The sequence below is a fragment of the Siphateles boraxobius genome, unplaced genomic scaffold (assembly GCF_051911475.1).
Source record: "Siphateles boraxobius isolate OS27281-9 unplaced genomic scaffold, OSU_SipBor_1 41, whole genome shotgun sequence".
Taxonomy (NCBI): domain Eukaryota; kingdom Metazoa; phylum Chordata; class Actinopteri; order Cypriniformes; family Leuciscidae; genus Siphateles; species Siphateles boraxobius.
Genome location: NW_027509042.1, coordinates 36,170,736 through 36,276,948, shown reverse-complemented (window position 1 = coordinate 36,276,948; position 106,213 = coordinate 36,170,736). Strand labels below are relative to the sequence as shown.

The window sequence follows — 106,213 nt, the reverse complement described above, 5'->3', positions numbered from 1 at the left end:
GGCTGAATTTTTCAAAGACTCACATTTCAAATAAGTAGAAACAGAACAGAACAGTCTGTTCTGAAATGGAGCACAAAGTGCTTTAAGTACAAATGGACCATGAACAAGTTTAGTTGATTCTGGTCGATAAACGCAACAGCTTTATGACATCTTCCACAGGTATATTTATGCTCTCTACCTCCTTCCAACCTGTCCCTCACTCTTTCTTTTTTTGTCTTAATAACAGGTCAAGACTATAGCTGCTTTTCTCTGAAAATGATTTTAGGGTCTAACAGAGGCATGTTTGAGGAGACGTTTAACAGTGACAGATATATTGTTGTTCAAGAGCGTTTCAAAACACAGCACTCTGTGTGCTTGATTTAGCATTTGTTTGATTTTCTTGCTTCTGTAACCATTTTAGAAATAGTGGACTATTCTGTTTATTGTCTGGGTTTCACAACTGCTGCAATTGGTTTGGCTTCATAGGCGTTTGACGGAAATGAAGTGCTTGCGCTTGTGTTATGCAATGTCTGCTTTGTGTCTTTGAACTCAGTGTCAAAGCCATTACCAGAGAGGACGCTGGGAGAATCTGGGGGCTTGCAGCCAGAATCTCTCCTTAGAGGTTACAGATCTGGAAACAGTCTTCCTGTGCATATGCTTTTCTCATCATGACCATAGACTGACTTTATGTCAGTGAGATCAGAGCAGGCTGATGTCTCACTTAATAACTTACAATTTACAGCACAAGGTGCCTGCAGAAGTGTGGATGGACTGCGAGTGGGGATAGATTGTCAGAAGATGTAAGAAGTTGCACCTGGGTGTCTGTTAGTGTGCATGTGTGTGTTTATGTTCTCCATTGCCCTCTATTGCTTGTCTTGAGTCCTTCTAGTAGTGCTAAGAACAGCTTTATTTGAGAAGCAGATTTACCATGAAGCTATTTTGTATTCATGCCAAAGCCACACATATAGAGAAACCTATATTTGGTATTTAGTAATACAACTGTATGACCAGAAAGTTACCGTATTAACTACACATTTTTGAACAACAGACATTTTGAGGCTCCAGGGGTTGATTTTTTATGATTTTTAGACATATTTCCCCACATTCATTTTTTTGTTAAAAAACAATTAAACATTTCATTTTATTAACTTTTTTATGAAGGTCACATTAAAATTGCCTTGGAAACATGGTCTTTATTTTATTTTTAATAAACTTTTCAAGGGCATGTTATATATATATATATATATATATATATATATATATATATATATATATATATATATATATATATATATATATATATATATATATATATAAATTACAGTATTGTTTGATCCTTGACATTTAATTTTAAAATATGAAAATCCATCATAAAAAATTTAAATTATTACATTTTAAAACTATGTTCTAAACAAAGAGTAAAATAAGCATGAAACAGTTAAATATTTAAAGTGTGTAAATGATTTTCGCACAAATTACGGCTGTCCTTCAGGCCTTATTTCCATCATGGCCAACAATCATGCCACTTGTAAAGTTTTATCAGAAGTTAATGTTGGCTATCAAGGACAAAAAGTGTCAGCAAAGAGCATGCTTGAGATGAAATGTGCTGTCAAACACAATACATAATTTAAAATGTAGTGGAAATGACAGAATTCTCCTGTATAGCTATGCAATCTGAGAGTTTTGATTTTGGATCTGTCCTGTTTGACGATACCTGATCTGGAAAAAAATTGCAGTATCTGTAATGATACTGAATATCGGATCGGTGCATCCACAATTGTTAGTGGACGAATGTGAGACTGTGAAAATGTTTAAAAAAAATTTTTTTTCTAAAAGTCTACAAAATGGACATAGTTGAAACACCCTAATACATGCAAACACAGTGAGGTAAAACTGCAGAGATGTGTGTAGTAAATAGTTCTGAAGGAAATATAGCCTACCTGCCTGTTGTGACATTCCTGCAAAATGATGTTATGTTGCTTTTTGCACATTTTGCGATACCAAGAAATACAAGTCGTTGGTGTTTTACTGCCTCTGTTCACTTTAGCTGGAAATGGCAGTGAATTGTATGTATAGGTAAGTTTTTGGAGGTATAGGTAATTTTTTTAAAATGCAGGTAGAGGCACATATTTCCAATGAGCCTAGGTTGCAAACATTATAAATTTAGGGATTATTAACTTTTTAACCGTATATTTATCTTGTTCATTGTTTCCCTGAAATGCCCAGACAACTGTATTTTTAAATTTAGTTTATTTTGTTTTATTCATTTAATAGTTCACCCAAAAATGAAAACTATCCCATATCCCATAACCTCTAGCCCTCCTCAGTGTACATGAATATCTTCGGGTCAGAGGTCACTCTTCCGCCGGAACTATAGACGGTACAGCCGTTAACGGAGGCCAGTGATTATAGTTTATAAAGTTATACATATGGATATTTATCTTACAAAAAGGCCTTTATTAACCCCCTGGAGCCGTGTTGATTACTTTTATGATGGATGATAGGCATTTTTTGGGCTTCAAAATTTTTAATATAACTCTGATTGTGTTTGGCTGAAAGAAGAATGTCATATACACCTAGGATAACTGGAGGGTGAGTAAATTATAAGATAATTTTCATTTGAGGTTGATCTAACCCTTTAAGGCTACATTTACATGACAAAATGATGAAACATTATTTAAATATCTTAAAAGAATTATCTTTTTTTTTTAAGGTACATTATAGAAAAGAAGCAAATATTTTCTTAGAGTGCACAGAACATAAATTATGCATTGGATTGTGTATTGCTGTTATATGTCTCAAAGGTCATTGGTCGGGCTAATTAAATTGTATTGACTTGTTTTGCATCAACATCATACACACTCTGCTATTTTCCAAAAAAAACAAGATTCTCAACATTGTTAGATATGGAAGACAAAAGATAAGATTGATTACATAAGTAGAACAGCTTTTCACACAGCCCAATTATTTAAAATTATTTAAAATTCTTGCATTAGGGTATGCCCAAGGACAGAAAATATTGCAGTTCAATAGACCACTGCAAAATACCATTTCATCATCAACTTTGTTCAAAGTCAAATATCCTCTCTATGCCTGTCGTGTCCACACAAATTAAGTTTGGAGTGACTATGCGCAGACTGAAAGAGGAGATAGACAGATATGGACAGATAGATGGAGAGGGGAATACATTTTAACTGACAGTATACCCCAGGGAAAAGCTTTAGGCCAGCCCTGCACAGGCTTGTATAAATCAAAATGGTTCTGTGCGGCCAAATCATCTTACTCATCTTCTTCTGTAACCTAAAAGATGATGTGATAGTCCCCCCAAGGTGCAGAAAGATGTAGGCTACAGATGTGGTTCGAAAAAAAAAAGAACTACAGTATTTTGATGAGTGTGAGCAAAAATTGCACAATATATACCCATGGCATGTTCAGTCAACTATCCTCCCAGGTTCTCTCTATCGGAGTATTACTATTTTCAAATGAAAGCAGGCAGGAACATAAATTCTGGTTTTAACAATTCTAATAATCTCAATTACAGAGAGAGAAAAGAGGTACACTAATCACAATAGCTATTGTTCTAGAATCACAAACTTCTCATCATATTTCAGAACGGTCTTTCATTCTGACAGGAAAAGGCTAGAAGTGTGTTTAGGGCTAAAATATTTGTTTCTAGTAAATATATTCATGTGTTTTCAGCACCTCTTTATTTTTCCTGCATTGCGAGCATCAATAATGGCATTCATCTTCTCATTTAGACATGGTGCCTGAGGCAGTCCGATAAACAGAAACATTTGCATAAATATGAAACACCTCAGTTTTGGAGTGGCATGGGGTGATCTAATGAACCCTCTTTCTCCTGTGTGAGGAAAGAAGGAGATTGATTCCTAAATTAGACAGACAGGTTGTTTTCTATTGCTCTGACTGAGGCGGTCGTGTAGAGCGTTTCTTAAGTGTGAGAAATATATTGATTTTGCCTGAGCAGAGTTGTATCTTTATCATTTACTTAATCTGGAAGCATTCCAAACCGTATGTCAGACTTCTTAATTAAACATGCAGTGTATTAGTCTTGATAACAAACAATAAAAGCTGCAAGATATTAAACACCAACACTTTAACTTACCTCAAGATGAATTAACTCTTCTTAGTGATACATTTGTAAAGTGCTCTTGCTGTACACCCTGTACTGCAGTTCCTTACTCTAGTATTCAGGGAGACCAGCAAGCGCTAGACATCCTTCAGCTCACTGCATTTGATGTCTTCAATCTCACACCTAGACACCTGGAAATGAGCAGAGAGCAGTTACAGATAACAGGTACACATAAATCCAGTACCTTTCCCTATTGCTGCTTTGTAGTATGTGTCAGGTGGAATTGATAGTAACTGAAATTCTCTCCCAGGAGACATGAATATCTACTTTCCAAGCCTTAGAAAAAATGCACATTCCCTGATCAAAGAATTGGCCAAAGCCTGATACATTTACTATGAGAGGCATCTAAAGTGATCAAAGTGATTTCAACGCCCCCAAATTACCCAGATGATGCAAAAAGGAAGTCAGGTTCTTTCTTACAGCAAAGACATCTGCGTAACTGCTCTATAGCCTATTCATGTGTTTTGTAAATTGCGTTTAATATATAGGGCCACAATCCACTCAAGCACTCAGCAGGACACACCATTCTGCTTTCCCCAACACTCATTCATTGCTTTCATAATCCACTCCTTTATTCCCTCTGCCACTCATCTCTTTCCTGTTGCTACTTCCCTCTGAGTCATCTCGCTGTTCTTCATGATGGAAAAAGCAAAGAACCAAAAAGAGAGCAACAATTGAGATCACTTGTCATTCAGATTATCGATAATGATATTTGTGGGTATGATGGTTTCAGATATGCACCTCTGAAAATAGCTCTGAAAATGTTTCTGAATTTCTATTTCATTTAAATTTGTATTCAACAGTATCACATGCAAGCATTGGATCCACACATGCACATACTTGTATCAATCTATAAATGTATGCATTACTTCACCTACAATACAGTCCACAAATACACAAACGGTGTTTGTGTAATCTAATGCACAAACAAATTCTGAGCCATTTCTGTCGTTATTCAAGAGTCGTTATTTATTCGTCATTTGCTGGGGGCGTGGTTTAGCATGGCTGGCAGCAAATGCTGTAAGTATGGACTGTAGATACACAACACCCATTCATAAGGGGGAAAAGATTATATATATATATATATATATATATATATATATATATATATATTCATAATATTTGTTTTGACAGGAATTTTCATTTCAGTGCATCACTACTGAGACTATGTTGAAAGCCATTATTTAACTGTATTTACTGTGCTTCATCAAAGACTATAGATATAGAAAGAAAGTTCACTCCTATTACTTTTGAACGGTAGAAACTGCAACGTGCAATATGGCGGAATACATCCCGTCTTCTAAGTAAAAGAGCCAATAGCTGATTGGTAAAATTGCGTTTAGGACTGCACATCCCCATTGGCTCGTCTTAATGATATTTGAGCATAAGAAACGACTCGGTTACTAACGTAACCTCGGTTCCCTGAGAGGAGGGAACGAGTATTGCGTAAGTAGCTTACGCTATGGGAAAACTCCTTTTCTCGAGAATATTGAAGTCTTTATGTAAAACGCATTGCAGCTGCACAGCTGACAGCAATGAACGAAGGAAGCTCGGTCATTGGCTGTGCTGCGGCAATGCTCGAACCAATGACGGGGCGACTCTGAATGCGCGACCAATGAGCGCGCGTCACAGCCCGCCAAGATGGGCGTGGCCAAGAGCTATTTATTGGGCGCCCCGTCATGAGAGTTCTTTAGGTTAAAACGACTGAAGCAAACTAACCAAGCACAAGCACGGCAGCTTACGCAATACTCGTTCCCTCCTCTCAGGGAACCGAGGTTACTTTAGTAACCGAGTCGTTCCCTTTCGAGAGGTCTCTCCTATTGCGTAAGTAGCTTACGCTATGGGAACACCATGCAAAACGCCGTGCGTGCTGAACTTCGCCTTATGATAGCCAGAGGCAGGTGCCTGAGCTGAAAAGCAAAGTTATCATCCAACTAGTCGGCAGAGGCGAGCTTTATATGTGGGAAAAATACAGAGCGGCTAGAAGGCGCTCAGTGTGACACAAGCACATAAATAATCTAGATACGAACTCGTAGTTCAACTAGTATCATGCTGATAGTACATTGGAATGCAATGTCGGGACCTGTAGGTTGTAGAACCTGATAAATGTGGACGGTGAGGCCCAGCCTGCCGCCACACAAATATCCTCGATCGGTATCCCGCTCGACCATGCCCAGGAAGAAGCCACACTCCTGGTGGAGTGTGCTTTGACTCCCCAGGGGCATTGAAGTCCCTTAGCTTTATAAGCCAGCGCTATAGCCTCAACTATCCAGTGAGAGATTCTCTGCTTTGAAATGGCGGAACCTTTCGTACGGCCGCCAAAGCATACAAACAGTTGTTCTGTCTGTCTGAATAGGGCAGAACGCTCCAAATACACTCTGAGAGCCCTAACGGGGCAGAGTAGATTAGCGTCGTGTTCGTCTGCTGGAGACGATAGCGCAGTTAGGGAGATAACCTGTGCTCTGAAGGGAGTGGTGAGCACTTTAGGAATATACCCATGTTTCGGTCTAAGGACGACCCTGCAGTCGTTAGGTCCGAATTCTAGGCAGGCAGCGCTTGTCGAAAGCGCGTGCAGGTCGCCCACTCTCTTGACCGAGGCGAGTGCCAGCAAGAGCGCAGTCTTGAGCGAGAGCTGTTTAAGGTGCACGGTTCGGAGTGGTTCGAACGGGGGCCCTTTAAGAGCGTCTAGGACAGTAGCTAGGTCCCAGATCGGCACTTAGGGGGGGCGTGAAGGGTTCATCCTCCTAGCGCCCCTTAGGAAACGAATAATTAGGTCGTTTCTTCCCAATGGACGTTCCATTACAGGGTTGTGTGACGCTGTGATGGCCGCCACATATACTTTGAGCGTGGAGGGGGTGCGGCCCGCCTCCAGAAGCCCTTGTAGAAAAGCGAGTACGTTCGTAATCTCGCATGTCTCAGGGTTCAGGCCCTTGGCATTACACCAGTCACTGAACACTTTCCATTTCTGGGCATATAAGCGTCTCGTGGAGGGCGCCCGCGCCTCAGCGATGGTTTTTAGCGCTCCGCTCGTGAGGTTCCTGGGAACCCGTTGAGGGGACATGCATGAAGGGCCCACAGATCGGGGCGGGGATGAAATATCATCCCGCTGGCCTGACTGAGGAGGTCTGGCCTCAGTGGAATCGGCCGTGGTGCAGATTGCATTTGCATCAGATCTGGAAACCATGTTTGGTTCTTCCAGAGTGGGGCTATCAGAAGCACTGCGTTTTTCTCCTCTCTGACCCGACTGATGACCTGTGACAGCATCGCGATCGGGGGAAAGGCATATAAGGGGCGGCTCGGCAAGCTCTGGGCGAGCGCGTCCGTGCTCTTCGTGAAGAAAAGAGAGAAGTGCGCGTTCTCCTTGGAGGCGAAGAGGTCGATCTCCGCTTTGCCAAAGGTTTTCCATAACCATTGAATCGTCAGCGGGTTGAGAGCCCATTCTCCTGGCAGAATCTTGTCTCTGGATAGCATGTCTGCCCCCTGGTTCAGGGCGCCTGGCACATGCGCTGCTCTCAGCGAGCGCAAGTTGTGCTGGGACCATAAAATGAGTCTCCTGGCCATTGAATGCATGAAGCTCGACCTGAGTCCACCCTGGCGATTTATGTACGACACTACCGTCATGTTGTCCGTTCGGACCAGGACGTGTTCGTTTTTTAGATGTGGAAGCAGGGCTCTGAGAGCCAAAGCGACCGCTTTCATCTCCAGACAGTTTATGTGTAGGCGCTTCTCCGGGTTTGACCAAAAGCCGGAGACAGGCCTGCCCTCGTAAAGGGCCCCCCAACCTATTTTGGAGGCATCTGTTGTTATCATCTTTCTCCTTGTGTTCACACCCAGACTCACGCCTGACTGGTACCAGTCGGCGGCTTTCCATTGCGTCAGGGCTTTTATACAGCCGTGGTTCGCACTGATTAAAAAGTGGCCCGAACGCCACGCGTGAGTAGGGACGTGGCTCTTGAGCCAGCGTTGGAGAGGGCGCATATGCAACAATCCTAGCTGGAGTACGGCCGATGCTGAGGCCATGAGACCGAGCATCCTCTGAAACCGCTTGACGGGGGCGCGCGCGCCCGCCCTGAATGATGTTGCAAGGCGCCGGATGGTGAGCGCGCGCTCTGATGAAGAAATCCTCTGGCTGGGAGATAGTATGCTTTTTGCAAAATTGATTCTTGGCCCAGGCATTCTAAATGGCTGATAATCCAAGATCTGTGTGTTATTAACTGACTCTCTGATTGTGCTAGGACCAGCCAATCGTCGAGATAATTCAGTATTCGCACTCCCCTTCGTCTCAGGGGGGAAAGTGCTGCGTCCATACATTTCGTGAATGTACATGGAGCCAGGGACAGGCCCGAACGGAAGTACTGTGTACTGGTAAGACTGTCCCTCGAAAGCGAATCTCAGAAACGGCCTGTGATGAGGCGCTATTGGAATGTGAAAGTAAGCATCTTTCAGATCAACTGAGAGAAACCAATCTCCTGGGCGTACTTGCGCGAGGATATGCTTGGTTGTTAACATTCTGAACGAGCAAATCATTAGTGCTTTGTTCAGGTGTCTGTCCGGAGACCACCATCCTTTTTCGGGACGAGAAAATAGCGGCTGTAAAAACCTGCCTCGCTCATAGAGGGGGGAACAGTTTCCACAGCGCCCTTTTCTATTAGTTTGCGCACCTCGTTGTGTATGGAGCTAATAATATGACAAAATGATTTGAATTTGAATTGTGTAAATTTGAATTATTTGCAAGTGTAATCTAACAAAATTGAATTTTAGGTGGTAGTTTAAATGGTTCTGAATTTGATTTTTTTTTAAACGAATATTGAAGATTTGAAATTTAACAAATTTAAATGTTTTTATGGCTGAATTTTATAGACATGTATTTTCAAACAGCTAGTTTTTTTGTTCTGAATTCTTATACTGCAAATATTCAGTTTAAAGTGAGAGAGATTGTGGCATGGTGTGACGCTTAGTAAGAGTCACGAGACGCGCTCCATCACGGGCAAAAAGAGCAAATAAAATATTAGATAAGATGACATAAAGGTAAATAAGAGCAGGATTGCACTGTTTGTGTGTTTTCGTGTATCAATCCGAGTGTCTGGTAAATGAAAACAGTGAGAGATCTTGTGGCAGGTGCGACGTTAGTGGCTGACGCGACGAGCCATGAGACGCGTTCCGTCACGGGCAAAAAGAGCAAATAAAATATTAGATAAGATGTGTTTTCGTGTATCAATCCGAGTGTCTGGTAGATGAAAACAGTGAGAGATCTTGTGGCTGGTGACGCTTAGTAAGAGCCACGAGACGCGCTCCATCACGGGCAAAAAGAGCGAATAAGACAAGATGACGCGGAATGCATGTCTATTTGATCATGCATCAGTCGGAGTATCTAGTAGCTGTAAGCCAGTTGAAACGCGTTCATTAAATGGTGAATATTGACATATTGTGTGTTGCGTTCTGGCTTCCACTGACTGGGGATACGATTTTGTTCAAAAACACCTTGTGTAAGGACGAGAGGCAGGCGAATATATTGGCCAAAATGCTCTGTTCGATTTTTCTGAGATCATCTACTCTTCCCTGTGGATGACCTGTGACCTACTTTCTGTAAGATCTGAATTTTTGAGTTTGAATTTTTGAGATTGAATTTTAGAAAACTGAATTTGAAGTTCCGAATTTCTTCATCTTGAAAACTTGAATCTGAATTTTTTTAAACTGAATATTTGCAGTATAAGAATTCAGAACAAAAAAACTAGCTGTTTGAAAATACATGTCTATAAAATTCAGCCATAAAAACGTTTAAATGTGTTAAATTTCAAATCTTCAATATTCGTTTTAAAAAAAATCTAATTCAGAACTATTTAAACTACCACCTACAATTCAATTTTGTTAGATTACACTTGCAAATAATTCAAATTTACACAATTCAAATTCAAATCATTTTGTCATATTATTAGCTCCATAGGTGTGTAGAACCTGTGAACACTCCTTTCTCACTTTCGTCTCGACCACAGTCGTAAAACGTGGTGGTCTGCGAGCGAACTGGAGCGAGTATCCGTGCTTTACTATATTCAATACCCATTTCGGCATATCTGGAATGTTTTCCCATGCCGCTGCGTGTACAGATATGGGCTGAATACAGGCTAGGGGCGGGCCGCTGTGACGTAGGGACCCGGCCAGCGTATCGCCTGAGCTCGTAGCTCTCAGAGGCTCAGCGCGCGCTGAGCAGCTGAGTGAATGGGCGCGTGTGTGCTTACAACAGCGCGCGCTATGTCTGTAAAACTCGCAGCCTGAGCTGGGGTTGTGTTTGGCACTGTTTTGACAGTATCTGGGAATGCACACTTTGTGGACATGTGAACCCTTAGTGACACAGGCAGAAAAAGACTCTTTTTGTGTTTTCTGTGCGTCGCCGTAAAAACGGCGTTTGTTTGCAGGTGAGCGAGCTCTGTGACTGGCCCATTGACTGCTGTATGGACATTTCCAGCCGCCTGTAAGGGGACTGGGTAATGTTTGAGCTTTTGCAGAGAGAGTGGTCCGGCGAGACACGCACTCTCTCTTCTCATTCCTGTGGCTAGGACGGCTTTCGAGGCTCAGGGTTCAGCACAATCTTGGGCCGAGGACCCCGTCGCTCAGGAGGCGGCTTGCGGTTGTGGGAGCGCGAGCGGCGTCGAGCGTCAGCATGAGGCGCGGGCTGAGAGGCGGTGGGAGCTGTTCTAGCCCGCTGCGGCTGTGGCGGTCTCTGTCTGCTCTGCGATGAGCTGGAGCGCTTGGGCAGGAAATGGCGCATAGCTTGTGAAGCGTTCTGGGCCTCAGTGAAGCGTTCGGCGAAACCTTTAACCGCCGGTCCAAACAGACCGCTGGTGGAGATAGGCGCGTCGAGAAACGGCGCCTTATCCGCGTCCTTCATCTCCGTCAGAGTCAGCCACAGATGGCGCTCGAGAACAGTCAAATTAGCCATGGCGCGGCCAATAGACTGGGCGGTGGCCTTCGTGGCTCGCAGAGCTATATCAGTTGCGCTGCGTAGGTCCTTAAAGGCTTCGGGTTTGGGGCCAGACTCGTCCATAGAGCGGAGAAGCTTAGCTTGGAACACTTGAAGTACCGCCATTGAGTGAAGCGCTGATGCAGCTTGGCCGGCGGCGGCGGCGTAGGCGCGACCGGCGAGAGCAGAAGTAGTGCGGCAGGGCTTCGAGGGGTGGGAAGCTTTGGCTTTCCATCCGGTGGTGGAGGGCGGGCAGAGATGATTGGCCACGGCCTCCTCGAGGGGCGGCGTTCCCTCGTAGCCTCTTTCCTTCGCGCCGTCCACAGAGGAGAGCGACGAAGAAAAAGAAGGCTTCAGACGCGCAGAGTGGGGGGCTTTCCATGACTTGGTGAGTTCGTCATGAACCTCCGGGAAGAAGGGAGAAGGCCTTTGCCGAGGGGCCTGCTGGCGCCCCTGCAGAAACCACTCATCCAGTCGGCTTCGGGTTGGTTCTTCGGGAGAAGACCAATCGAGCCCGAGGTCCTCTACGGCCTTCGAGAGGACGCGGATAATCTCCGTATCCATGGTGGAGCCCCCGCTCGTGCTAGCTAGCGTCGACGGGGCGGGGTCGAGAGTGGAGCCCGGCCAGTCGTCCGATGCAGCGTCGATGGACAAGCTGTCATCCATTCCCCCATCGTCCTCGGACGCGCCGAAAGTCACAAGGCCCACCGCTCTGCTAGAGGGGTGTGGGTCCGGCTGGGTGAACTGAACCGGCGGTGGGGAAGGCAAGAGCGGCGGTGAAGCACGCGGAGACTGGCTCGGCGTGACGTCACTGAGCTCCGGTTCAGGAAGCCTCTGTGAGCGGCGCTTTTTCTTAGTGCGCGGCTCAAACAGAGGGGTGGCGGCGATGGGCTCGCTCACGGCGAAAGCGGCGAGGCGAGCCCGCAGTGCGGAGAGACCCAGGTCATCACATTCCGGGCATCCGCCCTTGGTCAAAGCAGCTTCTGCGTGGTCCCGGCCCAGGCAGCGAGCGCAGATGATGTGACGATCCCCGTCCGGGAGAAGGTCTCTGCACGACGCGCAGGAAGGCATTTGAAACAACGCCTCAGAAAATTGCTCTTTTACAAGTGTCGCGGGGCGAACAGATGTAAAGATACTTGCGTGTGTGGCACGCCGGATGGCTCAGTAGGATGGCGTTCGAAGGCGGCTGAAGGTGCCGACGTCCTCGTAGCAATCCCGCTGGTATGCTTTTCGACGGCGGCGAAGGCTTCAATAATCCGGAGGATCCAGCGAAGAAGGTGTTCGCTGAAGGAGATTAAATCTAAAGAACTCTCATGACGGGGCGCCCAATAAATAGCTCTTGGCCACGCCCATCTTGGCGGGCTCTGACGAGCGCGGGTGCGAAGCGCGCTCATTGGTCGCGCATTCAGAGTCGCCCCGTCATTGGTTCGAGCAAGTTGCCGCAGCACAGCCAATGACCGAGCTTCCTTCGTTCATTGCTGTCAGCTGTGCAGCTGCAATTCGTTTTACATAAAGACTTCAATATTCTCGAGAAAAGGAGTTTTCCCATAGCGTAAGCTACTTACGCAATAGGAGAGACCTCTCGAAAGGGAACAACATTTATGGGACAGTTCAGGTCAGATTTTGTTGCTGATTTGAGTTTGGCAAGCAGTTTTTGAGATTTCAGGATTTGGTCTGAAAATATGAAATATGAAAAGGCGTTGCAAATATGGCCACCGAGTGAACAGACTATCCTTGAAATGGACTTTGGTTTCACTAGGCTATTATAAACACAGGCCCTATTAGAAGTGGCATGAAACATAAATAAGTGTAATGTGGTTATAGATTATAGTGTATGTGCATGTAGTCTAAGTGCATGAATTTTTCAACCCATCAATTTTCATGGAAAGCATGCTGTGAACTAAAGCCCCCTCCTAGATTCAGTTAATGCTGACAAAAATTATTCATGCAGTTCCAGCACAAATGGTTAAAATACACTTTTTATTATTATTTTAAAATTATATAAATTATAAAGTGGATTACTCAACATGCAATGAAGTTGTGATAAAGTGATCAAGAATTTTGGTTATTATAATAGAGTAAATTGCAAACAATGCAAATTTTCTTTGAGTGTACATTCCTAAAAGATTAAGTTTGAGCTCATCCACACATGCCACAGCCGTCATAATTTTATTTAATGTAAACATCTTATTCAGAATATTCACCATTACTAAACATTCATTCATATTTGTGCATGTCAAAATAAAAACATAACTGCATTATTTTAAATACAGACAGTGAAAAGTCAAGCTTTTCAAAGAACAAGAGTCTCATGACCTTCCTTCTGCAATTCATCGCACTCTTGTGTGTTATTGTTAGAGACTTAATTAAAATTACTGGTTAAATTACTGTAATACTTATTTCATATGCAAAGATGTTACTCAAACATATAGAAGTGGTGTTTTCATAGTATATTATATATATATATATATATATATATATATATAATTATTATTATTATTATTATTATTATTATTAGGGCTTTTAGTGCGTATTTAAAATTTAAAATTTAACAATTGTAATTGATGGGGGCATTGCAATAGTCAAAAGTATAAAATGGCTTTCACCAAACTCAGCACACCTACAGTATGTAAGAGCTCATTCTGTGATAGCGTTGAAAAGGATGCGGCGACTAGCCACTTGGTGGTGCTATAGCAGGCTACAACTACTTTACCGTTAGTCCGATTGACTTTGCGTACATTAACGTATCTCAAAAAACATGTTTGCCATCAGCCAATAAAGTTTGAGCAGTTATCTGACAAGGTTAACGTGATCCGATCGGAACAAAACTCACTTGAGGCCTGTGAGAAATTCGAAAGAAATCGGCCACCAGGATCGCCTTCACGTTTTTTCACATGTGTAAAGGATTGTGTATGGCACGATTTTTCGCACATGACCACGACATTTTTAATGCATGGTAGAACTCCTCAATCTGAACTACTCTGCCTCTAGGACCGCCGCTGTCCATCGAATAGTTTGTTGAATATTGGAGATTATTTCAAATACCAACTTGGTGAACTGTGGCAAAAAACAAGCTAAACTAAAAGCATATATAGCTATTCAACCGTTTGTCTGATTGACTTGAAAATTGTCATGCATTGTCTTTGTCCATTGTCATATCCGCATCGGCTAATGAATTACTGTTATCAGTTAAAAAACTTTAAATCCATGTATTTCCTATGGTAAATGTCCTGTATTGGCTGTAAATGGTCATTTCCATCTGTATGATTGAGATGATAACATGCTTGCTAAATAAAACATAAAATCTTTTTACACATGTGTTTAAAGGCCTTTAACCGTTTGAACCCTGATAATTGTGGCCCGCAGCTATATTTCTTTTGTGGTTTTCTTGTTAGGACAGGAAGTACTGGTACAGTACAAGGACAAAGATCAGACTACACTCCAGAGCTTATGTTTTTTCACTCCGTATTTACTAAATATATTTGAGAACAGCTGTTCAGGGAGAGTCATTGCAGAGTAAATCAAGTGTGAGAGTCATTTCAAACTTCTCCTCTGTCACTCTGAGTGGCTTAGAGTGGTTGATGCGTGGAAAGAAGTCAGAAGTGGGGCACTATCAGAAGGAGAAGTGAAGCACCACTTATTTTCACCTTAAATCTTTCTCAAGCTGAGTGTTTGCATGATTGTGTGTTTGTTGCGGGAGGGGGCGTGGATCACTGTCAGTGATGCTACCTGGGGGAAGATTAATAATTCATGAGACTGTTGGTGAGACTCAAAGATTCGCCTGGTGTGTCAAGACTTCGTTACATGACGTTGAATGTTTCAGTACCGCGGTGCAACACGTAACATTCCCTCACAGCAAGGATAAATGATAGACCACTTCTCTTTTGCTCTCAGATGTCTTCATAAATATGAGATGGACTTTCTGACTTCAGGTGCTTCACCACTGAAGTTTTGGAATGTCTCGAATGATTTAGTAGCCAGAGTAGACAGGCTACTACTCCGTTTTTTTTTCTTCAAAGAAAAAGTCGACAAGAGTAGTTTTAATGTTCAAACGTAACAAAATGGGACAAGGTCAAAATGTCCTCAGAAATTGACCTCCAAGACCCACCTAAGTGCTTTTCTTTGAATGAAATTCTGTCAGACTAAATTACTTTATGATTCACAGCACCAATTGTGTTTAAAACTCATACCTGCTTTTGAAAGACCGGTCATCAGAAAGCAGACCCCAGCGCCCTCTATTTTTCTAATGCTTTCTCTGTTGAAATGGATGCATTTGTTCAAAATAAAAGTCAGATAGGCAGTTCTGTTGAGTACAGAACTGTATATAATACACATTACACATTTTTCAAAGTATTTTCTTTTAGATGACGGATGACGAGGCCAACTCGTTATTACTCCTTTTTCTCTCTCTCACATGACATTTCATCTTTGAGTTTAAGGGTGTGTTAACACTTTGCAGGTTTGTTTCAATTAAAACTAACTCTGGTGCATTGCCCTTTTAGAGTGCTTTCACACTTGGTTTCTATTCCATGGTCCGAACACGAGTAAAATTGCTCCCCCGTTCCCCTGCGCCCGCTGGACTGTGTTCAGATTATGTTATTTGGTTCCTAACCGTGGTGCGTTTGCATCATCAAAGCAGCAGCTGTTTACCCTTGTTCTGGTAATGACGATGCAGGAGAAGGGGGTAAAATGCATAGTGTTGCTCACATGTTATATTTTGGGTTTTGAATGTTTGGTTTTGTTTTCATAGCATCTGAACATAACTTCACTTGCTTCAACTTCATCTGTCGTGAATGTTCAGAAAATATTCGAAATAATGCAGGAGTCCATTTCTGCTGAAGGCGAGCTGAAATTAGATATACATTCTTTCTGGTTGCAGTTAGTCACATCTGTCAGGAAAGTGAGTGAGAATCACACACTTTTATCGAATCATACCTCATCAATAGCTGTTCTCTTCTGCGCTTTAGTACGATTGTGTTCATATCAACAGCAAACCGTACATAAGTTCACATGAACCGTACCCCAGACCACCCTTTTTATGCAGACTCGGTTACGGTTTATGAGTGTGCCCCCAAGCTCGGAAAACAATGTTCACATCCATCCAAACAAACCGAACTCTGAATCAATCCATTGAACCCAGATGCACACCAAAATCACCAGTGTGAAAGCACCCTTTGTGCGGTTCATTTGAAAAAGTCTGAATGCTGCCATACGAACATTGGTGTGCATCAAACAAGCAGACTGAGACCCCTGAAAAGGTGGTCCAAACAAACTCAAATGGTGTGATTTGACTGAAATATGAATGCAACACGGACCGAAGAACACACCCTAAACTACTTTGTATTTAATGTATTTATGAATATTGCAGTTATCCTTGTGTTCGGGATGTTATCTAATGTGCTTCAGTTCAAAGAGTGATGAAGAACATATTACACTAACTGCTTATGAACACTTTTTCCAAAGGGACTAAGTATGTGCTGCTGAGTTTGGTAGGTGTGTGCGCACGTGTTTGTTTGTGTGTGGTCACACTACTCCTTAATCACTTGTTCTCGCATCTATTTAATCAATTCTCTGTCATTCTCTTTTCCGGCAGGGAGGGAGATTGATCTTCAGGAGTTGCCCTACACTCGTTACAGTGTTCTCAGTCTTCATTAACACCCCCATTAGTCTCACATTGTTACACTTTAACACAACAACACAAACAACACTTCGGCTACATCACGTATGGAGAGAGTGGAATAGACTATAGAATGCCACTTGGGAAGACTGAATCATGTGCATACGCAAGCAAAAATATAGATATAGATATATATGTATATAAAAACAGATGGCGTTTACTGTTTTATTTGACACATTTATTGATTTTTTTTTCATTTAGCAGACAACTTACAAATGAGGAACATCAAAAGCAATTTGTCATAAGAAGCAAACATATTGTAGTACACAATGCAAAGCACAAAGTAGTATAAATTAATTAGTACACAAGCAAGAGCAGAACTGAACAAGATTGATCTTTTTTTTGTCTGGGATTTAAAAATCTAATTTGTAAAAGTAACGACCTACAATGCTCTATTTCAGTTTGATATTATTAGTAATCATACATATTCACGTGTAAAGTGTGCAAATCACTTAAAGTTCATAGAATTTATGGAATTAATAGGTTTTCACTAGCAAGTACCACACCACAACAATGATGAGAATGGGTTTATTATGATAAGTACAGGTTGGATGAGATATGTGGGGGAGTGAATGTTGAGGTTCTTGACCGTGGAAACTCAGACTGAGGACTTCGTCTCGGGTAGTAGTAAGCCGTGTGGGGGGAGGGGTTGAATGGATAAGTTATGAGGGCAGGGTAGTTGGTTTTAAATATCTGAGACAAACAGTGTTGTGTATGTTAGTTTAGTATAAATATGTAAGCTGATTGGTTGAGGTGTGGCCTTGCTCCTGAACTTTAGTTAACTTGTTTACTAACTGCATAAAATATGTATTTGTGCAACAAACTTGTGGAGTGTACAGACCAACTGAAAAGCAATCTCAGATCCTTGGACCCTACTTACCTGCAGTATAGAAAGAACAAAGAACAAAGAGAGGTAGAACGAGATTGTTGTTGGTGGAGACAGTGAGTGACCACTGTAAGTGGATGAAACAACCTGCTGCTGTGAGAGAAATAAAAGCTAGTGTGGGTTGGGACGGCTCTTCTCCACTGAAGGGTAAATAACACCTGCCTTCTCAGCTCATATAATATTAAATATCTCTCCTTCCTCTTCTCTCTTTCCCCTCCTCTTTCTTGTAGGGCATATAGAGAGGGCAGCATTCATAGACACTGTCTTTCATATCAGCTCTCTCTCTGGTTCCCTCACTCTCTCCATCGGTCTCTCGCTCTCTTTCCCTGAGTGTGCGAGAGGAGTTCAGGCAGCAGCTACGTCAGCCGCCAGCGAGCAGCTGAGGAGAGCTGTGGAACTCGCATGTATGTGTGTGTCTCTCTCTCTCTCTCTCTCTCTCTCTCTCTCTCTCTCTCTCTCTCTCTCTCTCTCTCTCTCTCTCCCTCAGCATTCTCTCATAGTCTCCAGCTCATGCCTCTACTCTCTCTGGAATCTACGGCTGTGGCACATCCTGGGGCACTGACACGGCGAACGAAGCACCTCCTCTCACCATCTGCACTCTGATCCTCAAACAGCAGCAGACCACAGCACAAACCAACGAGAAAATAAGGAGAAAGTGGAGGCAAAGGATGGAAGAGATGAAGAGAGAGATGGGAATCTGAGGGAAAAGTGCAGAGGTAGGAGAGACTGACTGAGAGTAGATGGACAGAGTAGAAAAGTGCATAAAGAAACAGTATTGGAAGCAAGAAACAGAGATAAAGTGAGGAAAGCAGAGCTGATTGAGAAAAAGATCAGAGGTGATACTGATAAGAGTGATTTTTGTTATAAATAGGACGTGGTTGGGCACGGGAGAGAATAACAAGCGTAGAGAAAGAAGATTTAGGGAAAAATGTACTAACAGCCACGTTGTGGTTGATTAGCTGCGAAACGGAAAAGAGCAAAGGCTCAGGGAAAAATCAGCAGGGGGGATCAGAGTAATTTGCAAAGGGCTTCACAAGCCGCCCTGGCCAACCACATGCCCATCGAATTTGTTTGTAAAATCAAGTTTGCTGAGGGTGACGAAGCCAAGAGGGCCTCGACAGACGGAGGCGGAACCGGCATGCTAGATGAAGGCCTACGGCGGCGAAAAGGAGGCATGGCTGACCTGTCGTCCTTTGCTAGCTCCTCTTCGCTACACGGTCTGGCTCGGGTATTGGGGACGTCAGGACGCTTGGGCTTCAGACAGACCCTCTGGGGACTGGCACTGTTGGTCTCGCTCAGCCTCTTCCTGTACCAGGCGACATGGAGCGCGGCAGCTTATCTGGAGCATCCCCACCTCACATCACTGAGGGAAGAAACCCACCGTGAGCTCACCTTCCCGGCCATCACACTCTGTAACGTCAACCGATTCCGCTTTTCTGCCCTCACAGATGCGGATATCTACCACTTGACTAACCTCACCGGCCTGCCGCCCAAGAGCCGTAAAGGACACCGGCCAAGTGAGCTCCAGTACCCACCCCCAGACATGCTTGACATTTTCCAGCGCACTGGCCACCAGTTGGAAGACATGCTGAAGAGCTGCAATTTCAGCGGGCAGAACTGCTCAAGCGAAGACTTCAGTGTGGTGAGTAGCGCAAGCTATGTATGGCTACCAGATACAAAAAAGATATAATTGTGATGGGATAAGGACATTTGTTTGGCTTGAAAGTCTTCTCTTTGCATGGCTTTCTTTGTTTGGTGACTTTGAGGAATGTTTCACAATGCCTTCTTTAGTCTTTTCAGTATGAGAGACAACTAACTGCAATGATTTGTGTGGAAAGAGGAAATGAATCCCCATCCATCTGTGTCTAACCTCCATGCTGGGGAAAACCGACTCTAGAACAATGCAGTTATTTGCCATCTCTATTTGAGATCTGCCAAATTTCTCTCCCACTTTCTAGATCCATTTATTTTCCTGTTACATCATAGTGTGTCCCATCTGATGCTGAGTCTTATTTTGGCCAGAGAAGGGATGAAAAATTCAGGAGAGGGACAAGCGACATGATTCCTGCATTAGCCCAGTCATCCTCGCTCAACTCTCAAAAGAAAGTTCCCTTTCTTACATTGACATATTTTTGTTTGTCAAGATGGTGTGATTCTTTTCAGTTTTGCTGTTATTGCTGTAATTTCAGTCAGTAATTTCCTCTTAGGGCTCCTTTTATCATTCTACACAGATCAGATAAGAGAGATTTTCCGTGATATAGACCATGAGACTTCTGTCAAGTATATCAGCTCTCTCTGAGTTCGAGCCCTCCTCTTATAGCTAATTTACTCCTTTTCTCTGTTAACTCCTTCCCCTTTTTAGTCTTGGTTTCTTGTGCATAGTTTTGAAATACAATTATTTACTATCTGATTTTATGGAATACTGCAGTGAAGGCTTAGGCAGGTGATTTACTGCATTATCCTGTTCACAAATTTGTTTGCCAGTATGTTTAATGTATATATGGTTGTGTGCATTCAAATGGCTGCATTTTTGTGCTCATTGCTGACAGACAGTCTGTTTGTCAGTGACTGACATTGTTACCTGCCCTTATAAAAATATATTCACATTTGCAGTTAGGAGAGCTATTGTCAATATCCTAACATCCCACAAATCGACAGTTTTTCAAAAAAAGTGCACATTTAGCGAAACTCTAAATCTTCTAAAATCTTCTAATCTAAAAGTGTATTTTAATTTTAGATGGTTCATTTTTATTATGTTTATGTTTTATTTTTAATATTTGTAGTATTATTAGTATATTATTATAAGAAAATTATTATATATGTAGTATATTAATATTGCCACAAGGACAATGGAAAAAAAGATTTGTGGCTTCCTATCCCATACTGATGTGAAAGGCAGAATGTGAGACAGTTACTGTCCATATGCATTTCTTTGGCTTGATTTGTTCATGTAGATAAAATAATGCAATGGTCATCAGTTCCTACTACAGTACTTCCCACTTAGTGTAGAAGAATAGTACTTTGTTGGTTACACTTTATTTTGATGGTCCACTTTAGACACTGCACTATAACCCCTCCGATTGTACTCACACCGCTCCGAGGGGGATTCGAACCGGCTCTTTCTAGCTGTCCTCCGTTACACTTAACCCACTAAACCTCACTCTCATCTGGGTCACGGTTAAAATATAACCCCTCCGGTAAAACCTTTTTTAGATAAATGTTTGTTCATTTGAGATGGACCTCTCTCTACAAGCCACACACAAGATACAAGTTGATCTATCTGTTCTCCTTCCTCCAGGGATCATAATGGCCCTTTTATGGCTCTAACACAACAATTAAGCCTGTCTAGCTGTCCATCTGAAGCGATTAGAGAACCTTAAAAATCATTATTTTGTTTCAGTACCAAAAATAGGCTTAAGGGCCACAAGCTGTCTTTTGACTCCCTCACCAATCAATAAAAGAGTGTGTTTAATCAATCCTCCTGCAATCCATCTGGCACAGCTAAACCACAACCATTATATCAATAGAATCAATGAAAAGCAAATAACAATGAGTTTAAACAGGATCAGTCTTTATCCTTTTCTTGATTCTATGACATTAATTTTAAAATGCATCTTAATCTGAAACATTCCAACTGAACAACCAGAAATCTACAGTATATGTACTGTTTATTGTATGTTATTATTGTCACAGTGTCTGGTTTGTGTTCCCTGGGTTGCCACTAGAGGTCCTCGTTCTCACGGTGTCTTTCACGTTTGACTTCATTTCCCAGCATTCTGTCTGTCACTCATCAGTTCATTGCACTCAGCTGTTTCCCATCACCTTGTTAGTTTGAGTGTATATATACCCTGTCTGTTTTAGTGTTTGTCACGGAGTCGTTGTTATTCGTCACACCACTTTGGAGGTCTGTGTTCTTGCCTTTTATTGTTTTGATTCTTGTTTATGGATTGCCTTTTGGTTTTGACCCCTGCCTGGACTGGTTTTATGATTTTGGATTACCCGAATAAACTGCTATTGGATCTACCCCTGTTTCCTGTGTGTGGTATCGTGACAGAACGACTCCGTCACGATGAATAGATCCAGCAGTTCGGGATTCCATAACCCTTCTCCTGTGTATGGGGAAGGAAGGGGACCACAGAGAGGAGGTTCGCAGGTCGGGGAGGAAGCGCCTCGACTAAACATTTTTCAATGTTTTGGCTTATGGGCCCAGCAGACTGAGGAAGCAGCGGCGGCTAAGGCTTCAGCGAACTCGTCCATCAGAGATGGTGAGTCGTTTCTGGGGACTCGTCTGGCAAAGTTCTCCGGAACTCGGGGAGGTTGCAGGGGAGGAGGTGGTCGACAAATTCCACGACACCATCCTCCGCCTTTCCATTCTTCTGATCCGGAGCCGCCGGACTGGTCCAGTACAAGATTCTCACCGCTGGTTCCACCCCGCACAAAGTCATCATCGTGGGGCTCATCTACCACAAGGTCCTCACCACTGGTCCCGTCCAACTCAAGATCCTCGCCGCTGGTTCCGCCCAGCACAAGATCTTCGCCGCTGGTCCCGTCCATCTTAAAGCCCTCGCCACTGGTTTCGTCCAGCCCAAGGTCCTCCTCACCACTGGTCCTGTCCAGTCCAAAGTCCTCGCCCCTGGTCCCGTCTAGTACTGAGGCTGCAGCTCGCCATCAAGGACGGAGGAGGAGGAGAAGGGCCTCGTATCTCCCCAACAACCCGGTGGTCCCGAGTCCGGTGGTCTCAGTTCCGGTGGTCCCAGTGCCGGTGGTCCCGAGTCCAGTGGTCCCGAGTCAAGTGTCTGCTGTTCCTGAGCCTGAGCCAGTGTCTGCTGTTCCAGAGCCGGAGCCAGTGTCTGCTGTTCCAGAGCCAGAGCCAGTGCCTGTTCCAGAGCCGGAGCCTGTGTCTGCTGTACCTGAGCCGGAGCCAGAGCCAATGCCTGTTCCAGAGCCGGAGCCTGTGTCTGCTGTACCTGAGCCAGAGCCAGCGCCTGTTCCTGAACCAGTGTTTGTTTCTGTGTTTGTGTCTGTTCTTGTGGCTGTTACAGTTTTGGTGTCTGTTCCTGAGCCGGAGCCAGTGTGTGTTCCTGAGCCGGAGCCAGTGTGTGTTCCTGAGCCGGAGCCAGTGTCTGTTCCTGAGCCGGAGCCAGTGTCTGTTCCTGAGCCGGAGCCAGTGTCTGTTCCTGAGCCGGAGCCAGTGTCTGTTCCTGAGCCGGAGCCAGTGTCTGTTCCTGAGCCGGAGCCAGTGTCTGTTCCTGAGCCGGAGCCAGTGTCTGTTCCTGAGCCGGAGCCAGTGTCTGTTCCTGAGCCGGAGCCAGTGTCTGTTCCTGAGCCGGAGCCAGTGTCTGTTCCTGAGCCGGAGCCAGTGTCTGTTCCTGAGCCGGAGCCAGTGTCTGCTCCTGAGCCGGAGCCAGTGTCTGCTCCTGAGCCGGAGCCAGTGTCTGCTCCTGAGCCGGAGCCAGTGTCTGCTCCTGAGCCGGAGCCAGTGTCTGCTCCTGAGCCGGAGCCAGTGTCTGTTCCTGAGCCGGAGCCAGTGTCTGTTCCTGAGCCGGAGCCAGTGTCTGCTCCTGAGCCGGAGCCGCCCGAGGGGTCTTCACCGCCCTGGCCGCCCGAGGGGTCTTCACCGCCCTGGCCGCCCGAGGGGTCTTCACCGCCCTGGCCGCCCGAGGGGTCTTCACCGCCCTGGCCGCCCGAGGGGTCTTCACCGCCCTGGCCGCCCGAGGGGTCTTCACCGCCCTGGCCGCCCGAGGGGTCTTCACCGCCCTGGCCGCCCGAGGGGTCTTCACCGCCCTGGCCGCCCGAGGGGTCTTCACCGCCCTGGCCGCCCGAGGGGTCTTCACCGCCCTGGCCGCCCGAGGGGTCTTCACCGCCCTGGCCGCCCGAGGGGTCTTCACCGCCCTGGCCGCCCGAGGGGTCTTCACCGCCCTGGCCGCCCGAGGGGTCTTCACCGCCCTGGCCGCCCGAGGGGTCTTCACCGCCCTGGTCGCCCGAGGGGTCTTCACCGCCCTGGTCGCCCGAGGGGTCGTCTGCTTCGCCCTGGCCGCCCGATGGACTGTCAGCTTCGCCCTGGCCGCCCGATGGACTGTCAGCTTCGCCCTGGCCGCCCGATGAACTGTCTGCTTCGCCCTGGCCGCCCGATGGACTGTCTGCTTCGCCCGATGGACTGTCAGCTTCGCCCTGGCCGCCCGATGAACTGTCTGCTTCGCCCTGGCCGCCCGATGGACTGTCTGCTTCGCCCTGGCCACCCGATGGACTGTCTGCTTCGACCTGGCCGCCCGATGGACTGTCTGCTTCGACCTGGCCGCCCGATGGACTGTCTGCTTCGCCCTGGCCGCCCGATGGACCGTCTGCTTCGCCCTGGCCGCCGGCTAAACCATCACCCCCTGTTTCTGTTCCCTTCCATGGACCTGGCCCCCCATCCCTCCCCCTGATCCTCCACCGTTCCACCTCCCTCCTGGTCTCTTGTTTTGTTTGTTTTTTGTGGGTCTTGGAGCGTCTGGTAGCCGCTCCGTAGAGGGGGGGTTATGTCACAGTGTCTGGTTTGTGTTCCCTGGGTTGCCACTAGAGGTCCTCGTTCTCACGGTGTCTTTCACGTTTGACTTCATTTCCCAGCATTCTGTCTGTCACTCATCAGTTCATTGCACTCAGCTGTTTCCCATCACCTTGTTAGTTTGAGTGTATATATACCCTGTCTGTTTTAGTGTTTGTCACGGAGTCGTTGTTATTCGTCACACCACTTTGGAGGTCTGTGTTCTTGCCTTTTATTGTTTTGATTCTTGTTTATGGATTGCCTTTTGGTTTTGACCCCTGCCTGGACTGGTTTTATGATTTTGGATTACCCGAATAAACTGCTATTGGATCTACCCCTGTTTCCTGTGTGTGGTATCGTGACAATTATGGTATTTTTATTGTATGTTTACATGGACCCTAATAATCAGATTGTAATCTGACTAGTAGCCCATTCAGAATAAAATAGTCAAATGAAACCATGTCAATCAGAATGAATTGGTCTAATCTGATTGAAATTTTATTCGGATTGGGGAGGGTGGTGGTTAAACCTTTTATAATACATTCGATAGGACATGCAAATGCATGGATTGAAAACTGAAACTGGAAATTTCTGAGCGTGTAGAAATGGCGAAATGAAATATGAAATGGAACGAGCTATTGTTGTTGAACGTACGGAATTATCAGAAAATTGTGTACTTTATAGTAAGTACTACATTTGGTTTGAAACTTACTTTGTGACCATTAAAAATGAATGTTCTACATATAGTATGAATTTGTGTATAATTCAGATGTAGCCTACTTTATCCCAGCCAACATTTGTATATAGGTATGAAATTGGCTTAAAAATGGGCCCCATATAGGATTGTCCGCGGACTCCATAATGGCCGCATGTTAATTGCCCAGATGGATTTCATGCAGGATTGCACCTGCCACTAGGTGGGACCCAAGTGGGCAACATGCACAAGACCCATCTCGGCCTCAGCTTTTCCGCCATGTTGTCACTGTTATGTGACCTACGGTGTCAATTGTGTCGCTTCACTGCTATTCTCCTGTTCTCCTGTCTCCGGAGATCATAATGTCCCTTTTATGGCTCTAACACAAAAACTGTGCCTGTCTAGTTGTCCATCTCATAGGATGAAGCTATTAAAGAGTCTTAAAAATCATTATTTTGTTTCAGTACCAAGAATAGACTGCTACATAAGCTTAAGGGCCACACGCTGTGTATTGACACCCTCACCAACCAATACAAGAGTGTGTTTGGCCTCGTGGGATTGTAAAGTGTCACACTTCAGAATCTCGGCGGAAGTAGTATAGGTCATCTGGGTACTGGTTTTCGGATACTATGTAGTAGGGAAGTATTTGATTTCAGACGCAGCAATAGTGTCGTAAATGATGGTCGTGTCATTCTAAAATTCTCCTTTCACTCATGGTCTGTGAAGTACTTGCCTTGGACTCTCATCGACAGATAACTTGTTTTGGGTGCGGGAAGGGGCATTTTTGCTGCTTGATAAATATAAGCAGCATGTCACAAATTGTCACGAGCTTGTCCTCTCCTAATTAGGACCTGAACAGATAAATATGTCCCCAGTTTCACAGGCGAGGTTTAAGCTAGTCCCAGACTAAAATGCATGTTTGAGCTGTCTTAACTGAAAGCAACTAGCACTGGCATTTCTTATGTCAGTGCTATTATTTTGTCTCAAGATGCACACCAGTAATGTTTTTTTCTAAGGCATGTTTATAAAAGCTACTTAAATGTCCTAATTGAACTAAGGCCTACTCCTGGTTTAATCTAAATCCTGTCTGTGAAACCAGGCCATTAGGCCTTAAAAAAAGCACTGGGAGGATGGCTAGTGTTCACATCTTGAAACAGTGTGAAACTCTGTATATTTGCAGTGTGTGCAATTTGCACATCAATCTGATCTCTTTATTTAGAAATAATTCAGACTGATGAATCTGAACATAGTGTTTACATGAACAAAATGTGTCCATGTAAATGTAGCTACTGATGCTCCTCAAATACTATGTCACCATTGTGTTTTCATGTAGCTCTGTACATGGTTGTTGAGAGATGAAAACTTATTACATAATTTCCACATACAGATACAAATCTCATTTTCATACACTCAACAATAATTAGATGCTTTATAATGGTATAGTATTCATCCAATAGTCAAAATGCATTATATGCAAACCATTTTGCTTATACAGTTTCACTCAGAAAACAGTGCTAATTTGCATTTCCATTCTATTTCCATTCAAATCAGACTGGTTGAAATTTTTAAGAAGCCAGTGGTTCAGGTGCGAAGGCTGCAACATCCCGGTTGTCAGAGATAAATGTAATTACTATTTTTGGCATACAAGAAAGTCAGCAGTAATCATTTCTGTAAATAATGACCACACAGCGACCTTGGAGGAACAGGAATAAACAAGCTCAGTGGAGGTCAATGGATCAGTTCTCACTTTCCCCTCCATCCTTTAGCTCGGTAATGATTTTGCATGCTTGATTTTCCACAATAGAGAGGCATAGATTAGTGAAACTCACATGAAACATTCATCAGACCTCCTTGCCACTGAGATGGCAATGGATGGGTCCTTCCTGCCACTCACTGGATTTGGCTAATCACTCACACACACCCGACACTGAAACGCTTCTGCTCACCATACATTTAGATTCTCACACATTCAAGAAAAATCTCAATGCATGCATGCACAAAAATGTACACATAAAAACAAATAACTTAAAGATGTGATATACCACAAAAAGTTACTTCACATCACACATTTTCTGTGTTTCTCCTTAAATATATTACTTTATCTCTAATGTAGTTTTGAGAAAAAAGAAGGGGGACTACAGATGGAAACTAGCATTTGCTAACTCTGGTACAAAACATCTTTTCGTAAGATTAATGTATTTTGTACATTGTCCCTGATAAATAAACAACAAAAAAAAGAAAAAAGAAAAAAAGAACACAACAAAATCTCCCAGCAGCAGATATGTCAGCTGTAGACTCAGACTGCGGATGACTAATGTGTACGCAGTGGGTGATGTTAACAAACTCTTTGGCTTTCACTGAGCTTTTACAGTTCAGTTAGTTCAAACATGAGACATCAAACTGAGATAATGTTTTTTTTCTTAATTTTCTCACTCAAGAAACAGATTAGACTTAAATTCATTTGTTTTATTTGTCATCTCAAAAACAGGTTTTACATGGAGTAATTGAGGGCTTCTAGTCTAAGTCCAGGGAATGTGAATCATTTCTTCCGATTAAAGTCACAAAAGTGAACTGTGTTGGACTGCGTATATCTCTGACTTTAATTCTCTGCTCTCTTTTTTATTTTTTTTTTGTTTGGCAGAGGAGGTTTATCAAAATGTTCTGATTTTGAATACTTTTGAGTTTCACATAGTAAGGTCACCAAACACTCTGCTTCTTTATATGAAAATAAGGGGCATTTAAAGATTTAAATTTAAATTCAATGAGATTTAAATATGCATTGTAAACCAAATAAAATGCTACACAGCCATGGTGTAGTACGCCGTAAATATGTGTATCAAACAACTGATTTCATTAAGTGAAATGCAATTTTATTACATGATTTTGGATTATTGACAATGACATCATTGCATTATTTTCTGTTGTTATTAGTCATACTAAAGTGTCACCATCATACATTCATTAAAATTTCTACCCAGGCTAATTATAACACCAAAAAGGGACAATTTTAAGATGATCAGATGAAATATTTTAAGATCTTTAATTAACATAGCGTTAACAGCAACATAGCAATCTAGTGAAAAATGTGAGCCAAATAAATGCACAAGAAACTGAAAGAAAAAAGACCGATTGTCTTTACAGCTCACCAGGTATAAAACTATTAATTCTGGTCCTCGAACCTGATTGCTCCAACAGCACTGACGTTTTACTGTTTGTATCACAAGTAATCAGATTATGTGATTACGCCAGTAGGTGGCGGCAAGAGTGAGTTATACATTCAACCAATTCATTTAAAATACTGATTCGTTAAGAAAAAAACAGGTGATTCATTTGGCAAATTTGAAAGGATGCATCAAGTGTATCCTTTGTGTCCTGCATTCACCCACAATCCTTTCCACACTTTCCAATTCATGAAAAAGATGAAAAAAAAATGACTCAGACTCAGCACTAAACTCATTGACTGCATTGCATTAATAGAAAGTCAGATAATTTAAAGATTTTTAATATCAAGTATTTTTCCAAACTCATTTTTAATAGTATTTTCATGCTGTGACCACAGGGGCGGAAACATTTATGGCATTGCATTTGGAGTCCCTAGATTGTCTCATTAGAGAGATTGTCTCATTAGGTTTCTAGCCTAGAAGCCTAAGAAGGACCGGTCTAGGAAGGACGAAGCCTCAGTGCAGCCTTCCGATTGAGAAATAACCTATGATTTATGCCTAAAATCATTCATTCAAATAATCTGTTTAAAAGTCATTCAGGAGCAAAACAAGTGTCAAGATGAATGAGTCACTGAATCACTCACTCAAACGATTTGTTAAAAACGTTGAATGTGTTGCAACACAACGGTTCTACTTTTCTTTGTTTGGAACTATTTTCGTTGGCCTGGAGAAAAAAAACGTGAAAATTTTAGGTTAAATTTAAATTTAAATTATTAATTTAGTTTTGCTTGAGAACAGCATGACTATGCTTGTCCACCAGCTAGATCAGCACTATACCAGCACTAAATAACCAACCTGGACCAACGTGGAATTCATGCTGGTTTTTGCTGGGTTTTTCAACAGGGATGACACAACTGAAATAAAAAGTGTTTTTGTTTCACATCCATTTCACACAATTTGCAAAGACCATCACAAGTGTAAACACAGTTCATTAAACTAGTTTTGCAACTAGTTTTTATATTACAAAACTTGAAACCATTGTTGCATTTGTAACTTGTGTACTGAAGTGAGAATGTCTTTGCACACCTTTGAATTTCGCGTTGTTTCGGCACTAACCGTGTAGTTCTGCATGCAATGTGTTCTTCATAAAAAGTGATTTAAATTTGAGATAGAGATGATAAATATAAACTGATCTAGAGAGATGGAGCAATAAAGAGCAATAAAGCACACATTTTCAAGAGGTTAAACACAGGTCAGTTTTGCAAAATGCATGCCGTATGACTTTAATAATATAATTGAGATCACACAGCAGTCATTTCATCTCATGATATTTGTGGAAATATATCATGGCAAAAAACACAGAGTACTTAGCTCTAGGGCTAAATTCACATAATGTGTCTGTTTGGCTTTTTTAGTCGCTGTGTGAGTCTTGGTTTCAGTAAGAGTAACAGGGCAGCAGTGAATCCTCAATCCTATCCTTTCCATCTCGGACTTATAGGTATTATGATGATTTCAGCTAGATTTACTTCGTTCGTGATAACTTCAAAGGCCAACTCGGTATAGCAACAGGATTTAGAGATTACATTCTGGGCTTGCACTAAAATCAATTGCGTGTTTGAAGTTGCTTTAGTATGAATGCAGCGTTTCCCATTACTCAGCAACATGCAAATTGCGGGGCATCAAGAGTATGAGAGAGAAAGAGATGGATAGATAGATACTAAGCACGTGTGTGAGAGAGAGATCTGATGAACCCTACCACTGCCTTTAGATGATTTAAAACACTAATCACATCTCCATCAAAGACTGCTTGAGATAAAAGGAAATCACTTCATTTCTATTAACACAATCACTTTCAAATGGCATCTCATTAACATCTAATCATGTTCCATTATGTGAGGTGTCCAGAGATTTTATTCTGTAATGCAATGTTCAAGGCTTTTTCTGGTACATTGAAATTTTTTATGGAATATTGATGAAAATGAACACGTTTTTTTTTTTCAAGACTCATCAATGGATTGTTTTTGTGTGTCATCTAAAGTGGTTTATTGACATTCTCTGAGTAAACAGTCTGAATGCGCAAACTAACTGCCTGAACAAATTTTCTGCTCCTCAATTCTGATTGCTTGTTTGATGAAGCATGGGCAAGCATTTAAACCAAACACTCGAAAATAGATGTAATGACAGCAAGATGTATCAGACTTATTAGACAAATATCACACAAACATGCTTATCTGGTTGTGCACCAAAGCTGTCAACATCACAAACATCAGACAATATACGTAACCACCAAGAACAAAGCAGTAAATGTAATTTGCTTAAATATTAACTTGATTTATTAGCATGCAAAAATAACATCCTATAATTTCATGAAAAGGGCAATTATAGATTAACTTAAAGACTGTCCTTCAAATAAATAAATAAACGTTTTAATTATATTATCCGTGGTTTAACCATATTTGTTTAGTGTGATGAGTTTGAAAGAACCACTATAGTTTTGACTAAGAATAATTAATTAGTGATAAGTGATGGCAGGTTTGCTTCAGTTTATTATTTTTTTTGTACTCGTATGTACATGATGATTATTAGAACTAGTAAATAATGCTAATATAATAACTAAAGATTTATTACTGATATTCATGAAGCATTTTTATGGAGATAAGGATGTACTCAGTTTTTTTTCTTTTTTCTTTTTCTCCTCGGTTGAACCAACAGGCATATTAGGTTAGTTGGAGTCTCTTCTGTCTTTTTAATTACCATTCAAAAGTTTGCAAGAAATTAATACTTTTTATTCAAAAGTATCAGCAAAGACATGTATAGGCCTAATGTTACAAATTATTTTATTTCAAATAAATGCTGTTCTTTTGAACTTTTTATTCATCAAAGAATCAACAAGAAAATTTTATTAGTTTCCACAAAAAAAGTGTTAAGCAGCAAAACTGTTTTCAACATTGAAAATAATAGTAAATATTTCTTGAGCCCCAAATCAGCATATTAGAATGATTTCTGAAGGATCATGTGACACTGAAGGCTGGTGAAATGTTAAAAATTCAGCTTTGCATCACAGGAATACATTACATTATAACACTTATTAATGTCACAGACTGCATTTCCCATCATCCTCCCTGGCACATAACCACACACACCTGGAACTCATCTAGCCCTCGTCAGTCGTCAACAGCACTTTTTTAGAGCACACATTGGCTACATCCAAAATCGCATACTTCCCTACTATATAGTAGGCGAAAAAGAGTATGCAACAAAAGTAGTATGTCTGAATTCACTGCAGCTACTCATAAAAAAGTAGACAAAATGTACTAAGTTGACCTACTAGTTCCAGCGAGATTCTAAAGTGTGCATACGATGGAAACTTTACTATCCCATGAGGCCACGGGAGAGGACTTGAATGGAAGTGAGGCAACGGAACTGGCGCTGGTATGTCACATGATGATGACAACATGGCGAATGTAGTGTGAAGGATACATTTATGCCGCCTTTAAAAATCAATCAGATGAAGGTATCTCAGGAGACAGGAAGTGAAGCTAACATTGGATTCGGACGTGCCTTGATGCCTTCCTACCTTGGAAAGGCAGCATTTTTAAGATTTTGGATGCAACCATTGTCTGACCTTGTTTGACAATGACTCCCCAGACTGCTTAGCCTGCTACTTACCTGCATATTGTTCCTGATGAGCTTGCTAACTACTGCTGTTACATCATCCAAGTCGATCTCCAGTCATCCAAGTCATCTTCAGGTCATCACATCATCCAAGTCGTCTTCCAGTCCTCCCTTGTCTCAACATTGTTCCCTCATGTGTGTGTGTGTGTGTGTGTGCGCTCCAACAGTTCTGTAAGCCAAAAACTCAAATTTAACAATTCAAGTCTTTCTCATCTGCTAACAATCTCAAGAATCACCACTTACCTGTTGATCCACTGTGTTCCTGTTACATCTACTACTACACCAACATGTTCTGGGATGCGTTTCCCGTACAATGGCGTAACTCGCTGCTTAACCACCATAGTACGATGCATCGTTGAAGAAACCAATTAGCTATAGTCACGGCTGTTTCCTGAAATCGCACTGTCACAAGTTGGTCATTCAACCACGTTGGTTAATGATGTTAGGGTTAGGGTTAGTTAAACTACTTTTAATGAATCTGTTTGAGATCGAATTAATGCTATATATTTTGCTATAAATTACGGACGTGGTGTCTCTTATTTTTCTGTTATTTTGCTATATTTCCAGATTCAATCTTTTTTTTAAATAATTAATGGTTGATGAAGTAGATAATACAACCAAAAAGCCAGTTATTGTCAATTAAGTTCGATGAGCGAGCATCTTATCTTTTAAAAGGTGTACTTAAAAAGTGTTCTTTCTTTACTTTTACTTAGTTTTATCTGTTTTCTTCTTGCTCTGCTTCTCATCATCTTTTTTTATCTCCCCCTCTAAGATATCAGTGTAAATAACCCATTATATCACAGATATGACAGTTCGAGTACTACGGTATGCTGACACCCTCTGTCACCCAAATGGCTGTAACCAAGCACAGCTGTCATAATTACACAGAAATGACCTGTCACCAAGCAGACGCATTATGCACGACACAAACACAAAAGAATCTACACTGTCATTGGGTGCTTTGATCTGTTTCCTGATATGTGGTGGAAAACACTCTTGTTCAGACAGGTTTTAAATTGCTGAAGGAAATCATTTTTAGACCAAAACAAATTCAGACAGTTTTAGTGTTCAGAGCTCTGCAACACAAGACGGACGTGAGCGTGTGATTCACTTCAAGGGGTTGAAGAAATACAGAGCTCTCTTTTTTGTTATCTTATACACATACAGCTGTAAATGTGGAGATTTTAGTATCTTATATGTAAGTACCGATGGGATTCATGCACTCACTCCATTTCTCATTCCCTCTTCTCCCAGCAACAGGACAGAAGTGCTGACATTTTTTTCGACTCTAGGCTGATTCTCTGTGATGTCAGTGCAGTGTCCCGAATGGTTGCTCCCAACAGACAGGACAATACATGTGCAGAATTTTTTTTTAATATATATATATTCTACAGCATGTGTGAGCAGTAAACATTGAGATGTAACTGACACAATGTTAGGTCTACACTTTACATCAATCGATGACGCATTATCTTTGAGGGTTTTAAAGGTTTGAGGGCGAAGACTGACAGATGAGATGATTGATGATCTTTGTGGCTAGGAACATGACCAAAAAAAAGAAGAAAATTCACACACAAAAAATAGAGATGGATAAATGTGTAATGGCAAGCTGTCCCAGTGAGAGGTCATTATAAGGACAGAGACAGAGAGAGAGAGAGAGAGAGAGAGAGAGAGAGAGAGAGAGAGAGAGAGAGAGAGAGAGAGAGAGAGAGAGAGAGAGAGAGAGAGAGAGAGAGAGAGAGAGAGAGAGAGAGAGAGAGAGAGAGAGATAGAGATAGAGATAGATAGATAGATAGATAGATAGATAGATAGATAGATAGATAGATATCCAGGTGGTTTCAAAGTGGGACACTGGGGTGTTTTTGTACACCTCACCATCTTTCCAATTGCAGAATAACAAATCTCTTGTTTTATACTGCAAATAAAGCCTACTGTGAATACAACAAAACAGGACAAACATTGTATCCAAACCTCTGATGTTAGAATATCAAAAATACTTTTATTTTGTCAGTACCTGCCTGTTTTTGAGTGGTAAAAATGACCCAAAGACAAGGCCTTCAGCTCTGATGCAACATCTATGAGTTCCAGGATGTCTTACATTGCCCAAGGCAAGATGAGAGCACACTTTCAAAACATTCAGCTCTAGGACAGGAGCATGCAGAGAAATTCAGACCCAACATGAGATAAAGAAATTACACACACACACACACACACACACACACACACACACACACACACACACACACACACACACACACACACACACACACACACACACACACACACACACACACACACACACACACACACACACACACACACACACACACACACACAAACACATGCTCGCATGCTTGACAAACTCATTAACAATCAGATAAGTATAATCACATGTTGATTATTAGGTGTTTAGACTCAGTTTGAGACATTTATTGTTATTAAGTTGTGATAATCCATCAGTGTTTTGCATAGTCTCATTATGGTTTTTCTATGGGAGTACATGATTGTCAATAAACACAGAAGCGCATGCTGATTTAGTTGTACAGATGACAAGTTGAAATGAAAGTGATCTGTTTCCTTTAAGCTGGGCTCAGACTACAGGAGTTTATAAATCTTAAACGATTGTGAAATCTCATTGCGTCACGCACATACGGAGAATTTTCACATATTTTCTTCTTTCAAATCTCAAACTTGCACACACTACAAGATTTTGAAATCGTGGTGCATCACATACTACAAGATATTCTTAAAGTCCCCCTGTGGTGAAAATCAAGATTTTAATGTTGTTTATGTCTATGTGGTGTTTTTAATATGATTTAAGACAAACCATGTGCAAATTCAAGTCAACACCATTGCTGAATATTTTCTCTTTAAAACTGTGGTGAACCAAAGACAGTCTCAAAAACAAGGTTTGAAATCGCCGGTGTTTCTGACGTCACAAACTACCTTGTATCCAATCATGTCAACATTTGATCATCAACAAGTGGATCTCTGATCTGGTGTGAGTGAGTGGAGGTGGTGCTAATTTGCATATTCATATAACCTCGTATACTAAATGAGGCAAGTGTGCAGAGTTACGTTCAAGCTATTTTTAGGCATGAAGAAGTTTTTTTATTCAAGGAAAAAAAGTCCTGCAACGTTGCCCCGATGCAGATCGGATGTTTAAGACTTGATCTGTAAACACCTCACATTACCAGATAATCTGGGCTGAACAAAATATTAATCAGCACAGCTGTTTTCAACTGATAAAAATGCAAAAAGTTATCTGAGCACCAAATCAGCATATTGTAATTATTTTGGAAGGATCATGTGACTCTGAAGACTGAAATAGTGTTTGCTGAAAATTCAGCTTTGTCATCAAAGGAACGAATTTGATTTTTAAAATATATTAAAGGTGCCATGTGTGAGAATTGAGGTATAAATATCCAAAAAATTAGCTACATGCATCAAAAGAATGAGAAGAAATAAGGGTGATGATGTCATTAAAAAAATGACAAGTTATAGTGCTGCAGAGATATCAACCCGAATTAGCATGCTAAATTACTAGCCACGGCACGACAGGTCTCATAATACCAATTTCGGCCATGGGAGGTGGTATGCGGGCAACATAACCACCAGCCAAACTGCAATACACGAATAACTCGCACGGCTTGTGGGCGTACTTGAACCTGATGTCAATCGTGTGGAAAGTACAGCCCATTACTACATTTCAGTTCAGGGAAGAATGTCTGAAGCCCTTGGCAAGAGACCCTTACCACCACCACAACCACCCGCTGCAGGGAAAAAAACGCGCTCGGAATCACAAATAAAATCAGATAAAAAAAGGAGCAGAACCAGAATAAACATTGGCACTGCTTTCCATCGCTGGAGACAACTACTGCACATGAAAGAAATGAAGTTCGACTCCGAACTTGCAACATTTCTTTTGGATTGGTAAGTAAGATGCTGTTAGTATTTCGCTAGAAGTTTGTTTTATATGTTTGTTTAGTTTTTTCGGGAAGTTATAACATGTATCGAAGGCTGTTCGATAAAAGTGTTAATGTTAGCGATGGCAACTGTATCTGTTAGCGGCAGGGGCGTCACTAGGATTTTCATTTTAGGGGGGCTAAGCCCCCAATGAGGGTATAATTTTTTTTTTAAATGATAAAAAAGGTAACAGTTTAGTTAAGGATCTAATGCTCACTATTAAACAGTTTAATTACCATGCAAAGGCAGGGTTTTATAATCACTGTGGTCTCAAATGTGAGGTAGGGCAAATAGGGGGGTTCTGGGTTTCCCTGAGAAAATTTTGATATTTTGATTTCTCTGATCTACATATTTTAAGATGTTTTGAAGGCCAAAAAATTTGGATAACAGCTTTAAAACCATGTCAGTGGGCAGCTGATTATTTTTCTCTTCTCATCAGCATCACACTCTTTTTCTCTTTGTTTTGATCTTGCCCTATCTCTTCCCCTCCTAAAGCTGAGCTTTGCAGTGGCGGATCTAGAAAATTTTGCATGGGGGGGCAAAGGGGTGGCAAGAGGTCTTGGCAGGGTGGCAGGGGCAGACGGTGGGAATCCCTATATGTGAATTGCTTTAACAAAACAAACACAAAAACAAAGTATTATTGTTTAATCATGCCCTTACACACTACAAAGGTTTTTAATTCACAACAGGAATAAGCCCAGTGCAGTGTTCAAACAAAACAAAACCGTGCATCTTTTAAAAAGTAAAATTATAACAAGCAAAATGAAAATATAAAAAAACAAAGTACAATAATTGTGTCCAGGGACTTTTAGCCTTAATGGTTAAGCTCCAACTACTATCTTCAACTACTCTTGCCTGCAAAAGTCAATATGTGAAAACCTCTGGTTATCCTTGTATTAGGAGTGGAACGGTACACAGAAGTCACGGTTCGGTTCATACCTCGGTTCAGCAGGGCTCTCAAGTCTCACACGCATTTCAACCCGTTCACACGCTCACACCTTGTATTTCTCACGCTGAGGAGTAAGGGAACTTGTCCCGCTATACAATTAATGGACGAGACGCAGGCAAACGGAGGGAAGTTCTCTGCCGAGTTCATAGCATCTGTCTCGAGTTATACAGAGTTAAATGCTAGCTACCAGCCAATCAGAAATTAGAATTAGTTGTTTCCGGGTAGATTATGTGTTCCCGCTGCAAGCACGTTCGTTACTAGACAACACGCGCGCACACGGAGTGGAAGTTGAAAGAGCACGATCTGATGAATGCGGTTTGCGGACATTTTCATTTAATTTTTTTAGCTTTCTGATTTTACGATTCCTGGACGATATCTCTTGCCTGTGATCAAAGACAGTGAGAGCTGATGTTGAGGAGTATAGCCAAATTCGTGCTAAATTATTTTTGATGCATTCAAAAACTCTCCAACTGCTTTTAAAGGGGGCATCGGATGCAAAATACACTTTTATATGGTATTTGCAAATAAATGTGTCTTTGCAGTGTGTGGACACAATCACCATGCAATGAAAAAAATCCATTCACTTTTTTTTAATCCTCAAAAAGCCAAAAAGTTGTTGCTCATTATCATTTAAAGAGACATGCACCGAAACGGGTCACTGTGAACACAGCTGTTTTTGAAGAGGTAAAAAGGGTGTTGTTTTACACAACCATTGAGAATTTTTAACCAAAGTATGTTACAAACTTTACATGAAGACCCAAAAGAATCATACCAACTTGTGGAAAATGGGCATCCGATGACCCCTGTAAAGGTGACCAGTTTGGGTCTTGACATACATACTCAGGGCAAGTTGTTATGACACAATGTTATGTACATTGAGCACTGATGTTCAGTTGGCTTGTTTGGGGTCAAATTTATTTTTATTTTTCAATAAATTTGTATTTTTTAAATATAACTATTTATTTTATTTGGATGAATTTGTCTTTTTATCAGATTTAACAATTGTTATAATTTCCATTTGTGCTGGTCAATTATGAACAATAGGCAAAATTGAACTGCTAGCAAAAATTAAAGCGAATTTGGTTGGGTCGAGGGACCGCTGCTGCAAATATTTGGGTGGCTCCTCCCCTAAATCTCACTCTAAACTTTTGATAAAACTTGAGAGCCCTGGTTCAGACATCACGGTTCGGTATGATTTCGGTACAATGGAGTGAAAAGCAAAACAAAACTGCAGAAGGCATTTTTATAAATGTCTTAAGCCTTGTATTTTTTAAATAAGTTTTAATAAAGGCATAGAACCAGTTTATTTGTAGTGCACCGACAATAGTTTTATATAATTTAACTAGTTTATTAATTAAATTAATAAAAAGACAAAGACCTTGTGATATGTTTGGTATGTTTGAATGAATTTAAAATTAATTTGCCATATTTCAGATCAATATATTTGTTTTTCTTAATTTTAATTAACCCTAATTTTATTCTCATGTAAATTATAAATAATTGATTTCCGTATAAAATAATACATTTGATTTTCTTTTTTTAATCAATGTAGAATGTGTAATTTAAAAGTACAACTGTGTGTGTGTGTGTGTGTGTGTGTGTGTGTGTGTGTGTGTGTGTGTGTGTGTGTGTGTGTGTGTGTGTGTGTGTGTTTGTGTGCGTGTGTGTGTGTTCGTCCGTGCGTGCGATTTTGGTTGGGTGATAGTTGTAGGTTACAGTTTGACAAGAGAGTGTGACAAAAGCACAATGTTGTGTTTTATTGCGAGTGTACACAAATATATGTAAACACTTTGCAGTTTGAATTATATGTTTACGGAGTATGTTTTTGTTTCCACTGTTCGATCGCGCCCGCGCCTCTCTCTCTCTCTCTCTCTCTCTCTCTCTCTCTCTCTCTCTCTCACACACACACACACACACACACACACACACACGCACACACACAAAGTTCGATCACGCCCGCGCCTCTCCCTCTCTCGCGCCCGTACACACACAGTTCAGCATTGCAATATTGACATTGCAGTCTGTTCAATATGCTGCGTTCAGACCAAACGCGAATTGAGCGAATGTTATCGCTATTTAGAGTTTAATTTATTTTTATACCATGTATTCTACGTGTAAATTCGATTCGGTTCAATACGAATAGGCCTACATGTACCGTTCCACCCCTACCTTGTATTACGTTACACTGTAGGTCCATGTAGCTAATAATAGCCTATATAACAAATATAAAATCAGAAAGATTTATCACATGCACACACACCAGTTATGTTTAGACTACTTAATATAATAATCCTAATTGTATTTGTTATTTCCCCAGTTGTAACCTGGTTTCATTGCTGTGATATCTGAGAGGAATTGGATTTGCTTAGCTAATCAAATGATCGATCTCCTAAAGCCTAGTTCACACTACATGATTTTAAGCGCGATTTAAGCCCGATTTGCAAATCGTTGAGCTCGCCGACAGGTCAGGGTGTTATCGCGTGCAAATCGCAGGGGATTAGCGGGCGATGAACGCTCGCCAATCTGTTAGTATGAAAGAGCCAACAACGCATCAAAGACGCTCGCAGACGCCTCGCAGACGCCTCGCAGACGCGTCGCCGAGCCTAGAAAAATATCTAGCATGCTAGATATCCAGAGCTGTCGCACGACTCAACCTCACTGATGTCATGAGCAACAGCCAATCAGAGCAAGGCATGGATTGAGGTCACCGGGTAAATACGCGGGTAAATACACGATTTTTGCCGTCAGTCAAACATAAACATGCAGCTACATCTCCGATGACATAAACATGCTGTACTCACCTCCAACTCTCTCTGTAGCATAGACAATCCCGGCTGTTCGCGTATGCGGATCCACCCGCCCATACTCTCTTATTTTTTCACGTTTTTTTCTCACAGCAAATCATCACGCAAACAGTTTGCAGCACTATTTTCTGTCTGACGTCCATATTCGCGGCCGTGTTGTGTTCTTCTTCGCTGGGTATTGGCGCGCGTGCTGTTTCGCCACATTTCCGGTTCGTTTTATCCCGTGATTTTTCGTGACAAAACGTGGTTTGTAGACAAGATAGAATCGTTGGGTGACAGAGTTGTTGTCAACTCGTGTAGTGCGTTACCTCCTGTTGTGGATCAATCACGTTGTGTCGTGTGGTGTGAACAGCTCAACAACTTGAACACTCCTGATTTCACAGAGAGCAAGTCATGTAGTGTGAACCCCACAGTTCAGCCCGACGTTTTAAAATCATGTAGTGTGAACTAGGCTTAACTGGCACTGTATTGTGTGTTGTAACGTAACGGCGACCATCAGTAAACGTTATTGATACAAACAATTTATATTTTTTAGTAAGCTGTTCTTGTCTTTACAAAAATCAAAATTAGGCTAATCAAAGGGAAGAGTGCTCTTACAAATCACGAGGGAGCGATTTGACCGCTGATTTTGGCTAACGTAATAGACTCGCTGTTTTTGCTGATGCTGGATCGTCTTTAGCATACACTGCATTCATTAAAAATTAAACTAAGTTAAACGTGTGTTTAACTACACCTGGGGGAACTCACTTCACCTTCAGAGGCTCTGGGGACGCAGTCTCTCCAGTTGGGTTGCAGGGCCACCGCACCGCAGTAGACTCGCTGTGTGTGTGAGAGCCAGACTGAGCGAACGCCGCCCTGCACGTTTGAATCAGGGACGTACTAAGTATTTGAGGGGTAGGAGGAGGGGCTTTAATAAAAATTAAATTGTTCAATTTTGGTAAATGTATCGTTTAGTTCACTGTTTTGAGAAGCTTGCGAGTTGTTTTTACAAGTACATTATTTGGATCATCAAAGTTAGGGGGGCAACTGGGGGGGCAAGGCTCTAGAGTGGGGGGGCACCTGCCCCCCCCCTCGACCCCTGTAGATCCGCCCCTGGAGCTTTGACTGATATAGGCTTTTCATTTGTGTCTGTCAGTGAAGAAAGTAAACATAGGGTCAAATGATAGGTTGATTTTGCCTATGAATCATTTTCTCAGACGCGTTTATTTACTGAAAGCTAATAAAGCTAGGTAATTAAGTTAATTAAATGCATTCACAATATGTAGGCTACACATTCATTATTGATCTTGTGCCTAATACAGGGCCGTAGACAGGGCTTTATAATCAAAGAGGTCCTAAATTTGAGGTTGGTTGGGGGTTCAAATTTTTTATTTCTCTGATGTGCATTTCAAGACGTTTTTAAGAACAAAAAAAGGATAAGAAATACAACCCCAAATCAGAAAAAGTTGTAAAATGCAATAAAATCAAGAATTTATAAAATCTTTGATTTGTTAATTCTATTTAACCTTTTATTAACTGACAAAAGTACAAAGAAACGTTTTCCAATGTTTTCACTGACCAACATAATTGTATTTTGTAAATAAAAACAAATTTTGATTTTGAAGGCTGCAACACACCCCAAAAAAGTTGGGACAGAGACCAAATAAAAGTGAAAAGATTATCCAAATTAGATTATCCAACTCTTTTGAAACAGTCCACAATGAGCAGGTGAATTGGTAATAGTTGAGGGTATCATGTTTGGGTGTAAAAGTGCTTCTCAGTCTTTTTAAGCAAAGATGGGTCATGGCTCATCACTTTGTGCCAAATATCATGAGAGAATTGTCAAACAATTAAAAAATACCATTTCTCAATGCAAGATTGCAAACACTGTATGCCTTTCATCATCTTCCATACATAATATTGTCACAAGATTCAGGGAATCCAGAGAAATCTCAGTCTGTGTTGGGTAGGGAGTAGACCTCTGTTGAATGTGCGTGACCTTTGAGCCCTCAGATGGCATTCCACAAGATACCATCATGCTTATTCGTTAAATATACAGACACATGTGCTCAGGAGTAATTTGGATAACCGTTTTCACTGAACACAGTCTGACGCTGCATCAAGAAATGCCACTTGAATCTCTGTTACGCAAGGAGAAAGCTTTACATCCGTTCTATGTGGAGATGCCGGCGAGTTCTCTGGGCCTGAGCTCATCTCAGATGGTCTAGAAGAAAGTGGAAATGTGTGCTGTGTTCAGATGAGTCCATGTTTCAGCTTGTTTTTGGGAGAAAATGGACATCGAGTTCTCAGTCCCAAAGACGAAAGGGACCAACCAGACTTTCACCAGCGACAGATGCAAAAGCAAACATCTGTCCTGGTATTGAGGTGCATCATTGCAAACGGTATGGGTAACTTGCATTATTGTGAAGGTACCATTGACATGGAGGCATATATTTGGATTGTACAGAGTCATAATTCAACTTCATTTGAATAAATAATGAAATAATGATTTTTAGGGGGGCTGAGGCCAAGTTGGCAAGTTGTAGCATACTGTATCTTTCAACAGTGTTCGTGTTTTTTTACTATTAGCTAGTAGAGATGATCGGTTCACGTGCGCTAGGGATCTGTCGTGTAACAAGCGCCAAAACGGTTTTTATTTTTTGAATGGCGTAATAAAATTGACAGAATCTGAGAGCTGAGATTTGTTTATATCATAACTAACCTGCTCTGTCTAGTCTGTCGGTCTCCGTGTCCTCTCTTTGCTTTGCGATTTTTCTGTGCGTGACAAAATTGATGTGTGGCGTGAGAGCGTGTGAAAAGTCTCAATTGCGTGTGTCTCACTGTGAATTCGTGAGAGTTGGCAGCTCTGAATGGCGCTAGCTTGGTCAACATCAGCGAATGCGGTCTGTCAAATTAATGCAATTCAAACTAACAATAAAAATGTAACATGAACAAATGAATATGAACATATTCACTGGTAAAGGTGAAGGGGAGTAGCTTGAAGATTGTCATATATTTAAAAATCACTTGACATCAACCAACGTTCCTCTGGAGTCAAAACGTCCTCTATTAGGAGTTGGCTCGGCTGGCTCAGCTTCGGCTATGGCTCTAGGGTCGTTGTAAAGGTAGGGGCGGAGCATAGAGACTATGCCGTTTCTCGTTTGTTGCTCTAGAGTAGACCAACTCACTTTCTGCCCCCATCTGGTATGGAATGTGGAGTATGAATTGATTTTTTGGCGGACATTACACAAGGCACCTTTAAAATAGAAAACAGTCTTACCAACCGCAAACTTTTGAATGGTAGTGTAATTATAAAAATATAAAATGCCAAATACTATAAACTCTGTACTTTGTTTTAGACAAAACCTCCAGCATCATTAGGATAATTTTTTTTTGTTGTATTATAATTCATAAAGCGCATGCTAAAGCAAGCAGATGCGGTGCTAAACACAGCGTGATGTGTGAGTCAGGATGGCAGAGAGACAGAGAGGTTTTAACCTCAACAGGGGATCAATCAAGCGATCATTAAGTGTGATGTTGTGCATTGATTAACCCCAGCATGATGTCCAGAGAGTGATGGAACAGATTCCATATAACCTTCAGCTTTAAACGTATACACACAGGTGGAAAATGAAGCAGGTCAATGTTAGCTAAACTGAAGCAATACAAACACACACATACTGTACATATACAGATTCTCAGGCACATACATACTTTACAGAAGGTGTGTGTGATGGACAGACATAATTGACAGCTAGCCCACTCAAGCAGAATGAGGCCATGCAGAAGGCTTGTGCTGCAGTTACGTGCTGAAATTGATTACCGGTTCTTGTTTAAAAACAAAAAAAGATCTACTGAATTGTACAAAGAAAGGGAATGTGTGTGTAAACTTTCCTAAAAAAGTTGATTCCTCAACTCTGAATAGGCCTATAGTTAGGGTCAATTCTAGCAAAGGAATCGACTCTTTTTGTTGACTCTGTTGCTGTGTCAGAAACGCTTTCTTGTTTGCTCATTTTCTAATCTCTATATAGAGCATGACAGTTGAGTGCACTACGTCAGCAAGTGAAGAAAATGAAGTAAAGAATTCAGACACAGAGAGCTGGAGATTTTGTTAAGTCAATGATTCGACCACGGCTGTTTCTTCTTTATTTTTACATCTGTAAAATTAGGTATTGTCAACAACTAGGTAACAACACTGATAACTACTCATATATGTCATCGCTAATTTGGACTAATTTGGACTAATTTGGACAGTCCCACTAAAAGTGTAATTTAAGGCTTTGTGTCAGGAAAAAAAAAATAGTGTGTTATAATGACTGCAATCATGTATTATTCCTGGCCCTGTTCACATGTAAAGTAAATGGAGTCGAGGAATCAATTCCATGGACTCCTACGGTGCAAGTCGGAGTCAACTCCGAAAAACCTGTAATACAATACAATCTGGCACTGTGGCAAACAGGACGGCCGAGGGACGTGAGAGAACGGCACGAGGACGGTGGTGCGATTGCTAATGAGTAACACCTGTGGAGCACACCGGTCTCGCATCTCTCACGGAGGAGCGGAAGCATAAAGGAGGAGCGACGACGTTGATGATCGAGAGAGGAACAGGCCTGTATTTTAGTTGTGTTTGGTTTTTGTATTTGTATTTTATTTTAACCAGCAGTCGTCCGCGAGGGGCTGCTGTCAGTTCCTTTTATGTTTATTTTTGGTAGCCAGCAGTCGTCCGCGAGGGCCTGCTGGCGGTATTTTGGTTTGTTTATTTTATTTTAAATAAAGTCTGTTAAATGTTCGCCGGTTCCCGCCTCCTTCTTCCCTGAACATTGCTACATACATTTAAAAACAACTGGCGTTGACCAAAGTGCTTAACAAGGCCAAAAGACATACAATACAAGTAAAAATACAAGCATAAAACACACACATCAAAATATATTAAAAGCTATTGAGAAAAAATACGTTTTCAAAGTAGACTTAAAAACGGACCATGATTGGGCAGATCTAATGTAAGCCGGTAGGCTGTTCCTTAGCTTAGGTCCAATTGCTGCAAAAGCACGATCACCCCTATTTTTAAGTCTAGTTCGAGGGACTGATAGTAAGTTAGAGTCCCCCGATCTGAGTGATCTTGACTGTGTGAGTGGATGAAGTAATTCAGATAAGTACTGTGGAGACTTGTTCTGCAATGACTTAAAAACAAATAACAGAACTTTAAAATCTATTCTAAATTTAACCGGTAGCCAATGAAGCGAAATCAAAATTTCATTTTGGACGAACACTGTTGACCAATACGGACTGAGTAACTCCTATTAGTTAAATATGAGCGAAACCATTGTAGCACCGTACCCCGAAAACTCATACACGCTTCAAGACGAGAAATGAGAATGTTGTGATCAACGAGGTCAAAAGCAGAGCTAAGATCAGATTCAGTACTGTGACGATGTTTAAAACAGACTGAAATTTCTCATGAATATGACTGTCATTCAGGAAAGACTGATCATTCAGGAATTGAACACACTGAGCGATATCATCGCAAGTTTGTTCACCTCCAGTCTAATGTATGTTGCTCTCCTCAGCTTTTCCATCAGAGAGACATTCAAGCTTTAAGCCTAATGGTGTTCATTAATTAAAATAGTCTTTAAGTAATCAGATACACCTAGCAATACATAGACATTTCCTCGCACGTTTCTCCAGTGACTCTCAAATCAAGTGAATGTAAACCGGAGTCTGCTTACACTACAAAACTACTGCATGGCCGAGAACATTCACAAATCTAAACATTAAATTGCAGATCCACATTCATTTTCATCATGGTAAATTGGGTCTGTACCTTAGTGTGCATCCGATTGAGGCTGTGAATGGTGATGAATGCTTTTGTTTGGGTGCCTTCTGGCATCCTCGTGACTCGTATACGTTAGCAGGGGAAAGAGAGAAAGATAGAAGTTCTTTTAGAATCACAGGGCTTAATAACGTGTCTCTCTCCACATATTTGTGGGCAGTCAAACAGTTGGTGAACATATCTCTGTCTGTCGAGGGTTTCAGAGAACATGGAACGGAACTACTATTTCATTACAGTTGTTCAGATCACTGGAGCAGAAAACCTGAGTCAAGACCGCATGGCTGTGGATATGTGTACATCCCTGTGGTTGTTTGTTTAACTGTTTTAGGAGGATGTGTGGACCAAGGCTATGTGAACTCGGCATTTCTTTGTTTTCTAGTTTTCATAGTTAGTTTCATGACGTAATGAATAAAGGAAGGTAATATTTCTTTTATTAAACCTGAGAAATTTTTGAAAGTCCATTCCACCAAAAATTTGACTATTCAAAAAGTTTATAAAGACATTTTAAAAGCAATCCACATGAATCAAGCTGTTTAATTAAAGTCTTCTGAAGAAAAATAGTTAATTTCTATGATGAACATTTAGTGTAGGCTTTTATTCACATGTAAACACTGATAACTGCACATATGTTGTGCACATCAAATATGGTAAATGACTGACCCAGCCATACTTGCTTGAACAAACCTTTTCTTTTACGATATTTTATGCATCAATGGTTTGGGTGGTTTGGAGGGACAGAAATCCCTCAGGTTTCATAAAAAATATCTTCATTTGTGTTTTGAAGATGAAGTCTAATGGTTTTGGAACAGAATGAGAGTGAGTAAGTGATTGCTGAGAATTTTCATTTTTGGATGAACTCCTGCTCTGCATCATGTCCCAAGAAAAGAAAAGACTAAAATGAGCTAATGATGCCTACTGGCAATGTTAGTGCCCTGTGAATCCATGTGTCCTGTGTTTTCCTTCACCTGCTTTTATTTAGCCAATTGAATACCACTAGAATACTGTTCCGTCATTAATGAATAACTACATAGGAACAAATGAGTACTGCAATATTAACATTCTATTATTAACTAACAAGAAACTCTGATCAATAAATTACTAAGTAATAGCACAGTAATAGCAGGTAGTTCACTATTACCTAATCAATTATACTATTTTTTTTCTCATACCTCCCGAGGAGTAATTCTCTGCTTGGACTCATCAGCACTCATTGTTTTCACCTGTGTCTCATCTTCTTGTTTGCTCACCCTATATAAGCCTGGTTCTTTCTGTCATTCCCTGCAAAGTCTTGTGATGGACCACGGGGTGTAGTATTTATTTTGTCCATTAGGTGTCTCTGGGTAATGCTATTTGTGTCCTCAGGACACGTTATTTCAGAAGGATGACAACGGTATTGATCGACCAATTAGCTTCTTTTCTAAGAAGTTTAATTTGTGTCAGAGTAATTATTCAACCATTGAAAAGGAGTTGTTGGCATTAATTTGGGCTTTACAACATTTTGATGTGTATGTATGGGGAGGTTCTGTGTCTCTGGTAGTATTTACAGACCACAACCCTCTTACCTTCTTACAGTCCTTGCACAGTCCAAATCAACGACTTATTTGTTGGGCTTTATTCTTGCAGTCTTACAGCCTGGATATTCGTCATATTAGAGGGGTAGATAATATTATGGCGGATACCTTGTCACGAGCTCCATTGATCTATTACATTTTTGTTGGTTCTTCACTTTATTTCTTTCACCTCATCTTTGTGTTCTCAAGGCACCTGAGAGCATTAGGAGGTGGAGTATTAGAGGGGTAGGGGGTGAAGGAGAGAGGGTAAATGGAATCAATAATTTTGTTTGACTTCTAAATCTGGTTAAATGTTATCTTGTGATAGATTATGTTCTTTGTATGTGTTTTTTTTTTGTATCATGTTTACAGAGTACCTTTGGATAAGGGCCTCTGTCTTTAGGAGGGAGGTGTGATGGACCACGAGGTGTAGTACTTTATTTCGTCCATTAGGTGTATCTGGGTAATGCTATTTGTGTCCTCAGGTTAATTGCTGTGAAAAAGGTGTGGAGAATTGACGGTGATTAACCATGCTGCTCATAAGCTGGAGGATAGCTCAAGATGAGAAGAAGCTTGGTCTTGCTGTGGTTGTCATGCTGACTCTCTCATCCTCTCTAGTCCAAGGCTTGATGTGGCTGTTTGTGTATCTTTATACTTTGTCTTTTATTTTAATGTAGTCATGTTTAATTATTCTGATTAAATACAACTTTGCAAATTACTTTGTATGGCCTCTCCATTCATGTTGCCACTCCTTGAGCCAAGGGGTTGTAACAGTCTTGTTTAGTGTTTATATTGCATTTCTGAGCAATTCCACTGTTTTCTACTGTATGTTCCTGGTTCTTGATATCTGCCTGTGTCCTGGTTTTCCCATTTTTGTCTCACCCTCTGGATTTGTTTGTTTGATTGGACTGATTTACTGTGCTCTGACTGTCACGAGATGCACACAAAAAGGTAAGATCCAAATGCAGTGCTTATTTAGGGTAATCCATATTCATCGTTAGCCAGGCAAAGGTTCAAAATCCATAAAGCAGTCCATAAGCAAGAAACAAAACAAGACAAGAACTCTGAAGTGCAAACAGACATTAAGCAAGGACTCGACAACTAACACAGAAACAGACAGGGTATAAATAGACCAGTGCAAACAATGTGAGTGGGAACAGGTGTTTGTAATGATCAGTGATGAGTGACAGAACAGGCTGATGGGAAATGTAGTACATGAGGAAATGTGACGATCAGGGAAAGAACCTCTAGAAAACCCAGGGAACAAATCAGACACTGTGACACTGACCTCTTGCCTCTTTTCGACTACGTTAGTGGATTACCTTTTCAATAAAACTGCATTTAGATCCTCAACCTTCTTGTCTCAGAGCAGTACGTGACAGATAGCAGCACTAAGTTGTTATGAAAACAGGACAAAGCTTTATGAAATAAAAATGATCTACAGTGCATAAAAGTAATAGATATTACAGCATAGTAAATGGTACCAAAGGTAAGGTTATGGTTACGTTGATGTTATGCTTTGGATTTGGATATCTTATCTCACTTGTTTCAATTACGTATGGCTGACAAATACTGTATGCATAACATTAAGTTTATTATAGCATAGTGGCTGAAATGGATGAAACATGCAATTTGTTTGCATAAATCTTAAATTTAGACCTAAATATTTGTGTTTTTGGACTAAAAAAACTAGGCAGACTAGGCTTCGGAAGCTGAGGGATTGTTGTGCAGTTTGAGGACGAGTGACATATTTGTGATGTGATATGTAGTAGTTATCGTCCACAGCACCTTTACAAACACCTGAAAGGAAAATTGCTCAGTAACAATAACAAGCGTTGCCACAGGCACAATTAAAGACTACACGTATGTCTGCTGCCAGAAAGAATTAATGTAAGAACATACACACACACACACACCCTGTACCGCTCTCTTACTTAATCTTCTCTCTCTAGTTTTATTTCTCTCTCTTTTCTTTGAACATGAACTTTTTGTCATGTCTTTGGTCTGATCTGCCTTGTTGTGTTGTCTCTCGTGGCGTTGTGTTGTCTCTGTGTGCCTTGCTGATGTTTTGGTGCGCATGGTTTGTGTTGACAGTTCGCCACGTGCTCCGCTGTCATTGTGCCGTTCTCCCTACCAGGGATGTAACGATATTGACAATATCGCGCTATCGCGGTTGTAAACGTGTCTCTATATCGTCATGATTGGGTTACAATATTAAAAGGACAGGTGTCCGTAAAAAAGCAAGAGGAATAAACACAGTCCCGCGGGAACAAATCATTGTTAACTACATAGACCATGATCCTTTGCGTTGCGTCGTCACAACAACCGTTGTTAAGCCAATAGGATTGCACGCTGCACGCTGTCCACACAAGCTCACAGCAAGCCAGCATGGCCGACAGCGATACTTGTAAGGATGAAAACAACAACCCCGAAGTTGAGATTGTGCCAGCCCCTGCAGCTTTTAAATCAGATGTCTGGAAACATTTTGGTTTCGCCGTGTCAAAAAACGCAAAAGGAGAGAAGGTGGTGGAGAGACAATGGACTATGTGCAAGCACTGCCACAGTAAACTGCGTTACAACACGGGAAACACAAGCAACATGCGAAGTCATCTGACGACCCATCAAAAAGTCCCGAAAAGTTTGCAGATTCTCTCACAAAGAAACTACTGTCCGGTAAAAAAACCGTTAAGGAGGCATTTTCAACAACTATGCCACACAACAGCGCAAGGGCTCAAGAAATCACGAGGTACATCGCGGAATACATGGCGTGTGATTTACGTCCCTTTTTTGCAGTAAATCGCAAAGGATTTAAAAGGTTAGTGGCCAAGCTTGAGCCGAAGTATCACATGCCGCCGCAGGCTCATTTTAGTCAAACTGTGTTCCCTGCTCTTTACCGTGAGACAAAAGAACGTGTCATGTTGAACCTTAAACAGTCTGAGTGCAATCAGTGCATTGCTATTACCACTGATGGGTGGACTTACAGAGCGACTCACAGTTACATCACTATTACGGCACATGTTTTGACGAGTGAATGGGAAATGCAGAGTTACGTTTTACAAACTAGACAGCTTAGCGAATCACACACTGGCGTAAAAATAGCCGAAGTTCTTAAATCTGCAGTCAAAGAGTGGGGGCTGGACAAGATTGGAACAAGGATCGCTGTTGTTACTGACAACGCAAGCAACATGCGAGTAGCAGTAAAGGAAGCCGAACTGTCCCCTCACATACGGTGCTTTGCGCACACACTAAACCTGGCCTCCCAAGCAGGTTTAAAGGTCAACGCAGTGAGCCGCCTCCTCGGTAGAGTCAGACATGTAGCAAGTTTTTTTCACCGCAGTTCTACAGCCACAGCCGTGCTGACCACCAAACAAAAACTACTCAATCCCCCTGTTCATAAATTCATTATTGATGTAGTGACAAGATGGAATAGCTCTCTTCTTCTCCCTTGCAATGTATATTTTGATCTTTCTGATGAAAAACGTGAACATAAGCTAAATGATAGGTCAGGTTTTTTTTAAAAGGCTTTTTGACTGACTATTTTATTTAAGTTTAAGTTATGTTCCTAAATACCAGTTTTAAAAGGCTGCTTTTATTTGCCTTGCACATAAACCTGACTTAACTTGATCTTTGTTTGCGCTTAAAGGGAGTTCCCTATTGTTTACAATTGTTCTAGTTGCTTCTTAACTTGAACATTGCACATAAGAATCAGTTATGCAACCAAATATTATTATACAGAATATTGATGTTCCTGACTACAACTTGCACTTTAAAAGCACTATGTGATCAGCGTTTTATGTTGTCATGATCCATAAATACAATGATAAATTGCCTGTTGACTGGCAAAAGCAGAATAAATGTCAGTATTTTTTCGCTATTATCATCACAAACACTATCGTGAGCTATTTAACATTACCGTAAGCTTTTCCACAATATCCCAATAAATATCATACCGTGAGGTCAATCTCGAAATTGTATCGTACCGTGAGATTTTGATATCGTTACATCCCTACTCCCCACCCCCTTGTTATTCGATCAGCATTAGCGCTCACCGCTCTCACCTGTCATTGACGTCCTAATTATTCCCTTATTTATTCCCCTCGTGTTCGCTGTCTTGTGCCAGATTGTTTGTGTATATTTACCCAGCGCTCCGGCCAACCTAAGCCTTTTCCCTTGTCAAGTTAGATCTTGCCTTGTGTTTTGTTTTGAGACTCCAGTGCCTTGTTTTTGTTTCTTTAAGTTTTGTTTTTTCCCTGCCATCTAGACTGTGTTCACTCTCTGCCTCGGCTGGGCTGGCTTTCTGTTTCCCCGACGCTACATCTCTCGCTCCAGTACCTCTTTCCTCGCCCACCAGCGATCTCTCCACCTGGACGCGTGGCCCTGCCCAGCTGGTCGCCGCGAACCTGTTCCTCCCATTTCCCTGAAGGCTGCCCAGGATTGAGCTGCCTGCGCCCCCTGCTGGATCTGATTATTATTTTTCTGTTTACTGCTTTGCCCAGTTGAGTGCAAAATAACTGCTAATAAACGGAGTTTTGTTGTGCCTGCATCTGAATCTCGTCCTGATTCGTGATAGAAAAATCTGAGAACTCTAGGGTGGCGTATGTCCTAACTTTGCATACTGGTAAAGGCTCGTGAGTGGGGTACTGCAGTCTGGGATGCGCGAGAACCCTTTTGCCGCTATTTTGATGACTTCCGTGAGGAGATGATCAAGCTGTTCGACCGATCGGCAAGGGAAGATGAGGCGGCTACCAGGCTGCTGTGGCTTTTAAAGGAAGGTCGCTCTGTCACTGATTATGCCGCCCAGTTCCAAACCTTGGCGGCTTCCTGTGAGTGCAATGAGGGGGCCCTGCGTTCCAGATTTCTGGAGGGGCTGGACAACATCCAGGATGAGATTGCCTGGATTCCTTGGTTGACCTGGCTCTTCGTGTAGAATGTCGCATCCTTCGTCTCCGCCAGCGTCGGTCTGTTTGCCCATCTTGGAGGCTGGGGGAGGGCACCTTTCCCCAGGTCACCCCCGTTCAATCATCACCTCCTCCTATAGACACAGAGCCCATGCAGCTGGGGTGCCTCCGTCTCACACCTCAGGAGAAGCAAGACTGCCTGGTTCAAGGCTTATGTCTGTACTGTGGGCAGTCTGGGCACTTCGTCATCAAGTGCCTTTTAAACCGGGTACCGTGAACCGGGGAATCCTGGTGAGCGCCTCTCCCTGTTCGAATTTCCCCTGTTCTCGCACTCTGCTACCTGTCTCCATCCAGCATGAGGGCTCCTCAAACCCCTGCTAGTTTGCTCTTACACCCAGGAATTTGGAGATTGCTGGGTGCCATTTGCCAGCGGTTTTGGTGGCCCTCCATAGTCCCAGATGTAAGGCAGTTCGTTTTGGCATGCTCGACTTGTGCTCAGAAATAGAATTCAAACTAGCCACCTGTTGGTCTGCTCCAGCCCTTGCCCATTCCCTCTCGTCCATGGTCACACCAGGCCCTTGACTTTGTCACTGGCCTCTCACCCTTGAGAGGTAACACCGTAATCCTGACGGTAGTGGACTGCTTCTCTAAAGTGGCCCACTTCATCCGTTTGCCCAAACTCCCCTCTGCCAAGGAAACTGCTCAGACTATGGTTGAACACGTGTTCCAGATTCATGGCCTTCCGGTTAATGTGGTTTATGATAGCGGGCCTCAGTTTGTTTCCCGGTTTTGGAAAGAATTCTGTCGACAGATCGGGGCCTCTGCGAGTCTGTCCTCAGGGTTTCTTCCCCAGACCAACGGGCAATGCGAGCGAGCCAGTCAGGATCTCAAGAGAGCTCTCCGCTGCCTGACCTCCCAGAATCCTAGTTCCTGGAGTCAACAGCTGTCATGGGTCAAATATGCCCACAACTCCCTGCCGGTAGAGTCTACGGGTATGTCCCCATTTCTATGTTCAATTGGTTACCAACCTCCTCTGTTTCCTTCACAGGAACCCGATACTGCAGTCCCGTCTTCCTTGGCCTTCATTCAGCACTGCCGCCGCACATGAAATTGGGCTGAGGGGGTCCTGGCCCGGAGTTCCAGACGGACCAAGGCAGCAGCCGATCGCCATCAGATTCCCTCACCTCACTATGTGTGTGGTCATAGGGTATTGCTATCCACCTAGGACCTGCCTCTCAAGGTAGCCTCTCGTAAATTGGTTCCCAGGTTCATTGGCCCATACCGTAAAATCCAGTGGCGATTAGGCTCAAGCCCCCTCCTTCACTTTTTTCCCATGTATCCAGGGTCAAACCTGAGTTTAAATATCGTCTTAATCTTGTTGTTTCTCCCCCTGCCCCCCTCCCCCTCGCCTTGTGGATGGCTCTCCTGTTTACACTGTCAGGAGAATGTTGGATGCCAGACGCCGGGGCAGGGGCTTCCAGTATCTGGTGGACAGGGAGGGATACGGCCCGGAGGAGAGGAGTTGGGTCCCGGCTCGGGACATCTTTGACCGGACTTTGGTCGAGTCTGCGTGCCTTGTTGTTGTTTTGGTGTACATGGTTTGTGTTGACAGTGCTCCGTTGTCATTGTGGCGTTCTCCCCCCACCCCCCCTTTTAATTCCATTAGCGCTCACCGCTCTCACGTGTCATTGACTAAACGTCCTTAATTATTCCCCTATTTATTCCCCTCGTGTTCGCTGTCTTGTGCCAGATTGTTTGTGTTTATTTACCCAGTGCTCCGGCCAACCTAAGCCTTTTCCCTTGTCAAGTCAGATTGTGCCTTGTGTTTTGTTTTGAGTCTCCAGTGCCTGTTTGTGTTTCTTTTAGTTTCGTTTTTTCCCTGCCATCTAGACTGTATTCTCTCTCTGCCTCGGCCTGGCTGGCTTTCTGTTTCCCCGACTCTACATCTGTACTCCAGTACCTTTTTCCTCGCCCACCAGCGATCTCTCCGCCGGACGTGTGGCCCCGCCCAGCCGGTCGCCGCGACCTCTTCATCCCATTTCCCTGAAGGCCACCTGGGATTGAGCTGCGTGCGCCCCCTGCTGGATCTGATTATTATTTATACTGTTTACTGTTTTGCTTTGTGCCTGCATCTGAATCTCGTCCTGATGCGTGACACTTTTGGAATACATTCACATGTTACCTCTATCCACTTAGCAGATTACTCATGAAATATGCATCTCACATTCATCTGTGCATGAGAAAGAGAGAGAGAGGGGGGGGGGGGGGATAGCATAGCATTTGTATAAGGTTTTTTTTTTGGGTACAGAGGCTCTTTGGAATAAACCTTAGGTTAAGTTTCTATTTGCTGTCCTTTAAATAACTCTGAAGAAGAACTGTTTATAATGAATATAATCTGCAGTTTGACTGACACATGTTTCAGGGAAATGGGAGATGACAGCTACATATCAAAACTGCTGGATAGATAGAACTGATAAAATATATGACTTTAGATACGCATCACATAATCAACTTTGTATTTTGGGCCGCAGAATAAGCATATAATATTTCCTTGTTTGAGAAAAGGCTGGTACACGGGTACAATATTAATGTAGCTTTAGGTTACCAGCGAACAGGGGGAATTCTCAGAACGTTAGCTAACGTTGTGGCAAGGTTCTCTCAAAGTTATCAACATTCTTCCAGTAACATTAATTAAACATTTGTTCAAGAAAACAAGTTATCTGGTGTTAAATGGTTTATTTGGGTTTGGTGATGGCGCAGTGGATAAGACACATGCCTTTGGTGTGTGAGACCTGGGGTTCGAATCAACTGTGAGACACCAATGTGTCCCTTAGCAAGACACTTAACCCCTAGTTGCTCCAGAGGCGTGCGACCTCTGAAATATAGCAATTGTAATTCGCTTTGGATAAAAGCGTCAGATAAATGTAAATGTAATGTAAATGTTATTTGGAAGTTCATCTAATGTTTCAGAAAATTCAGGGAATGTTCAAAAGTAATGTTCCCATTATGTTTGTAAAATGATAAAATGAAATGTTCCCTTGACGTTCATATAACCAAGAAGTTTTTAAAACGTTTAAAAAACTGGACATTTTGAACATTCAGATATTATTCAGAAATAAGATTTTTAGAAATAGGGAACGTTGGCAAAGCATTCTTAGAGAACATATTTTTCTTAGCTGGGTCAATATTCTGTCTTCCTGCTTCCTGCTTTAATCCCCAATGTCTTACTCTGAATTACAACAGATGGTCATTATTTTCTGCCTAGACACATGCAGGTCACACACAAACATATGTTACTCATACACACAGGTCACTGACGTACACAAACATGGGTCACCCACAAGAGACTATTAGCTATATACGGAGAGCATAAGTATAAATACTTTTTTGTAAACATTTCACTTGTACTGACCAAGGAAGTCTATAATGCCTGAAGAAAGCTTTACATTAACAGTCCCATTCATCTTAAAGGCAGTTTCTTAGCAAATCGCAGGGGCCCTCCGAGGTAGGCAACCTGGATTCTGCCATCTTGGCTCCTGGGCAATTAGTTCCTGGTAACATTTGTCATGTGTCTGATTACTCGTTAAAGTCAGTGGGTAGACAAAATGTTTTTTTTTTTTTTTTAATCATTTCCAATGTTCCCTGTGTGTCCTTAATAAGTCTTAAAATGTCATCTGTCACACATTTAAGGTCATCAAAAGTTTTAATATCTTTAATGAAAAATAAGAGTTGTACTTTTTACTTTCAGGTGTATTTTTTAAAAGTTATGCTTCTTTTAACTTGAGCACAGCATTTTTTGAATTTTGCAATAGAACTGACCAATGGAAAAGTAACACAGAGGAAAAACGCGTTCTGTGTGAACATCCCCTGACGCTATATCTACAATAGATACAGTATGCAGAATCTACAATGGATACAGATGCACAGGGTCTCTGACATACTTGTAAGCCCGACTCAATCGACCCAATGGAGGCATTCGATCAGCGGGTGAAGGTCTCTGCACGTTACTGTCTTTCCGCGTGGCCAAGTAATTTGATTAAATGAAATACATTTTCTCATATGTATTAATTAACATTTCACATATTTCACCTGACTCCATAAATGAAAAAGGCTTTAATTATATCTGTGCATCATTAAGTGTGAGCGAATGTTTGACTATTCTTTTTAACTCTTTACTGAAAATAATCTCAGAGTCGATTAGAATAAAATCAAATGTTTACAATTTATTTTGTCAGTTAAATGTATCACGCCAATTGCATAATCAGTTCAAAGGTAATAGATACAAACATTAAATGCTCTGGAATAAAGAGAGAAGATGCAATACCTTGACATTAGAAAATACATAATGCAAAGTGTTTTGCTTACACTTCGCATCACGGGCTAGACTGGGTTAGAGAAACGCCCCGAGCCTCTCGTTGCATTTCATTATATAGACAGACAAGGCAGAAACCTCTTTTCAAATGTAAACATGAGTTCACAGTGGGAATTTACATTAAGCACCGCCCCAGACTTGCTGGGGGCAGAAGTTGATTTACATGAAACCATTTGCTAACAATGGGAATTTGTATGAGTTTACACCTTCTGAGAGCAGGAGACGATTTGCCTGGAAAAAACCCACCCTACTCTGTGTGCAAGTTATCTCTAAACTCTTATAAACTTTATTACCTTTTGTTTTACTACTTTGGGAATGAGACATTTTTACCAGTTGCACTGAGACATTTCAAATGATACCAAACATGTGTAATATACTGTATAATAATTATTCACACTAAACCATATAGATTTTTGGGTGAATTTCAGGTGATCTCAGCATGATAGAAAGAGGGAATGGGGGATCAAGGGAAAAAGATGTAGATTAGGATTGCTTAGGTGAGACTTGCGCAGTGGCGGAGCTAGACTTTTAAAACAGGGGTGGCAAAGGGGTGGCAAGGTATTATTTTGGGGGGTCAATATACAAAGTGTTCAATTACACTAAAAAAATTACACGTCTCACTCTGGTCCTCTACTGAAATTGAATTAATTTTAAAATTATCATTGGATATTATACCATAATACTTCACTCGAAAATCATCACACAATCTGAATTTAAGACACAATTTACTGTCTCTGCTCACTGCTCTGACCTGATGGTGATACACTGGGTTCTTGTGTGTCATCATCTTTCTCTTCTTGACTTCCCTGTCCACCACCTACATATGGTTGACTACGACAGCTGACACTGGGACTGGGATATGTTTGGCCCTGATCTGCACCTGACTTTTGCTTCTTTAGAAAGAAGTTGGTGATATCGCATTTTCTCTTCATTCTGTTGTCCCTATTTCGAACAATTTGCTTGTTATTATTTACCATGAGTACACCGTTACTAATAATACAAATACTAAAGTAATACATTACGACAAAATCTGAGTATATTGAGGTCAAGCCTACACAACACAAGGAAAATTTGCTTAAAGACGTCTAGACATGTTATGTTAAGTGCTAATAAATTGTATGTCTACACAAACTTACTTCAGTACTTCGGTACATCTCTACAGTCACATCTACTATCTCCACGGTGGTTTTATTAAGATTAGTTCAATATGCTGCATTACACGTGCCAATATGAATAAGCCTACCTAATGTCTGTGATTGTTGCTGAACATTTGCTAACGACATCTTCTCGCAGTCGTGACAGTCAGTCAGTTTCACGAGACTAGTAATGCTCATTTAAGTATTAATGCTAAGCACTACAGTGCGACATCTCCCTAACTTCCCGTTAAAACAGTACTTTTTTTAATTTAATGCCAATAAAAGCCGTACACATACCAGCAAAACGCTCTTCATCGTTCCTTTGTGTGCTGCCGCGCTATGTTTTGTTTTGGAGCCGTTTGGAGCACGAAGGAGGAGCTGAGTGTCAGTGCCAATGAAAAGTGTAGCAGCAACAGCACGCGCTGCACGCTTGTGCGTGCTGCGTAAGGATGCATTCACGTCCGCTGGGAGATTTGGGAAATGTTCGGAAAAATCAAACAGTGTAATGTTTTCAGCGGGGGCCTGTTGGCAACAGGGTCGGCAAGGACTTCGTCCCAACTAGCCCTCTGGCTCTGCCACTGGACTTGTGTCTCGAATATTGGCACCAGTTTCTCAAGAGAGAGTTCAAATGTTAATGTTTACATTAACACAAATGTTTCCAGAAAGGGCCTTTGTATCATCAGAGAGTGGTCGTTCCTCATGTAGACTGCCTGGCATTTATCTAATTTCTCAAGTCTTACATACTCCACACACTTGAGTCTGCCGACACCAGGACAAATGGAAGAGTGAAAGAACGTTCACTTTGATGAATCCAGTTTAAACAGCTCAGACTTCAGAAGGATCCCAGCATCGGAAACACGTGAATGGTTTATTTTAATGGTGGTAGGATTATGTGTTTGTTCTGAGAATTTTGTTTTGTGCATGAGGCACAGACTAATGGAGAGTTTACAAAGAAAGTTTTGAAGCAGCCAACTGTACTACAAAAAAAAAAGTGCAAGCAGTTCGGCAAAACTCTCCCCTACGCACCACCCGCTCCTTCACCACCTGCCTCTGCCAGTCCCATGGCCCGACCAGCGACATACAATGGTGAGGCGGAGGATTGCAGCGGGTTCTTACTACATTGTTCATTGTACTTTGAGATGCAGCCACAGCTTTTCTCCACCGAACGTGCGCGTATCGCCTTTATGATCTCACTGTTGTCTGGACGAGCTCTGCAATGGCCGCAATCCATCTGGCATTCCAATGGCCCAGTCATGAGTTCCTTAACATAGTTCATCAAACTGCATCAGTACTCTCCATCCATGATCAACTGTTCAACCTCCGTCAAGGTAAAACCCCCATAAATGCATATGCTCTTAAATTCCGCACTTTAGCAGCATCCAGCGGGTGGAATGAGATGGCACTGCTAACAGTCTTTTGCCAGGGTCTCAACTCGGAAGTGCGCCACTAGATGGTAATTTATGACGATAACGTTGGATTGGAGAGTTTCATTCAGAAAGCTGTGCAGATCTGGACACCTGGTCACTCCATCAACCTGCTCAGCATCCTACTCCCATCTCTCCATCTGTCGCCCTTCCAGCACCTGAATCCATGCAGGTCGATGCATTTCACCTCACCAGCGTGAAGTGTCAAAGGAGACTATTGCAACATTTGTTTTGTATTGTGGGGAAGAAGGCCATGTCATCGCGAACTGCCCGATTCGACCCCCACGCCCAGCGGTGTGTACAATCCAGTTTCTCCCAAAAGTCGTAGCCCTCACTCGTACACCTGTCCAAATTCTCACCCAAAAACTTCTCGTTCCAGCACAAGCACTCAATGACTCAGGGAACACAGGGAACTTCATATCTCATCAACTCCTCCAAAGACTCAACCTCCAGAGGAAACGTTGCTCCCAGGAACTAGCCATCCCCACCATTCTCGGCAAACCGCTAGGCCGTGGTCCATTCATTTCTCCCCCACAGAAACGCTCCGCGTTGGCTGCCTGCATGAGAAGATCACGTTCATGGTGCTGGAGGGATCAACCGCTGACATTACGATATTGGGAATCGTGAGCTTCTGGCGATCAAGCTCGCCTTAGAGGAATGGAGACGCTGGCTGTAGGGAGCTTATCACCATTTTGAAGCCATCACAGATCATCGGAACCTGGAATATCTCAGAGAAGCCAAACAACTCAACCCGAGACTAGCCAGTTGGGCTCTGTTCCTCACACGGTTCGACTTCACAGTGACCTGCCGACCTGGTACCAAGAATTGCATGGCAGATGCCTTGTCCCATCTGTATCATCCTGAACCTGACTCCAGTCCTCCAGAATCTGTTCTCCCACCAGCCATGATAGTCAGTCCGATCCAATGTTCCCTCGACTATCAACTCCTCAAAGCCACTCGCAACGAACCTGCTCCACCGGAAGGTCCTGAGGGATGTTGTATGTTCCATCCGCCTGCCGTCTGTCCCTAATGGACTCCGCACACACCTCTCCGGGCACTGGACACCCAGGCAGCCAGCGAACCCTCTCGCTCCTACAAGAGCGCTACTGTACATCAAGGGGGCCCAGTCTGTGCCATCACCAACACCCCGAGATTATGGCCCTTGACATCGTAATGGACAGAGGTCCCCAGTTTATCTCCCGGGTGTGGCAGGCCTTCTTCAAACTCCTCTGCGTCTCAGTAAGTCTATCCTCAGTGTACCACCCACAGACAAACGGCCAGACTGAGTGCAAGATCCAGGAAATCAGGAGATACCTGCGGTAGGGGTGTAACGATTCATTCATTTTCTCGATGCATCTATTACAAATCCTGACGATGCATATGCATCGATCTCGAAACATGTATTTTGAATCGTGAATCATTTATTTCGATCAATATTTGATTTAAAATGCTAAGAATCGAATAATTTGCGATTCTATAGCAATTCAGTGCTTAAAAATATGTAAACATTAAATGACTACATGCGCGAATTAATGAGGCGTTGTGCGGCGTCATTTCGTGTCCTCACAGCTCACAGATACTCGCTGCACTCTTTACAATCTTTCACTGGATTTCACTCGCGCTCGGTCCCATATAGCTCTCATCTACAGATTTTTGAGCAGTCCATGTTTGACCTCTCCTCAGGACAGCCACTGATGTTCACATGAGCAGATGACAGCTCTCTATCGAGAAAGCAGTCAAAACCATTGATAAAGCTGCCATTTCATTGCGCGGGCACTATGAAACTACGCGTTCGTTGCGTGGAAACGTCACCGTTATTTTCTTTAAGATAAGATACTGAAGTTTTACGGAAATGGGTCATACCCGTCCTGAGCAGTTGAAGTAAAACCCCACTTATTCAAGGGTGCACATTTATTACATGGAAAGAGCCAACGCATAATAGGTGTCTAAAATGCACACGCTTCCGATGAATGATGAATTAAATTTAACTTAATGTCGTTAAACTGAATGTACGAAGGAAACTGCTGACCTTCGGAGGTTCCAGCTGTCAACCACTGGTTCGAGGAGAGCGAGAGGGTATGGGACTCAGCTCACGTGCACCTCTAGCGGGCAGTGCTTAGACACCAACGCCAGGCGGATGTCCGAAGAGCTGTAGCCACACAATACCAGACGGGACAGAGAGTTTGTTTCTCCACCCGCAACATCTGTCTTTGCCTGCCCTGCCGTAAGCTGAGTGCCCGCTATATAGTTTCCTTCTGTGTTGTGACAGAGGATCTGAATGAAGGTTGAAAAAAAAGTTTTTCTGCATATGTATTGTATGTTTTGTGTGCAAAAAAAATTATTGACATTATAAGTGAACTTCATATTAAAATAATAATAATAAAACAATAAATGTTATGACCCCTTTAAATTTGGAGATGGAAAAAAACAAGATTTGCTATACTCCCTAATGTGATTATTAAACTTCAAAAGGCAATCATTTAATTTCAGTGTGAGTGCCACACAATACATGTCTGTCTGTTTTACGGGTTCACATTTGTACTCTATTTGGTCTTACTTGTCTGTTAGTCATGTTCTCTACACAATGTTTGTGTACATTTAATAGTGTTATCCACAACGTTCTATGAATATTCTCTGGTCATATCAGACTTTTCCACCTTCCATGTCTGTTATCAGGATGATTTGTGGGAAGGCTTCTGATTTGTTGAAGGGAGTGGTTTCATGCATTGAATAAAAAAACAAAACAAAAAAAAAAAACAATGACCAGCATGGCAAAATTGCTAGGTAGATTAAGCTATTTCAAGAGACTAAAGTGGTCTTTTTCTTACATTTACATTCAAAGCATTTAGCAGATGCTGTTCTCCAGGGCAACTTACAATATTGCTTTTACATCGCATACTAGACAATTGTTATCAACAATGACGTGCATGGAATTTGGAATGCTATCTGTTGGAAAAGAAGGGCTTCCTATACAAATATAAAGAAAAAAATGCAAGATAAAAGTTGAGTTGCAGGTCTACATTGATTGGATAAACTAAAGAGCTTGACCTTTGACTGCCTTTAGGTTGTGTACTGCCTTGTTTTGAACTTGATTCTAGCAGTTATATGGAGCCAGAGAAGGAAATGTAGCAGTGGTGGAATGTGGGAGTACATGGAAGTTCACAATTTATTTTTGTCATCAAGAGAGAAAAAGGAAAGCGTAGGTGGAGGGTTGAATAAAAGGTGCCTGATAGTTTTCTTGGGGCAGCAGCATCAAGCTTTGCTTCATAGCTCTTCTTCAAGTTCAGAATATGAGGCGCAGTAATCTGGAGTTCCCTAATGTGCTAGCCCTGCTGGTTATCCAGTTTCATTTAAAATTGCATCCTTTTTTATATATTTGGCCTTCCGTTCACATTGAGGTGGCGTTTTTGTCCAGTGAAAATGGACTGTTTTGAAGATGCACTCCCAAATGAATGAATTTGAAAACAGTTTTCACATTGAAGAGTGGACTGTAAAAACAGGTGATGCATGTTTGGTCATATGACACATATTGCACTGACAGAAATCTATGTTTATACCGTGTGCCTGCTGAGTGCTATTTACTTTCACAGTGTTGCTGCAGTGACTTTGTAAAACCTTCATATTATACTGTATTCCTGCAAAGATGACAGAATATTGACTTGCAATTGCTGCCCTGCAGCAAAACATAAGGGAAATTATTTTGCTAATAAAATGATTGTGCCAAAAGAAAAGCTGGTCGCTTCAACTATTATATTATCTCTTCTATTATTCTCATTGTACACAAATTAATTTAAAAATAAAATTTTAGTGTACACATAGTCATAGTCACATAGTCATAGTCACATAATTTTAGTCTACACATATTTTAGTGTACTTAAATACACTGACGATTTGGCACTTGTCAGCCTTTAGGTGGAACCGAAATAAATAAATTGTATTATAATTATATAAATTCCATGCAAAAATTGTGCAAATTGAGTGCACTTGAGATACATTTGCCGAAATTAGTGATTAGTAGAAACAAATGGGAAATCTCTGAAATTTTGCAACCCCTTTATACTCAATGGATACCAGGTAGAAATAGTCGATAGTTTTAAATACTTGGGAACATTCATAGTGTCACAGTCTACTGAAGACGAGAATACGGAAGTAGAATATACAATATTTATTTGACACCTAAGGCAAGTTCCAAGTCAACTGGAGAGTGTTCTAGAACCAGACCATGAGGGTTAGGAACCAGAGAGTCATGGGTATCGTATAGACGAGACCGGACGCTGAGTGTAAAGTGACAGGGCCTTATAAGCAGTGAGCGATCAAGGTGAGTGATGATGACACGCAGGTGGAACTGATCAGAACTCCGGAGATGATGAGCGAGACCAGGTGCGCTGAGTTGAGTTAGGTTGAGATGTGTCGTTGCTGATAGGACCCGTGACACATAGATAGTAACTTGAGTTTTGCTGGAAATGTAGATTATGTTTTTAAAAAGGCACTGCAGAGATTGCATCTTATTCGGAGGCTAAAACACTTAAAACACATATTTTAGAGATGGTCTATAAGAATATTGTAGAGAGTATTATGTCTTTTAATATGACTATGTACTTGCCAGCAGCCATATCACCCTGTAGCCCACTGAAGCTACGCAGGGCTGAGCCTGGTTAGTACCTGGATGGGAGACCTCCTGAGAAAACCAGGTTGCTGCTGGAAGAGGTGTTCGTGAGGCCAGCAGGGGCGCTCACCCTGTGGTCTGTGTGGGCCCTAATGCCCCAGTATAGTGATGGGGACACTATACTGTCAAAAAGCACCGTCCTTCGGATGAGACGTTAAAACGAGGTCCTGACTCTCTGTGGTCATTAAAAATCCCAGGATGTCCTTCGAAAAAGAGTAGGGGTGTAACCCCGGCATCCTGCCAAATTTGCCCCTTGGCTTCTCTTCATCATGGCCTCCTAATCATCCCCATATACTGATTGGCTTCATCACTGCCTCCTCTCCACCAGTAAGCTGGTGTGTGGTGGGCATTCTGGCACAATATGGTGCACACATCCAGGTGGACGCTGTACATTGGTGGTGGTTGAGAAGATTCCCCCTTTCATGTAAAACACTTTGAGTACCCAGAAACTTTGAGCACTATATAAATGTAATGAATTATTATTATTATTATTATTTATTTTTTTATGTGGTATGGAGTTCTGACTGTTAAATCAAAGCAGAAATTCTCTAGGGTAGTCAACGTAGCTAGCGCAATTGTAGGTAAGGCACAAAGACCACTGAATGAGAAACATGTATTAAAAGTTAAACAAAAAGCAGGGGTTATTATAGAGGATTCTTCTCATCCCTTACATTCTAAATTTCAGTTGTTACCATCAAGGAGACGGTTTAGACAACCTAGGGCGAGTAAAAATGTGTACCAGATGTAATTTGTGCCAACTGCCATTCGAATTTTAAATGTTGAGAAGATATGAATATGAGTAGGGGTGGATATGTAGACTATGATTGGTACAGTAAATGTTATTGTTTTATTTTTTTAATGTATATTTTTATGTTGTGTTGGTGTCCTTGTGTGTTGAGTATAGTGAACCCAAAGCTAAATTTCCACTTGTGGGCAATAAAGGAACTAAACTAGACTAAAGTAACTTCTCAGTAAGCTTTTTTTACTTTACACATGCGCAGTAAGTTGATTTTAGTGTTTTTCAGTGTGAATGAGAAACTTTTGGAAAACACTTGAAAAAGCAAGTGTGGGTGGAGAGGGCTTTGAAATGAAAAATGCTGTTTTCAAATGTATCAGGATTAATGTAGACATACTGTAGCCTCTGTTAGCCATTATGATGGAAATGTGGACCAGGCTTGGTGGAAACAGGACAGAGAGTCAAAACAAGAGAAAAAAGCAACAGTTGATGCAGCTGCTTCGATAATGGATACATCATGAGGTGTTGGTATGGTTAGGAAATCTGAAGAAGATTTTAATTGCACCTTCAAAAGAAGATATTGGTGGGTGTAAAGATGGCTAGGCTGAGGAGTGTAAGTGTTGAAATGAAATTTCAGTAGTGCAAACATGTCTAATACATGTTTGTGTTTTGTGGTCTACAGGTTTATACACGGTATGGAAAATGTTACACGTTTAATGGAAACAAGACATCACCCAAGCGGGTGAGGCAAGGCGGCACTGGAAACGGCCTGGAGCTGATGCTGGATATTCAACAGGACGAGTATCTGCCCATCTGGAGAGAAACCAGTGAGTGATTAATGCAACTGCTGCTATGTTACGTCTCAGTTATAGATTGTAGTGTAAATGACCTTGAATGACTTTAGTATTTATGCTACTGTAATATTGTTGCAAAGAAGATTGTTTTGTATGATGGATTCTTCTTCTTCATACAGTTAGGGGTTAGTAAGATTTGTTTCTTGTGCTCAAGTCAAGAAGGTTGCATTTGTTTGATTAAAAGTATAGTATTATAGATAAAAGTAGTATACAGTAATATTGTGAAATATTTTTACAATTTAAAATAACTGTTTTCTATTTGAATCTTAAAATGTAATTTATTCCTGTGACAACAACGCTGAATTTTCAGCAGCCATTACTGCAGTCTTCAGTGTTACATGATCCTTCAGAAATCATTCTAATATGCTCATTTGATACTTAAGAAACGTTTCTTATTACCCACAGTTGAAAACAGTTCTTTCATTATTCTTTAATGAATAGAAAGTTCATGAGAACAGCAATTTTTTTTGTAACATTATAAATTCCTTTACTGTCCCATTTGATCAATTTAACCCTTAAATGCATGAATGTTTCGCCAATCATTATTACATATTTGGGTCTTTAGCGGCCCTTATCTGTACCTAACACGGATGGATCTCTACCTGTCGCAATAATATAAAACTCTTCTGATATTAGAGTAACAATTACAGAAAAATAAAATAAACCACATTTTGCTCCCTTTTGGAGCTTGGATTTATACCATCATCACTGTCCTCATCAGAGCTCATTTTCCAGTACATTCAGCATCTGGCTCATATTCGCGATCTCAAACGTATTCTCAAAACTATCATTTTCAACATCTTCAAAATCAATATTTTGATCGCTGACAGCTTCTTCAACAGATCCACCATCAAGTGACAGTGACACTAATATTTGATTGCGTTCAGTACTTGCTCTTCAGTAAATCGCTCTGAGCCATTTCAAGTTTTGCTGATGAAACTTTCTATTCTTTTGTATTCTGCCCGCGGTAACTATGAGTGAAACGTCACTTCATCTTTGTGTATAAGACATTTTCACCTTGAGGAATAAAGGTGAATTGCACTTATTCAGTCATCAAAGATTAAATTATTGTTGTGTAAAAAAAAACTTACACTGTTAGACACCTCGGGTCGTTAGCCAAACGAATAAATGGGAAACAGGCATTCTTTTATAATTTAATTATGTTTTTCTTGTTTTATTGTTCGTAATGAATTGAAATACTAAGAAGGTTGATGCCTATCTTTAAAAAAATGTATGAGGAGGAGGGTAGTGAATGACATCCCAGGTCACTAAAGACCCGAGGTATGCGTTTAGGCTTAGTGCATCCTTGCTGAATAATTTCTTTAAAAAAAATGTACTGACCCCAAACTTTTGAACGGTAGTGTTTAAAATTAGAGGTAAAATAATTACGATTATTTGGTGAGTAGTCATACAATAAGCGGGATAATGTCCAGCTAGCTGGTCATTATCGCAAAATAAACCCCAACAGGGTGAACAGGACCCCAAAACAGAGGCGATTTTGCATAAATTGAGATCTTTAAAAGAACTGTCAAATACAAATGTCTGTCAAATGTAATTTTTTACCCATACAATCTGTCCATCTTCAGATGAGACGACGCTGGAGGCAGGTATTCGGGTTCAGATTCATAGTCAGAACGAACCCCCTTACATCCACCAGCTGGGCTTTGGGGTCTCTCCAGGATTCCAGACATTTGTTTCCTGTCAGGAACAGAGGGTAAGTTTAAAGGCCCTTGCACACTGAGTCCGAAATTCGCATGCAAAATTTTCGCACGTTAAAAAATAAATTCAACCTCGTCATGTATGTCAATCACGCTTGGACACTCTCTATGAAACTTTCGTCCGTAATAAAAAATTTGGATCGGGTTCGATTTTCTGTGTTTTTCGCATCCACAGCCAGCATTTTGAGAGTTTTTTTGGACAATTCAGAGCCACCGTACAAGCGAACGACAAAAACCAGAATGGCGTCTGACAAGTTATTACACTTCGGGTGCTTCTCAATATCCCTTCTCGTCTCCTCGCTCCTCTGTCCTCCATCCTATGACCTGGAAACCAATCAAGCACACACACACACACACGCACTCACACACACACACACACACACACACACACACACACACACACACACACACACACACACACACAAAAGAGCCTTCAAACCGTCCTCCAAGAATAAAAAAAATTAAAAATCTGCATTAAAAGTATTCTAATATTGCATTACAAGACTAAAACCATGTAAATAACCATGTTTGTCCCACAAACCATGCCCCACCACAATATTTTTGACTCATTGAAGTACTGTCCCATGATTTCCATTACACGAGAGTAGATGTTAAAACTTCATGCTGATTTGTACTCGGGTTTCGCCAAGATAATCACCAACTAAGACATAGCTTTACAGTTACCTATGCTTCTCCATCCATTCTTTCCATCTGGTGACGTGAATTTTCTGTCTGGTGTTAATACAGTGTATTGCGCGTCAGCACACACAACGGCTGCAACCACAGTGCGGTCCCCCATAACAACCCTCTGGATTGAGCGGAGTAGGGAACATCTCTAGGGTCTTCAAGTGGCTCACATTAGGCTGATCATCCTGTCCCGGATTTGGAAACCAAATTTCCAAATGTGGAACACTAGGACACCAGAGCTTTGTCTAACCCATAGTTTCACTGTCATTCATGTATTTATGGGGGACCTACAAACACTAGATCTTAGGTGTCCCACATTAGGCAGTGTCCCACATTAGGGCAATTCACCCTAGGTGCAGTTCTACACAAAATAGGCTCATCTGTGTGTTGGCACACTGTTACCTAGCACTAAAATGCAAAAAGACAAATAATATACTCATAAAACCTGCCCAGAAAGCCACACGGCCATAAAGGTGCAAACTTCTTGTGTAAGATGTGTTGGTCCTATCTGCAATGATCATAACTACAAAGGATAGTTTGGAGCACAGTATGTGCGAGGTCTTGCTCGCTCTATCTAGATTCCAGGAGATTTGAACTAATTTGCGGGCATCAGGGAGCCGCTATCAATATGCGGGAGACTCGTGGAACTTCCGGGAGACGTGGGATGTCTGTATTCACGTAGCCTTTCGAAAACCGGGACATTCAGTGTGGATAAACTCTCGGGACGAGAGTAGATAAATTTCCCGGGACAGGTTATTAAAAAGAAGGACAATCCCGGTAAAACCGGGACAGGTGGCAACCAATGTTCCCTCAAATTTTTTTTCTTGCTGAGCAAAACTTTTTTCTATTGGGCGGACATATTTCGCCACCTGAGCAAAAATATTCTTTATACCTGACCTGTACAGCATACGTAGAAACACAATGGTTTCAACATTCAGTTGTAACTTTTAACTTGAATGTGGCGTTTCTATTTTATTTGACCCTTGATGTAACTTATTGGTATTAAATCATATTTTTGAAAAACAAGCAGTTAATTAAGAAGTCACTAAATGAAGCACATTTTAGGTTAACTGATATTTTTTTCACAGTGCTGTTAACTGTACAGTCTTTACCAAGAAATCCTATGAAAAATTATTTACAAAATCTTCTGTAGGACAGTTCAATTCTTTACAATAATAGAATATAGTATGGAATAAAAATAAGCTGTTACACTGAGATGGTTTGGGAAAAACATAAAGTGTTTTTGTATACAGTCAATTAATTGTGAACAGGAAGCATTAAAACATCAAAGTTAAATGATTGTTTATTTCTTATGATTTTCCAATATTTTCTTTAGCAGGGGGTTTCAAAGTTTTTAATGCCAATGAGCCCGTGAGATTCTTTATTTAGGCTTATAATATAATAAAATATAGGCCTAATATAATATAATAAGTGATATAAAGTGATAAGAAGTGATATAATATATCAGTTTAAATGCTTCAACTTTTTTTATTTGTTTACATATCATATTATTTTAATATATAACAAACTGAACGTGCACAGTGTTGCTAATAAACTGGATGTAATTTAAGTTCTGTTCTTTTATATGAAAATAAATATAATGAACAAGACACCCAAAGTACTTGTTATTTAATTACATTCCAAATATGTGTTTATCAATCATTTTTTCTTTCATACAGACATATGCTATGTGTTTTTTATATAAAATGACATTGCATAACCCATAGAGATCGCACTGTCCGAGAGTTTGGGAATATTCACACATAACATATACACATAAAACATGATATCCGAGTTTTCAAATAAAACATTTTTAAAGAGAACAATACATCACGGTTGTTTAAACCAATCAACATTAAGCTGTGTCGTCAGCAAGTCGTTTCCCATCATGCTTTTGATCAGCGCAGTCGGTGGAGAGCAACTGCGCGCGACTGCAGAATCCGACACGTGCGCCTTGCGCTCGCGAGAGCTTTTTGACACACGTCAGCGTGACATCAGAGCATGGCGGACCGCACTCGGACACATTTCTAACCGGCATGCATTACGCGCTGATCACCGGTGATCGGTTCTGCGCAGATTTTGCTCATCTCAAACAAGCCTATTCTCTTTCTATGAAACCTGTAAACTGCATTCACCAGTTTTCACTCTATAGCGGTTGACCAGAACACTGAAATTATTTCTCACTTAAACTACAATCAAATGGATTTCCCCACACATTTCGCGTCAGTCCTCTGCGTGGCATTTTAATCTTTTCTGAGCGGCCGCGGCTTCAGAAGTGCGCGGCCTCAGCATCAGAAGTGCGCGGCCGCTCACGCGCGCATCTTAGAGGGAACATTGGTGGCAACCCTACTTTGCGCCGATTCCGCCTAATGCATAATCGGTTAATTTGAAACATTTCAACACATCTACCTCTAATGCTTTTTTTTTAATGAGTAACTTTTCAGCTCCACTTTTTCTTTTCTTCCCCCTTTCAGCCATAGACAATTATTTGTTATTATCTTATCTGCTCACAGAAATTCGCTGTACCGGATTAATCTGTCTCTCTCTGTAAATTAGATGACGTGAATTAACGGGGCGTTTTTCAAGATACGCAATGACTAGACTAAACTAAACTAAACTATACTGGGAGGGAGGGCAAAACACTCACGTGCAAACAAAACACACTCACTCATCCATTTGCGTAGAAAAGAGATTATGATTTCAGTCATTTTTAAAATATATATATATATTTGTATACCGGGTGGACCGGCCCACATTGGCCAGCGGCCCACCGGGAAAAGTCCCTGTCCTCCAGATGGCCAGTCCGCCCCTGCAAATACCTCTGCCAATTATTTGACTTATCTTCGTAAACGAAGAAATTTTTATCTTTATATCAGAGGCGTCATTTCCAGGGGTCAGAAAGTAAAAGTCCTGCCATATGTTTATTCCACCCATTAACTCAGCCAGCTGATTTCACTAATTAGTTCTATCTCCTGGCTGAAAAACTGTGCTAATTAGCAAATCCAGGTGATTGGAACAAAATACTGAGGAGGAATTTTACTTTCTGAACCCGGACTTGACACCTCTGCTTTATATACATGTGACGGGTAGGTCCATGGAGGCTTTCATGTCGTTCCGCCATATTGAAAAATTATAATAGCAGAGAGGGTCAAAAAGTACTAGGCCAACGCGTTTCCACAACGTGTTTTCGTTCAGAGTCAGTGTCACGTAACTGAAAGCAGCAGAAACAGAGGAGCAGAGCAGTGAGAGGCGCTTGTCACTGCCCCGGCAAGTTTAAAAGGCTGCATTGCACTGTTATTATTCATACTGTAACATCCGTTTGTTCATTGTGTCAAGTTGCAGTTTGTTTGAAATAACAAACCTGTTCACCCGAAGGAAAACTCGACGAAGTGCTATTAGAAGACAAGACATCCTGTCATAGCTTTTTGGTACATAACAGCTACCGTAGATGCAACACGCATTTGAAAAAGCAAGGCGCTGGAGAGCACAATTCGTTTGAATGCAAAATAAAATTTCACTGCTAGATGGGAGAAATTCCTACACAATGTCCCTTTAAAAACATCACACTCCTGTTGCTTCGCACAAAAAAAATTGTAATAGGTCTGAATTCAATACCAATTAATTATGAGCTCATTTACAAAAAGTGCAAAGATTTCAAGGCTGACCGGGATGTTTTCTAGTTGAGACTGCATGTGTCAAGTATTTCACAGCTATAGGGTGCACTCAAGCTGACAAAGAAGCACAGAGACAGAGACCTTCTCTCGAAATGTCTGCTGTTTTTCTAGCTAACGTACCTGCCACAGCCGTGGGGAAACTGCCGGCCTTCATCTGAGCCTGTGATCCCAGGATACGACACCTACAGCGTCAGTGCTTGCAGACTGCACTGTGAGAGCACGCAGGTGCAGAGAGAATGCAACTGCAGGATGGTGCATATGCCAGGTGCGTGTTGTATGTAAGTGGGAGAGTTGTCATAAAATCTGTCTGTATCAGTATGAGCAAATGTGCCGTGTGTGTACTTATCACGCCACCACAAAGTTCATCTGTATGTTTCTTCTTAATGCTGCAGACAGATTGGCAGCTCCATCCCAACATTCCTGTTTTCACTGTTGAGACAGTGGCTTTCTTGGAAATGAGCGTTCTAACAATTTATAAAGCAAACTTATTTAATAAACAAGCCCATTGCGAGTTTGTATCTCACAATTCTGACTTTATAACACGCAATTGCGAGTTTATATCTTAGCTACAATTAAGTTTTTTTTCTCAGAATTGCATTTCAGACTTGTCTCTCAGCCACCTGCTCATCGAGATCGATTTATATTATATGGCTCGTATAGAAGAAAATTAGTTTTCTCACAATTCCAAATTTTAAATATAAACTTCCCGGAATTAAAGTCAGAATTGCAAGTTTTAAATTGTGATATAATTGTGATATAAAAGGTTGCAATAAAGTTCGATTTTTTTTTTATTCCTTGGTGGAAACAAGCTTTCATACTGTAGTTGGTTACATTTTTCACACATCAAATATCTCTCTACAGGTGATGCTGTTATCTGCACACCGAGTAAATTCAAGTGTGTTGACAAGGCGTTAGGTAAGATCATCCCAGACACATAAAAATACTGATGCTGTTTGATCAACTCAATTAATATGCTTTATTTTTTATTCCCTCATTTCCTAAATGTATTCCCTAATGTTCCTTCAAACCTGTCTCATTTTCTTTTGTTTGCAGAAGATATTTTGAAGAACTGTTTTTTCCAAACTTTAAAAGTCATTTGGGTCCAAAACGACACTGGACCCCACTGACTTTCATTGTATGGACAAAAAAAAAATGATAATAAGACAGACATTTTTTCAATATATCTTATTGCATTCCAGGTTTGAAGCAACATGAGACAGAGTGCTTAATGAGTGCATTTGCATGCACTTTCTTTCACCGATTATGCTAAATAAGCCGACATTTCGGAATACTATGGGGTTTTTAATGTTTTACTTAGCATCACAACTCGCATAATAGACTACTTTGAGTGGAATTGTAAGGATCACCAGTGAGAGTGCCGGGGATAACCATCAGAGGGCACTCCAACCCGGACAATCACTACACATCCACAAACTACATTTCCCATAATCCTTTGCCCAGACTAATCAGCCATGTTCACATTCACCTGTATGTCAATACATTGTTTAGCTCACCCCATATAAGCCTGGTTTTCACATTCATTCCCTGCGAAGTCTTGTTTAGTGCCTCTACTGCAATTCTAAGCATTCTCTCTGTTCTTCCCGTGTTCTTGGGTTTTGATCTTTGCCGTTTCTTGGATTCCCCTTTTTGCCTGTGTCCCCTGCCTTACTTTATGTTTATGGCCTGTTATCTGGATTAAGTTTTTGGATTACCCTTTCAAAATAAACACTGCATTTGGATTCTCAGCCTTCGTGTCTCGGAGCAGTTTGTGACAGGAATGCACGGATGCTTACAATTTGATGTCACCACCGGCAAATAACCTTTTTTTTAAAGTCTTGTAAATGCAGTTGTCTTGTGTTGCCGAGTCATTGGTCTGCATGTAAACTGGATAAAAATAAATGTTAAAAAAACTGCTTATTGGTGTGCATGTAATCATGATCAATGACAAGTTTTAAACAGTGATCATTGACAACTCTATTGATTTCACCTAATTGAGGGTTTAAAAACACTCTAATGCATTTCAAACTATTGAACAACACAGAGAGCTCGATTATTGATGATAAATACAGCACCATTCATTACAGTAACCCACTTGTCCGCACCAAGTATAATTCATCAATATTTCCTGTACATTTTTCCAGCTTTACTCCAGAAGAGCACGGGTGACTCATGTCCCTGTGAGACACCCTGTAATTTGACTCGGTATGGAAAAGAGCTCTCTATGGTTAAAATCCCCAGCAGGGGCTCCGCTCGCTACCTTTCTCGCAAATACCGGAAATCAGAGGAATACATTAGGTAAGTCCAATGCATTAATGTCCACACACACACACACACACACACACACACACACACACACACACACACACACACACACACACACACACACACACACACACACACACACACACACACACACACACACACACACACACACACACACACACACACACACACACAATCTCAGGGGTAGTTTTTATTCTGCTGCTGAACATATTTCAACATTATAGTTTAAACCCTCAGACAGACCATAGAGGAAACATATCCAGCATTTTCTTCATTGAAAACCAAATATGCTTCTGCAAGGATACCTGCTCAGCATTTTTAAAAAAATTTTTTTTTTTGCTAAACATGCTTCTTTCACAAATTATATCGCCCTTTTCTAATAACTATAGCAGGATTTCTATTGTCCAGACTTCAGGCTTGTGTCTGTCAGTTATATAATGGGATGAAAAATGTGATTGTGGTCCTCCATTCACTGGCTTAATAATAGAAAAAACTATTTAATAGACTGCTCTAAAATGACATTCTGTGGTTTCCACTAATTATTTTTTTAACCATTTTTGTGGCTAATCCCATTCTTTCCATAATACAAATCATAATGGGCTAGTTTCCATACTGTTATTAAACTTTTTTTTTATCGTGCAGAGACAACTTTCTCATCTTGGATATTTTCTTTGAGGCCCTTAACTATGAGACAATAGAACAGAAGAAAGCATACGACATTGCTGGTCTGTTAGGTATGTTTGCAATCCCCACGCACTACAACAATTTGTACTATAACTTTTATCATCATAATAGTCTGGATTTTTAAAAGTGTTACTTTTTTTCTCAGTCGCTTTGGTTCATTTCTCAGATCACACCTGAAATTCTCAAAACTACAAAACTAGCCTATCATTTTCCATTGCTTTGGTACAAAATGACCTTCGATGACTACATCTTTTAAATTGCACGCATTATATTTTTCTCTTAGATACAACCACGACCAAAATTTACCTACAGGCCAATTTGTATGTTGATATACTTTCAAAACTGTTAAACTTAATTTCAAAACCTATACAAAACCGAATAAGACAATTTCTACAGTAATACCGTATTGAAATCGATTCCTAATCAAAAAAATATTAAATAAATCAAAACAATTATCAATTTCATTACCATCTATTCAAAAGGAGACGACTAAGGTATAATTGTCTACTGCAATGTAAACATTGACCATGTAACATACAGTAAACTGCAGTGAATTTTAAACAGTGAGAGGTGTCATTCTGGTTTAGTACAGATTTTTCTTTTTTTAATTTGGTCATTGTTTTACGAGTGACAAACTGCATTTGTTGGGTGATTACCTCTGCTTGTGTTATAGAAGCGTGACTTGAGACATGATTTAAGTGTTTCGGTATTTTTAGTGTATTTTGGATGCAAAATTGACTGCTGTGCCAAACTGAAAATTGGTTAGGAGAACAGTATGAAGAGTTTTGAAAATGTGTCCTAAGTATTGAGAAATGGGTCCTTGCGAAAAACAAAACAAAACAAATAAACCTCAAATTTATGTCATTGCTGTTTGGTTTTCATTTCCAGGAAACATTGGTGGACAAATGGGGCTCTTCATTGGAGCCAGTATTCTTACTATCCTGGAAATACTTGACTTTATCTATGAGGTATGTGTCTTCACTTCATTGTGAGAGGATAGGACAGTCCTCTGACATTCACATAAACGTACAAACAAAACATCTCTTGTCCTTTCAATCTGCTTTTAATCTTTATCTCTACAGGTGGCCAAACACAAAATCAAGCAACTCCTGAAACCAAAGAAGAGTCAGAAACAACAGAACCAACAGAGCTTAATACAAGAGCAGATCCAGCGAACAAAGAACCTGCGAGAACAGAACCTGCGAGCTCAGCTGGCTGCCAGAACTATAGCTACAGTCAGATTTGAAGAAGTCAAAGTCAAGGTGAGTCAGAGAGATTTTTGAAATGGCTTCTAAACTTTGCGATAATCATGCGATATGTTTGTCAACAGGCAGCTAATGACGTGGCTCAACCGCACAGTGCACATCCAACTTCAATGTTACCAAATCATCACAACGCACAATCGGTCGTAGAGCAGGATTTTGCTTTTTAAGGGTTTTTGCTCTTCTTCTCTCTATTTATTTTTTCATATCACTGAACTTAAAATTGGGATCCTGAATGGAACCTGCACTGAATTATACATTTCGTGTTTTTTTTTTTTTTTTACTTATAAAAGCTACAGCCAAAGCCTAATCCGGGATCTCATGTGAAATCGACTCAAACCAGTCACACCGCTCACACTCTTTCAAGGCAATATGAGATGAAGAATCCACATGTGCTTTTGTTGATTTGTGTTTTTTCCTGCTTCTGGATGGACCTATCATGGGCCTAAAAGAAGAAAGATTGTGAAAATATGGCATTCACACATAAATATCCTATTTGATTGGACAAACAGGAACTTACTGAAAGTTATTAGGGAAACAGAATTGAAGCAAACATGCACCTTTTGCTAAGTGCTGAAAAAGATTTCTGCGTGGTTCTTCTTTCGGTAATGTACAGTGCTTGTGCCATTTCACCTTTTCACATTTCTTAATAACATAATGAGTCTTCTCAGTAGGAGAAAAGCTCAAATATACCACTCATTTTTCTGTGAGTAGGTGTTATGCTCTTTTTCAGTCTTATGTAACTTTTCCATTGTGCTAGAAACAGTCTGTCTCTAGGTTTGAAACATGGAAAACACCACTAGAAAACACTGTTTGCTGAAATCATCTCTAGTAAAAAATAAATAAATAAATAAATACATAACTGTAAACACTATTAAATGATATCCTTTGTATGAAAATAGGTGATAAGAGTTTTTATTTTGTATTCAAATACAAGCACTTTCAAATACAATATACACATTTAAAATTGTAGTAACATTTTGCTGAATATCCATCATTTCCATCTGGTCTAAAAAGGTGTGAAAAGGACTAGAAAACAGTAATTCTCACTGCAGCTAAAACAGAAATGTCAGTGTATTACCTTAAAACCACCATAAACTCTTCTTTATTTTATTTCTTATATTTTTATGTTTTGAATAATGTATTGGAGACTGGTCACAAGCCAGAGCCTTCTGATTAAATATGCATAATACTGTATTTCCACAGATTAACCTTGTACATGAGGACAGCATTTGAGGATAGAAAATAAAAACTGCTTTTACTGCCACCTAGTGGGCTTAATACTAAAACACCAACACCTATCATTGTTTCAACACCACTTGTATGAACTTAGTAACACCCGCTCAAGTCTGGTGGCTCCATAATGGGGGACATTCAAGGGTAGAGATGTTATATGGAATCATGCAATTCTGCAAATTACTGTGGAAATATTTGGTGAATAAAAGTTGTTTTTAAAAGAATTTTACATGGATACACTGATGATTTGTTGTGAGCAAATGGGTTTAGAGAGCGGATCGGGCCGAATTTTTTTGTCCGAGCCCGGCCCGCGTCCGAACAGAGCAGTAACCGAACCCGACCCGAGCCCGACAGGCATAAAGATATTTATGTCCGTGCCCGACCCGAGACCGACTGTTAAAATCCCATATTTTTTCTCATACTAATGACACATGTGCGTTTGTTTGAGTGAAAAGCCTGCTTTTATTAAGCAACTGTAGGAAGACATTCGGAAATGTCAGCAGGATGAGTGCATCAGCGCGCACGGAGAAACAAGCGCACTTAACGCAGGCGCGCATGCACGTGTTTCGTTGTCCCGGCTACATAAACAAATTTCCGCACACAGGAAGACAGATGTTATGGTAATATTTTACATGTATTTTAATCACAAAAACGAACGTTTGCATCACGTGAAAGCATCAGGCACATTGGCTACCAACATAATAAGCTGTTTTAAATTTAAAATGTTCAATGCCATATCGCGCTGATGTGACCTAGCCCGACCCGAACCCGAACATAATTTCTAAATATCTGTCCGAAACCCCGTCGTGTACCGACGGGTCCCGTCGGGCTCGGGTCGGGTGTCCATCCTCTAGTTGTGATTACACAATAATAATAATAATAATAATCATAATATTAATAATGACAATTTACCCTTACATACATTGACACACTTTCTACAAATAGAATTAGAGCCTCTCAGGCTCTTCATCTGAAACCATTTCTGTTAGCAGCATCACAGCGCACACAGTAAACATCTGCAGTGTGATGCATTAACTGTATAATCTCATTATAGCATGTCAGTTCCACAGAACCCAACACCTGGTAGTACTCTGCTCATAAACATCTTTTTGATAGAGGAAATATGGAAAGGAAAACAAACAAACCACCAAAACATCATTCTGACATTATAAATATACTTAAATATTAGGTTCATGTGCAAAACAAAACAAAAAGTGTTTTTGTGTTAATTTGTTGGTTGGTTGCATTTTGAGAAACATTCCACTGTGAAAGAACAGATTTAAAGGCACAGATTTTTACATGGACAATATAGTTAGGTTGCCCCAGACAGCCAAAGCTAACGGGAAAAGGAAGTGTGGGTGGAATACTGGAATGCATTTCTAACATGGGCGGATTCAGAAATCTGGAATAATACAAAATACATTGTTATACATTCGCCCTTTTAGAACGGTCCATTTTTGTTGTGAACATTCTTCATCCTCTCTTCCCTCAGCTGCAGTCACAATAAAAAAATACACTATAATCACTGGAAAAAATTCTATTCACATTCTCTTTCCCAGCTCTGTCACTAGCCAAAAGTATACTTCGGTTTTTACAAGTATGCTAGTTTATGCGTATGCATGATTTTTTTTTCTACACCAGTTAAGCCGATTTTATTGGTCAACTCAGTCACGTGGTCAACTGTAAAGAAAAGTTCAAACTTCATGGATTCAGTTGGGAGGTCAGAAATATTTTCATCTGACAGCAAACAGTAATTTAAAAAAAATAAGCTATTTATCAAGATGTGCTACCAATGCTATACTGAGGTTATGTTTAGGGGTTAGTATTTGTTTCAGCATTAAGGGGTGGTCACACTACACTTTTTGTTCCATAGACTCTCATATGTGCATGTAAATCATATTAAAACTACTACAGTTTTAAAAAAATATTTAATGCACAGGTCTAGTGACCGCGGCTTTATGTAGGCAATCAGCACTGTGATTGACATGACCAATGAAATCTTTAGAATCTGCTGTGGAAAAAAAAAATGCGCTGTAAGCACAACGCATGTGACAAATTTCATCATTAGAATAGAATTCATACACTGTGCGTACAGTACACAGCCATATTTTTTAACTGTGCATACTTGTGCCTTGAATTTTGTTGCAGTAATTAGTTTGTCCATAAGGTGAACAAGGAAACAGGTGAAGTTTACTTTGAAAGGTTATAACTGCATCCGAAATCACATGCTTCCCTACAATATAGTAGACAAAAAACAGTACGGTACTAGACTAGGATGTCTGAATTCGCAGTACTCATAAAAGAGTAGGCAAAAAGTACAAAGATGACCCAGATGATATGCTGATGATATGATAAATGCTTTACTGTCCCATGAGGCCATGGGAGAGGATTTGTGAATGGCAGTGAAGTGAAGCAATTGACACTGGTAGGTCACATGACAGTGGTAACTTGGCGAATGTACTACCTCCGGATTACATTCATACTACACAGATACTATATAGAACATATTTTTTTAGCGGTCCCAAAGTAACTACTCAAAATAAGTACCTACTACCTTCTCAGAGAGTATGCGATTTCGGACCCAGCCTATGAGTAAGGCTGTACACATATGCTAGCATGTGTGTCAAAACTAAAGTATACATTGGGTTAAACTAGTCTTTAAGGTAAATAACATTTACAAATGAAGAATACAACATTAAAAACAAACAATCCATCCTAACCAGGCAGCAATATGTGACGTGCTACAATACAAAATTCTAAAATTGTTCAGAAAAAGCACAGTGAAAGAACAGTAAAAAAATGTTTGTAGTGCATTAACCGTTGCGAGTTAAGTACTCACAGAAAGATGTCTCTAAATATTTCTTGTTAAATGTCTTAAAATATTCCTTTCAGAAGACTTCTCTTTGAATTCAGTAAGATAATCAAACAGCTTTTACTATAGACAGATGTTAGAAGAAAGGAGGAGTGTTGCTAGCGGTTAGCCAGTCTACAGTTACCCCACTGTTGCTTATTTGGAAGCTCCTCAGGTGCTGTTTCCCTGCTCTTGTTCAAATATTAGCATGGCGAGCTGGGAACGTGACCCCTGGCCCTCCAGAGAGCTCTGGAGACAGCGTTGGAACACGTCCTCACTTAGCCGAGGATCGCAGGTTTGGTTGCGGAAAGCCTGGCGCAAAGCAGGCTCGACGGCACGGAACACGTGCAGTCCCGAGTACTGCACAAACATGTCATAAAGATCCAGGCTCTCCAGCAGATCTTCACTCTCCTGCAAATCCTCAGACATCAGTGTGCGCGAGGACATGTAGTCAGAGTTGTAGAAACACGCCTCCTCGAAGGTGTAGCGGTCAAAGTGGCCCGCTTCCCGGACCAGGTCATTTGAGGCAGGGGGAACCTGGTCTGAATAAGCCACACTGGGGTCAAAATCTTGGAAATGGATGGGAAAGAAAGCCTGCCAGCCACTGATGGTGTTCATGCGGCAGCGATTCAAGAACTCTAAGTTGAGTACTGTGTCAGCTGTGACCAGGAGGAAGAGTGTTTCTATCGGGTGCTTCCTAGAAACAATGTCCAGGATCCGCAAGACACCAGGATTTTCTGTCTTTATGCTTATCCAAGACACCTTGACGCTGGGATATCTGCGCTCAACTGCGGTGATCTTAGCCTTGACCTCTGAAAAGACATCATGTGTACTCACTTTTTGGGCCTCAGCGGGTTCATAAGTGAACAGGAAATTAAGAACTGCATTCTCACCAGTCTCAAACAAATTGAATGAAATGTGATCTAAGAAGTGCAGTGCTACATGGGACTCATAAGTAGTGAGGGGCAAGAGGACGTGAACTCGTGTAGCCTCGGTGACATAGGGCATGGGGATAATCTCTACCTGGCTGAGGGGTCTCACAAGGTGTACACGGCGTGCAATAGATTTCTGGTGACCAGACTCAGTCGTGGCCTGGACCTGTAGGTCCAAGGTGTACTCCATCCCTCGTGTCTGGTCCAAGCGCCTGTAACCGTTCACCAGCCGTGGAGAGCTCAACTGTACAAAAGGGTTGTATTTTTTATTGAGCTCTTCAACAGCGACCCTGATGACGTCAGTCACATCATCGCGATCAGCACCACTGAGCTGGCATTTAGGGGCACCGTCCACACAGGAAAAAAGGTTCTCTTCGGTAAAGTAGTCCCAACGCAGTACCTCAAAGCGGCTTTTGGGTTCAAAGGGAGGTGTGATGCCAATGGGCCATAGAGCACTCTTGTTTCCATCCGCTGCTACTTCACTGACATTCTTGATCTCAGACTGAGGGTGAAAAAGTAAGGTGCATGAAAAGTTGAAAAAGCCTTTACACTTAAAAATCAAAACACAATCAAAATACAATACTCTGTATCTTTAGGGGAGAAACAGCTTGTCACTTTCATCTTGAAGGCTTCATATTAGCAACTTAAGGGTACATATTAATATTGTAAGGTTTAGTATACCTTCTGAAAAATACAGCATAAACCAGCATGAATTCCATGATGGTCCAGGTAGGTTTATGCTGGTTAGAGCTTGTATAGTGCTGGTCTAGCTGGAGGACCAGCATTATCATGCTGTTCTCAAACAAAATTGAACTGGTGTAGTTGGTCTCAGCTGATGTAGTTGGTGCAGCACTCCAGCTTCCCATTATGGGGATCAGCAAACCAGCAACCAGCATCCCATCCCAGCATGCAAAACATATCTTATGCTGGTGACCAGAAATTCTGGATTTTTCAGCAGGAATAGTACCTTATGTTGCGTTCAGACTGCACAATATTTTTGTCGACATTTTTGTCTGATATTTTTGCAGACATGACTAGACGTTACATGATATCATCGAGAAGGTGGAACTAGCAACTGCCTTCCGGAAACAAAAGCGTAAATAAATAATGGCTACCGAACCAGCATGTTAGCTTAATGCTAATTCTAGTACTCACCACTATAGTTCACCAACATTTATCTTTTTTCACTCTGTTGTTTATTGTCCTTTGAGGAAACATCATAAATGTAGGAGTATAGTTGCCATAGCTCCGCAAACCTTCCTCCATTGCATAATTTTACCTAGCAGCACCAATTCTATTGTCTCTCTTTCGTTTCGCCATGTTTGAAAGCGGTGTACGGAAAAGCTTCTGTGCTCCTATTAGTCAACATCACAGATGTGACAGAACCCATTGTAGAGGACAGAAAAAAAATTAAACATGCTTGTCTTTCTGTCGTGACATCATGAAGTGTCACAGACGCGGCATTAGTTATCGTCTACTATGATACACTTTACGAGATAAAACGGTCGATTCTTGTGTCCCGATGCCATTGTCGTTTATGAATCACCATGACACCCTACGTCAAACCAAAATCGAGCTGATATCATGTAGTCTGAACTCAGCATTAGGGTACTAATATGCACCCTTTACGGCAGTGTTTATCAACTCCACTCCTGGCGAACCCCTTTATAAGAATGTTTTGATGCTTCATTAATTAATACCTGATTAAACTAATTACCTTTTTAGTTTGTTGAATAGGGAGACATCTAAAACATTCTGGTAGGTGGGTCCTGAGGACTGGAGTTGAGAAACATTGCTCTAGGGCAAAAGAGATGAGAACCACTTATTTATTGGTAGATCCATTAGAAAGGTGTACCTTACTGCCTCGTGCAGTGACAAGGTATAGGTATAATGTAGCATGCATATGCTTTCAAAACAATTATGAATTAAAAAAAAAATTGATGGCCTTTTGTAAGCAATATTACATTAATATCGTGCATGAATAAAGTATACTAAATAAAGAGCTAAATAAAACACACATATATGCATGCATTTGTTAAGTTTTAACATAAATTAAGCACAATCTAACCTGCAGTTTTTCAATCTCCTCATAGGTCCTCTGCAGTTCTATTTCTGTGAAATGTTTGTGCAGACGATACATAAGTTCTGCACTGGTCACTGGATGAACAGTGAGAGCATTCTGGAATCCATCATTCCCCACTCTGGGAAGGTCCATATGGTTTTCCATTGTAAAATAATTATAATTCAGCCCCTAAGGTAAAGCAAGATTGAAATTAGATCAGAATAATATATTGTATATACTGTAAATATAATTTACATGTATTGTGGGTTTTTTTAGGCTTCAACATTTGGCACAATAACAAGAATGTGGTCATAGTTGCATAGACGGCAACTCTGGGTTAATTCTGGTCAGCTCTAGTCAGCAGACCCTTGCAATTTGCAGTAAAGCAGTTTAATGTCTTCTTGTAACCATGCTAATTAACTGCACAAATCTCAGCAGGTCTGCAGCTGGCCTGCCGAGAACAGGAAGAAGTACATCATTCCATTTAAGTAATCCTGGTGTCTGGACACTCACTTGTTTTATGCTGGATCCAAAACAGCATGTTCAGGTCTGTGTGAATTACTGATGCTTTATGGTCAGGTCACTGCTTTTATGTCATTGTTCAAAAGGTCCAAACTTTTTTGTGTCCCTGTAACATACACCCTGTCTCGGTTATAGATGCATTTTGAAAGAGACATTGGGTTACTATGACCAAAGCTGCAAAATTCAGTAAAAACAGAAAATATCATTAAATATTATTACAATTTAAAGTAGCTGTTTCCTACTTTAATATATTTTAAAACGCAATTTTTTCCTCTATTTTTTTCTCGCAATCCTTCAGGATTCATCTTAAAGGAGAACTCCGGGCAATTTTTAAGTTAATCTTGATCGTTAGACCTTTGTGAGTACTGACTATAGAAAAAAAAACGAACCGGATTGGTGCTTGCTACGCGGAGCTGCGACCGCGAATGCCCAGAGCTCCCCCTCAGCTAAAACGGCAGCTATGGGGGCATCGACATAAAGAGCGTTTTTGAACCTCTTAACAGACACAAAATGCAATTAAAATGTCTGTCCAACATGAACAGGGACCCTACATGTGAACAAGATGCGTTTAGCAACTTAGCCATTGTTTCAACTCACCTAAATAGTCTTTTAGACGGCAAGCTGTAGTCTCGCGCTGCAGTCCCGTGCTGTAGCCGGAAAAGGTAAACAATGTCCAGGTGGGAGGAGCGTTGATCATGTGCGACGAGTTATGATCAGAGTTGCTTACAAGTGAAGAAGAAATGGTTCGTGTTTGTGCCTTTCTGAATTGTGACAACAGAATGCGAAAATATAAGAGCTTAAATTTTCATCGTCTTCCTTTCCATGACCTCGAGATTCTGCAGTTTGTGGCTAGTTGTATTTCAACTTGATGTGCAAACTCCCGTAGAAGTACTACGCGCTAAAGATTACCGCATTTGCAGTGAACACTTTGACAAGGATGACTACACACACTCAACACAGCGGGGCCGTTTGAAGAAAAATGCCATTCCATGTACGAAGACTCGTCGCACATGATCAACGCTCCTCCCACCTGGACATTGTTTCCCTTTTCCGGCTACAGCACGGGACTGCAGCGCGAGACTACAGCTTGCCGTCTAAAAGACTATTTAGGTGAGTTGAAACAATGGCTAAGTTGCTAAACGCATCTTGTTCACATGTAGGGTCCCTGTTCATGTTGGACAGACATTTTAATTGCATTTTGTGTCTGTTAAGAGGCTCAAAAACGCTCTTTGTGTCGATGCCCCCATAGCTGCCGTTTTAGCTGGGTGGGAGCTCTGGGCATTCGCGGTCGCAGCTCCGCGTAGCAAGCACCAATCCGGTTCGTTTTTTTTTCTATAGTCAGTACTCACAAAGGTCTAACGATCAAGATTAACTTAAAAATTGCCCGGAGTTCTCCTTTAATATGCTAACTTTGGTTCTCAAGAAACATTTTTTATTATCAATGTTGAAAACAGTAGTATTGCAACTGTGCAACTGCAACTCTGTGATGCAGGATTTTTGTTATAAATTGAAAGTTCAAAAGAACAGCATTTAAAATATAAGTGCATTTGATTTATAAAAATAATAATTTTAACATATCTTCACTGTAACTTTTATTATTAAATAAAAGCATTCATTTCTTTAAAAAAACAAAACAAAAAAAAAACACGTACAGACCCCAAACTTTTGACCATTAGTTTAAGTCATGCAGAAACCTGAATCTAATCAGATCAGGCTATTAAGAGTGTGAAGGTCTTCCTACAACTCTATGCCAAAGCATTGAAATGGGCATAATCCACTAAGAAGCCAGCAGCCAGCATCCATGTCCAATCCCATTTAACACACCAACTCACAATTGCTTATCACACTTATAGGGCCCTATCATACACCCGGCGTAATGCAGCGCCAGGCACGACGCAAGTGTTTTTTGCTAGTTTCAGCCCGACACAGTTATAATTTTCACATCCTGTGCCACGTTGTTTAAAGGGTAACTAAACACTAAAACAACTTTTTTTAGTTAATGATCTGTAAGAATGGAGCTTCATAAATGCTGTTCTTTGAGTAAATTTTTTGACATTTGGGTATAAAGTGTTTTAATTTTCAAATATATGGTGTAAAAACGTCTGAGTGCTGCCCTCTTCAGGTTTAACGGAAAGCTCCTGCAGTAGGGGTACTCTCTGACGTAGGGTACTCTATGACAGTACTCTGTCACGCCCTTGGTGCGAGCTCACCACGCCCTTGGCATCCCCTGGTATAAAAGCATCTGGTTCCGTCAAAACTACTGTAGCGAGTCAGGAGTCGGAATTACGAGTATTGAAAACGATCAGGATAGCGTATATTAGCATCTAGTTAGCATAGCATTTATATAGTTATTTAGATTATTTTGTGTAGCCTAGGTAGTTAATTAGCATAGTTGTTAGTGTTGTTAGTATTGTTAGAAGCATAACGTTAGTTAGTTAGTAGCATAGTATTGCATCAGTTAGGATAGCGTAGATTTTTAGCATTAGCTTTATCTGTATTTAGTACAGTGGTTAGGATGGTACATAGGTGTAGTGTTGCTGGTTGCAACAGCACTGCTGGACTGCACAACTTTCCACCAGACTTGGAAATTAGGTGCCAGTGGTTCCATGCACTTGGCCTTGAAGACCGTGAGTTCCCGCCTATCGCTCGAGTGTGCAACCTGCATTTTACGCGGGATTGCTTCTCCAACGCAATAGAGGTGCAAATGGGCTTCTCCACACAGCTCGCGCTGAAAAGCAACGCAGTGCCAAACGCTGCTCTTCCTGCATGGACTCCACCACCACCACAGTGGCGTCTTGATGTGAGCAAGCATATATTTTTAATCAAAATTTATGTTCCTTCCTATTAGGCTAAAGTTAACTTAAAGTTAAGGCTGGTGTCGACAAACGCGCGTTTTGCTGGATATTTTTTTCACACATGAACCCTGGTTTTGTGTATAGTACTTATTAAATTAACTGGATTTAACACTCTGGTCTTGTCATATTTCATAGCTATACCTTGGGTATCTCCCTACAACACACATTCTCTACCAGGGACAGTGAGCTGCAATGCCCACAGGTGCACCTGTTGAGACAGAATCATTTGTAATTGTAGAGGGAGACTTGAAATATATATTTTTTCGCTTAATTATTAACACTACATCATACCAAAATTAACCTAAATGCATGGGTTTTCATTTTTTGATAGTTCCGTTAGCATTTGCTATGAGCATTAGCCTAATATAGCAATAATGCTAATGTTTTAACATTCAGACACTAGCCCCATTCTCCCTTGCGCGGTTGTTTCGCTAGCATCGTCGGATGCCGATCGCGATGCGGGAGTTAAGACCGCAGTTTGAGCCAACGGCTCGAATTGATATGGCTCTGGCCCAGTGTCCACAGACAATTCACCCTCCTCCACTTCAGGTGAAGGTGGGGAAGAAAAGTCCTCGACTTCAAATGACCGCTCTGTGGCAAAGCTACTTGCGTCACTCCAGTCACTCTCCATTTTAGAGTCTGACAGCAGCTGTCAATTAATCCGTCTCTTCGTGTCTCAGGTGCACGCCCCCCCGCTCAGCCCCTCCCTCGGTTCGTCCCCTCTATCTTCGCTGGGCTCTGACCACTTTTCCAGCATTTTTCAAATATTGCCAGTGGGTGGAGTCAGGCTCTGACCAGGGGTTTAGTTACCCTTTAAGTAGCAAATGCATTTGCGCCCATTTGTGCACCCATGGGCGTGCTGGTCTGAAAACGAGGTGTGTTCAGGCGCATTGTTGGTGCGTTGCTATTTGAAGGCAACTGAAATAGACTGCAAAAATATTCAAATAACAAAAAAAATATTGCACCATTGACCAATTGAAATTTGGTCTAAAGTCAATGGTGCAATATTTTTTTTGTTATTTAAAGGGCGCGTTAGTAATATGCGCCTATAGGCGGGTCACAACGCACGTACGCGTACACTCTGCTTATTACACACACACAGGGACGCGCAACAGCACACAAATATGCCAAATATGACAATAAAAGGATTACAACGTAAAATATTAATATTGTGTACATAAAGATATGGTGGAATCCGCTTTAACCTCGCGCACTAGCAGATCTGTTTCCTCTCTGGAGAAGCGTTCAATCTTTCTGCTTACAAATTTCCACCATGTAAATAGCGAATCCGCCATGTTGCGAGCGCAACTGGCTTTTAAAGGGAATGGGAAATGAGACTGGTTTATTGCACGTTATGCCAAAAACACACCCATTACTCATTAAGAGAATAGAGACAACCCTTTTAGACCATGAGCCGGGCGCGTCAACCATTTTCCCGCCGTTAAACTAGCAAAAGTGGATTCGGACACACCCTAAGTGAACTTGCGCCGTGCGCTTTAGACCATGTGCTTAAATCGTTAAAATAGGGCCAATGACGTTTTACATAATATATATATATATATATACTGTTCTATACTGCCTTCGGTGCTGATTACGTGAAATAAATGTTTTGAACATATGCCAAGCATTTTCACATGACTGTGAGCTTGTTTGAGTTTATCAATGTACCTGCCTCAGAATTTGAAAAACACTGTGAACTATTGAATATTTAGCCTCCCTGGTGCATTGAGCCTCTCAATATATAACAGCGCACCCTCTCAATAAAGCATGGGCCCTTGGGTAATGTGGTTTCCTGTCGAAACTAGAGACCCTAGGTGGAAAATGTAGTCATTTGTGACCAACTTAAACATTGCCAACTAAGGAAAACCAGCTACATGAAAAGTCTACTTTATCAACACAGGCCTGTTTTTAGAGTTTGCCAGGATGATCTGTACATAGTTCAGGCTCTGAGCCCCCCAATCCCCCCGCCTCCTCCTCCTCCCCCCTTCCTTCAGCTCATTTCGGCTCTCTCAGCCAAATTTGCCCTGGGATAGATACTATTTTAGCTTGTGATTAATTGGAATCTCATGATGTGAGCAATGTAACTGACTTTGTGTTTACAGGGGAAAAGCAGATGCTGTCATGAGATTGCACTGCAACAAAATAGAAACAAAGCTAATGAAATGGAAAGTTGATTGAATATAAACAATGAAAAGAGAATTCAATTTTGATTGTTTTGCTCTGGATTTGCTTTGTTCTCACACTAGATTTAAAGGCATGGTTCATACAAAAAATACAATTCTGTCATCATTTACTTACCTGTGGTTACCAGGGTTATTATTGTTAACTTGAACTAAAACCATAAAAAACATTTTGTTACTTGAAATGAACTAAACTAACTGAAATAAAATAAAATACATTTTTTTATTATTATTATTTGAGCTAGCTCCCAAGGCAACATTCTTCAATTTAATTTAGTTTAACGATGTACTGAAATAACTAAAACTTAAATAAAAAATAATAAAAGCTATATATATATATGTTTTTTTAACTAATAAAAATGACAAAAACACAACAAAAGTATTAAAATGTAAAGGGAAAATATAAATTAATTCAAAATATTAATACAAATTATAATAGTATATCAATCTGATACAAAAATAACACTGGTTGTTACAACCTTGTTTGGCTTTCTTCAGCGGAATGAAACTTCAATCTGGTCTTTCACAAAATGGATAAAAACAACTCTAATATTCTTTAAAAAATCTGCCTTTGTGTTCCGCAGAAGAAAGCAAATCAATTTGAGCATGGAAAAACATGAGGGTGAGTAAACAATGACAGACTTATCATTTCAATGCTTATACCAGTCTTGCATAGATGTCATAAAGCATATTTGAGTCGCAGTTAACTCTTACCTCATATTCGTCCACACAGTTCAAGCCTACATAATCAATGATACAGCGACCGAGCCACTCATCAGGTCTGACGCTTATGATGTCAGTCCTGCATTGCTCCAAGAAAGGCTGGAGCTTCAGAAGTAGTGCACGGGATAGGAGAAATCCTGGTCCACTGTGACAGTACCTTCCCTGGGTTTCACCTCCAATGAACTCCCCTGGGTGGCCCATGTACAGCTGAAGGTCAATGCTGAGATGGCTTACTAAAGTCTTCAACCGTTGGGGCTGGGTATAGGTATCATCCTGGACAAGGTAGAACCAATCATACTCAGCAATGCTATGTTCTAGAAGATATCGGACAGACTGGTACATGTTTGGGACTGGACGCTCGTCACCGTGGGCGACCACAAACATTCCATTAGGGAGTTTACGACTGCGAGTGCCTGTAAAGAAGATGAGCCGGCCGTCCAGGTGGTGGTTGAGGGTCCGGTTCATGGCCACGGCTAACGTGTTGATGGTGGTTTTGGAGGTAAATACTGAAACAAAGAGACGTTCACGAATTCCAAGCTCTGTGCTGGCATACTTGGATCTAAAAAGAAAAGGATGAAGGATGAATTACTAACATGTAGAGTTAAGAAATATGAATCACAGCACAGTTACATTAGGAACTCACAAGCACAGCTGGGTACGCTGTGTTAGTTGGTCAAATAAACCAACCCAACCATTTATAACATACCACACACAGAAGTTCAAAATAGGCAGCAGTTGGGTCATTATTTATTCACCCCGGTGACAATCTAAACTTGTCTGCTGTCATTTTTTCCCATGAAACACAAAATAATTTTCTGAATGATATTCATGCAACTCTTTGCATATATAAGGACAGTTAATAGAAAAAAAAGACAATCCAAAATCTGAAACCATATGATGCATAGCTTTGTGTGAGGAAAATTTAGGCCGAAGTTATTAAAAGAAAATTCTCTATGGTCTCAAACCTCCTTCATTCCACACATTTGAACAAGCATGTCACTTTCAGTTACGAGACATTTGAGAAATAAAAATGTTTTCCACACAAAATGTATTTTTTCGGACTTCTCAAACAGCACATACCATGTCCCTGTGATGGACAGGCCATCCATCCAGGGTGTTTCCTTGAGGTCCGAGATGCTGGGAAAGACTTAAGCATTTCCACAACCCTACATAGGACAAGCAGTTTGGAAAAAGTTGCCATCCTATCTGATATATTCATGCTCAAACACTTTGTACATATTTCAGTGCCTGAAATGTTCTTTTAAAATATCTACAGTAGAAACTGTGTATAATACTAAATATTACCTGGAAAAGGGGGGCTGGGGGCGGGGGGAGTTGTGGCCTAATGGTTAGAGAGCAAGACTGGTAACCCGAAGGTTACGGGTTCGATTCTAAATATCGGCACGAAATGGCTAATGTGCCATTCAGCAAAGGCATCTAACCCCCAATCGCTCCCTGGGTGCCACGGCAAAATAGCTCCCCACTGCTCCGGGTGTGTGTCCTCTGTTTGCAGTGTGTGTTTGTTCACTACTCCACATGTGTGTGCACTAACTTGGATGGGTTAAATGCAAAGGACAAATTCCATGTAGGGTTACCATCATTGGCTTCACACGTAACTTTTGACAATCCCTTAAAGTGTTACTCTTGAAGTTACTAAAATAAGACTGTAGGAACTTTATTAGCAACCACTTTAAATACAAAAATAAATAAATCATGACATCATGAATGTTATGTTTATGTGTCTTTAAGAACACTGTTGAGTTGTTGAAGCTGTCATTGTAGTTCAGATTACTGAACCGCTGATCCTTGACTGACAGCACACTTTATGTGACTTGATGGCATAATTAGGCCGCATAAGCTTCCAGAGGCCAAGGGGCAAGATCAGGAGCCTTTACTCTAAAAATAGCCAGAGTCCTAGTCCAGTTCCCCATTCACACATGTGCACAGGTATCTTTAGTTTAGCAGCAAACTTCTTGCAGAAAAGCTCTACAGCTACAAAGAGAATTTTTTTTTATTTTATTCTAATAGTGCTTCTATCTTAATCATAAGTTCTTGTTTCCTTTTTTATTTTTTTAATGACTACCTTTCATGCATGCATGCTCTAAATAGACCGAACAGGCTCCGTTCAGGGTGGGCACTGTATAGCATCACTGGTGGAGCTACACCTACCTGAAAACTTTTTTGGAAGGACCTTCCTGAGCAGGCTTGTTATAAGGCACTATTCTGGGCTCAAAATCCTCTTCGACATTTCCGTTGTCAGTTGTGCCAGTGGCTATCGAACTAGGTTTACGGGCCCCTTTCGAGCTCTGCCCTACGAGCATCTCTTCGGCGGGTCCCATCCAGTCAGAGTCGCAGGATTCATCCACCCAGGTGACGCTCAGAAGGCTCAGAGTGAACCCCAGAGAGATGCCCACAATAATCGGCCCGGTCGGCCTGATGAGAGAAACTAACATTGAGATTCTCATGCTTTCTGTAGTCGGCAGTAAATATTGGACTGTCCGCTCCTCGGCACAACGATGAGATGCTATTAGGAGAACGAGCCTGAGGAACTGCGCCGCTCTCTCTTCACACCTATAAAGAGAGACGTGACTGTTGCCTTCTGACGTGTCATCGCTCCGGACTCCGCCCCTTTAGTAACCAGACGTCAGTCAATGCAAATGCTGAAGCGCTGATGACTGCCATTCGACAGAGCCATGGACGGGGGAGTGGACCGCAGCAAACCTATCATTAACTGCAGCTATAATTTAGGAGTAAAAGCGAATTTGGTCGTTTGTTCCTGGGATAATGCGAGAAAACCGTGTTTGACCTGGAAAGTTTAAGCTCTTTCTTTGTTTCGACTATGTTTATTCGGTTTAATTCAGACTATGATTGTAATACATGTGGACGCATAAAGAAAGAAGGGGCACTCATCAACATATAATTAATCAAATATATAAAGGCATCTTAGGTTTTCTTTTAAACATTTTAATTTTAAAAAGAAGAAAAATATTCTAAAAGAGAAAACAAGTTAAACTGCATTGAGCAAATGACAAATACAGAAAACATTGGCTGATACTAATAATAATACACAATGCATATTAGTCACTTGTCAAATGTTGGCTTATACAATCATTTTGTGTGATGTTTGTTGGTCCAGGTTTTTTTTTTTACATTTAGGGGAAAGTTTTGAGCAAATAGAAAATTTAACAGTTAAACAGTTTAAACTCAAATTAAACAGTGATGTTCCTGTTCTGCCATCAAACATGCATTAACCTGATCATGTGAATCATATTTTAACCAATCAGTGATATTTCACGATTTTTTTTTTGAGATTCTTTATTTTTCTGTCTATATATATATATAGCCTATATATGTGTGTGTGTGTGTGTGTGTGTGTGTGACACACACACACACACACACACACACACACACACACACACACACACAATATATATACAAAAACACAGCTCAGATCTGTCTTCCTCTGTCATTCTCACCTTCCCTCGAGCATCACATCTGTTCTTTATGCTGCGTGCCTGCAGCTACAACTGAAGAACACAGTGGACTCTTTCTGTCTTTCTCTCCCATGCCTGTTGCAGAAAAAAACTTTTCTCTTAATGTGGTTGTTAAAACAGACAATTGGTTTGGTTTGTTACGGTTTTACTTTCTGTAAATGAAGCAGAGCATTATGTGTTCTCCCAGGGGTAATCATTCCCTGCATGGTGAAAAAAAAATGCTACGTATACTTGCAGCCAGTCTAATAGTATACTTCAAGTGTGTTAATGATTAGTTAACTTGAAGTGTGCTATTTTGAAACAGCTCATTTTGTTCTATTTTAGTTGTAATTAAATTGTAGTAAAGCATAACTTTAAGTGCATTTAGTGTACTTTTGTGTACTAAATTGGAACAACTTCAAGTATACTTAGTATACTTTAAGTATATGCCTGTGTAGGGACTAATCACTTGCTTGATTAATGATATTACAGTAAAGTGTACTTTATTTGTGTGACAAGTACATTACAAATTCACGAGTGTCTTAGAAACATACAAGCAATATACCTTAATTGTATTTATATATGTTTATATGTTTTTTATTTTTGGCGTTTTTGCCTCAAAGCAGCACTATGCAGTTTTTTTTAGCTTAACTGAACAGCTTCAGAGTTATTGGAATGGTTATATGACTCTTTTCGGGTTGAATGGTGGTCGTCTCGCCCCCCTCTGGTGCCTGTGAGTGGAAAAACCTCACTTGCAACTTTGGGCCGGCGGACCGGTTTCGATGTAACGAATTGCTTTACGGCACTGCACACATTACACGCATACACGCCCCCATCCAGATCCGGCTAGCTATAAGAACAACTATCGTCATAGCTAAACTGGCATATAAGAAGCAGAAAGCTAGGAAAGCATTGTCGGAGGAACAGAGAAAGAGGAAACGGCCGACTGACCGAGCAAGGAGTCAGACACGAGTAAACATCGGACCTGCGTTTTCAGAATGGAGAAAAAAATGAAGAAAGCACGGTCGGAAGAGTCTAGAAAAAGGTAACGAGAATCTGACAGCGCGAGGAACCGGACAAGAGTCCTACTCGCTCAGGCTTTCACTGTTAAAGTTGATTCCTGCGATTATCATGAGAACAGTTGTCAATATCTCACATAATTATCAGGACATTAATAAGCCTACACGTTGTAAATAGTGTAAATGAGCGCAATTTGCAAACTATTATGATAAATTGCAATAATCATGTCTAACAACATCATAATAACGGACATTGTTATGAAATAATGCGAAGTACATGATGTAACTTTATTGATGTCATCTGGCATTTAGGCTCAGGTTGGCCTAACGCGGTAGGCTACTTTATTATTATAAAGTGGAGAGGTTGTGAGTGCAGATCAGAAACTGTCACGCTCTGCGTGAGTTGTATTTACGACAGTAAAGCCCAATTTATACTTCTGCGTCGAACTTACGCCGTAGCTACGTCGTATGCTCGGCGTACCCTGACGTGCACCTCTCCAAAAATGTAACAACGCTTCAATTCTACGCGGACGCAAGCGCTGTGATTGGTCTGCTCAAACCGCTCCCTCGGGTTTCACATGCTCCCTCTGCGTGCGTCAACGCGGACAACGACGCAGAAGTATAAATTAAAACCAAAGCGTAGGCTACGGCGTAGAGGCTCCGGCGTAGGTCCGACGCAGAAGTATAAATCACCCTTAACGTTAAATACAAGTACTCTACAGCGACTCTAGGGGTCGCGGTTTGACAAAAACGGAAATTCCTGCATAGTGCTGCTTTAAATTAGGATAGGACAGTTGCTAGACAGGGAAGTGAGGTGGGAGAGAGAGAGGGGAGACGGGATCGGGAAAGGAACTCGGGTCGCCCGAAGCACAACAGCGCTACATCTCGGCACACTTGCCCACGAGGTTATCGGCACCGACCATAAGTGTACACAACAAACTGCACTTTGTCTTCAATAACAAATGCACATTAATAGACAAATAATAATTAGCTTTACTTTGTACAAAATACTATTGTATACTATAATGTATTTTGAAAGTATACCTTCAATGCATTGTTACAATGATCATTTCCAGCACACACTTAAAATATACCTAAAATATTTTTTTAATAAAGTGCAAATAAATACACTTTTAAAAATTAAACTGAATTTTCACTTCAAGTCTATTTTTCTAAAATATATTTTTAGAAAATATACTAAAGTACAATTATTTGAAAGTGTGTTAAAAGTTGTAATGTGAAAATAGGTAAAATCATGATGCTATATATAATATATTTTGTCAGTATATTTGCAATGTATATTGAAAAAGGGAATATATTTCAAATACAATAAAGTATACTTTTTACACAAGGGTTACTTTGGGAGTATAATATTTGTTTCCCAAAGTGCCTTTACACTTTTGGAAATATTACATTGGATGTGATTCTGTGCGTACTTAGCTTTGCCTTAAATATGATAAACTAGAAAAGATTTTACAAATCCTGCAAACTCAAGATGGAACTCTGGGATACATTTGATCTACTGTAGCTGTTTAGGTGAAACTAACATCATCAGACAATATTAATTAAAAAATGGACAAGTACAAGAGAACTGTAAAAATATTTTTGAAGTATATGTAGTAGTTTTTTCTTCCACTAGGTGGCAGTAATTCATTAAATTGAGTGCCTTCAAATGGCCCCAGAAATTACTCCTAGGAGAAGATATACTCATGTTTTGCAACATAGTTGTAAACCGTAATATGAACATAGACACGTGCTGAAATTCAGCTAATAAATATATATTTCATTTAAAAAATGTTGTAAAATGATAAAATGGAACATTGAAATGTTTATATAAATATGAAATGTGAGATTGATTCCACCTTGAGGTTTGAAAAACTATATAACTGAAAAACTACAACTGCAAAGATACTTTATGAAACATTTATTCAGTTTCCCCCAAATATCCACTTGTTTATCCAAAATGTACAATGAATAAAGCCATTAGACTTTTGATTTGAAGGTCAAAGGCCTTTCGGATTGTCCAGGCCCACAGTTGTGGTATTCACAGTAAGCCATCATAGTGTATGGGGCCCTGAGCCAGGCATTGTTCATTCACAGATCACAGTTTTCATCTGAACACTGAGGCTGTTTACTGTCTCTGGGATAAACGCAAGGAATGTATGGCAGAGTTTACTAAATAATGTCGCTATGCACTGCCTCCCTCGGAAAAAGCCCAGATCACATGATCGCAGATGCTTCTGTCTCTCAGTGTTATTTGCAGGAAATGTATTGACATTGAGCCTTTTATTATGGGTTTCCTTCCTGATACTTACCAAGAGTGAGCTGTGTCCAAATAGTATATAATTGTTATTAAATGGAATAAAGGGATTTTATGTAAATGCATCATAAACAAGAAATGTACAATGGTTATTGCTTCTGAAAATGTGCAAAAAACTTATAAAACTTATATTACAGTAAAAGATAGCATTTTTATGCTTTTCTTTTATGTTTTTTCCTGAAATATTGTATAATGTTTGATAATTAAATACATTTTTAGCAGAACGTTTTCTGTGATGTGTAGGATAAGCGATGGAATATACAGTTTGGGCAGTATAATTATCATTATGTCTGTGGAAAGTCCCCATATGAAAACCCTGTGTGTGTGTGTGTGTGTGTGTGTGTGTGTGTGTGTGTGTGTGTGTGTGTGTGTGTGTGTGTGTGTGTGTGTGTGTGTGTGTGTGTGTGTGTGTGTGTGTGTGTGTGTGTGTGTGTGTGTGTGTGTGTGTGTGTGTGTGTGTGTGTGTATGTGCGTGTGTGTGTGTGATCTATGATGTATCCAAGCTACTGTCACAGTCTGTCAATTTATGAACTCACTTTGAAGTAAAGAAAGAAAATATCAATGGCCATAAAATACTTCTCAATCCATCCCAATATTGCCCTGAGAGAAAGATTAGAACTCTCATAAAATGAGTTTTAGCCAAATTTGATATTACAAACAAGAAGACGATAAAGCAACGAATTGTGTAATTTGATTGGAAGATTATTGGCATGGACATTTTAAATCCATTCTGTTTGGCCTGAAAATGGTCTAACAGACAAATTCTGGCTGATAACACAGGATACTGATATAGCTTTAGGGCCAAGAAGACTGCCAAGGTCAACACAGGCAAGAGAACACTTTATGAAAAACATATCAAAAACGACAGCTGGACATCATAACACTAATTTAAATTTAAGGCCTAATGAAAACGAGAAACAAAACGAAAACATAACGTGACGAGTTTTCTGCTTGAAATAAATCCATGGGAATCATTTCTGTTTCCAAAACAAATAAGGGCTGTGCGGGTTACATCAACTCACTGAGTGTCATGTAGGGTTTCTGCGCCGTTTGTTTACAAACTCTTGAACTTTTTGACTTGACAGGGATTTTTCTGACGCTACGTCAACAGAGGTGGAATGCGCGCGTGCCAATAGATGTTAATAAGATACGATAGACGCGCTGTTCAGAAGTGAGTCGCGCGGGTTCTAGTCGGTGAACGCTCACTGAAAACTTCCTTATGTGATGCCAGTTGTTTTGTCCCACTAAAGAAGAGGAATCTTTTTTTTTTATTGAGTTAAAAGCAGCGAGAATGTATTTGTCCTCGTGCCCCTAGTTTTTGCGCATCACAGGGTCTAAACCAAATTTTAATCGTATCTCAGCGGTGCATTTAAAAAGTTTTCATGCTTTTCTCGATCATTGCTGGATATGATGCCCGTTCAAAGATTCGCCGACAAACCAAGGACACGTCGTTGGGACAGTTTCAGGTATTTGACCCGTTTGTGGATCTAAATCCCTGGATTATGCTCTCAATGCAACAACACGTCCTGTTGTTCATTTTTATCCTCAATACGACTCCCATACCTCTGCACCTAAGGTAAGCTGTGGCTTTATTCCTGCCTGCTAATATTATTGTTCTGTTTGTCTCATTGAGCTGCATGATTAACCTACGTTTTATGAAGACGAATGCAACAAGCAGCTTTTGTTCAAACTAAAACTTTCGTTTTGAATCAATTTGATCAAGTTATTTACACCAATAAACGTCAGAAGGTATGACCTTGCATTCAGGTTCAACAGGCCTTTTTAAATAACAAGAGGCAATGAAATATGTGGGGGAAAAATGGTTTGTTAATTGCAACAAAAAAAACTTTGTGTGGGTCATGACAGAAAGGATGAAAGGAGGGAGGAGAGAAAAAGTGTGTCAAGTGAAAGAGAAATAATGCTCTTGAGTGAATAAGAATCACATTACAGTTTTTTGTATAAAATACAGAAAGATAAAACAAAACATTCAAGAATTTCTTCTTAATTTCTTAAATTGGAGAAGACACTCAAATACTATCAGTAGAAATTGGAAATATGTATTTTGTCTGGATGTGTGTGAGTATGTCTGTGTGGAAATTGATGTATATTTTTAGCTATTCCCATTTCTTTTACACCACAGTGTGGATGGCAACCCTTTAGTCATGGATCCCAATAGTATCTGCCGTAAGACTAGAACTTTGGGAAGCAGAAATGCCGACCTGTGTCAGTCTCAGCCTGAGATCATTCAAGAAGTGGCAAAAGGTGCCCAGTTGGGCATACGAGAATGCCAACATCAGTTCCACAACCGTCGCTGGAATTGCACCAGCCAGAGCAGAAACCTGGCCAAGATCCTGCAACAAGGTGAGGAACATAGGTGGAGTGTTTGTAAGGCTGGGGATATGGCCTTCCCCTGGCCACGGGTTAAAAATGAACAGGGGCTTTGCCCAAAATGCACCAGCACATTTAAACAAATATAGTAATAAAGTGAAAATTAAATGAAAAGTGCTGATTGCGGCATCAAATTTAGATCTGCTCAGTGTTGTGCACTTTAACTCTGAGTTTATGAATGCAATGGCCAATCATAGGCGTTAAGATTAGTAATGAATTAAGATGAGTGACGATTATCCATTCAGAATTAGAAGAAAATGTACGTTTTGCTGCATTAGGTATGGTTAAGCCAGGCTATTTATTATTCGAACTGGCTGCCACGCCAAATCTTGCATATGCTTGCCTGTTCAAATTTTAGTGGTTTGTGAACATTACCACTTTAATAACAAGAGCGTTTATGTTGGGATGTGTAGGCTGTTGATAGGCAACACGTAACAATTTCAGGAAATTGCAATGACCTTGTTCAACGAAAAATGTTGCAGATCTAGTGCTCCAATTGGCTTCTTTTATCATTTATTTCATTTATTTATCATTTGCAAAATAGGAATTACTTCTTTTTTCCTTCCTATGTTTAATTCCTATGGGTCATAATTCCCCAGAACATCATTTGATTCCCCATTTGGTTGAAAATGTAGTTTTGAGCAAGAAGCACACTAATTTCCCAGCAATCAAAATAAAATGACCAGAATGACAGTTGTTGTTTTTTGCCTGAGACTTTTTGACATGTCAAATGATGCTTGTACACACTTAGTTGATTGCTTAGTCATTGCTGAGTTCTGTTTGGCATGTTTGTACATTTGAAAGGAATTTTCTGGCAATGATGCCTCTAAGAGTAAAGGAATGCTTCATTAACACATGTAGTTAGCCACATGGCCAATAGAGGGCATGATTGTACTATGTCAATTTGAACATGAAAATGGTTAGGCCTACTTGACACATAACATAATTGAAGAAAAAAGCATTTTTAGTAGCTTGGACCTTTTATTGCATATTTCTGAATGAGACTGAGATGAGGATTACTCTTTTTTAATCCAAACATGACATGCTGATTGCCAAAGCTCAGCAATTTATAAGTTTGACTTGTTTACATGTAAATTTGATGCCAAGAGTGAGTGTGTCTTGGAGGAATCCTTTACACTGAGGGGAAAAATTCTCTTTTGGCAGTTCGTGGTGTATTGAGGCAGGTCTAGACAACGGAGATGTGTGAGGAATGTGAATCTGCTAACCGAGTTATTGTTAATGTGGCAATTCCTTAGATTTTTAAGTGATGTTAGAAGTGGGATGGGCTGTTACTCTGAAACAAGAGTTTAGATAGAGATCATAATCAAACGCATTGCATGATCCACACGACACAATGCACTTTTTCAAATGTAAGGTTTTATATTTGGACAAACTGTCGATTTTTCCTCATTTCCTCATTCGGTTCTATGAACTGTTCTCTAGATATCCGGGAAACTGCATTTTTGTATGCCATCACAGCTGCTGGGGTGATGCATGCAGTAACACAAGCCTGCAGCCAGGGGGCGCTGCCACAGTGTAGCTGTGTGACCCTTCAGAGTTCCTCTCAAACTCACCATGACTTCCAGGCAGAGGAGGTACCTATCCAGGCTTCACCTGTCAAAAATGGGCACTGGGAATGGGGGGGCTGTGGAGATGATGTGGACTTTGGCAACGAGAAGTCTCGTCAGTTCATGGACACCAGGCAGAGAAAAGGCAAGAGTGACATCAGGACCCTTATTGACCTGCACAACAATGAGGCAGGAAGACTGGTACGTTTACATTTCTGGGTTTGGAATACGGATAGAATGGTACATAGGAGTTTGTAGTAAATCTAATTTTTGTATTCCCTTGCTTTAATAGAAAAAGAAAAAAATACACTATTTGGTTTCCATAATGTTCTAAAAGAGTTTAAAAAGAAACTACAGGGAGATATATGGACTACAGTAGTCAGAAGAGAGAAATTATTAAATCTACAGTCACTCCCTCAACAACTGCAGTGTTTACTCTTTTTAATTTTTAATTATGTATTTAATGTCACCATGAATTCAAAATGTAAAATTATTTTTTATGCAATATTGCAATATTTATAATAAATGATTTATCCTTGCACATCATTATTTTTTTTTATTAATCAAAGTAAACATTTATTCTCTCCTCTGATGTTTACAGGCGCGAGAACGGGACGACCTGTCACTTTTTAAGATATGCATCATATATGTAAAACATCATATGTTTTGTACAACAACAGAATACACCGGAACAATTGATAAAACCCACAAACATTTCTGCAGCCGATAATGTGTTCTGCACATCAACACTGTCAAGCAAAAGTACTTTTTAAACATTAAAATTAAAATTATTTCTTTTAATGTAATATTTTTCTATGGGGAGTGTTATTTGCGTTTAGATAAACTGAACGAACCAGGTTTAAAGCGCAAACCACGATTTTCGATTAGACCAATATAAAAATACATGTTTCACTTTTTTCTTGAACAAAATTAAATCAGGATTAAACTAAATTCAGCAGAACAATGACACTATTGTCTTTTGTTGAGCTGCTTTACAGTTGAAATTTAATTTGTTTAATAATTGAGGAGTTTTGCAACATGTTAGTTTTTCTGTTTATTACTGTGAAGCTACTTTTGAAACCATCTGTATTGTATAAAGCGCTATATAAACAAACGTGTCTTGACTTGACCATTAGCTAAACATGTCTAATCATACTCTGGCATGAAAAAGAAGTTGCCATAGTCTTTTCTGATCTATTGTGATGTAAAATGTAGGGCGGGACTTGATTTTGTCCATCGGGAGTTGATTGGATGGCTGTGATATGATATTGCTATGATGTCATGTGAGTGACAGGTTGCCCCGCCCTCACGCCAGTAAACACCTCATCAGTGAAGAGAAGAGATGTCACTGCAAGAGGGAGGGGAAGTTATTTTGATTAAAGATTACAAGGGCACATGAATAAAAAAAAGATGTACACGGATTAATCATTTGTTATAAATACTGCAATATTCCATACAAAACTAATAATTGTCAGTTTTGATTGTATGGTAACTTTAATTTTATGGTGCACGCATGAAGAAAGAAATCTCTTGATCACTTTTCTGTCTTGTTATGTGTGTGCACAGGCCATACAGATACAGATGCGAACAGAGTGTAAATGTCATGGCCTTTCTGGTTCCTGCACTCTTCGCAGCTGCTGGAGGAAGATGCCTCTCTTCCGTCAGGTCGGCGACTATCTCATGCAGAGCTTCCATAAGGCCGTTCGCGTGATGGGTGGGAATGACGGGAAATCGCTTGTCCCCATCGATCCGGATAACCCTCCCCTAGATGCAAAGGTCCTCATCTATTCAGCTGAGTCACCTGATTTCTGTCAGGCCAATCAAAGGACCGGTTCAGAAGGCACACAGGGCCGTGTGTGTAACAGCACAGAGACAGGCCCCGGAGGCTGTGAAAGCCTGTGCTGTGGTAATGGATTTGCAGATTACACACTGGAACACGAGGAAAACTGTCTGTGTCGGTTTCACTGGTGCTGTGAGGTTCAGTGCCAGAGATGTCCTGTGAGACAGGACGTCAGCCTCTGCTTGTGAAGTCCACTCGAGGAGATTAAAAGCAGGATTTCATCTGTGATACTCCTCTTTGAGCTAGAAGGGCACGTTTGAGTTCTCTCCTATGCAGAAGGAAGCCGTGACGTGTGAAAACAAGTGCGCTGGTTATTGCGAACAAGACTGAGCATTATCTAAAAGTCAGGTGGGAGTCTGGGATTGTATGTCTGCTTTCGAAAACAAGCACATGCCATGCTGCCACCTGCTGGTCCTTTATTAAGAGAAATGTATACAGAAATAATTGAATAATTTTCTCCAGTGTTTTCAGAACAATACCTGGGAATAGAGTGAGCTTGAAACTTGAGACAAAAATATCCTCTGATAAACTTTGGCCACATTTAATATCCGTGTTTTTTTGTCATTTTCTTGGTATTTGAAAATGAATCAATTTCAGCACTGTCCAAGGTGCTGAATCCCGGACTGATTTGTTGTCTGGCAAACCTAAAGATACAGTCAGTACCCAACTGATTTAGAACATTTGTTGGTTTAATTATGAATCATGTGTCTATAATTTTACATTTTCCAGCAATTTCTCTTTTTCCTGTCCATGCTTTTAATTACCTGCAAGACACTGAAAGGTAACCTAAAAATGTGCTCCATGTGGTAACATCTAAATTGATTAATTTTAGTCCCATCAAAATGTTATTTAACATTAATGAATCTACCTAAATATATTAGGTTAGACCAACAAAACTAAATTTAAGGTTACGATAAATGAAATATCGTTCCTTGTTATAATCGCTCTGACATGCATGTTTGTAGAGTCGTCTATAAGGATGCCAGTAGATGTAAGAACACTTTTCCAACTTTATTTACGCCTCATATTCTCCGGTCTCATACAGAGGACTCACACTGTAACACACGTACAATGTGTGTGCGGGTGTCGCCTTCTGACGTCATCACAGAGTAAATGAAATTCTTATACATTACAATCAGGTAGCTTTACATGGTAACATTTACAGGTTTACCATATTTTACCGCGCAACTCTAAACATAATACACAACGCTAATGTTATAAGACTCTGTTTTATGTTTGTCTTCAAATTAATGTCCACAAGGTGGAGCATAAGCATAGCGTGGAGCATAATAATCAGTGCTGCTCAAATGTCTGAGGCTACTGTAAGTAATGCACCTGTACCACTAGGGGTTTAAATGACCCTTTATTTGTGTTATGGTTTCCATACCTATTTAAAAAGTATGGATGATCTAAATCATTGCAGTCTTGTTTGAAGTGACAGTCTTCAATACAATTACAAATACACAATTAAGAAAAACTTGCTACCATCTGTTTCCCCCCATTTTCTTGTTTTAGCTTTCTCTTTGCTTGACCGTTCTACCAGCTGTGAGACATATTTTGGGTATTGATTGTCTGTCTGTGTCTGTCAGAGAGATGTAATTATGAGGTACACTTTTTTCTATTGCTGGTAAAAATCCAGGAATACTCTCTTTACCCCTTGTGTAAAAATAGAAATCTGAAAGAGACTGTCTAACCCACATACAGGCTCATATAAGATGTGAGCAGATGTATTTCAAGTTTCTCTGGTTGGTGAAAACAGACATCAGTCCTTTTACTTCGCATCAGGATTGGCAGATGGGGGAGGCTTATCCCGGTTTACAGGTCTGTACCTTTAGTTTTTTTGCCCGGCTACACATTACAAGTCCTGCCCATTGCTCCCGCTGTCTGAGGCTGCGCGCGCAGTGGGATGCAGAAGGAGTGGCGGAGCGCGCGCTTGTGACTGAAGCTAGCATCGATTATAACATAGGTACGGTAACCTGATCAACTCAACAGCTGTTTTCCCCACTGTATACCCAGTGGTCACGCGAAACGTAAATGGACGTGAACCTGTGACTCTGAATTCGCACCTTCCCGAGGCACTCAACGGGACGAAAGGCGAGACAGCGCATTCCGAAGGGCCGGTGGGTGTTGGTCGACAGTTGAAAAGATGGGCACGGTGCTCTCTATTTCTCCCACATCCAGAAAAGGAGGGATTCTGGATGAGAAGACGGATGGAGCTAGCGGTAAGACGGAGAAGAGCCTCAAGCGCCATTCGGTGCTAATATCGGCTCTGACGTGGAAACGGTTAGTCGCTGCCTCGGCCAAGAAGAAGAGTGCCAAGAAAGTGAACCCGAACCCACCCGTTTCTCAAATCAGTAACCCCGTAGACCAGCTAAACACCGAAAATATAAAGAAATCTCAATCAGGCTCCGAGCGCAAGACGAAATCTGGGCCACTTGCAGTGCCAGTCCCTACTGTACCGGATAAAAGCCTTCGATCCAACCAAACCCAGAATGCATCCCAGAACGGAAAGCAGCTCCTTTCGGTCCAACGGCAACCGAGCAGTCGCTCCATCATCTCCCCTAGACGAGTCATCGTGCAAGCCTCCACAGGAGAGCTCCTTCGCTGCCTGAGCGAGTTCATGTGCAGGAGGTGCTACAAACTCAAAGAGCTGAGCCAAAACGAGATCATCCTGTGGTTCCGAAACGTCGACCGATCACTGCTCATCCAAGGTTGGCAAGACCAGGGTTTCATCACTCCTGCCAACTTGGTGTTCGTCTATCTGCTCTGCCGGGAGGCGGTGACCGAGGATATTTCCAGCGAGTATGAGTTGCAGGCCACCTTTCTCACCTGCCTGTACCTGGCTTATTCTTATATGGGCAACGAGATCTCGTACCCGCTCAAGCCCTTCCTGGTGGAGACCAACAAGGAGGTGTTCTGGGAGCGCTCCCTGCGGATCATTGATAAAATGAGTGCCAAAATGCTGCAGATCAACTCCGACCCGCATTTCTTCACCGAGGTCTTCCAAGACCTCAAGAACGAGGGAGGCTCGAGCGATACGAACGGAAGATGGAATAATAATCTGGACCGCTAAATTTGGCTTGTGTTAAAAGGAGAGAGAAGCTCTCTGATACCTCTCCACACCCTTCCTTCAAGGGTGAAATGAATGTAAGGCCCGACTGCTAAAGGTGCAAAGAGTGTTTCACTCTATTGCAGGTTTGTGGAAACGGACAGGGGGATTTCGCCTCACCTCCATGAGAGGGGGTTTACGTTATCACATGTGTAAAATAGGCTACAACCTAGTGAATGTCAGGAGCGCGATCTGAGGTTTCTTCATAGTTAACTTAATGCATGCTTAAAGAATTCTACTCGTATCATCATTGTGGGTTTTGAAGAAAAAAAAAATAATAATAACGAGCTGTTGGTCCCGAGCTACAAACGACAGATGTAAATTATTAGCTTGTGCGTCAGTGCTGGGGTCTTATTTTTCTATTAGTTTCAGAAACGATGTTGTCACCGACGCTGAGCTGTCCGGGGTGCTGGCCTGCAAAAGACACTCTCCTCCTGTCTCCTGTGGCGCCTGATGCTGTCTATCTGAACGTTGAATGTACTGTTTTACAACAAAACGATTCTCTACAGTCATATGTGCCAATTGTCATAGTATAAAACGTAATGTTTTATATTGTATATTTGAAAATATATGAATACAAATACCCCCAGACTCTCTGCCCCTTCTTTATTGTTTTGATGATGAAAAGGGGACAGTCGATCCATTGGTTCTTGATTGAAATGTTTGTAAGTGTTTCTAATCGTGATTTGAGGCGTTTTTAATGTGAGCATAAATGATCAAGGTTTTGCTGACATTGACAGGCGCTGGCGTAATATCGCATGCAGATAAAGACCACATGCTAGTTTGATTTAATTGAAAATGATTTGCATTTCCTATTTTTAACATTTTAACAAAACTCGGCCATTGGTAAAAGCTGAATTTCAATCATGCACGAGAACGAGCAACAGTGTTGGGTTTACGTCATTCTTATGCAGGCAAATGACTGCATGCTTGAGCAAGATAATCATTCGGATAAGGAGCGCGTGCTATAACAACATACATCCATGCAGTCCCTGAATTCACTTTTCAGTGTATATAGCTGCTAAATCGTTTTATTTTGAGTCTGGACAGCAAAACGTAGCTTACATTTAATCAATTGTTCGTGACTAAGTTATGTGTATAAATATGTATTGGGCCATTAAAAAGAGGGGTCGCTAGCCGTGGTGCTGAAACTCGCCTTCAGTTTCCGCATTAGTTTCGTTAATAGACCTACATATTGGTTATATGTGTCTATGCAAACTACTTCCATATATATTTAATATGGGGGCGCCATGAACTTGGTCGATTGTCTTACAAACAACTCTCACAAATCACGTTTCAGAGGTTACAGTAAATTAAAAATCTATTTTCTATACTTGGTCGTGCAGTAGGCCTACAAACAATTGTCTGTCAACTGAAAACATATCAGACACAGACGTCATATATGACTTGATTACCTCAGTAATAAATTGATTCGTTTAAAATTCATTCATATGCGCGCGCGCGCGCGTGTGTGTGTGTGTGTGTTTGTGTTTTCGTCCCCATGAGGAAAACAGCTTATAAATCATACTTAGTTATGTTTTTTGATAATCTAAAAAGTTTTCTGCGATGGTAGGTTTAGGGGTGTTAGTACAGCATTAAGTCTATGGAAAATCCACAGAAATAAAATCACAACGTTTGTGTGTGTGTGTGTGTGTGTGTGTGTGTGTGTGTGTGTGTGTGTGTGTGTGTGTTACGGCTGGACATTGTGCACTGACGGCTGGACATTGTGCACTGACATTACTCACTTTCTCCTGTACAGGTAGTTCTCAAGAGAAGCGTCTTCATTGTGAAAATGGCCTCAGGGGTGCATGAGTCATTGAGAGAGTAAGAACCAGCTGGTTTAAAACGAGAGAACCCCCAGAATTTGTGAATAAAGCACGTGGTTCGGGAGTTCGAACATTTGATTGGCTGGATTTTGGTGCAGTCTGATAGAAGTGTCATTGTGACGGAAGGCTGCAGA

General features: G+C 41.0%; 4 protein-coding genes across 6 annotated transcripts; 3 read left to right on the top strand and 1 right to left on the bottom strand.

Moving 5' to 3' along the window:
• The first annotated feature begins 17,954 nt into the window (after positions 1-17,954).
• Positions 17,955-76,635, top strand: asic4b (acid-sensing (proton-gated) ion channel family member 4b). Of its 3 annotated transcripts, XM_077199279.1 has the most exons (10): positions 17,955-19,292; positions 64,696-64,840; positions 66,454-66,581; positions 71,058-71,211; positions 71,808-71,861; positions 73,088-73,241; positions 73,872-73,963; positions 74,802-74,881; positions 74,996-75,175; positions 75,244-76,635. In XM_077199279.1, exons 1-10 carry the CDS (start codon positions 18,705-18,707, stop codon positions 75,343-75,345), a joined length of 1,677 nt encoding a protein of 558 aa, XP_077055394.1. In that variant the 5' UTR covers positions 17,955-18,704; the 3' UTR covers positions 75,346-76,635. The 3 variants fall into 3 exon arrangements, with proteins under 3 accessions (XP_077055394.1, XP_077055395.1, XP_077055396.1); XM_077199280.1 differs by lacking the exons at positions 73,872-73,963; positions 75,244-76,635 and having other exon boundaries at positions 74,996-75,105; XM_077199281.1 differs by lacking the exons at positions 73,088-73,241; positions 73,872-73,963; positions 74,802-74,881; positions 74,996-75,175; positions 75,244-76,635 and adding an exon at positions 72,146-72,845.
• A 2,117-nt stretch (positions 76,636-78,752) lies between these two features.
• chpfb (chondroitin polymerizing factor b) lies at positions 78,753-91,142 on the bottom strand. Its single transcript, XM_077199278.1, has 4 exons — positions 90,706-91,142; positions 88,528-89,095; positions 82,263-82,445; positions 78,753-80,696 (listed from the first exon to the last, which is right to left on the bottom strand). The coding sequence occupies exons 1-4, from the start codon at positions 90,999-91,001 to the stop codon at positions 79,434-79,436; spliced, it is 2,310 nt and encodes a 769-aa protein (XP_077055393.1). The 5' UTR covers positions 91,002-91,142; the 3' UTR covers positions 78,753-79,433.
• A 5,307-nt stretch (positions 91,143-96,449) lies between these two features.
• On the top strand, positions 96,450-104,834 carry wnt6a (wingless-type MMTV integration site family, member 6a). The gene is made up of 4 exons (XM_077199265.1): positions 96,450-96,924; positions 97,489-97,709; positions 99,180-99,505; positions 100,871-104,834. Exons 1-4 carry the CDS (start codon positions 96,731-96,733, stop codon positions 101,330-101,332), a joined length of 1,203 nt encoding a protein of 400 aa, XP_077055380.1. The 5' UTR covers positions 96,450-96,730; the 3' UTR covers positions 101,333-104,834.
• On the top strand, positions 101,394-104,834 carry cdk5r2a (cyclin dependent kinase 5, regulatory subunit 2a (p39)). Its single transcript, XM_077199266.1, has one exon. The coding sequence runs from the start codon at positions 103,291-103,293 to the stop codon at positions 104,215-104,217; it is 927 nt and encodes a 308-aa protein (XP_077055381.1). The 5' UTR covers positions 101,394-103,290; the 3' UTR covers positions 104,218-104,834.
• Positions 104,835-106,213: the final 1,379 nt, after the last annotated feature.

Bases quoted from the DNA above. Each gene is read 5' to 3' on its own strand.
- chpfb (XM_077199278.1), bottom strand. From the start codon at position 91,001: ATGAGAATCTCAATGTTAGTTTCTCTCATCAGGCCGACCGGGCCGATT. The intron at 89,096-90,705 runs GTAGGTGTAGCT...TTTTCTTTTTAG, and splicing joins CCTTCCAAAAAAGTTTTCAG to ATCCAAGTATGCCAGCACAG. The intron at 82,446-88,527 runs GTAAGAGTTAAC...GCTTTACCTTAG, and splicing joins ACTGTGTGGACGAATATGAG to GGGCTGAATTATAATTATTT.
- wnt6a (XM_077199265.1), top strand. From the start codon at position 96,731: ATGCTTTTCTCGATCATTGCTGGATATGATGCCCGTTCAAAGATTCGC. The intron at 97,710-99,179 runs GTGAGGAACATA...ACTGTTCTCTAG, and splicing joins GGCCAAGATCCTGCAACAAG to ATATCCGGGAAACTGCATTT. The intron at 99,506-100,870 runs GTACGTTTACAT...GTGTGTGCACAG, and splicing joins ACAATGAGGCAGGAAGACTG to GCCATACAGATACAGATGCG.
- asic4b (XM_077199279.1), top strand. From the start codon at position 18,705: ATGCCCATCGAATTTGTTTGTAAAATCAAGTTTGCTGAGGGTGACGAA. The intron at 73,242-73,871 runs GTAAGTCCAATG...TTTATCGTGCAG, and splicing joins AAATCAGAGGAATACATTAG to AGACAACTTTCTCATCTTGG. The intron at 75,176-75,243 runs GTGAGTCAGAGA...GTTTGTCAACAG, and splicing joins TTGAAGAAGTCAAAGTCAAG to GCAGCTAATGACGTGGCTCA.
- cdk5r2a (XM_077199266.1), top strand. From the start codon at position 103,291: ATGGGCACGGTGCTCTCTATTTCTCCCACATCCAGAAAAGGAGGGATT.